Source organism: Quercus robur, chromosome 7 (genome assembly GCF_932294415.1).
Source record: "Quercus robur chromosome 7, dhQueRobu3.1, whole genome shotgun sequence".
Classification (NCBI taxonomy): domain Eukaryota; kingdom Viridiplantae; phylum Streptophyta; class Magnoliopsida; order Fagales; family Fagaceae; genus Quercus; species Quercus robur.
Genome location: NC_065540.1, coordinates 23255705 through 23377600, shown reverse-complemented (window position 1 = coordinate 23377600; position 121896 = coordinate 23255705). Strand labels below are relative to the sequence as shown.

Below are 121896 nucleotides of genomic sequence, written 5' to 3'. Positions count from 1 at the left end.
ATAAAAAATTCTCACTTCTCACTCCCCTAGGAATTTTGATAATTGGATGATGTAACAAACCCAAATTAATATATATGAAAATTATTTTTTAGGAAAAAAAAAAAAAAAATAGAACAATCTCTAAACATGCATAACACGTATGCATAGAGGCTAGTAACTAATATGTAAGTTCTAAATTAGCCTTAACCATTGTTTTATATAACTAGTATTTAGCCTCTGTGTTGCACTATTGTTTTTATATTTTTTCCCTATTACTATAAATATTATTATTATTGTGATGCTTGGAAAATCTTATGCAAGTAGTGTTATTTAAAAATATTAAGTAGAAGTAACAATTGTAAATAACTCAAAAATAATTATAATCAAGGATTACTTTTTTTAAAATTATAATCAAGGAAAGCAAAACGGTTTGAGAAAAGCTTGGGGAGGGAATGGGCAGAGTAGCAGTGTGATGGGTAAATATGTAGTAAGTTAGGCAACGTTTCAAAGTTTTAAGGAAAATAGCATCTCGAGTTTTAGAAACTCAAGATCCATATTAAAACCCGAGTCCCAAAGACTCACGTTGCGAGTGTTTGGCTAGACGATTTGGAGTGAAAATGCCACATAGATCTCGAGTCATTAAGACTCGAGTTCCATGCAAAAAAAATTCCTCCTATAGTGGCGTTTTTAAGTCCTATAGTGACGTTTTATAACCCTATAGCGGCGTTTTCTTACAAAATTTTTTTATATGTGTGATCACCCCATACCAAGTTCTGGGAGCCCTATAGTGGCGTTTTAAAACCCTATAATTGAGTCTATAAAACTCGATTTATGTTGAAACTCGAGTTTTAGACACTCGAGATGCTAGTTTTCAACATTATTTTGAAACGTGACAACTAACTAAATTTTTTAATATTTATTGTTATTTAGAAAAAAAAATTCAAAGCTTGGGTGTCATCATTGCATGCATGCATCCTCATATTTTCCATTTAAAAAATAATTACACATTTCTAGTTTCATTGTAAATACTGTTTTTACTTGAACTAACAAAAATATTAGATTTTATATTTTCATGTCATTGTTATTATTTTTATTTGGACTACTAAAAGAATTTATTTGGAGAAATTAACTGGTTTCACCATTGTGGTCTCATGCATGTAATATAATATATAATAATTCAAATGACAATGAATTGAAAATGGGATTTTTAAGTCTTTTTGAAAGATGTATAATTCTTTTTTTAGAGGACATGTGTATATCTATAACTTTCCATGGCGTAAACCGATAACTATTCATTTCTTTCTCATACATAATTTGCGGAGCATATGGAAAGCAAAATTTTAATAAACCAGGGGCTGCTACCTACAATGGAAATTTGGTAAACCAACAAAAATAAAAAGGAAACAACATGCAGATAGCATCAATAAATAAATAGTACAAATTTTGTACCTGAGCATGATCACTGAAAATGTTCAACTTTGATTTCGCTTAATGAATTCCAATATGCACCCTAATTTCTTTGATTGAACAAAAGTATAGAAACTTGATCAATAGAACGAAAAACATTGCAAAGACAAATAGGTAAATACGTATGAAGGAAAGAACTTTGAATAATAGATATTAAAAAAACAAAAAAACCCTTTGCGGAGCAATGGGAGATCTTCCTCTTTGCTTAGCCAGCCTTGCTTTCACGATGAGGATAATGACCACTTTCATAAGGTTATAGCACAATTTTAGCAATTGATGCGGTACAACATTTGTTTATGTATTTATTTATTTATTTTTTAAATGTCCAAGCCTAAGCCATTTCGTCGAAAACTTGGAGTAAGATGAAACTGATTTCCATTAGCTCATATAAGCAATCTACCAACAAAAAAAAATAGATTGAAGAATTGGAATTCGAATTTGAAAGAGAAATAGTTGATGCTTCACTTCAAGGCTGATACAAAATAAGAGCAGAGGACGATGGGCACTGCTTATATTCCTAATTTTCAAGGCTTGTTTTATTTACACAAAGAACTAAACTGAAAAGCAAAAGGAAATGAATAGCCATGGGTTACACCAATGCCCAAACGAAAATGAATAGCCACGAGTTACAAAACATAAAACACCAAGTGCAAATGAAAAAACAAATAATGAAAGGATAATCAAATAATCATGGTTTTTAGGTCCAAACTGTTTAATGAACGGTAAAAAGAAGAGATTTAAAGTTTTCAAGATTCAAGTCCGATCGAAGTTAGATCATGATGATATAATAATTATTTTATTAATTTATTAATACAAAAATAAATATAATACATGAAGAAAATTCAACAATCTTAACCCAAAATAATATTTAGGGTAAATTTCACTAACTACCCTTGAGGTTTGACCAAATACCAAGGAGATCCAAAAGATTTCAAAACTAGCCATTTGAGTCCTTTAGTCCAAACGGACTGTAACGCCATTATTTATTTTAGTTTCCCTCTCTCACCCTCAAACACATCTGTCTCCATCCCTTTCCTCTTCCTAACATACTCATGAATCTATTTTTCCCTTGCAAAACCGCCCCAGTTTGAGCACAAGCAATAAGTACAGTTTACACAAAATTCATCAAGCTCAACTCCACTCACCAACATATCCCTCAAAGCCTGAGAACCCATATTAAACTTAACATAACCATTCATAAGAACCCACAAAACCTTTGCTCAAACCAACTCAAACTTTTTGCTCAAAAAAAAAAAAAAAAAATAAAACCCAAAGCAAACCCATCACCACCGATCCAAACCAAAATCCACAAGCCTCCACCGCACTACCAACCCACAATCAATCCAAACCAAAACCCACAAACATCCATCGCCAACCCACAAATAAGCCAAACCCTCCAACGCCGATCCACACCCACGAACCAGTACAAACCCACAGCACGACGCCACCACAAAGACCACGAGAGCCAACACAGATTCACACCGAAAAAAATTACAATACTACAACAAATTAACCAATTAGATCTCAGAAGCACTAAACGAAAAAAAATATGTAAAACTGAATCTAACCTTGGAGGGAATGCAACCGACGTTGAGGCAAGTGCCACCGAGGGCACCACGCTTCTCAATACAAGTGGTCTCGAGACCCAACTAAGCGGCTTTGATGGTGGCCATGTAGCCACCAGGGCCACTGCCGATGACCTCGTTTTCCTCAGATCACGAAGCGAATCCTCTAGATAAGGAAGTCACCGTAGCCATTTCTCCCTTCTTCTTTTTTGGTTCTCTCTTTCTGAGAGAGATAGAGAGTGTGTGTGTGTGAGAGAAGAAAGAGTGGTCTGAGAGTGGAAAAAGCGATGAGGGAGCCAGAGAAAGAGTGAGAAGAAAGAGTAAAAAGGGTAAAATAAATAACGGCATTACAGTCCGTTTGAAATCTTTTGTAATTTACCTTAATATTTAAAAAGGGTAAAATATAGATGATCTTTTTGTAATTTACTACAAAGATTGTAAAATATCTCTTATAAAGGGGGGAAAAAAGAAGAAGTCAACTAGTCAAGTGATGGGAAAAGTGATAATAATAAAGAGCTGGAGAAATTGTTGAATGATTATCAAAGAGGGCGATGCGTGACTTTTTAGGTAAAATATTTAAAGTAAAAACCATTCCTCTATTCCCTACATCAAATCCTAGTTCTCCTCTCTGTTACTTTGTTCACTCCGCCTATTCTTTATTAGTTCCCTTCACTATTTCTCTGTTACTTCGTTCTCTCTATCACTCTCGCCTCTCTCTCTCTCCCTTCCCTCTCTCGGTCTTTCATCTCCAAACAAACAGATCGATCATTCTAACAGTCAGATCCAGTGATGGTGGAGCTTTTGGTGGTGGACAAACAAGATCAAGACTGAGATTTTTTAGCAAAATTTTGTGGGAATAAAATCGGAAAAACCGTGCATGGTTCAACCGTTCGGCTGGATTGGTGTTCACTGCAAAAAAGAGAATTCCGGTTTTTTATGTAAAAAAAACCAGTTTTGGATTAATCCGGTTCGATTTTAACAACCTACTAATAACTATATATAGCAATAAATTACAAAAGGACATGTGCAATCTAATACTAATACGTGTAAGACTATAACTGTTTTTTTTTTGAAGTAGTAATTTTTTTTTTTTTTAAGAATATTGAAGTAGGCACTCTTGTCCAAATAAAATATTTTATTACTTTATTTTTTGAGTTAATAATTAAATCTGTACCCAACAATTTTTCCCGAACAATATTTTCGTGCATACATCTTTGCATGGAGTCAAAAGAGTGAGAAAGCAATATAGTTCAGTTCATTGAGCACAGATATTGCATTTCTTCTTCTCCATGTTGTTAATCAATTTATCTTGAGAGACGTTTGTGAGTTTGTAAGAACTATTGAATGTGAAATGGGCAAAATGTACTTTAAGAAAATTGTATCAAACACAAGACTTGATTAGTTTTGTATTATTTATTAATATTTTTGATGCATTTGGTTTGTGAGTTATTTAATTATTGTACAGATTTCTTCTTATATATTAAATTTAAGTGTGTTCTTGTTTACATAATCACAAAAAAAAAAAAAAAAAAATTGCTTCTGAAATATATCCAACATTTTTAGAGGGTGTTATGACTATTTTAATACAAATTGTTTGGTCTAGCATATATACTTGAGAAAAAATGAATTTCGAATCTCACTTATAGTTTTGTCTATTTGTTTTCTAAGGTATATTTTCCATTTTCTAAGTCTTGTTAATGGGTCTTATTAGTTGTTTTTTGAGTATTTGGTCAAGTTTTTTTTATTCTTATTAAATGTTTTTGTCTTGAAAATGCAAGTTTTCATTCTTCATGCTCAGAGGGTTGTTCCAAGTGGTTTAACATAAGTTCTAGCTCACGTGTGAATAGAAATCAGACAGAATATTGGGTATTATTTTTAGGCTTTGGCTTTGTGAGAAGAAGGAATTTCTTCTTGTTAAAAACTTTTTATCTCTCGGGGGATTCTGATAGGCGCTGAGTTTCTTGTTCATATTTCTTCGGTGAATTCCTAAAAGTAGTGAGTGTTGCTATACTTTACTCTATATTTCTTGCGTGAATTCTTTTGTGGATGAGTCTATTAGTATTTATCATTGTGAATGTGTACTTATATTCCCTCTATTAAAAAAAAAAAAAAAAAAATTTCGGGTACGTATATATTTCATATTCCATTTTATTTTTGATTGAACAAAGTGTCTCCAACGAACCAATGTATGCAATCCAAATTTATGCTCCATTTGGATGAGCAAAATATTGGATTTTATATCAGTTCCTTGAATAGTTTTAAATCGTTATTCGAAACCTTGTTTCTTGAGCAAACCATTCCTTAAAAATTTTTAAAGCTAATGTTTTCAATGAAATAACTGATTATTATTATTATTTGATTTAGACGTACGTATACTGATCATTGATAGTTGAAAACTTCAAAACACATTCCAACATGTATAAACCAACCAAACATGAAACATCACTGTTACTCCCCAAAAAAAAAAAAAAAAATGAAACATCACCATTAATCAAATTAAGTGCCAACTTCCAACTACTGTTTACCCAAAAAAAAAAAAGACTTCCAACTACTAACTACTAATTGCTCCGACTAAATTTGAACTAGCAAGTTTGAGGTACCTAACAACCAAGCGTTAGCAATTTGTTCGTAAAAATTATGCGCTCTGTCTATAAAAGGGAATAGGATCATTTTCCAAGATATCTCTATGAAAGTAAAGCAAGCATATCTAGAGGCAGTGGTTTAGTTAAAGATAAACTTTTGTCTGAAAAAAAAAATTATGATGGACGTTGATATCATCTCAAGAGAAATCATCAAACCATCTTCACCAGCAATTCATCATATAAAACCCTTCAAACTCTCTCTCTTGGACCAGATCACTCCTACAACCTATGCTTCACTTATCCTCTTTTACCCCAAGAACCATGTGCCCGTTTGGATCCAGCGTTTTCCGCTGAATCTTGAGCTGCGTTTTCTGATTTTTTTTGTTCTAGCCGCACTATTTGACCAAGTCAACCGTGAACAGTGCACTCGTGCATTATTCACGGACCCACAAATTCCACTTTTCAGCAACTTTTTCATTAAAAATGGATCCCACAACACTATTCACACATTTAAAAATTATTTTGCTACAGTGTTTTCAGTTTCAGTAAAAATAAGCTCAATCCAAATGGACTCCATATTCATTCCAAGAATCCCCAATCTCACCTAAAAAACTCACTCTCAAAAACCCTAAATAGTTTCTACCCATTTTCCGGAAGGATGAAAGACAACCTCTTTATTGATTATTACGACAAGGGCATTCCTTATAATGAGGCCCGAGTCTATTGTTGTCTGTCTGACTTTCTTCAACATCCTAAAACGGAGTCTTTAAACCACTTTCTTCCTTGTTGTCCATTTCTCAAAGAACCAAAACCAATGGAAGTTGCCCCATTAGCCGTACAAGTCAACGTATTTGATTGTGGTGGAATAGCAATCGGTTTTACCGCGTCACATAAGTTCATAGATGGAACCACCATGAGTGCTTTCCTCAAAAATTGGGCAGCCACTGCAGGCGGGCCTAGTAACAAACTAGTAAATCCTAATTTTACCGAGGCATCATCATTATCACACTTTCCTCCACAAAATATATTGCCTCATATTGCTAAACCTTTAGTGGAAAGGCTTTGGTTCAGCGAAGGCAAGTACAAGACAAGGAGATTTGTGTTCGATGCCAAGGCCATAGGCATAGCTACTCTAAGGGCAAAAGCAAGGAGTGAACGAGTGGAAAACCCAACTCGAATCGAATCACTGTCTAGTTTCATTTATAAACACGCTAGAGCTGCTTCTAGATTAGCATCTGGTTCTCCAAGGCCATCTATACTGGCCCAAGCGATAAGCATCCGCGGAAAAGCAAAGCCACGCTTGTCGGATTCTTCTATGGGTAATATCTTTTGGTGGGCATTAGCAGCCTACGATTATAACTCAGCAGAGTTGACAGAGATCGAGATGCGTGGCTTGGTGGCAACCCTCAAAGAAGCTGTGTCAAAAATTGACAGTGATGTGAGAATTCTGCAAGGTCACGAAGGTTTTATAGGCATGATCGAGTACGCAATCCAGAAAGCTGCAACGGTAGTATTCTCTAGAGAAAACCCTGAAATTTTTGCTTTCACCAGTTGGTTAACATTTGGTTTCAACAAAGTCGATTTTGGATGGGGAAAACCCATTTGGGTTGGGCTGATGGGGGAAGTAGGCTTCGGTAGGAAACTCACTATTCTCCAAAATGCTATCTATGGCAAAGGAATTGAAGCATGGGTGACCTTAGATGAAAACGTTATGGCTATATTGGAGGACGATGCTGAATTCCTCGCCTTAGCTACTTTAAACCCAAGTGCGATAAGCCAATGAGGCAATACTTTGATAATACCCATCTCTGATCTGTAATAGTATCTATATTGTTGTGTAACTTATGTATTGATGATTGTATTCCAATCAAACTAATAAAGCTAGTGAGCTATACTAAAAGGAGGATGGTTATTACAGTGTAATAGCGAGCTATACAATTATCTATAGCGTGTTTCAATAACTAAAATCAACTCACGATTTCAGTTTACGAATACACATTGTGTAACAGATTTTGCCCATGCTAAAATAATTTGTGAGCACATTAATTGCTACATTGAATGACAACTGTGCTGACAATTAAAATCAATTTTATTAGTAATAGAAGATACTCTTATAAAAGAAAGGCAAAACTACACTGTTGGTCCTTCAAGTTTATTATGTGTGCGTAATTGGTCCCTCAGGTTTTAAGTGAGCGCAATTGATCCTTCAAGTTTTTAGAATGAGCAATATAAGTCCTTCCATTAACTTTTCGTTAGTAGTATTACTTATACGTGGCTAACGGAATAATGATCTGTCTTTTTTTTAAATGATGTGGCATTTCTTTTTGTTAAAAAATTACAAAAATGAGTTTACACGTTAAAAATAAAAATCTGAATAGTTCGAATTCAAGTAATTTCAATGGAAACAAATGACAAAAATAGCCAAATACCACGTTTTGGCAAAATTTATGGCAAACTAGCACTGTTTCAGAAATATTTAGTAATCTACCACTTTTTTTATACTCGAGTTCCACAAAATTGAGTTCTAAATAGTACTCGAGTTCAGTGAACTCAAGTTCTTAGTGAGTCGTCAGCATGGCACTGTTGACCTGAAATTTGTATAATTAAAAAAATAATGTGGTACTCAATATTACCGAAATTAAGTACTTCTTTATAGTACTCGAGCTTCATACAGTCGAGTACCTTGTTGGTTTTTTTTTTTTTTTTTTTTTTTTTAAAATTTTATCTCCCATGGGAACTCACTCTTGCAAGTCAAAGAAAATGGCAAGCATTTATGGCCAAAGAAAAGAAGCATGAATTTGGTTTGCATGTCAGGTGTTGTTCCTAACCATCTTCTTTGACAATTCATGAAGAACATTTAATGCAAGCTCTTACATTTCTTCACGCATGAAACTTCTTGAATATCATGCAAGCTCCTGACATGGGCATGCAAGCCATTTAATGGTTTGTTGCTAATGTCAAGTCACTAAGTTTGTAAGGTTGAATTTAATCAACCATCTTGTTGGCTTTATTCCGTACCAAATTTGCTTGTATTTCAGCATTTAGTAACCCTGTAGTTAGGTGGGATTGTTGTAAGGGTAGTGAGTGAGATAGAGTGTTGAAATACTCAAGAGTGTGCAAGAAAACAGAGACTCGTGACTTGATCTCGCGGGTGACTCGCGGCTTCAAGCCGCCAGAAGCAGCACACGTGCCAAGCATGCCAGAAGTTGAAGTGTCATGCTAGCTGGAGCACTACAGGACAAAATAGGACAACTGGCCGTTCTGTTATCTCGTGGCTGGATCTTGCGACTCAGTCAAGCCACGAGACCAAGCCGCGAGCCAGCCTTGTTTTGATAAACCTGACTCTTCACATTCCATTCTCACCCCAGTATAAATACCCTTTACACCCACAAAAGATTGAGAGCTTCTAGAGAGAATTTTGAGAGAGAAACCCTAGAGTAAAACAAGATTGATTCATCCACAATCTTTACATAAGAGTCTCTTCAAATTCCTCAACTCTCTTCCTCTCCATTGCTAAACCCTTGAGAGGACTTTTTACCAAAATCTTTTCTCATCATATCCATTACTGTGAGAGGGCTGTTTGGTATTCTGGGAAGCAGTTAGGAAGGAACCAATCTACATTGGTTGATGCTATGGTCAAGTAGCGGAATCTGGGAAGCTAAAAAAGAAATAGGTTCGGCGCATCCTCGTTGGAGCAAGAAGCTTGGAGGGCTTAGGTACACTGGGTAGATTGGGCTTGGAGGGTCTATTGCTGTTCGTGTATCCCAACTACATTTTCTAGTGGATTACTTACCGCTTGGAGGGTGGCGGAGAGGTTTTACGCTGAGGGCTTCTGTTTCCTCTTCGATAACACATTGTGTGTTGTCCTTGTGTTTGCATCTTCCTTCCCTTTTATCTTTGCCTTTTATTATCTGCTGTGGTTATGATTTTAATTGGTTTAGATTGTTTACCAATTCTATTTATAGTTTTTGTTTATTTTCTGCACACTAGTTGTTTGTCATAAAGCTTGAATTGGTTATTTTGTAATTGGGGGTCTAAACGTTCAAGGATGTTTTATACACTATTTGAACTTTCAAAGTTTGACTATTCAAGCCCTTCCAACAGAAACAAAAAGTAGAAAAAGGAAAAAAAAAAAAAAAAAAAAACCAACCAATTACTCGACTGCAATAAGCTTGAGTACTATAAAGAGATACTCGATTTTAGTAATATCGAGTATCACATTATTTTTTTTTTAATTACACAAATTCCAGGTCAGCAGTGCCACGCTGGCGACTCACTAGGAACTTGAGTTCACTGAACTCGAGTACTATTTAAAACTCGATTTTGTGGAACTCGAGTACTAAAAAAGTGGTAGATTGCTAAATATTTCTGAAACAGTGCTAATTTCCCACAAATTTTGCCAAAACGTGGTATTTGGCTATTTTCACCAGAAACAAATAGGAAATTGGTTTGGGTCCTTTAGGAGGTGACTTACAAGGACACGGAAGAAGAGTTTGGAAGCAGAGGAGACGGAATTGAAGGCATTGAGTTGCAGAATTTGCAGAGACAAGTGGGATCGTAAAAGGCTCCTACCAAAAAATATACAATTACCCTCCCAAAAAATAATCATCAGACCCAGAATCAAAATTAATTAACTGTACATAGAATCCCATCCAGAAATGTCCTCTAATTTCATAACTGGAGCATTGCTTTTACTTAGATATTTGTTGATTAGAAAAAAGAAGAAGAAGAAAAGTCTCATCACATTGCCAATGCCATGGTCAAGTAAATAAATAAAGAAAAGAAAAAGGGAAAAAAGTGAAACCTGGTTGAATTGAAGAACATCGAAATTGAAGCGAAGTTGATCCCCTATATCACAACGAATATCGAGAGGAACAACAAGAATGGTAGGGCTAGCAGGAATGAGAATGTTTATGTTGTTAAACTCATCCACCACTACCAACCTTTGAGTCCCTTTGGCAAACTTCAGCCTAAAATCACTCGTTAAACTAAACCCTTTACCACATACAGAGTAGACCTTGTAGCATAAATTGGTGTGGTTTATGGGTAACACTGTGCACACTAGTGTTGTTGGTTTCTCACCTTCCATTGCTTCTTTTACCCAATTGCATTTGCTGTGGTTACATTTTTTTTTTTTACGTGTAAAATCATTTTTGTAATAATAAAAAAAAGAAAAGAAAAGCCACACAATTTTTAAAAAATAACAAGTCATTATTCCGTTAGCCATGTAAGCAATACTACTAATGAAAGTTAATAGAATGACTTATATTGCTTATTCTGAAAACTCAGTGGACCAAATGTGCTCACTTGAAGTCTGAGGGACCAATTGCGAACACATGGTAAACTTGAGGGACCAATATTATAGTTTCGTCTAAAAGTAAGTATTGTTATTTATTGTAAGGGTAAATTTGTAATTGGCATATCTAGAGACAAAATGCATCTTTTACTTGTAATTGATTTTTTGGTTCTAATATGTTCAAGAAGATCATTTTAATTTAGTGTCCAAAAAGTAGTATTATTGAAGCCATGAAGAATACTCAAGAAACAGAACAAAAAAAATTGGAACTACAGATCTCAACACCTAGCTTGATACCTATCGATCTATCGAGATTTAATGAACCTCAATACCTAACTCAACACCTCTCAATCTATCTTGCTATAAGGATTTTGAATTTCCAGATCTATTTTCAACCCATGATGACATGGCTTTCCTAAGGTTTCATGCACTAGGGTTCTAGAGCATATAAAGCTATATTTCACAGCCATCATCAGATACATAGAGACACATAGAGAGTTTACAAAGATACATGTTTTATAGGAGCTACTGCAACTTTTTGTGCACCTTAGGGTTTTGTACCAAGCTCCTTCCTGATCTACTAGTGTGGATTGAAGAACTCTGTCATACAACAACAATCAAGTTGTTCTGCTATTAATTAGTCACATACTAGGATTTGTGCAAAGGAGAATTCTCTACAAAAACAAATCCAATTGGGTATTGGAGCTAATACTAGTATAGGTCAGTAGGTTCAACTGTAGGTTAGTATTTTGGGATAGTCTAATTGGGATAAAATTCCTTATACTTGTAACCACTTGTTTCTTGATTAGTAGACTTTTCGGGAGTAGTGACCTAAAATTCAATCGGTGGGATTTTTGTTTGCAAATATTTTCTTCAATGTGATCAAATTGCCATGTGAAATTTATTTTAAGTTGCACTCTATTTAGTTTGGTGATTTGATTGTGCATGTGATTCACATGTAATTTGGTTAATTAATTAATTTGGGTAATTGAATTAATTAATCGGAATCAATTTATAACCCAACAGTTATATGTTTCATTGTAAAATTGGAATAATACCTCTCTCTCTCTCTCTCTATATATATATATATATGGGTAAACTACATAAATGGTCCCTATACTTTACACCAGATTTCAATTTAGTCCCTAACCTTTAATGTCGTGTTAATTTAATCCCCGCCGTTATCTATTAGATGGAAAAGTCTGATGTGTCAAAAGACTTAAATAAAAAAAAATAATAAAAAAAAAATTTTGTCCACATCAACTACCACCTGGACTAACATGTCAACATTTGTAATTTTATTTTATGAAATGTCAGCATAATTTTAAATTATAAAAAAAAAAAGAAAAAAAATAAGTGAATCCCTAACTCACGTCTATCAACAACAAAAAAATCCCTTTCCTAAATAAACAACAAGAATCCCTAACTCACAGTCACGATTGCTTCACATTTGGTCCTCTAGAGGAAAGGTGAAGCACTATGGTGGCCAGAAATTATACCGAAGGTGATGACTGACGCTTCACGATTATACCGAGGTGCTTTACGATTGCTTCACGTTTCCAGATTTTCAAGCAATTCTATACTCGTGGATATAAGAGCAACAAAGGAAGACAGAGGTGGTATTTTGTGTAAAGCAAGAAATGCAGACCTCTTTACTTGGCTGTGACTTTAGCTAGACTTATCTCATAAAACAACGATCATTCTGCTTGCTGTGAGAGAAGCTTTATTTAGCCTTAAGGAGCTTTGGATTTAAGTAGTCATCTTTTTGACTAGTTGGAGTGAAGTATTTTTGTTCTGAAGCTATATGAGAAAAAGTAATTAGGGAAGGAATGCAATAGTGATCTTAACAAGTTATGTAAAGCTACCTATCAACAAAAATAAGAAGTTATGTAAAGCTACTGCTCTTTTTGAAGATTTGCAGATCCTACTTGTTATTGTGGCAGAGCAAAGAAAGTTGGCATCAGAGGAGGCCTCTTGGTCTTTTGTAGATAGATTTGATTTGTTGTATTCTCTTTTTTATCTTGTTTTGTGTACTGATGTGTTTGAACTTTTCTTCGTTTAAATAAAATTTTCTTGATACCCAATTGTTTGAATAAATGCTCTTCATATGAATTCATTGGATTTTTTTCCCCTTAAGTGCAGAATGATTTTGTTGTATAAAACTTGTGGACCCATTGGAATCTAAAGCCACTGGAATAGAGAAGGCGCTACCGGAAGGAAGGAGAAGGCGCTGCCGGAAGGGAGGAGAAGAGATTTTGGATTTTAGGGAGAGTGTTTTACATGGGACTGTGACTGTCCCTGTTTAATGAAATAAACAAAATTCTTAATCAAATTGAAAAGATTTGATTTGGGTTTTTTTTTTAAAAAAAACTGACGTGTTCTCTTCCAAAAAAAAAAACAAAAACTGATATGTTAGTCCAAGTGGCAGTTGATGTGGCAAATTTTTTTATTTAGGCTGTTTGACATGTCAGACTTTTCCATCCAAGAGATAACGGCAGAGACTAAATTGACATGTCATTGAAAGGTTATGGACCAAATTGACACAATTGAAAAGTTAGAGACTAAATTGAAATATAATGTAAAGGATAGGGACCAAATATGTAATTTACCCTATATATATATATATGTTTCACAAATTGTATTTGTGAAATATTTTACTTATATAATTATATATATACCTATATTGTGAGGACTTAATAATCCTAAAATTTGGATAATATTTAAAGTTATTCATTTTCAAACCATTATGCATATTAAAAATTTAAAACTTGAAAGAATAATAATGGATTTGCATAATAGCTGCTTGTGGGTCTTATATAACTATATTTACACTTGTTGTAGGATAAAATTATCCTAAAATTTGAATATTTTTCAAGTTTTTTTCAAATCCAGAACATTTAAAATAGAGAAATATTATGTCTACAACATTTCATAACAAATCCTAAGAAATAGGTTGTTATTAGTGGACTAAAAAATAATTTCAGTAGTATTTTTAAATTAGAACCAATAATAACTTATCATGTATGATTTGTTGTAAAAGTGTTATGAAAATATTGTGGATATAGCACTTCTCTTTAAAATAACAAAGAAATCATTTTTTGCTTTAAAGTTGTTTTAGGGCATAATTATCCTAAAGTTTGAATGTTTTTCAAGTTCTTTTCAAATAGATATACATATCAAAATTTAAAATAACAAAGAAATAATTCTTTTAGAATTTTTGCTTTTACACTTGTTGTAGAAACAATTATCCTTAAATTTGAAAGAATTTCAATATCTTTTCAATTGCATACACATATCAAAATTTAAAATAACAAAGAAAGCATTTTTGCTTCTCAAGTATGTGTAATCCCATAAACATATCAAAATTTAAAATAACAAAGAAAGTATTTTTGCTTCTCAAGTGTGTGTGCGGGTGAGAGCAAGATAACTATTTAGGTTTCAAAGAGAGGGAAATAGTGGTCTTTTAAGGATTTTCTATTTTAAAAATAATTATTTGCAGAGAGAGGGTTTTTTTAGATATATATTAACTTAAAAAATTATCATAGAGAACTTTGGTATTGTACCTTTTTCATGTTCATCATTTTCCTCCAACAACAAATGAATTAGTAGGACTCACAGTGTTAAAGGTGAGCCAAATATTACTGTAGAGTTAAAATGGGTATTTTTTTTTTTTTTGGAGATATTTTCAACCTATTGTGTTCGCTTTTGATAGTTGCTCTTTATCATTGACCAAAACATCAATTGGTTTTTTATGTAAGCAAAAACTGAACCTCAGATCTCTTATATATTCGACGATAAGAAACTTTACTAGTTAACGTGCATTTGATTGTTGATTGGTATTGTTAAAATATAGTATTCTGCTTTCATTATCATTTATCTTGTAACATTTCTTCAAAGATGAGGCTAATAATATATACTATTTGTGATAGTCTGACTTAAGATATCCTACTTAAATTTTGATAATTGTACATTATTTCAGATGTTTAGAATTTTTTACATATTTAGTTAAAGATCAAATTTAGCTTTTAATTAATTAATTAATTTTTATTTATGAAAGCTCTCAAATAGTGCGAAGCACTATAGCTTGTTTAGACTCCAAATTCTTAATTACGGGTTGGTTAATTTTAATCTAAACATACTTGATGTGGAATATATTTGATTAATAAATTAATTAATCGAAACACTCAACAATTGTATGAATGAACAAATAAGTGCAATGCTAAAATGGAAAGGGCAATGGGTAAAAGAATAAAAAACCCAAGATAACCCAGTGATATGCCATCGAACAAGACACTGAAGAACTCGCGAAAAAACTCTCCGCAACCCTCCAAGTTGAAATGATCCACTAGTGAGTAAATTGGAGTACAAGGATATCAAAAAGACCTTCCAAGCCTAATTTACCTAAAGTACTTGAGCCCTTTAAGCTCCAGCTACCAACGGACTTTTCGGAGTCTTGTCTCCACTAGTTATCTGGATCCCACAATACCACCCGATTGCACTGCCAAATCTCACCGGCTTCTTTTGGCAAATACCCAATACTTCCCAAACTCTAAAACACTTTGTGCACTCTAAATAAGTGTGGGTTATGTTTGGGTATGAATCTCTTCTCAAGGTATAAAATTGGGAGAGGGAAGGAGAAGAGACTACAAGGATTTCTCTCTTGTGAATGAGTAGTTCTCTCTAACAAGGTGGGTATGTGTAGAAACCTTTCTTAGGTTTTCTTCTGAACGGCCTCCTTTCAATCTTGTGGATTATGAGGGTATATATAGTATAGATGAATGGTATAAGAGTCATACTTAAAATTATCTAGGTAGAGAGAGTTTCGCGGGTCACTCGCGAGATAGCCAAGTCGCGAAGTGACTCATGAAATATAGCCTGACACTTGACTCTTCAACTTCCAACATGTGTTTCTTATGTGACCTTTCGCAGGTCATCCACTCGCAAGTCAATCGCGAGCAAGTCGCAAACTTCATTGTCTTAAGCAATCTTCACCAACTTCATACAAAACCCATTACAATAAATCCCACAAAATACAAGGAAATAAATTAATACAATTACAACATTTTTTGTTATGAAATAAAGCCAACAAGAATGTTATGTGAGAAATCCTAACTTAACAATTTATATGATAAATTCTTGAAATAATAGTTACAATAGTAAAAGTTGTTTTTGGCTCAGTTAGTTAGTTATATCTCTGATTCTCTATCAAAGGTAGAATTGATCTAGTACCAAAGCAAGTATTTTGTGCGAGGTATTTAATTGGGTCTATTTGATCAACAATTGAACCTCAAGCTAATTTTACTATTTGTTAGTTCATTTGAATTTATATTAAATGAAATGTTATTCAATAATGTTCCGCAATAGTGAAAGTTCTGATATCAATTGTTCTAATATGGGGCTAACGAAAACACATTCATACAAACAATAAAATAAAACATCAACACAAAACAATAATATTTTATGTTATTCTGGTACCTCCAAGCCAATGCCCATAAGCAACATCAATCAAAAGGTCCAAAACTCAGTATCAACGATATAAATTACAACCACTCTCAATGAAACCTCACAAATTCACATACTCATATAAATCACACTCACAAACCTCACAAATATAAAGTCACAATCCCAAAACCCCAATACAGCCCAATAATTCTCTCACAGTAACAAATAAACAAACTCTCAACACATCAATGGTATATTTCAACCCAAAAATCTACCAAATTACTCTTCAAAGAAACCCACTCAATTTTTTCGAGGCGGCTTCTTCTCTCCTCATGTGGAAGGACCCTTAAGCAAAAAATATCAAACTATTTACAAAAATGCCTATTTATAAGGCTTTAATTGTATTCATTGATGGGAAAGGAATACCCAATAATTACTACTTCATTAAAAAAATACTTACCTCTAAGAAATCTAATTATCCACCATTAGTACCACCGCACACCCTTGGTGCGATGGTCACTCCACAAGTAGAAGTGCTTGTGGGGTGGGGGGGGTAAGGGTCGGAGTTTCAGTTTCTAGGAGGAGTTTCACACACATATACACTTAAATTAGGGTAGAGTAGAATTTCTATCTTGTATAAATAAAAAAATAAAAAAAATTATCCACCATTAGTCAGTAATGTGGGTTGGGTTGGATTACTTAGTGTTGTACGCTTAGGAGGGTAGCGCGCTTTCAGATGCAAAGGAGCTATTATCGCTAGGGGTGTCCAACTCAACCGGTGGCTCGACCCACCCGATAAATCCGACCGGACTCGGACCGATTGCTGGCCGGTCTGACTACTCCGGCAGTTAGTGGCGGGTTTTCTTCTCCAGAATCCGATTTGGGTGGTTCAGTCTCGGATCTTCTCCCCAAAACCCGAAGAAACTCGAACCGACCAAGCTCTATAGCATTTTCCGATGAGATTTTTTAGATTCTGCGAGATTTCAGCTAGATCCATGAAATCTCCACCGGATTTGGTGAGATCTCGTCGTTTATGCTCAGATCCAGCTACAATCTAATGGATTTTGCTCAAATAAGGCTCAGATCAGTTAAAAATATGATGGGTATTGCACAAATCCGGCGAAACTCTGATGGTATTTGCTCAAATTCGGCGATGATTTGGTGTATTTTTGCTCAAATCTTGTGAGTTTTGCAAAAATCAGGTGACGATTTGATGTTTTTTTGCTTAGATCTGGTGATTTTTGCACAAATCCAGCGGAGATCCGATGAAAAATACAGTTGCCGTCAAAATGGAATCTCCGACAGCATCATTGTCAGCTTTGACCGATCCGACCACTGATCAAACAACTCCGATCTAACCTGACCCGTTGGTATTTACGGTCGACGACGGGTTTTCTTACCAGAAACCCGATGTCATTGAGTCGGTTCCGGGTTGGGCACAAACCCGACCCAGACCGACCCGTGGACACCCCTAATTATCGCCCAGCTCCCTAACCTAATGTGGCACTAGCTAATCGTACGCAGTAGGCTCGAAGATCCCTGGTTTTGGAAGGCACATGAGTCTGAACGCTATGTTGAATGTGCGACCGACACAATACATGCCTTCAGATATTTTAATTTCCTAAAATATAAAATTTATAGTCAGTTTTCTATTAGAAATTAGAAATAAAATCAGTACTTATAGGTGGAATGCTCTTCCTTTCAGAAATTGGATGATTGTGAGCCCTGCTTTCATCAAAGGAATTGGTATTAGAGAATAAAAAATTGAATATAAAGCAAAAAAATGTTTCAATTTGCATGAACAAAAACAAATTTGTCATATAAAAAAGTACTATGTTTTCCAAACATGTATAATAATTTTTTTTTTAAGAGTTAGTTAATATTCCACTATTGTAAGGTGACATAAGGTTAATGAATCCACACTGAAGACTCCTTTTTTATTCAACAAAAAAAAAAAAAGTAAATATTCCATTGCTTAAACAACACAATATATATATATATATATAGTTTTAATCTTCTATTGTATGAGTGTTTTTGTGATATTATTTGAGTTCTGCTTCTTAGTTGAAAATTTATCCTTCTTTTTTTTTTTTTTTTTTTGGTGTGTGTGTATGCGTGTGCCTGTTTCAATTTTAGGGTCACTCTATTTCAAATGGTCTCATTAATTAAACTTTTGTAAAGTCTTGAGGAAAGGTAATATTTCTCTCTAGGGTGTTTCAATTAGTCAATAAATTTGATTTGTTTATGTTTTATATTCAGTGTAAGGGAATCAGTTCAATTCTTGGAGTGGTTGCCATTGACATGGGAATTGTGACAACGCCACAACTGCAATGGATACTTCAAACGATAAATAGTGTTTTGGTGGTAGCAATAACCTAAGGTGAGTTTTTTTTTTTTTTGGATCCTCTTTTTCTTTTTTTCTTGTTTTTCTTCTTCAGAGGTTTTGTGATTGTTTGTCCACGCTCAAGCCCTATGGCCTGATTTGATATGTATTGATTTTTTTAATTACATTTTTTTTTTTTGTATATTTTGTTTGGTGTGATAGATTTACTCCTATATCATTATATTTTTTGTATTATTATATTTTTATAGATATAATAATATTTTAACATATGACGTTCGTTCTATAATGATTGCTCATGATTATTATCAGGCCAAAATACTAATTAGTTTTTAGTGTAGTTGAGGTTTGAACCCCACACAAAAATCTTTACAAATTGAGTTATGTAGAACCCAATGCTATATTTAATCAAATTTACAACATTGTTATTTTGTATGATGTAGAATAGACCGCCATGACCTTCCTGAACTTTCACGTGCGCCTGAAATCAATACACAAGGCAAAAATTCACTAATAGAAATCATGGGTCTTGGAGTCAAAATCGAATGAAATTTGGAGTGGTTGAAGCGAAACGGCCTTTTGAGCAATAGTGGTTGTTTTGCCACGAGGTACCCCTTGAAAATGGAGAATTCCTTTATTTAGGCCCTGAAAACTGTGATTTTGCCGTTTATAATAATATTTGTTTCCTTAAAAACTTTTTGCTCAAAAGTCAGAATAAGGTCCTGCTTATTTTAGGACGACCCTTAAAGTCGGTAGTTTATGATTTTGCATTTAACTCAATTTTTCCATTTCAGTAAATCTCGGTATTTTGTCACCTAGTTGCGTAATTAATGCGAATTAGGGTTTTAGTTTCTTCTTCTTATAGATTCAGGGAAACCCCTCATGGATTTGAGGTTTACTACCAGAAGCTAATAGTTTAATTTATGTCCATTAAAAGAGTATCGTGTGTGCTTTTTTCAGGCTTCCACGACATCTTTGTACTACATTGAAATGTGTAAAATTTTCTGCCTCTCAAAATCTATTTACGAATCCTGTTGCTTTTCATTTATGAAAAAAACTTTGAAAATCATGTAAAAGAAAACATATAGCTAGCCATTAACACCCGGACTGAATTTAATATCAAAATAATGAGCTGTGAACACTATATGTTAGAAGGTATACAGCTTTGAGAACATATAATAGTGATTGAGTGCGGAATAGAAACCACATATGATCAGCATAACCTGTTAGTGACGTTTATAGTGACGTCACTGGTTCATTAACTATAAATCTCACTAGTATATTCATTAACTATACAACCTATATCTTTCTAACTAGAAACATAACGAGGCTAGCTAGTTGTTGTCAAAATGTGACCTGTTCATTATGCGTGGCTTTAAATCTCACTAGTATAATACTCATTAACTTTACAACCTAATCTTTCTAGCTACAAACAATTCAAGTCTGGTAGTTGTCAAAATGTGACCTGTTCATGTATGTGGCTTTAACAAGAGGTGTTGCACCGGTTTGAATCGTTTCCACAGCAAATCACCTAACTGACTAGTGACTATTTGGATTTGTATTCCCACAAAGTTGTAGCTCGTTTTGGAATCCTATGAGATATATATATATATATATATATCTATATATTTTTTTTTTTTTAAGTCAAAACATAAATAGAATTCAAATTAATTTTTAATTGTTGTCTAATTTTCTGCCACCTATTTGAAATTTTGAATTTATTTTCTTAATTTTAGTGTTTAGTGATCCTTTCATAATTTGCAATTGAAAACCAAGATGACCACCTTACTCACTTTACTGCCGGCTTAAGGCATTATGGGGCTTAAGCGACTACTTTAAGTGGGATTTATTCTTATATTTTGAATATTAATAAAAGATTTATTTAATTTTTGGTTTTTTTAATTAAAACCTATTTTTTTAGATGTAAAATTACGTTAAAACTAATCGATTGTATTACTCAATGACTATACAACTAAAATAAATACTATTTATTGAGTGAAGCAACCAAATACTAAAAGGTTATGATTCAATTTTTTTTTAAAAAATTTATATATTTGATCTCTAAATAAAATTTGAGTATAAATTTATTTACTAGTGGGAGATTAATGAGTTCTTTCAACATTTGTCTATAAGAGATTAATGAGTTCTACACTCTAAAACTGAGAAAAACAAATAGTCATTGCCATATTCAATGAAAAGATTTTTCATTAACTAATTTTTCTTTGATAAAAAAACTATTTTTTATTTATTAGTGAATATTTGGGGCTTAATTAATACTTCCATTGATACATGAATATCTATATTGGTAAAATTTTGGGGGCCGTTGTCATTGGGGGCCTTAAGTGGTTTCCTATTTGCTTCACCCATTGAGCCGACACTGACTCACTTAAATAAAACACATCCTCACTGACTCTATTTCAAATGGTCTCATTAATTAAACTTTTGTAAAGTCTTGAGGAAAGGTAATATTTCTCTCTAGGGTGTTTCAATTAGTCAATAAATTTGATTTGTTTATGTTTTATATTCAGTGTAAGGGAATCAGTTCAATTCTTGGAGTGGTTGCCATTGACATGGGAATTGTGACAACCCCACAACTGCAATGGATACTTCAAGCGATAAATGGTGTTTTGGTGGTAGCAATAACCTAAGGTGAGTTTTTTTTTTTGGATCCTCTTTTTCTTTTTCTTTTTCTTTTTCTCTTGTTTTTCTTCTTCAGAGGTTTTGTGATTGTTTGTCCACGCTCAAGCCCTATGGCCTGATTTGATATGTATTGATTTTTTTAATTACATTTTGTTTTTTTTTGTTTTTTTTTTTTTTTTGTATATTTTGTTTGGTGTGATAGATTTACTCCTATATCATTATATTTTTTGTATTATTATATTTTTATAGATATAATAATATTTTAACATATGACGTTCGTTCTATAATGATTGCTCATGATTATTATCAGGCCAAAACACTAATTAGTTTTTAGTGTAGTTGAGGTTTGAACCCCACATAAAAATCTTTACAAATTGAGTTATGTAGAACCCAATGCTATATTTAATCAAATTTACAACATTGTTATTTTGTATGATGTAGAATAGACCGCCATGACCTTCCTGAACTTTCATGTGCACCTGAAATCAATACACAAGGCAAAAATGCACTAGTAGAAATCATAGGTCTTGGAGTCAAAATCGAATGAAATTTGGCAAGTTGAAGCGAAACGGCCTTTTGAGCAATAGTGGTTGTTTTGCCACGAGGTACCCCTTGAAAATGGAGAATTCCTTTATTTAGGCCCTGAAAACTGTGATTTTGCCGTTTATAATAATATTTGTTTCCTTAAAAACTTTTTGCTCAAAAGTCAGAATAAGGTCCTGCTTATTTTAGGACGACCCTTAAAGTCGGTAGTTTATGATTCTGCATTTAACTCAATTTTTCCATTTCAGTAAATTTCGGTATTTTGTCACCTAGTTGCGTAATTAATTCGAATTAGGGTTTTAGTTTCTTCTTCTTATAGATTCAGGGAAACCCCTCATGGATTTGAGGTTTACTACCAGAAGCTAATAGTTTAATTTATGTTCCATTAAAAGAGTATCGTGTGTGCTTTTTTCAGGCTTCCACGACATCTTTGTACTACATTGAAATGTGTAAAATTTTCTGCCTCTCAAAATCTATTTACGAATCCTGTTGTTTTTCATTTATGAAAAAAACTTTGAAAATCATGTAAAAGAACACATATAGCTAGCCATTAACACCCGGACTGAATTTAATATCAAAATAATGAGCTGTGAACACTATATGTTAGAAGGTATACAGCTTGAGAACATATAATAGTGATTGAGTGCGGAATAGAAACCACATATGAGCCTAACCTGTTAGTGACGTTTATAGTGACGTCACTGGTTCATTAACTATAAATCTCTCTAGTATATTCATTAACTATACAACCTATATCTTTCTAACTAGAAACATAACGAGGCTAGCTAGTTGTTGTCAAAATGTGACCTGTTCATTATGCGTGGCTTTAAATCTCACTAGTATAATACTCATTAACTTTACAACCTAATCTTTCTAGCTACAAACAATTCAAGTCTGGTAGTTGTCAAAATGTGACCTGTTCATGTATGTGGCTTTAACAAGAGGTGTTGCACCGGTTTGAATCGTTTCCACAGCAAATCACCTAACTGACTAGTGACTATTTGGATTTGTATTCCCACAAAGTTGTAGCTCGTTTTGGAATCCTATGAGATATATATATATATATATATATATATTTTAAGTCAAAACATAAATAGAATTCAAATTAATTTTTAATTGTTGTCTAATTTTCTGCCACCTATTTGAAATTTTGAATTTATTTTCTTAATTTTAGTGTTTAGTGATCCATTCATAATTTGCAATTGAAAACCAAGATGACCAACTTACTCACTTTACTGCCGGCTTAAGGCATTGTGGGGCTTAAGCGACTACTTTAAGTGGGACTTATTCTTATATTTTGAATATTAATAAAAAATTTATTTGATTTTTGGTTTTTTTAATTAAAACCTATTTTTTTAGATGTAAAATTACGTTAAAACTAATCGATTGTATTACTCAATAACTATACAACTAAAATAAATACTATTTATTGAGTGAAGCAACCAAATACTAAAAGGTTATGATTCAATTTTTTTTTTTTAATTTATATATTTGATATCTCTAAATAAAATTTGAGTATAAATTTATTTACTAGTGGGAGATTAATGAGTTCTTTCAGCATTTGTCTATAAGAGATTAATGAGTTCTACACTCTAAAACTGAGAAAAACAAATAGTCATTGCCACATTCAATGAAAAGATTTTTCACTAACTATTTTTTTTTTTTATAAAAAAACTATTTTTTTTTATTGGTGAATATTTGGGGCTTAATTAACACTTCCATTGATACATGAATATCTATATTGGTAAAATTTTGGGGGCTGTTTTCATTGGGGGCCTTAAGTGGTTTCCTATTTGCTTCACCCATTGAGCCGACACTAACTCACTTAAATAAAACACATCCTCACTGTTGTATAATTTTTCCACTTTCCATTCATGATAACTAGTTACAAACCTTCTGTCAAAAAAAAAAAAAAAAAAAAAAAAAACTTGCTACAAAACCAGTTTAGAATGTGTTAGGTTCTAAAGATTTAGGATTAAATGTTTAGAGTCTCAATTTGTATATGTTGGCAAATCGAGAACAAAAACATGTCTAGGCCTAGGATAGGTGTTAGACATTGCTCAAAGTGTTTCAAGTCAAGACTCAAGAATATTCAAGCTATAGGAAAAAGAATTGAAATTCTATAAAGCTCGACCGATTGAATATCGCAGAAAAATAATTTTTGCAGAATTTTAAATCAGGCCCAAGCCCACGAAAACATTTAGGATTTCAGTCTAACACTCTTAAGTATAAAAGGAAAACTCTAACTATGTTTTGAAGACTCTTGGAAGACTTGTGAGTTACTCCTATGAGATCTAAGAGGTTCTATATCTTCTAACTTTACAAGTGTCCACCGGAATAAGATCTACAATCAAGTGCCGGCGGAATCTAATTGCTGCAAGATCAACAAGCTGTGATCTGAAACTTTTGAGTGGGATCTCAAAGTCACAAACATGAGAGTTTGTGTTCTGCAAATCCAAGAGAGAAGGAGTCCGTGAGTTCGGAGCTTGCACGTGGTCATATCAGTAAGTTACTACTAGAGGTAGCAATAGATTTAGGGTTAAATCTTTTATAAAAATTTCAATTCTCTTATAGTGGATTTATTTTACCTTGAAGATAGCTAAATCAAATCTTCTCTAGGTTTTTTCCATGAGACGATTCGTTTTATTGGTTTTCCTAAGTGATCATATTGGTGTGTTCTTTATTTTTTCACTGTTGTGCATGATATGATCTCTCTTTGTTTAACCTAGATCTCATAATTAACTTAAGTAATTACTTGGCTAATATGTTAGATTAAATAATCTGCTTTAAGGGGTCTAAACAAACAAACAAAATGTACTCATGACAAGCCAACTTTCGACGTTTTTCACGGTTAATTTCATAATTGTTACATGGTATATTTTGAGTAATTTAATGTCATTTTTAAATGAGAATACAACTAACATAATTTTTGTTATTAGCCCATTCACTACTGCTTGCCATCTTAGTACTTATTCTTATATATTTAGCACTCTCCTTTTTTATCAACTGATTTTTTTTTTCCTAAATATACTTATTCTTATATACTACTTGCCAAATCAACTCATCAATGGAATAAACAAATCAATTGAATTTCTTTTTCCTTAGTCTTTATTTATTTGGAGTGGAAGAATTTGAGGTATTTGTTTATTTGGAGTGGAAGATTTCAGATTTCAAAGATGAACTCGAGGGCGAGTTTGTTTCAAGTGAAGGGGTCTGATGTAGGACATAATTTACTATTCAATTTTTGTAATTTATTAATTTTGGTATTTTTATGAAAAAAACATTATTTTAGGTTTATTGCATTTATTTCCTTTTTTTAGGTGATTTTAATGCCTTTTAGGTCAAATTTGGTTCCTATTATGGTTAGGTATTAATTAGAAGTTATTTTAGAATATATTTTCTTATTTTTCGAGTTTTGCAAAACCCTTAAATAGGCCTCTAAGTCTGCACAAGCTTTATTTAACAATTATTCAAACAATAAATTTCAGTCTTTTTGTCTCTCTATTTTCTTGTGGATTTCAGACCCTTTTTCCTTGTGGATTCAAGGAACCTTGTGAATTCAAAGAACTCTCGTGGATTTGAGGTTATTTTCAAAAGCAAACATGTTTTGTTTCTTGTTTTTTAGAAGTAGATGTGTTCTGCTTTTTGATGCTTTTGCATCCCGCATCAAAGCCATAGGAGCCTAATCCCTGTTGTTATTGTAAAACTGAAACCTTCAAGTTGATCCTTAGAATTGGTTAGTTGGACTGATTGTGATTATGGATGCTGATAGTTTTTAGACCCCTTAAACAATTGATTAAACCTAGGTAATTAGCCAAGTTGTTACTTAGTCCAATTAAACAAGTCTAGGTTATTACAATATAAAAGATCAAATCATGCAAAACAGTAGAAAATAAATAACACAAGATATGATTACCTAGGAAACCAAACCGGTAAAAAATCTGGGGAGGATTTAACCTAGCTATCCTCAAGGTAAACTTGAATCTACTATCTTGAAAGAATTGAAGTTCATACAATAAGATTTGCAAGCCCCCACGCTCGACTTCTTATTGCTACCAACCAGTAGAACTTACTGACACGACCACGTGCAAGCTCCGAATCCACGGACTCCTTCTTTCTTGGATTCACCACCAGATACAAGCACACCCGCTTGTGTTTTCTTTAAGCTTCAATGGCAGCAACTGAATTGATCATCAAGGCGTAGATAAATCTTCTCCTTGAAAACCCTAAGTTTGTGTAAAGGAAAGCTCCTCTAGATCTCACAAGAGATTTACATAAACCGCAAATATGAGCAACACTAAAACGTGGCTAGGGTTTACCTTTTATACTTAGGACAAATAAGAAACCCTAAAAACATTTTAAAACAACTAGGCCTGTCTTTTGCTCGATCGATCCGGGCCGAATGGCACAATCCTTTCCTGCTTTAACTCGATTCCAACTTTACATTGACGCACAACTTTGAGCTAGCTTTAAACACTTCTAAACATATTGTTTTGATCATGGTTTGCCAACGATACAAATTAGAGTTCTAAATACATAAAATCCTAAACTTTAGAACCTAACAGATGCGGTTCGTGAAAGATATTCATAATAGAGTAATTTATATTAGATCTAAAGCAAATTTTGGGGTCACATCAATAAGTTTATGTATTGAGTAGAGTATAGAGCCAAGGTTTATCTCATATTGTAAATCTTTAATTCTATTAATAAGTTAATGTTATCTTCATTGGAGGAAAGGATACCCTTGTAATGGTTTTTTCTTTGGAATGTTCTCCATTGGTTTTCTTTGGCAACTTGCTAATTTTGTTGATTGACTTGATAATTGACATAACTAAATTATTTGGTAATTAATTTTTAATCTGCAACACAATTGTATTGGGGGTGAAAACTAGTTTTTTCATCGGTTCGTTTATTATAAACTCATAAATTTATGTGTTTAATTCATCCATTAACTTTGTTGTGGTTCCCCTCAAAAAATAAATAAATAAAGAACTTTATTTGGTTAGTATTGGAATAAATTTATTTAATTAGTATTTTAATATAAAAAGTCACACTAAAATTTGTTGCCTCCTTAAACTATATTGAGCTAATTGTGTGTATAGTTAGACATCCATTTATTATATTGTTAAAATCTATCAATTAAATTCATTGTCACTCATTTGTATATCTTTTGTAGTAAATTGATGGTAATTTTTCCACTTTCATCTATTAATAATACTCATCTTTTTTAAAGAAAAGGATTCTCAAAAAAAAAAAAAAAAATCAAAGAATAAATAGAGATAGATTCTAGTGTATTTTTTAATAAACATTAGATTTATATAGTGTTTTAATAAACTGTTTTATAAATATAAAAAAAATGATTAATTTTATTGACAATTTTTTCAATTTTCTATAAAATATTTTTTAGGATTATTAATATATGCCGTAAGAATATAATACATTCATCAGACTCATTTACATAAAAGAAGAATTAGAACACGTGCAAGACATAGATTCTAATACTTTATCTAAGGTTTTCTCGTACTAGGGACATTCCCTAGTATTTATTAACCATAAATCAATTGAATTTCTTTTTCCTTTGTCTTCATGTAATTCAAAAAATCAATTACATGAAGACTAAGGAAAAAGAAATTTAAATTGATTTGTTTATTCCATTAATGAGTTGCAAGTATGGAATGAAGATCAAGGGGCTCAAGAATTCAAAGTATTTGTTTATTTGGAGCGGAAGATTTCAAATTTCAAAAGTGGAGGGGTTTCACGTAGGACATAATTTAGTATTTAATTTTTTTAATTTATTAATTTTGGTATTTTATGTTTAAAAAAAAAAACGTTATTTTAGGTTTAGGGCATTTATTTCCTTGTTTTTAGGTGCTTTTAATGCTTGTCAAGTCAAATTTGGTTCCTGTTATGGTTAAATATTAATTAGGAGTTATTTTAGAATATATTTTTTATTTGTCAAGTTTTTCGAAGCCCTTAAATAGGCTCCTAAGTGTGTACAAGTTTTTCAACAATTATTCAATCAATAAATTTCAGAATTTTTGTCTCTTTTTTTTTTTTTTTTTTTGGATTCTAGATCCTGTCTTCTTGTGGATTCAATGACCCTTGTGGATTCAATGACCCTTGTGAATTCAAGGAACTCTCATGAATTTGAGATTATTTTCAGAAGCAAATATGTTTTGTTTCTTGTTTTCTGAAAGTAGACATGTGTTAGGTTCTAAAAGTTTAGAACAATTGGTAAATCGTGAACACAAACTTGTCTAGATATAGATCTTAGAGTCTATAGGTATCATTAAACGATGCTCAAGGTGATTCAAGTCAAGATTGAAGAACATACAAGCTGCAGGAAGAAGAGTTCATAATCTATCTGGTTCGATCGATCGAAAGACAGGCTCGATCGATCGAAAGTCGTATTTGCAGAATTTTAATTAAGCTCAAACAGCAGTTCAAGCCTATTAAGGATTAGAGTTTCAGATCTACTTCTCTCAGTATATAAAGGAAACCCTAAACACGTTTTTATAAGGCTTTTTAGAGAGAGAGGAGAGTGCCTCTTTTGTATTTAGGGTTTTATTCCTAAAAAACTCTCTCACATTTTCTACCGGTGTTATTACTTGAAGAATTTCAAGATCCGGTATTGTAGAAGTTGCCGCCTTCTCTAGTCATCAAAGGTGCTGATGATCTAAACCTTCAAGGGTGGTCTTGGAGTCATAAACAGGAGAGTTTGTGTTGCTAAACCTTTAAGTGAGATCTCAAAGTCACAAACGTGGGTGTTTGTGTTTTGCAAAGGCCAAAGAAAGAAGGAGTCTGTGGTTTCGGATCTTGCACGTGGTCGTGTCAGTAAGTTTCTACTGGTGGGTAGCAATAGGATGTTAGTGGTCAAATTCCTATTGTAAAACTCCGATTCTTTCTAGTAGATTTGCTTTTTACCTTGAGGATAGTTAGGATAAATCCTCTCCAGGTTTTTTTACCGGTTTGGTTTTCCTTGGTTATCATATCGTTGTGTTTTTTATTTTTCGCACTTTACAATGATATGATATATGTGTGTTAACCTAAATCTGATTAAATTGACTAAGTAATCACTTGGCTAATTAACTAGGTTAATCTGGTTGTGTTTTTAAGGGTCTAAAAACTAACAACATGTTCTGTTTTTTACTCTTCTGCATCTCACATCAAAGTCATAGGAGCCTATTCCCTGTTGTTATTGAAAAATAGTTCTTTGATTGGTTCGTTTATTATAAACTCATAAATTTATATGTTTAATTCATCCATTAACTTCGTTGTAGTTACCCTCCAAAAAAAAAAAAAATTTTATTTTGGTTAGTATTGGAATAAATTATTTAATTAGTATTTAAATATAAAAAGTCACACTAAAATTTATTGCCTCCTTAAACTATATTGAGCTGGTTGTGTGTAGTTAGACATCCATTTATTATATTGTTAAAATCTACCAATCACGTTCATTGTCACTCATTTGTATATCTTTTTTTAGTAAATTGATGGTAATTTTTTCATTTTTATCTATTAATAATACTCATCTTTTTTAAAGAAAAGAATTCTAAAAAAAAAAATCTTTAAAGAATAAATAGAGAAAGATTCCAGTGTATTTTTTTAATAAGCATTAGATTTATATAGAGTTTTAATAAACTATTTTATAAATAAATAAAAACAAAAAATGATTAATTTTATTGACAATTTTTTCAATTTTCTATAAAATATTTTCTAAAACATTCATCAGACTTATTTACATAAAAGAAGAATTAGAAACACGTGCAAGACAAATATTCTAATACTTTATCCAAGTTTTGTACCGGATCTTGAAGTACTAAAAGACCCAACTGATACCATGCAGAATTAAAGAACTGGAAGAACGTACGGGCGTTGATTATAGATAAAGTACACCAAGAGGTTACCGTTAAGGCAACACCAATCTATGCTGCTCATAGCAAACCCAAATTTCTTGTTTTCTTCTTCGGACATGCTCTTCATCAATCTTTCCGTATTGCTGTTATCAAACCTGCTTCGCAATCGTTAGTTAGATAAGTAAATGCTCAACAATCTTACTATCTTTCTTTTCTTTTCTTTTTTTTTCACATGATATGTGCTCCTTGATATTCTTGTTAAAAATGTGTTTATTTGACTTTAATTAATGTCATGTAAAAGTCACAGTGCGATATCATTAGTCATGAATGCTAACTTAAATACTTCCACCATAGAATGTGTATGGCTCGTATATGTTCGCTAGGTACTTCGCTTGTTATTCCGATTTTCTGCAGATAGTTTCGAGTTTCTGAGACGATTTCCCTTTTGAAGGGGGTATAGCTGTCAACTCACTTCGCCAAATAGCATCTCCTCATAGGTGAGTGGAGAATTCTTCCATGGATATGATCTAAATAGCTCCATAGATGGAACTTTGCTTGGCCTATCCTTTGAGTCCATGCTCGGAGACGAATTGTAGTGTTCATAAAGCAGTTTCGCCAGGTCATGGAAAACTAGTGGATTTACAACAGATGAAGCAATCTGGCACACATCGATGTCCAGGCTATGGCTGCCGGGGTTGTATTAAAAACCGTGCATGTTACATGAATTGAATAGAGCAACCAGGGTTGCAAGCAGTTATGTCAAGGGAGCAACATGTTAACTTGTTACATGAATCAAATTGAACTTGTAAATAATATTCTTCAAACATCTCCCTTAATCTCTCTTTTCCATGACTAAAATGAACAGACAGACTAGACAAAACCAAAACCACAACCAAATTCATCTTTAATAGTTTAGTAATACAACTATTTACATTCCCCCCCCCCCCCCCCCCCCCCAAAAAAAAAAAGATTCAAATATTTATATACTACATCAGGTACTCCATTTGGGCCAAACTAAGAAACTTGTGAGCTGACCTTTTCCACAGTACATTTCTATAGGATCCATTATCCGGTGAGAGAGAGTAGAGATATATATGATCAGTTCTGCTTGTATCAGTACCTTTGTAATCTACTGGTTAATACAAATTCTGAATAAGAAATACCTATTTCCTTCTATTCATCCAGGGAAAGGGCTCTTTGCAAGTGCTCTCAATCACACTAGGTCGAATAATGTCAACCGTTATATATTTCTCCTCTCAATTTTTCGATCATCATTTCTCCCATAGCCTTTGTGAACCCGTATCTTGCCATCCGTATCTTTTGGCCCTGATAAAATAGTACAAATCAAGTAGTATTAATTTTGGACTAAAATTAATCAATAAGCAGTCTAATGAGACAATAAATTTCTCAACTTTTTCACAATCGTTGAAGTAATAGCTTGTGATTGATGTATAATAAAAATGATGTTAATGATAATGATCAAGTGATATTTTATTAGTCATAATGTACCACCTCCACTGACGTCTTGACCCAAAGATTCTTGGATTCGGAAGTTCAGTTACGGGTGAGAAAAGTATTAGGCAACCCACATCACTTATTCAAAATATAGTACCTTATTTTTATTTAATCACAGTGTTCACATTTTAGAAAAATATATTAGATGCTTGGCATTTGATTTTTGAAAGAGTTTTTGTACAAAAATTACATATACATACATGTGAATATCTTATTTACATATTTATATAACATGTGAATATTATTACAAAGAATATTTACAAGCATATATGTGAATATATAGATAAATAGTATGTGAAAACATATTACTAGCATGTGAATATATACTACTTTACAACATGATAGAAAAAGAAATGGAGAGGAAAGATGTCACCTTATGCACTTTAAAGCAATAAGCCAATTTATTCTCTAATTTTCATTCTCATGCATAAACACAACAAACCAAAATGGTTAGTGTAAGGGGGAGGGGATATGTTACCTTGGCCATATGCCATTAATTCAATTGAAATGAATCATGGATACATAGACACCTCCTTAAAAATTGTGCTATTAAAAGGAAATTGATTGAAAACAAAAGATAGAAAACACCATTTATTTAAATTTGAAAAATGAGTGTTTTCCTTTGGAAAGCCTCATTACTCTTTGGGAAAATACTCATTTTTAAAACAAAGGCTCTAAACTTTTGGGATAAGAGTTTTGAAAAAATGCTTCTCTCTTGAATTTTTATGGAAAGGACTTTTTTTTTTTTTTTTTTTTTTTTTTTTTTTTTTTTATGGGAAAACATGAGGAGAGAGCAATTTATATCAAGAAAAAGAGGTTTCTATGCATTTTAAACCATATTCAAGATTATCATCAAGGTTATTAAAAGATAGAGTTTTATTTTAATAAAATGGTTTACATGGTTTTAGTAAAAAAAAAATGATAGTTTTGGAAGTGAAAAACCATAAGTTTTGTTCATCTTTTAAAGAAAAAAGTTCTATTTTAACTTCTTAAGACTTAGCTTGAAAAAAAAGTTTGAAAATAGCATTTTTGTAGATTTAAAAATGCCCGCGTTGAAAGGATAAACTTAAAAAGTTTGCATTTTTTATTTACATAAAAAGTCTTATTTTGAAAAGGGATGGCCATTAGAGCCTTTTTTTTTTTCTTTTTTCTTTTTTCTTTTTTTTTTTTTAATCTTTTCAACAACACATATTTCAAAAGGTTTACTTAAATTAATCAAGTTTCTCATTGTATGGTGGTTTAAGGTTCATGGTGCTAGTTGGTAGGTTCCGTTTAGCTCAATTGGTAAAATCTTTAATGGTTGAATAAGAGTTTTGGGATTCAATTTTCACCTACACTAAAAACTGATTCATGTTTTCGTTTGATGGTAAAATGCGATCATCAAGAGTGAACACCATAAGTTGAAATTCTCTAAAAAAAAATAAAAATAAAGTTCATGGTGCTAGTTATAAAGCTAGTACCTTTAAACCTTTGCACCCATGAGAAGCTAACAAGGGGAATAAATAAAACTTAATATAAAGGCATAAATTAAAGACTTAAAGCAATAAAGGAATATAAAGATATAAATTAAAGGTAGGACATAAATTTAAAGGCGTAGAGGAATATAAATTTTCCTTTTGTAAACATTTATACTTGTGAGAAATCAAATATAGTGGTTGTCACACCCCAAACCTAAAAGAGTTCAAAGCATGAGAAATCAAACCTTCAAGAGAAATTGTAGGGGATTTTTTTTTATCTCTTTTCATATGATAAAATAAATAAACATATTGATCTCTCCACAATAAAAGTCAGAGCTCTATAACATACATACAAACAATACGAACTACAAATCATGTGCCTCCAAAATTTACATGAATATTCTAAACTCCAAATGATTTAACATAAAACTCCAATGTTCTCAAAATATGCAACCCCAATAAAATTCTTGGCAAACAAATCTAAAGAGAGCCCAACCTCTAATAGAAGGAACTACTGCTTCCATAAAAAACAACTAGATTGAATCACCCACCATTAATAATGTAAGTCTCCCAATTCAGTGTAAAACTCCAATCACCACCAACATAAAAAAATCCATTCCCAAGATGTAGCTAATTAATCTGTAAGACTGTGAAAGAGTGAAATGAGCCAAAACCCAATAAGTAGCATAATTAATTGGGGGGGGGGGGGAATGCAAGTCTCATGATAATGAGCATTTTTCAAAACATGTTACACTTTGGGAATTTCCATTTGACTTATGAAAAATTGTTATTAGTAATAACATGACAAGAATGCTTGAAACAAAATAGCACAAAGCTTTTTCGAAATATCTCAACATGAAACTACATAAGTATAATTTCTCAAAATATTCCAACATGAAACTACATAATGTATATATTTTGAGTAATAATAAAACACCATTCCAAAACTAGAAAATCCAACCCAGGGCCACATGATAATGCCATCACAAAGACGGAACTCATCTGCCATCACAAAAACAGAACTCATAGTCGACACACAGACAAAACCAGCCTAAACTAAATAATAATTACTGAAAGCTCGAAAATGTGTTGAAAACACAAGAGCTGTTTAGACCCTCAAATTAAATATTACGGCTCGATTGATTTTGCTCTAACTTATACAAAGTGCGGAAAAAAGTAAATGCGAGCGGATAAACAAACAAACTACACTAACCCATAATCTTTATAGCACAGTAGTAAAATGAAAGGTAAAAGAATAGGGAAGAGGAATGCAAACACAAGATAACACGCCGATGTGTTATCGAAGAGGAAACTGAAGTACTCGGCGTAAAACCTCTCCGCCGCCCTCCAAGCAGTAATCGATCTACTAGATAATCAGTTGGGATACATGAATAGAAAAAGACCCTCCAAGCCTAGTCTACCCAATGCACCTAAGCCCTCTAAGTTTCTACTCCAACAATGTTTCTCGGAACCGTGTCTTGTCTAGCTCTCTGGATCTCGCAATACGTCCGATTGCATCCGCCAAAACCTGACTTTTTCCAATGCTTCCCAGTAGCACCAAATCCTCACTTGACACTCTGAAAGGGTGTGATAAGTGTTTGGGCTATCAATCTCTCAATGGTATGGAAATGGAGAGGTAAGAGTTGAGGAAAATTCACAAGTAATTGTGTAAAGAATTGTGGGTATAACAATCTCTAACTCTTAATGTTTGTGGCTAGGGTTTTCTCTCAGAAGCACTCCTAAACATCTATGGGTAATGGGGGTATATGTAGTCTAGGTACAGATAGTGTGTATCAGAAATGACAATCTGGCAAAACAGAATGTTTCGCGGGTGTCTCACAGGAAGGCCTTACCCACGAAACACTCGTGAAAACCAGCTGTCTCCATCCTGTCCTGACTCTTCGCATTCCGGTCATGTGCAAGGCACATGCATCACTTCGTGGGAAGCTTACTTGCGAGCTACTTGCGAAAATAGTTTTAGTCTTCAATTAGCCTTAAGTCTTCACACTCTCTTTCTCTCACACACAACCCGTACAAATAAAAATCCACATGAAATACAAGGTACATAAGATTGAACATAATTACAATTAAATTTGGCACGGAATAAAAGCCAACAAAAACATAGTTGTAAATTACAACTTTACAATTACAAAGACGGGTGCTAAAATACCAATGTCACACATACTATAGTATCTAGTCAGGTAATCACCAGGTAATCACACGTCATAGCACAAAGGTAAAACATAAAGAGCTCACAGTTTACATGAAATCAAAACACAGTTAATTTCCAAGTAGTTTCACAAAACCTTTTAATATCAAAAAATATCACAAGGTTCTCAAAGCCTTCAAACTCATTCCTTGTCAAGAAGATTTTGTATCAACTTTTCCAATTATCAAAGCACCTTTAACCTTTGCAAATAATGCAATAAATCCATAAAATCCATTCTCAAGAATTTAATCAAAGATGCTAGTCTTTTCCGTGCTAACAAACCATGTATTTCCCCATATGTAATAAAATATAATGCACTTTCAATGCTTCATGCGTTTTACATAAATGATTAACAATAATAGTGCACACAGTACGTTTTAGGAAAACCATGAATAATATTCCAAAATGGGTTTAACCATAAAATACTTTAGTGCAATAATGATTTCTTTATAAAAATCTCATTAAGAAGCCATTTACCTCGGAAGTCCAATCCAAATTTACCTTAACTGGGCATTGCATTCAACCAATCAAGTTACTAGGTCCATCACCAAGTACCTTGGAACCTAGAAACACAAGTATCAAGCCTATTAATAACAAGGCCTACTAAAAATTACACTATCAAATTTGCCTCCATAAATAAGAAAGGATCCCCTCAAAATCAAACCTGACACCCTAAAGCCTAGCTTGACCGTCCTAAGACAAGTACCCCAACCTAAATGGGAACCAAACAAGCATACAAGAAACTCATAGGGCTATGACACAACCAAAGCCTTTACCTTACTGCAAACAATGTGCATTTATCAACTTGATACAAAGCATGCCACTACCAAACCATGATAAAATTTTTCAAAGTAAAACACTTGTTAAACTTACAAGCTAAACCACACTACAAAAGCTTGGAGTAATTCCTTAAAGTCTCAACATTCTAATCATACTTTCCGATTAAATTTGTAACAGGTCAACCTTTTTTATTAAATTTGTTTGGTCCACTTAGTGCTATCCAAAAAGCTTGAAATTAAATAGGGAGAAGCCCTTATATGTCTAGTATGTACCACCAAAAATTCGGCTCAAAATAATTTTTCTATTATTTATAAAACATCACGTAGTGCAGCTTACTCAAATCTGTCAGGGACAGATTTAGAGTCCCAAAAGATAGAATGGTCAAATTGACACAATCACAAAAAATTTTAAGGTCCAACTTTATTTAGACTAAGAATGACTCCTGTGTAATATATACTAAGGATGCTTATTGAAATAGAAATTTAGTTATAGACAAGATGGGGTTATCTCTCTTTGTTTCTTTTTCTCTTTCTAAGGTTATTACCTTAAGAGTATAGAATGCTCTCTCATTGACCCCATTGAGTTTAATATGTGATTATACTTATCTATTCTAACTTTGTTTGAGCTTGAATTTTTTGTTTTTTTAAATGCTTTTGTAAAATTCGTTATCAAACTTTTAGGATGGACAAAAAATAGGGGTACGTAGCTCTCCTTGTGTTTCTTTGTTGTATTTTCTACTACTGGTATTTGAAAGAGATACTATCATACTATTGTTGGCTTTACATAAATGGGTATTTACATAAGCTTTTGGATATTTTAGTCATTTTAGAGGTTTGGGTGACTTTATGTATACGTAACTTTCATCTTTATGCATCTATTTTGTTTCAGACACGTCTTTTAGATCAGATACAGGAATAGGGGATGAGTTTCTTTCTCTGTATTTCTTAGGTGGATTTCTTAGAGTAGTGAGTGTTATACTTCTATATTCCTTAAAAAAAATAAAAATTCTGGTATTTCATATCCCATCCTCTTTTGATTGAACAATGTGTCTTCAACGAACCCAAGCATGCAATCCAAACTTAGCCTCCGTTTGGGTACTGCATTTTGCATCCACGTCCGCAAAACGCATTTCACCCTTTTTTTTTTCTCTATGCTGTGATTGTTGACTGGAAAGGTGTGAACAGTGCACACCTCAGCAACTTTTCCAGCATCTTTTAATCAACTTTTCAGCAACTTTTTAGTCAAGTGACCTACAAACCTCACTTTTCAGCAATTTTTTTTTATTAAAAATGGGTCATACGGTACTATTCACACATTTAAAAATTATTTTGCTACAGTGTTTTTCAGTTTTTATTTTTCAGTTTTTAGCTGTATTCAAACGGACCCTTATGCTCCATTTGGATGAATTGAATATTGGATTTTCTATCAATTCCTTGAATAATTTTAAATCATTAATGGAATCCTTGATGCTTGAGAAAGCCTTTCCTTAAAACATTTAAAAGTTAATGTTTCCACCGAATAAGTTGTATTTTTTTTTCTATTGAGTTGAGAGTTTTTTTTTTTTTTTTTTGGGTGGGGGGGGGGGGGGGGTGAGTACAGGTAGGTGACTTGAGTTGGTATCTCCTATCTAGGCGTGCGAGTTGAGTTAATAGGTGTCATTACAGTATTTATTAATGAACTATTTTAAGAAACTTTTAATACTATTTTTATAGAAAATATAAAAAATTGTAAAAAAAGTTTCAAAAAAATCTCTTATAAACCAGCTCTCTTAAAACATTTGTTAACTTTTTATTTTTTTATTTTTAGAATTAGATGTAACTGATCATTGATGGATAAGAACTTCAAAACACATCATGACATGTGATGTAAAAATAAACTGTTTACACAAGATTAAAGAAGATAAGAAAAATAGATAGAATTTATGTGATATAGATAAATGACTACATACACATGTGGAAAAAAAAAAAAGTTCCACTATAAAATAAAAACACAGACACTCTATTTGTATTTAAACCTATTGTGTGGGGGCACTTCTCCAATTTTTCTCTTACCTAATATGCGGCACACAAATGGTATAATTATATTAGCATAGGTCGGCTGGAACTTACTCAGGCACCTAATTAATTATTCTAGCTAAAATTCTACTACTTAGGCACCTAAAATTATGCACTCTCAGTCTCTCTATGAAAGGGAATAGGATACTTTTTCCAAGCTACCTTTGTGAAGGTAAAGCAAACGTATATAGAACCCACGGTTTGTTAAAGATAAACTTTTGTTTGAAAAAAATGATGATGGGCGTTGATATCATTTCAAGAGAAATTATCAGACCATCTTCACTACCGATTCATCATCTAAAACCCTTCAAACTCTCTCTCTCTCTTGGACCAGTTCACTCCTACAACCTATGTTCTACTTATCCTCTTTTACTCCAAGAGTCCCCAAACCTCTACGACTGATCACCTAAAAAACTCACTTTCAAAAACCCTAAATAGCTTCTACCCATTTTCCAGAAGGATGAAAGACAATCTCTTTATTGATTATTACGATGAGGGAATTCCATATAATGAGGCCCAAATCCATTGCTGTTTGTTTGACTTTCTTCAACACCCTAAAATGGAGTCTTTAAGCCACTTTCTTCCTTGTTGTCCATATAGCAAAGAACCAAAACCAATGGAAGTTGCCCAATTAGCCGTACAAGTAAATATTGTAAGGTTGAATTTATTCAACCATCTAATTGGCTTTATTCCGTGCCAAATTTGCTTGTAATTCAGCATTTAGTAACCTGTATTTAGGTGGGTTTGTTGTAAGGGTAGTGAGTGAGATAGAGTGAAGATTGCTCAAGAGTGTGCAAGAAAACAGAGAGTCGCGGCTGGGACTCGCGAGTGACTCGCGGCTGTAAGCCGCCAGAAGCAGCACACGTGCCAAGCATACTGGAAGATAAACAGTCATGCAAGCTGGAGCACTACAGGACAAAACAGGACAACTGGCCATACGGTTAACTCGCGACTGGATCTCGCGACTTAGTCAAGCCGCGAGGTCAAGCCGCGAGCCACCCCTGTTTTGTAAAACCTGACGTTTCACATTCCTCTCCCACTCCAGTATAAATACCCCTTTTACCCACGATTGAAAGAGAGCTTCCAGAGAGAATTTTGAGAGAGAAACCCTAAAGAAAAACAAGATTGTTTCACCCACAATCTATACCTTAGAGTCTCTTCAAATTCCTCTACTCTCTTCCTCTCCATTGTCAAATCTTTGAGAGGCATTATACCAAACCTGATTCTCACCATCATCATCACTGTGAGACAGTTGTTTGGATTTCTGGGAAGCAGTTAGGAAGGAACCAATCTTTATTGGTTGATGCTACGGTCTAGTAGCGGAATCCGGGAAGCTAGAAAAGAAAAAGGTTCGGCGCAACCTCGTTGGAGCAAGAAGCTTGGAGGGCTTAGGTGCACTGGGTAGATTAGGCTTGGAGGGTCTATTGCTGTCCTTGTATCCCAACTGTATTTTCTAGTGGATTGATTACCGCTTGGAGGGCGGCGGAGAGGTTTTACGCCGAGGACTTCGATTTCCTCTTCGATAACACATCGCGTGTTGTCTTTGTGTTTGCATCTTCCTTCCTCTCTATCTTTGCCTTTTTATTATCTGCTGTGGTTTTATTTTGTTATGGCTTAGATAGTCTTTAACCAATTTCGTATTATAGCATGTGTTAAGTTTCCGCACACTAGTTGTTTGACATATTGCTTGTATTGGTTAAGTTGTAATTTGGGGGTCTAAACGTTCAAAGGTGTTTTGTACACGTTTTTGAACTTTCAATTGGTATCAGAGCGGGTACACTGCTATTGGTTTCATTACCATTGTGTGATCCTTGACTCCCTTTTGAGATGGATAGGTCTCAATCCCTAAATGCACCTCCATATTTTGATGGTAGTAATTATGCTTTTTGGAAGGTTCGCATGAGAGCCTTTCTGTGTTCTATTGATGAATCCGTTTGGGATGCTATTGAGATTGGTTGGACCAAACCTGAGGCAGCCAAATCCACATGGGATAAGGCAGCACTTGCTGCATCTAATGCTAACAGTAAAGCACTCAATGCTATTTTCTGTGGTGTGTCTCCAGATGAATTTCACAGGATTTCTCATATTACCGTTGCCAAAGAAGCATGGGAGATTTTGGAAACCACCTATGAAGGCACGAAGAAAGTGAAAGACACTAAGTTGCAAATGCTGACCACTCGGTTTGAGGAGCTCAAAATGAGTGAGGATGAGTCTTTTGACTCTTTCTATGGGAAGCTAAATGAGGTGGTGGTCAGTAAGTTCAACTTGGGGGAGAAAACGGAGGACTCAAAGATTGTAAGGAAGATCCTTCGATCATTGCCGGAAAGTTTTCGTGCTAAAGTGATAGCAATTGAAGAGAGCAAGGACCTTGATGACATCAAAGTACAGGAGCTGGTTGGTTCTCTGCAGACTTATGAGATGTCACTGCCCAATCAACGGAAGAGTAAATCTCTTGCTCTAAAGACCATTAATGAGAAGGTGGAAGATCAAGACTCATCGGGAGAAGATGTGGTTGACAAAGATGTTGCATACCTTGTCAAAAATTTCAGAAAGTTCTTGAAATTCAAAAATAATGGCAAATTTGATGATAAAAGAAAATTCCAAAGTTCTGGAAGGGAGAAGAGGGAATTCAAAAAGAAAGATGGAAAAGAATCCCAACCCACACAAGGTGTCACTTGTTTCGAATGTAACGGGCATGGACACTTTAAGAAGGAATGTCCGAATTATCTGAAATCGAAAGGTAAAGTGTATGCCACGACCTTGAGTGACTCGGATTCGTCTGACTCAGAATCTGAAGAGAGCTGTGATGGAGAGGGGAACTATTCGGCTTTTATGACTATTGCTCATGTTGAGTCTTCAGATGAGTTGAATCTGCTTGTACGAGACCTTGGAGAACATAGTGATGATGAATCACTAGGAATTGTTGAAGAATCAGATGCTGAAGAAGATGAAAGCACAGCAAATCTTCAAGAGAATTATAACTCACTCTTGGAGAAGTCGGGTGAGTACACAAGAGTGGCCAAGGCTGCTGTGAGAAAAATGAAAAAGGCTGAGGAGGACTACAAAAGTCTCCTAATTCGATATAGGGAGGCTAAATGTGAGATAGAAACACTGAATGGTGAGTTGTCCGAAGCTTACACAAAAGTGAGATTTCTTGAGAATGAGGTTGTGCACGCGAATGCTAAAATAGAGAGGGTCACCACCAAGAAGCTAGATGATGTTATATCATCTCAAAAGAGCTTTCAAACAAATCCGGATTGGGATATACCAGAGGAAGTAGTTCATCTGGAAATGTCACTAAAGAAGTGAAGTTTGTAAAGGCCAAAGATCCAGTTGTAGCTGACCTTTCTGGTGAGAAGCTCGAGGTGGAGGAGAAGAAGAATGTGGTGAACCAACGGATGCTGAATCCCCGTAATCAGTCTGTGGGCAGGTCTGAATCTCGTGCCAAGTCACGTCCACGACCACAAAGAGGTCCTAGAGGAACTTATGTGTGCCATTATTGCGGACTTCAAGGGTATACTCGACCAAATTGCCAAAAGCTGAGAGCAAAGAAAAGTACAACTCCTCAAAGGTCAGGAGGACCCAGAAATGATAGGAGAATTTGGGCAGGTGATCAATCTAGAGATCAAAATGGAGATCCCGGAATGATGAATGTGATGAAGATGATTGGTGCATTCACCAACTGCTTGGAAAGCTTCTCACGAAGGTTTGAAAGCCCTAACTCTCGTACCCAATCCTATAAGGAAATCACCCCAAACGCAAGTGACGTGTGGGTGAAAAAGGGTACTCATGCATAAGCATTACAACATGTCCATACATTAATACTTCCTATGCTTTGTGACAATGTTTGTTTGGTTTGCTTGCTGTTTTTGATGTTGGTTGTTTGCTTATCTACTTGTGAATATTTTTAATTTTGTTTTATCAATCTTTTTGTTTCTTGTGTGAAAAATCCAAAAAATTCACATAAAAAAATTAGAAAATCAAAAAGCTTGATTGACTTTGTTGAGTTTTGTCTCAAATCTTGTTTTGTCTTGTACCTTTGTGCTAATGGCTTTGTGCATTTTCGAGCATTGCTTGTTTTCATGCACTTATATCACTGTGGGAAAAATCTTGAAATCTATGTGATTGTTGTAAATAGATCTTCAAACTTGTCATGAATGATTAGTGAATGGTTATGTTGATCTTGAGACATGCATAGACTTGTGTCTATATATCTTCCCACTCTTTATTTTTGTTTTGCTAAAAAGAGCTCACCAAATGTAAATCTCCAAATGAAAAGAGATATTGAGCTGCAAAAGCCTGTCGCACATTCTAGTATTCGACTAGGAAAAAGGGTAAGCGACCTTATATTAAAGTGAATGTTTATTCAAAAAGCCAAAGGCTTGTTCATTAAAGTGAAATGTCAAATATCACTCTCACAATGAGAGGTGATTGCCTCAAAAGATCAAAAAGATCAAATGTTATGATTAAAAGTGGAGTCAAATGATAAGCTCCAAGTTATGTTATCAAGTTGTGTGGGAGGTCATATATACATATTTCTATAATTGAGATGGGTCACATGATCTAGTGCTAATTGTGTATGCCTTGGTTGAATTGATCATTGAAGTTTCACATTAGACGAAGGACTATCTCATTGTTGATATCCACACACAACACACAAGTTTATGTTCAATAAATGCCATATTCATTTGTGTGATTGTACTTGATGAAATGTGTTTTCACATGCTCAATCTTTGTTAATTCAAGCACAAAAAGATTTTTGAATGTTTTAGGTGTTTTTGGAAAGTATTTTGTTTGAAAAATCTGAAAATTTCAAAAATCCAGTTTTGCCCTGTTTTGGCGGCTCAGTCGCGGGTATGTCAAGTCGCGAGCCTCAGTCGCATCTTCGCTGGTCATTTTTGGCGACTTGTTCGCAAGTGGAAGGTCCAGTCGCGAGGTTCACTCAGAGATTTTCGCGGCTCAGCTCGCGACTCACTCGCGGGTAGACCTTCCAGTCGCGAAAAACACTTAGAAAAATTTTTCAAATTTTTGTTCTTGAGTGCTTTGGCGGCTTGAGCTGGCGACTGTGTGGCAACTCGTTTCAGTCGCGAAAATCGCGTGTTTTGGACATACAGGGGCAGTTTTTAAACTTTTTGTTTTTCCCTCGATCTTTTTGTGACTGTTCATTGTCTTTCTCATCTGCTCTTACCCATTCACACCGTGCCTCCATTGTCGATCTCCATTATTTACCTCTTTTCAGCTCAAAATCGTCGACTAACAGGTATGGTTTTTCTGTCTTGAACTCTTTTTTACTTGCTATTATGGTTTTCCCTCTGGATTATTCACACTTGATCGTGATTTTGTGATGGGTTTTTAGCTCAACTATTACTCTTTGTCCAAGCTTAGCTTATGGAAGCTTGTGTTTCTGTTTTTGAGCTAGTTTATTGTGGTGGTTGTGTTCTTCATCCTGTGCTTAGCTTAGTGTGTCTCTTATTTTATCTGATCTTGAGCTGTTGTGTTGTTTCAAAATGTTCCGTTGGATATTGTGTGTTTTTACTGTGCTGAATGTGCTTGTTCTATTGTGTTAATCTGTTGGGAGCTTCTGTTAGTCTCAAAATACTGATTGTGTGTCATATCACTTTTTCCATTATATGTCTCAATGACATATATCTGCCTTTAGGATAGTTTCTCCATGTTGTTCATGTGTTTCCTATCTTAGGCTTGGTTTATCCATGTGTTTGATCTAAGTAGCTTATTGTTTAAGTGTTCAAAGTTCATTTGTATGGATGATATCTCTTTGTTAATTACATGGTACTGACTGGTTCTGCACATATATTGTTCTATGCTGTTGTGGCCTTTTCTGATTGTTCACAGATGGCTCCCTCACCTCCGAAGAAGAAATCTATTGCATAGAAGGCTGACAAAAGGTTGAAAATGGATTCTAAACTGTTTAGGTCAGTTCATCACTTTGAGAGATACAAGGATAACTTCTTGAATGCAGGAATTATTCAAGAAAGATTTGTAGATTTGGAGGACTTAAGACAAACCTTTATCCCCAGCTGTTTTGAAGGAAGAGGATGGGAAAAGCCTCTGAGTGATTTCCTTGTTGTGTGTGAACCCCTGATTAGGGAATTTTACTCAAATGCTGTGATAAAGGAGAATGAGTTAAGTTGCTGGGTTAGAGGTAAAGAATTCATTTTGGATGCACATGTCATAGATGATGCATTAGGGCTTGAAGGATTAGATGATGAGGAATTTATCAACTACAAGGATAGGAGTGTCTCTATTGAAACAGTTCAACAAAGGATAGGTGGGCAGAGAGAAGGAAAATGTTTGAATACCACTGCCTTTCCAGTGGACATGAGGTTTCTAACAATCATCATGATGTTTAACCTCTATCCCATTAAGAAGTTGACTACAATCAATTGTGCTAGAACAATCTTTCTGATGGATCTCAAAGAAAAGAATTTCATAGACATAAGTTCCCACATATTTGACACCATTGTGGATGAGACAAGAACAACCTCTAGGCCAAAATTGATCTTTCCCAGTTTGCTGATGAGGATCTTTAGAAGGAAAGGGGTTCCAATCCCTCAAGACATCAGTCCCATGTCCACACCTTCTGCAATTAACAAGCTTACCTGCAAAAGGATAAGTGTTAGGCTTCCAGGAGAGGAAGATGAAGGTGATGAAGGAGAAGGTGTCCCAATGGAGACTGAAGCAGAGGCAGCAGGGCATGCATCAACCTCAACACCCAAGATGAGTGGCAAAAGGTCTAGAGCATCAACTTCTTCAGATACACCTCCAGATGCTTTCCAAATCATTCTAGAACGACTTGATGGGATCAGAGAAGTCCAGACTGAGCACTCTGACAGGATGAGAGCCATGCAGGACCAGATTGATGTATTGTCTGCAAAACTTGACAGCTTCACCACTCAGCATGACCAGTGACCCTTTGGCCATTCCGGTCAAAAAGGGGGAGATGTCATTGATGATGAAAAGCAGAAAAGCAAATCTTAAGGGGGAGTAATGTGTTGAGGGGGAGTTGTCAAAGTTATCAAAATCAGAAACTTTGTTTATATATATGTCATTGATGATGAAAAGCAGAAAAGCAAATCTTAAGGGGGAGTAATGTGTTGAGGGGGAGTTGTCAAAGTTATCAAAATTAGAAACTTTGTTTATATATGCTTATGTTTTGGGTATTTTGTGTTTTTGGTGTATAGTTGTTTCTAACTCTTAACCTATACTCTTGGTTTAAACTTTAATATATTTTGATGATGTTATTCAGGATGTTTTTGTGTTTGTACCCATGTGCTTTTGTAAGCTTTTAGGGTTATTGTTTTATGCATAGTTTGTAGGCTTTATGGTATGTACCTTGCTTAATGCAGCCTTTATGCTATGTTGTAATCAGTACTTTAATCTAAATGTTCTGCATTTTGGTTTATGTACTGTCACTCTTGTGCCCTTGTAGGATTGTTCCTAGATGCATATGCCTTGTGTGTTATGCATTGGTTGAGTGTTGAGCATACAAGTGTCTTGCCTTGTGCTTGTTATCTTGTATGTCCTTGTGTTCATTCCAAGTGTGAATGAGCACTGTGATCACTACCCTGTGGTGTTCACTTGGTTGATCAAGCCATGGTTTGTTTCTTAACTCCATCTTTGCCTGATCACATATTGCCTGTTTCATATGCATTTATAATTTTTTGCTTACAATGATCATGGTGTATTGTTGTGTTTCAGGAGTATTATGTTCATATGATTCAAGTGCTTCACAGCTTCTAGAGTTAGGTGTGAGTGAGTTTTGTTCAACTGTTCCCAACTCACAAGTTAAGTCTAGAGTCTATTTTAGGATTTTGTCATGGAATAGCCAAAGGGGGAGATTGTAAGGTTGAATTTATTCAACCATCTAATTGGCTTTATTCTGTGCCAAATTTGCTTGTAATTCAGCATTTAGTAACCCTGTATTTAGGTGGGTTTGTTGTAAGGGTAGTGAGTGAGATAGAGTGAAGATTGCTCAAGAGTGTGCAAGAAAACAGAGAGTCGCGGCTGGGACTCGCGGGTGACTCGCGGCTGCAAGCCGCCAGAAGCAGCACACGTGCCAAGCATGCTGGAAGATGAACAGTCATGCTAGTTGGAGCACTACAGGACAAAACAGGACAACTGGCCATACGGTTAACTCGCGACTGGATCTCACGACTTAGTCAAGCCGCGAGCCACCCCTGTTTTGTAAAACCTGACGTTTCACATTCCTCTCCCACTCCAGTATAAATACCCCTTTTGCCCACGATTGAAAGAGAGCTTCCAAAGAGAATTTTGAGAGAGAAACCCTAAAGAAAAACAAGATTGTTTTTCACCCAAAATCTATACCTTAGAGTCTCTTCAAATTCCTCTACTCTCTTCCTCTCCATTGTCAAATCCTTGAGAGGCATTATACCAAACCTGATTCTCACCATCATCATCACTGTGAGACAGTTGTTTGGATTTCTGGGAAGCAGTTAGGAAGGAACCAATCTTCATTGGTTGATGCTACAGTCTAGTAGCGGAATCCGGGAAGCTAGAAAAGAAAAAGGTTCGGCGCAACCTCGTTGGAGCAAGAAGCTTGGAGGGCTTAGGTGCACTGGGTAGATTAGGCTTGGAGGGTCTATTGCTGTCCTTGTATCCCAACTGTATTTTCTAGTGGATTGATTACCGCTTGGAGGGCGGCGGAGAGGTTTTACGCCGAGGACTTCGGTTTCCTCTTCGATAACACATCGCGTGTTGTCTTTGTGTTTGCATCTTCCTTCCTCTCTATCTTTGCCTTTTTATTATCTGCTGTGGTTTTATTTTGTTATGGCTTAGATAGTCTTTAACCAATTTCGTATTATAGCATGTGTTAAGTTTCCACACACTAGTTGTTTGACATATTGCTTGTATTGGTTAAGTTGTAATTTGGGGGTCTAAACGTTCAAAGGTGTTTTGTACACGTTTTTGAACTTTCAAATATATTTGATTGTGGTGGAATTAGAATTGGTTTATGCGCTTCACATAAAATCACAGATGGAATCATCCTGAGTGCTTTCCTCAGCACTTGGGCTGCCATTGCAGGCGGGCCTTGTAACAAATTAGTACATCCTAATTTTTTTTGAGGTATTATCGTTGTCATACTCATCACCACAGGTGGGTAACATTTACTTAAGAAATAGCAATAGGATTTGTTCATATCCTTACCATGCACAAGTTTGGTGATGTTACCATTTCTTTGCTTTTTAGAGACTCATAATGTTTATATGATAATTGGTCCTTCTAGATTCTATATACTTTAATACGAATTTTGTAGTTTATGTAGGTACATGGAAAATTAAGAGTTTTGCCATTCTGTATTTGCTTACATTCTTAGATTTGGAAAGATTACTCTTATAAATTCCAATTGGACGAGCTCACTCTACTTGATAGGAAGAAATTTTGATTCACTTTTGAGAGAGAGAGAGAGGATGTATGAAAAAGGTAAAGGCTACCATTTTGAATTGCAATTTGAAGTTCAAAGTGCTAACATTTTCTATGGTTAAAATTTATTAGAAAATATGGAGAGACCTTTCAATATATAGGATGTATACAAAATGCTCATATATATATATATATATCTATATATATATATATATATATGTATGCATGATGTATGCATATATGTGGTTTCATTTAAAGAATACAAAGTGCTATATGTCCATCTGTTTCCTTTTATTTTCTTTGAATCTTAGAACAACTTTTAATTTGAATTGGGGTACAGGAGAGGAAGTGGGGACTGTGGTTTTACAAGTGGTGTAGGAGAAACAGAACTGTTGCTATCCTTATGTGGGAAATAGATGCCACACCATGAATAAAAACCTTTATCATTTTATCTTTCTAATGTTCAAAGATATTCATGTGAAAGGCCTTGATTTATTAACATGTCCACTATATGGAGTTTCTATGCAAATGATATTTACCTTGAACTTCATATTGTGTACATTATCGAATTTGGGCATCAATTCTACTCAACATTATGATGGAAAGTTTTTGAAAGCACATGTATACATTTGTAATACATTATAATGTTGGCTTGTAATGTAATATTTTTAAGCACTTCAAAATTAAAATTTTTTATATATTTTGTTTGTGTAATCTATATTATTTATAAGAGGATTCAACTGCTTGATCTGGACTTTTTTATGTTAAAAAAAAACCCTCATCCAGTATTTAATAACTTCTCTTACAAATGTTTTAGGAATAGGGTCATTATCATCGATAATGTCACACTATTCTCCAAAAAAACCTCTTTATTGAATTAGACATTTATGTGATTTTTTAAAAAAATACCTTTATTAATAAATAGTGACTTCTCTTAAAAATAGGGACATTAATGTTAAATAAAAAATTTAGCCCTTTGTTTTCCTTTTTCATCCAAAATAAAATAAAATAAAATACTCATTTAAAAAAGAATTACTTTATCAAAAAAAAGAAAACAAAAGAATTACTTATCCTTATCCCAATATTTTCTATATCACTTTTATTATTAAACTCAATATATATATATATATATATATTTATATCTATACTACTATTTAAGGAGTTTCCTTTGTTTGGATTCCTCATTTTCATGGTTCTTAAATGCTCATACGTCCCTATGTTTAAGTAGAGACAAAACTAAAGGACAATTCGGGAAAAATACAACTCTAACTCCTACTAAAATATTGCCTAAAAAATAGGGTCATTATTGATTTTTAAATTGTTTTATCTACTTATAAATTAAAATTTCAAAATAAAAATGATATATATAAAATAAAAACACGTGTTTTTTTTTTTTTTGCTACAAAATAGGACCACTAAAAAAAAAAGCCTTATCACACGCGAAGTGCGTGTGATGAGGCTAGTGTGTGTGTGTGTGTGTGTGTCTATATATATATATATATCACTTTTATTATTATTATAGACCCAGTACACCACTTTGAAATACTCATTTAAAAAAGAAATTAATTACTCTTTATCTTTAAAGTTTATCTTTTTTATTTGTTTGAAAAAATAAATATATATATATACACAGAGTAATTGGATAATGTAACAGCCCCAAATTAATATATATATATATATATGAAAATTATTTTTTTAGAAAAAGAAAATAGAAGAGCCTCTAAACATGCACAATATGTATCCGTAGAAGCTAGTAACTAATATGTAAGTTCTAAATTAGCCTTAACCATTGTTTTATATAACTAGTATTTAGCCTGTGTGTTGCACTATTGTTTTTATAATTTTTTCCCTGTTACGATAACTATTATTATTATTATTGTGATGCTTGGAGAATCTTATGCAAGTAGCTAGTGTTATTTAAAAATATTAAGTAGAAGTAACAATTGTAAATAATTCAAACATAATTATAATCAAGGATTACTTTTTTAAAATCATAATCAAGGAAAGCAAAACGGTTTGAGAAAAGCATGGGTGTCATCATTGCATGCATGCATCCTCATATTTTCCATTTAAAAAATAATTACACATTTCTAGTTTCATTGTAAATACTGTTTTTACCTGAACTACCAAAAACATTAGATTTTATATTTTCATGTCATTGTTATTATTATTTTTTTGAAACAATGTCATTGTTATTATTTTTATTTTTATTTGGACTACTAAAAGAATTTATTTGGAGAAATTAATTGTTTTCACCATTGTGGTCTCATGCATGTAATATAATCATATTATCTATATATATATATATATATATATAGATAATATGATTAAGGCAAGGCTATGTCTGGATCATGTGACCTATGGTTCAAGCATTTCAGAATTATGGTCATCACCCATTTCCCAGTTTATGGTGAAGACTCAGATGATATTGATAATGCCTTCATCCAATCAACCTGGGAAAAATACTTTGGAAGCAGCCACAGAGTATATGAAAAGAAACATCCCTTCCCCGACCTAATAATCAATTATGAGGATTGGTCCGTTGAAGAAGATCCTAGTTGGCTTTCACAGATGTTCGAATATGGCTTCATCAGGCTCATCAAGCTAACAAGCCATGACCAGATCAACCAGTTTCCTCTGATCGTTCGTCAGGTTGTCTTGAAAATCAATAGTCCTTTTGTCTCCATCAAATGCTGGAGTACTCTCCCACAATGGGACAAAAACAATTGGATGATTGTCCAACCTGGGCACCATCTAGTACTCATCAACGGGTACACCCATAATGGCCCATGGTATGAAGGAGACTCTTATCTCCATAATGAAGACCCCAATGCCCTAGCAGATTGCTGGAGAGGTTACTTCAATAATGAGATCAGAGATGTCACCAGCGAGTTATGGCAGAATTATCACTTTGTTGGAAATACTGGTAGAATTTCAATATTTACCACCAGACCATACTCTGCAGCTCTCCATACCGAAAGAATTGATTACATTGAGCCCAAACAGTTAGTAATACAGCAAGCAGATTATGAACCTATCCTATACTGTGGATTTTGTAATAAATATGCCAAGTATCATGAGCACAATTGTGACTACGAACCTCCATGGGATCCCTATGATGGGTACCCGTCTGGCCATGATACTGATTAAAGATTAAAAGAGCCAAGAGTCAGAAGAAAAGAACACTCCTGCCTTTTAAAGCAATTCCAGAACAGCTCCCGGATACTCCAGAACAGGTATCAGGAGCCCCAGAATAGCTCAAGAACCACCTTTGCACCCGGTTACTATTCCAGAAACAGTACCTGCACTAGCAAAGTTGCCGACAAGCTACTATTCACTACACAGTACCAGAACATTGTGCAGAATTACTATTCAGAAAAGCAAGGGGACAAAACACTGTTCATAAACAGTGACTAGTTACTGTTCACTCAACAGTGCCCTGACAGAATCATTGAAGTTACTGTTTACTTTCGGCTGAAAAGATATTCACCTGAAGGTAAAAGCATTTCACCTTCCGTGATTCCCGCAATCTCCTGAACGGATCCAAGGCTTCCTCCAGCTATAAAAGGAACCCTTTGTTTCAGTCTTCGGTAGGCTTAGTTCCATACTACCTCAGAGCCCCAGTTTTACTTTGTAATTAGAAATACTTTTAATCTTAAAATGGCTCTCTTCTCTTCTCCTCTAGCTTACATTTGTACCAGAACTACATCTGTAACCTATTTATGCTTCCACACCCAGTGCCCTTAGAACGGCACCCTTTATCTGTAATATATATATATATATATATATATATATATGTAATATATATGTAATATATATATATATATATATATGTTTCAGTCTTCGGTAGGCTTAGTTCCATACTACCTCAGAGCCCCAGTTTTACTTTGTAATTAGAAATACTTTTAATCTTAAAATGGCTCTCTTCTCTTCTCCTCTAGCTTACATTTGTACCAGAACTACATCTGTAACCTATTTATGCTTCCACACCCAGTGCCCTTAGAACGGCACCCTTTATCTGTAATATATATATGTATATATATATATATATATATATATATAACCGAAACTTTTGAAGCTTCTACAATTTTCCATATCAGCATGGTATTAAAATAATAATAATAATAATAATAATAATAATAATAAAACTTTTCTAAACCCTAAACCCTAAACCCGATGCTCTGCTTCTTAAATCTAATTTATTTCTTTTTATTAAATATATATACTCCCCCTTGTCAAACCAAATCCTCTTCCCCGATATAATTCTGAAACCAAAACCCAGACCACCGTCGGTCCTCCTCTCCCATAGCTCAACAACTCCACATTCTCCAATCGGCAAAGATAAAGAACAGAGTCCTGCCTTCACCACTAGTCTATTGCCACCATCAGATGGCTGGAACTGCTGCAGGTAAAGTTTTTTTCTTGTCCCTTTATTGAGCGTTAAATGTGATTTAGGTCTAGGTATTGTGGGTGTATTGGTTTTGATATAGGAATTTTGTGTTTTAAGTTAAGGTTGTTTTCCTTCTCATTTGTGGTTCAGATTTTCTGCTTCACTCCCCATAGAATTTTGACTACCCAATTGAAGATTTTCATCAATTTTGTTTCATGGTCGACTTTTTGTTTTCCTTTTTCCCTCTATTAGAGGAAGGTTTTTGCTTTGAATGATGTTGTATTAATCCAAATGAACTATAGACTTTAAATTTCCTCTTTAATCTGTATGATTTGTTCTTTATATGTTTTTTACTTGCTGCTACTTCTTTTTGTTGGAACAAATGGAGTTTAACCAATCTATTTTTATTTATTTATTTATTTTGGTTGGTAAAGATAAATTCTGATGATGGGTTACATTGGTAATAAAAAGAGATATTTGGATGACCAGTTTGAAGTTTGAAGATTTCAAGAATTGCAAGATGACAACATGTACATTTTGTGGGCAAAGATTGCTGGCCAAATCTGTTGTGGCATTGGGTTACATTCATGAGGTAACCTTCTTTGAGATAAGACTATTTGGTGGAGTTATGAGTTTTGGTTATCCTTCTCTACATAATGGAAGATACTATCACTGCTCATTCACTAAGTAATATTCCCCTAATATGAAACTATTTTTTAAATTACAACTAGAGAGATGTAAACCAATTTTGAACTTATAAATCTATTCCTATTCAAGAATAATAGAATCATAAAGTATAGTGATTATCTTTTCTTTCTTTTTTCTTTTTTAAATAGTAATTCATTTAAGCTTAAACATTATTTGTTGGGACTATGGCTTCACAATGCTGAAATTGTCAATTTGAAATAAGGAGATGTATTACACCATAAGAAGCTATACTTGGTTCTTGATATAGATCATATGCTACAGAAGAAGAATATTTAAAATAAAAAACAAATTTGCAAGGTATTTCTATTACCTTTATATTTTATTGTACTTTGGCAGTGTGCTTAGCATTTTGTATATCTTTGTTTTCAGGTATCATGGTGACATTCCATCTTTGTTTGTATGATCATCTCTAATAAGCTTGGCTATATACCATTGTAACTTGTCATGTTGTAGAACTTTTAGAGGTTAACATGAATGATTACCGTTACTGAATCTGTTGATGAGAGTTTTATTTGAGTGCTTTCAATTTGTCAATAGAATGTTTAGATTTCTAACTAAAGGTAGGAAAAACTTTCAAAGACATGGAAAGAGTCTCGAATTAATGAACATAAAAAAAAATTTAAAAATTTAATTGAACTTCCTCTTCTTTTAACGAAGTTAAGGCCCTTTATTCACACATTTTTAAAAGAAGAAAGCAAAATGTTTGAGATGTACATTTATACAATGAGTGATTGCCTATCGGCACTATGCATTGTAATTGGCTAAGCTACTTGATCCTCTAGGAGAGTACTTAAGTGCTAAAGTGATTTCATGTAAGCATGGCACCCAATAACATCAAAAGGGTCTTGATAACTTGCTTGGCCAAGAAAATGCTTTAGTGATTCTTGATGATGTAGAAGATGTAGGTACATCTATGTTTAGTTGAATATCTCTGTTTAACCAATTTATTTTCACTTTAATATGATAATATTTCTTACTATTTTACCCACTAAAAGAAGAGGAAGTTCTTTCAACATTAAGAGTCCTCTTATTTGTAGGGAAGAGAGTCAGATTACGAAAATGGGCAATTTCATCATTATTTGAAGTATGTTGTAGTTTCATTCTCAAAGGTTCTTACTACATCATATTGAACTGGACCTGTTTGTGTTTTGAGATTAACTTGAACTCTTATAAAAAAGACATGGTTTTGTATCTACTCTATGTGAAACACCATAAAGAAGTAAACTTTAACTTTTCAGCTTTAAATTATAAACTTTTTTTATTCACTTTGGTTTCTCTTTAGTCAAATTGAGAAGGGTGAAGGAAAATTAAAAAACAATAAACAATAAACAAATACTTGCTTATGGATTTTATGAGATGCATACTTGTTGATTGTGACTTTTATATTGTAGAATGATGAATAGAACAGAGAAGTAAATATGACATTGTTTAGGAGCCACTTGAAATAGTGAAGAAGCCTAAAGGTTGCTTCTAATGTTGCTGCACTTGGATTATTCAAAAGTTATGTAGACGTGTTTATGCATTAGTATATGATGTATCTTTTTGGCAAATTTTACATATTTGAGGTTCTTTGGTAAACTTTTTTTTTTTGGTTCTGTGTATATGTGTAATTGTTTTTTATCTTAATTTTTACCTATCACAAACACATAATTTATCCTAATACTTGAATGTCTAGATGAAGGATTTGCACTTAATCCATTGAGATCAAATTCGATCATGCAAGTGATTCTGCTACTAATAATAAACTAGACTGTAACATGAAATTAATTCTTTTATCTAATTTCGTAGTCTAACTTGCAAAATGATTCTAATTTTAGAGTTGATCTCATTTTCAGTAGCTTTCCTGCGCATCGTACGAATTAGCGACTAGTATTATATATAATAAAAGTTGGGCTTAGATGCCGTGGTTGCGCCATGTGGCTTCACCAAATTGTAGAAATCATATTATATATAATAAAAGTTGGGCTTAGAAGCCGTGGTTGCGCCAAGTGGCAGCACCAAATTGTAGAAATTTTCTTAAATTTTTAGATTTTAAGAATAGATATATACAATACATATTTTTTAGATAAATATGACAAATCAAATAATGAAAGAAAGCAGTATTTGATTTACAGCTATAACAATTATGTCTATCTAAAATGTTATCAACAAACCCTAAAATCAAAAAATAGATATATATTTTTTTGTCCTTATCTTTTTCTCCTATAATTTCTAAGTTGATAAAAATTTTAACTTTTATGAATTATCAATAATTTTTACTCTCCTTTCCATCTCCAAGTTTATCAACAACTTTAGATTAGATCATAAAGAATTATTTGATGAAGGCTTATCAACCTGAAATGCTAAAATCATATTTATCTCCAAGAATAATTCAATGAAGGCTAATCAATCTGAAATGTTAAAATCATAAATATCTCCAAATATATCTAGAACTCTTCTATTGCTAGAATTATTCTGAAACTAGAAAACCAAGTTATCTATTTCTATTTAGAAAACGAACGGAGGCTTTTGCACTAGATGTAGAAATCTATTTCGCCCAAGAGGAGCAAGGAGCACATTGCTTTTTCAAGCAGTCAAACCAACGAATCAATTGGGCCTCTTGGACACATGATACAAAACATCTTTCATGGCTTGCCATGGTTTCAATCTTAGAAAACAATCAGCTGGCACATGAACTTGCTTAGCTTAAGTCATCTATTATATGTATTTTGTTGCAGTTTTTTCAAAGCCTTTTGTTCTCTGGCTAATCTTTTGAAGTTTGTGCATATATTGTTGATTTTTTTCCCTTGGTCACTTCTTCTATACTCTTTATATGGATCCCATGCAAGCATGCATAAAATTAAAGTTTAATTTTGTGGTTAGAAGCTTTAGATTTATTTTCTTTATGTGGTGCTCATTACAAGGATTTTTTTTTTTTTTTTTTTTTAAATTCCAGCTATTAAATCAATTCTAAAAGTTTACCCTAATGCTTTGACAATGTTTTAGATAGACACAAATTTTAATTGTTATTATCAACTTTTTTATATATGCACCGTGAGGTCCTAGAAAACATATCACAGATGGGGCACATCAGTGAAGATGCAAAGATGGTTGTAACAAGTTTGATAGATTGGAGTTTTCAGCACACATTCTTGCACAGTATTTACAACACTTGGATTGTTTTGGAGCTCAATTAAAAGATATAATAGATTGTATTGCCTATATTGTTAACTGGGAAGCTACTGCATTTGTTTTAACGGTCTACTATTCTCTTTGTAGTTTAAGTTTTATTCTCTATTGTTTAGCATATTGTATCTCTTCGTAGTTAAAGCTTTATCATCCCTTTCAAAAAACTTATTTAGGTGAACTAGATAGCAAATATCATACCAAGCAGGGTTTTTTTTTTTTTTTTTTTTTTTTTTTGTACTACTTATTTTGTTTTGTTAATAATTACACAGAGAGGTTGAGATCAAATAATAGAGATTATTGTTCACAGGCCAAAAATGACCTACTATTGAAAGGTATAACTTCTCAATTCTCATCATATCTCAATGCTATATTTTCAATTGTGGATGAAAACTTAATACCAATGTCTTAACTCTTAGTTTTTCTCAACCAAAAAAAAACTTGAAGTTTATATCTATATATATATATATATATATATACACACACATCCTCTTTGTTTATTATAATTTTGTGGCAGGGTGAAAATCACTCAAGTTTTGGTGTCTTCTCCCATGCTTTCAAGGACAAAAATTAAATTTTCATCAAAGTCTCTCTACTTCAAATTCTTAAATGTTTATTAATTTAAATTGTTCTTAATTATTGAATTAATGTTTTCACTTAAATATGCTTTCAATCATTTTTTGGATAGTTTTTAATTACTAAATTTAAGGTTTTTCCATTTAAATATTACTTGAGCCTTAAATTTTAGGTATCACCTTTCATATTAGTTACAAGCTATCTACCATCTTCCATTCAATTATTTTATATATACATATATATATATATATATATATATGCCTTTTATAATACATTAGTCTTACACAAGATACATTCATTATATAACTTAAAAGTAAAATAATCATTTATTTTATTATCTATTTTTATAGTTTACATATGAATTTTGATTAAACCGTGCATCGCACGGGCATAATACTAGTTTTATTAAATTTTTAGATTTTTAAAGAACTATAAAAGAATAGTATACTATCAGGACTCTAATTTATTCTTATCATTAAATAAAATTAGATTAACATTATTTTTTATTTGTTAGGATATATTTCTTAAACTAAGGGATAATATTTAACATACAGAAATTTAGTTTAGATAATATTTATCATCTAATTAACATTATTTTTTTATTTGTTAGGATATATTTCTTAAATTAGGGATAATATTTAACATACAAAAATTAAATTTAGATAATATTTATTATCTAAATTTTCAAAATTTTAATATTATTTTCTCAGAATATCAAGCTACAAAGCTTGATTATTAAGGGATATCACAATCCAAATTCATCAAGAGGTGATTAATATAAATCTATCCCACGAAACAGTATATATCTCAAATAATTTGATAATCTCTATCTATCCTAAAAAACAATATATCCATTAATTTAATAATTTCTACGTTGATGACATTTAAAATTCGAAATTCTATTTATTTATCTTCACATACGTCTCTCCCTCTTGGCAGAAATCCTATTCGTCTATAAAAAGAAAATCCACACACACATCTCTCCCACAAAATTCTCTCTTAATGGGTTTAGACTTTAGATTGCTAATCTCATCTCTATAATTTTCATAGTTTGCGCTATCGCTACCAAGAAAATCATAATTTTCAGTTTGCATTATTGCCACCAAGAAATTCATAACAATGTGAGTCGTCCTTCATTCTTCCTCTTCATCTTTTTTTTTTTTTTTTTTAATGAAGAATATTATAAATTATGCCACGTGAGTACATAACAATGTGAGTAATCCTTCATTCTTCCTCTTCTTCTTTTTTTATTTTTTATTTTTTATTATTTTATTGAAGAATATTATAAATTATGCCATGTGAGTAATCCTTCATTCTTCCTCTTCTTCTATTTTTTATTTATTTATTATTTAATTTTTTTTTGATGAAGAATATTATAAATTATGCCATGTGATATACAGACTAATAATTATTTATATATCAAAATTCCTTATAGCTATCAACCACGTTCTCTTTCTCTCTTTTTAATTTTTTATATGTTACGTTATGTTGAATCGACTCTTTTCTTTTTCTTTTTTTCCATTTTATTCATATGACCTTTTTTTAATTCCAATTTTTATGGGATAAAAATAAACACATTGATTAGATATTTTTAATTTCAATAAGATTTAAATGAATTATATTTCAAATGGAACTCTACCAATATATATAATCCTAAATATCCTTTTTGGAGTGAAGCTTATTTCAATATGTAAATGCCTAAATTCCATGACAATGCAGGTATATATTCTTTCTTCTTTTATTATTATTATTTTCATTTTGTTTATTTTCTTTAGTGTTATTATTGGTTTTTTGTCTTCATGTGATTTTAATTAATGATTTCAAAACATTCGAAAACATTATCAAGTTTCTAAAGACTCCTTTGTTTTTGTATTTTGTTTTTATTAAATTGATTAGGTTTTGTGTATTGGTTTCCTTTTGTTTAAACTAATTTTCTTAGCTTTGATCTAATTTATATGCTTAGGGTTAGGGTCTTAGAATTAATGATTAAATATGGTAAGAATTAATAGATTAATTTTAACAATTTTCTTATTTGATTTTTATGTTACATCAAATTATCAAGATGTTCTACACGTGTATTCTTGAATTATCAACTTTAATTTTAATTTATAATATTATCAAGATTATAATAATTTTAGATTTATCAATGGATTAGTACTTTTTTAAAAAATAATTATCAATTTAAAATTCAATTTGGAATTATCAATTTAATTTAGTTTTAGGAAGAAATTTTACCTCTTATTTTAGTGAGATAATTATTTACACTTAATAATTTTTTCTTTTATTTTTATTGAATCTATTAAAATATGTAATTATTTATACATTTATTTTATAAGCTTTTTCAAAAAACCGTGCAACGCACGGCCTCTAACTAGTATATATAATAATTCAAATGACAATGAATTGAAAATGGGATTTTTAAGTCTTTTGAAAGATGTATAATTCTATTTTAGAGGACATGTGTATATCTATAACTTTCCATGGCGTAAACCGATAACTATTCATTTCTTTCTCATACATAATTTGCGGAGCACATGGAAAGCAAAATTTTAATAAACCAGGGGCTGCTACCTACAATGGAAATTTGGTAAACCAACAAAAATAAAAAGGAAACAACATGCAGATAGCATCAATAAATAAATAGTACAAATTTTGTACGTGAGCATGATCAATGAAAATGTTCTACTTTGATTTCGCTTAATGAATTCCAATATGCACCCTAATTTCTTTGATTGAACAAAAGTATAGAAACTTGATAAATAGAACGAAAAACATTGCAGAGACAAATAGGTAAATACGTATGAAGGAAAGAACTTTGAATAATAGATATTAAAAAAACAAAAAATCCCTTTGCGGAGCAATGGGAGATCTTCCTCTTTGCTTAGCCAGCCTTGCTTTCACGATGAGGATAATGACCACTTTCATAAGGTTATAGCGCAATTTTAGCCATTGATGCGGTACAACATTTGTTTATGTATTTTTTATTTTTATGTCCAAGCCTAACCCATTTCGTCGAAAACTTGGAGTAAGATGAAACTGATTTCCATTAGCTCATATAAGCAATCTACCAACAAAAAAAATAGATTGAAGAATTGGAATTGGAATTTGAAAGAGAGATAGTTGATGCTTCACTTCAAGGTTGATACAAAATAAGAGCAGAGGACGATGGGCACTGCTTATTTTCCTAATTTTCAAGGCTTGTTTTATTTACACAAAGAACTAAAAACTGAAAAGCAAAAGGAAATGAATAGCCATGGGTTACACCAATGCCCAAACGAAAATGAACAGCCACGAGTTACAAAACATAAAACACCAAGTGCAAATGAAAAAACAAATAATGAAAGGTTAATCAAATAATCATGGTTTTTAGGTCCAGACTGTTCAATGAAGTGTAAAAAAAAGAGATTTAAGGTTTTTAAGATTCAAGTCCAATCGAGGTTAGACCGTGATGATGTAATAATTATTTTATTAATTTATTAATACAAAAATAAATATAATACATGAAGAAAATTCAACAATCTTAACCAAAATAATATTTAGGGTAAATTTCACTAACTACCCTTGAGGTTTGACCAAATACCAAGAGGTCCAAAAGATTTCAAAACGAGCCATTTGAGTCCTTTAGTCCAAACGGACTGTAACGCCGTTATTTATTTTAGTCTCTCTCTCTCACCCTCAGACACATCTGTCTCCATCCCTTTCCTCTTCCTAATATACTCATGAATCTATTTCCCTTGCAAAACCGCCCCAATTTGAGCACAAGCAATAAGTATAGTTTACACAAAATTCATCAAGCTCAACTCCACTCACCAACATATCCCTCAAAGCCTGAGAACCCATATTACACTTAACATAACCATTCATAAGAACCCACAAAACCTTTGCTCAAACCAACTCAAACTTTTTGCTCAAAAAAAAAAAAAAACCCAAAGCAAACCCATCACCACCGATCCAAACCAAAATCCACAAGCCTCCACCGCACTACCAACCCACAATCAATCCAAACCAAAATCCACAAACATCCATCGCAAACCCACAAATAACCCAAACCCTCCAATGCCGATCCACACCCACGAACCACTACAAACCCATAGCACGACGCCACCACAAAGACCACGAGAGCCAACACAGATTCACACCGAAAAAAATTACAATACTACAACAAATTAACCAATTAGATCTCAGAAGCACTAAACGAAAAAAAATATGTAAAACTGATTCGAACCTGGGAGGGGATGCAACCGATGTTGAGGCAAGTGCCACCGAGGGCACCCCGCTTCTCAATACAAGTGGTCTCGAGACCCAACTAAGTGGCTTTGATGGTGGCCATGTAGCCACCAGGGCCACTGCCGATGACCTTGTTTTCCTCAGATCCCGAAGCGAATCCTCTGGAGAAGGAAGTCACCGTAGCCATTTCTCCCTTCTTCTTTTTTGGTTCTCTCTTTCAGAGAGAGAGAGAGAGTGTGTGTGTGTGAGAAGAAAGAGTGATCTGAGAGTGGAAGAAGGGTTGAGGTAGCCAGAGAAAGAGTGAGGAGAGAGTAGAAATGTTGGAGAGTGAGAGAGAACTAAAATAAATAACGGCATTACAGTCCGTTTGGACTAAAGGACTCAAATGGCCAATTTTGAAATCCTTTAAACCTCCTTGATATTTGGCCAAACTTCAGGGATAGTTTATGAAATTTACCCTAATATTTAAAAAGGGTAAAATATAGATGATCTTTTTGTAATTTATTACAAAGATTGTAAAATATCTCTTATAAAAAAGGGAGAAAAAAAAAAGTCAACTAGTCAAGTGATGGGACAGGTGATAATAAAGAGCTGGTGAAATTGTTGAATGATTATCAAAAAAAAAAAGGGCGAGGCGTGACTTTTTAGGTAAAAGATTTAAAGTGAAAACCATTCCTCTATTCGCTATATCGAATCCTAGTTCTCTTTTCTCTCTGTTACTTTGTTCACTCCGCCTATTCTTTATTGGTTCCTTCACTATTTCTCTGTTACTTCATTCTCTCTATCACTCTGGCCTCTCTCTCTCTCCCTTCCCTCTCTCGGTCTTTCATCTCCAAACAAACAGATCGATCATTCTAACGATCCAGTGATGGTGGAGCTTTTGGTGGTGGACAAACAAGATCAAGACTGAGATATTTTAGCAAAATTTTGTGGGAAGAAAATCGGAAAAACCTTGCACGGTTCAACCATACTTCTGGATCGGGGTTCACTGCAAAAGAGAGAATTTCGGTTTTTTATGTAAACTAGTTAAGGCAGCATGGGAAAAAAAAAGTAGTGATTAAGATCAATTTTAGTTTTTATTTGTATCACAAAATAAAAATAAAAATTATTTGATTTTTAAAATACATAGAGATTTACATTAATAAAAGGAGATATTAATTTTAAGAATTTTGATAATTATGTTATAAAAAGTTAATTTCAATCATATAAGACCGTGACAAATCCCAATCTAATATTTTATTATTTTATTTTGACCTATAACTTACACCTCAATAGTTGTGAATATATTGTAATAACAACAAAATGTTACGACATTTTTAGTTGTGCTAGATCTCAATATAATATTTTATTATTTTATTTTGACCCATAAGGAATTGACACATGCATCACAACATTTTCATAATATCTCTATGTATACATTGTACTTAATTACAATGTAAATTTATATTATAGACACAAAAAAATTGGCAAATTTGTACACATTTACAAAATTTGTACAATATTTACCATTTTTTGTGCAAATGTGTATAATTTTAACCACTTTTATGTATTTACAATGTAAACTTGCATTGCAAGTACAAAGTAAACATATAAAGATCTTAAAAAAAACAAAAACAAAAAACAAAACTCAAACCAACTGGCATACTTGAAGGGGAAAAAAAGAAAAGAAAAGAAAAGAGAAAGTGCATCTCACTAATTGAATAAACAAAAAAAAAACACTATTCATTAGCCTTGGACTCTTTTTATATAGTTAATAGATATGGCAGCTTACATAAATATTTTAAAAAAAAAAAAAAAAAACACAAACCGGTAATTGGAAAAAAAAAAAAAACTTTAGGCACTATAAAAATTAATGTTAAAATGTTGTGGACTTAGCATTTTTTTATTTGATCTATAAAAAACTGAGATCTCAACAATTGTGAAAATATTGTGATAATAATAAGTGTTGTAATATTTTCTCAAAAAATTTATTTTTAGTTGTGATTGGTCATAGTCTCATATTTTATTATTTTATTTTCACTTGTAAGAAATTGACACGTCAATAATTGTGAAAATATTGTGAAATTTGTTGTGTCAGTATAACAATATATATATATACCAGCTTACGTAAATATTTTAAAAAAAAAAAAAATTTAGGCACTATAGCTACCGTGCCAGTTGAATAAACCAAAAACACTACATAATAAGTGTTGTAACATTTTCTCAAAACATTTATTTTTAGTTGCGGTTGATCACAGTCTCATATTTTATTATTTTATTTTGGCTTGTAAGAAATTGACACGTCAATAATTGTGAAAATATTGTGAAATTTGTTGTGTCAGTATAACAATATATATACCAGCTTACATAAATATTTAAAAGAAAAAAAAAAAAACACAAACTGATTACTATTAAAAAAAAAAAAAAAACTTTAGGCACTTTAGCTACTGTGCCAATTGAATAAACCAAAAGCACTGCACAATAAGTGTTGTAACATTTTCTCAAAATATTTATTTTTAGTTGTGGCTGGCCACAGTCTCATATTTTATTATTTTATTTTGACTTGTAAGAAATTGACACTTCAATAATTATGAAAATATTGTGAAATTTGTTGTGTCGGTATAACAATATATATACCAGCTTACATAAATATTTAAAAGAAAAAAAAAAAAAAACAAACTGAATACTGAAAAAAAAAAAAAAAAAAAAAAAAAAAAAAAAACTTTAGGCACTGTAGCTACCGTGCTAGTTGAATAAACCAAAATCACTGCACAATAAGTGTTGTAACATTTTTTCAAAACATTTATTTTTAGTTGTGATTTGTCACAGTCTCATATTTTATTATTTTATTTCTACTTGTAAGAAATTGACACATTAATAATTGTGAAATTTGTTGTGTCAGTATAACAATATATATACCAGCTTACATAAATATTTAAAAGGAAAAAAAAACCGATTACTAAAAAAAAAATCTGTAGCTACCGTAGCTACAGTGCCACTTGGAATTGTAGTTACTATTCAAAACTTGGGAAAAAAAAAAGCAGCTCACGAAACCAAAGCACTGTAGCTACAGTGCTTTAGCGCATTCGCGCACATCAATAATTGTGAAAATATTGTGAAAATTGTTGTGTCAATATAACAATATATATACCAGCTTACATAAATATTTAAAAGGAAAAAAAAAAAAAGCACAAACCGATTACAGGAAAAAAAAAAAGAAAAAAAAACTATAACTATTGTAGCTACAGTGCCACTTGGCACTGTAGTTACTGTTCAAAACTTGGGGAAAAAAAAAATTTCGCTCATGAAACCAAAGCACTATAGCTACAGTGATTTAGTGTATTCACGCTTTTATATATATAGATTTATTTTCAGTTGTGGTTGGTCACAGTTTCATATTTTATTATTTTATTTTGACTTATAAGAAATTGATACCTCAATAATTGTGAAAATATTATGAAATTTGTTGTATCAGTATAACAATATATATAAAAGGAAAAAAAATACAAATGGAAGATTGAAAAAAGAAAAGAAAAAAATTGTAGCTACAGTGCCGCTTGTTACTGTAGCTACTGTTCAAAACTAAAAAAAAAAAAAAAAAAAAAAAAAAAAAAAAAAAGGACAAAGCAGCTAACCGAAATGGCACTGTAGATGAACAGTGCTAAAACACTAAAGCGGTAATGAAATTAACATCTCAATAATTATGAAATTTATTGTATTAGTATAACAATATATATAAAAGGAAAAAAAAAGTACAAACGGAAGACTGAAAAAAAAAAAAAAAATGTAGCTATTGTAGCTACAGCGCCTCTTGGAACTATAGCTTCTGTTCAAAACTAAAATAAAAAAAAATAATAATAAAAAAAAAAAAAAAGACAAAGTGGCTCACCAAAATGACACTATAGATGAACAATGCAAAAACGTTGAATGAACATTGCTAAAATACTGTAGCGGCATTGCGGCTTTTCACAAAACATTTATTTTCAGTTGTGGTTGGTTACAGTTTCATATTTTATTATTTTATTTTGACTGATAAGAAATTGACACTTCAATAATTGTGAAAATATTGTGAAATTTGTTGTGTCAGTATAACAGTATATATAAAAGGAAAAAAAAAAAAAAAAAAAGTTCCTCACGAAAATTTCACTGTATATGCACAGTGATTTAACACTGAATGCACAGTGTTAAATCACTGTAGCGGCATTGCCACTTTTTATATATAAGAAAAAACCAATTTTTGATTAATCCGGTCCGACCATACGGTCCAGTTCGATTTTAACAACTTGCAAATAAGTAATAACTATATATAGCAATAAATTACAAAAGGACATGTGTAATCTAATACTAATACGTGTAAGAGCGTAACTGATTTTTTTTATTTTTTATTTTATTTTATTTTATTTTTTGGTTGAGAATATTGAAGTTGGCACTCTTGTCCAAATAAAATATTTTATTACTTTATTTTTTGAGTTAATAATTAAATCTGTGCCGAACAATTTTTCCCAAACAATATTTTCGTGCATACATCTTTGCATAGAGTCAAAAGAGTGAGAAAGTAATATAGTTCAGTTCATTGAGCACAGATATTGTATTTCTTCTTCTCCATGCTGTTAATCAATTTATCTTGAGAAACGTTCGTGAGTTTGTAAGCACCATTGAATGTGAAATGGGCAAAATATGCTTTAAGAAAATTTTGTCAAACACAAAACTTGATCAGTTTTACATTATTTATTAATATTTTTGACGCATTTGGTCTGTGAATTATTTAATTATCGTACAGATTTCTTTTTATATATTAAATTTAAGTGTGTTCTTGTTTATGATTAGATCTATATTTTGTTCTTGTTTACATAATCACAAAAAAAAAAAAAAAAATTGTTTCTGAAATATATCGAACATTTTTAGAGCGTGTTATGACTATTTTAATACAAATTGTTTGGTCTAGCATATATACTTGAGAAAAAATGAATTTCGAATCTCACTTATAGTTTTGTCTATTTGTTTTCTAAGGTATATTTTCCATTTTCTAAGTCTTGTTAATGGGTCTTATTAGTTGTTTTTTTGAGTATTTGGTCAAGTTTTTTTTTATTCTTATTAAATGTTTGTCTTGAAAATGTAAGTTTTCATTCTTCATGCTCAGAGGGTTGTTCCAAGTGGTTTAACATAAGTTCTAGCTCACGTGTGAATAGAAATCAGACAGAATATTGGGTATTATTTTTAGGCTTTGGCTTTGTGAGAAGGAATTTCTTCTTGTTAAAAACTTTTATCTCTCGAGGGATTCTGATAGGCGCTGAGTTTTTTGTTCATATTTCTTTGGTGAATTCCTTAAAGTAGTGAGCGTTCCTATACTTTACTCTATATTTCTTGCGTGAATTCTTACGGGAATGAGTCTATTTATCATTGTGAATGTGTACTTATATTCCCTCTAAAAAAAATCGGGTACGTATATATTTCATATTCCATTCTATTTTTGATTGAACAAAGTGTCTCCAACTAACCAATGCATGCAATCCAAATTTATGCTCCATGTGGATGAGCAAAATATTGGATTTTATATCAGTTCCTTGAATAGTTTTAAATCGTTATTCGAAACCTTGTTTCTTGAGCAAGCCATTCCTTAAATTTTTTTTAAAGCTAATGTTTTCAATGAAATAACTGATTATTATTATTATTATTATTATTTGATTTAGACGTACGTATACTGATCATTGATAGTTGAAAACATCAAAAGACATTACAACATGTATAAACCAACCAAACATGAAACATCACTGTTACTCCCAAAAAAAAAAAAAAAAAAACATGAAACATCACCATTAATCAAATTAAGTGCCAACTTCCAACTACTGTTTACCCAAAAAAAAAAAACTTCCAACTACTAACTACTAATTGCTCCAACTAAATTTGAACTAGCAAGTTTGAGGTACCTAATTAACAACCAAGCGTTAGCAATTTGTTCGTAAAAATTATGCGCTTTGTCTCTATAAAAGGGAATAGGATCATTTTCCAAGATATCTTTGTGAAAGTAAAGCAAACATATCTAGAGGCAGTCGTTTAGTTAAAGATAAACTTTTGTCTGAAAAAAAGAAAATGATGATGGACGTTGATATCATCTCAAGAGAAATCATCAAACCATCTTCACCAGCAATTCATCATATAAAACCCTTCAAACTCTCTCTCTTGGACCAGATCACTCCTACAACCTATGCTCCACTTATCCTCTTTTACCCCAAGAACCATATTCATTCCAAGAATCCCCAAGCTCACCTAAAAAACTCACTCTCAGAAACCCTAAATAGTTTCTACCCATTTTCCGGAAGGATGAAAGACAACCTCTTTATTGATTATTACGACGAGGGCATTCCTTATAATGAGGCCCGAGTCCATTGTTGTCTGTCTGACTTTCTTCAACATCCTAAAACGGAGTCTTTAAACCACTTTCTTCCTTGTTGTCCATTTCTCAAAGAACCAAAACCAATGGAAGTTGCCCCATTAGCCGTACAAGTCAACATATTTGATTGTGGTGGAATAGCAATCGGTTTTGCCGTGTCACATAAGTTCATAGATGGAACCACCATGAGTGCTTTCCTCAACAATTGGGCAGCCACTGCAGGCGGGCCTTGTAACAAGTTAGTAAATCCTAATTTCACCGAGGCATCATCATTATCACACTTTCCTCCACAAAATATATTGCCTCATATTGCTAAGCCTTTAGTGGAAAGGCTTTGGTTCAGCGAAGGCAAGTACAAGACAAGGAGATTTGTGTTCGATGCCAAGGCCATAGCTACTCTAAGGGCAAAAGCAAGGAGTGAACGAGTGGAAAACCCAACCCGAATTGAATCACTGTCTAGTTTCATTTGTAAACACGCTAGAGCTGCTTCTAGATTAGCATCTGGTTCTCCAAGGCCATCTATACTGGCCCAAGCGATAAGCATCCGTGGAAAAGCAAAGCCACGCTTGTCGGATTCTTCTATGGGTAATATCTTTTGGTGGGCATTAGCAGCCTACGATTATAACTTAGCAGAGTCGACAGAGATCGAGATGCGTGGTTTGGTGGCAACCCTCAAAGAAGCTATGTCAAAAATTGACAGTGATGTGAGAATTCTGCAAGGTCACGAAGGTTTTATAGGCTTGATCGAGTACGCAATCCAAAAAGCTGCAACGGTAGTATTCTCCAGAGAAAACCCTGAAATTTTTGCTTTCACCAGTTGGTTAACATTTGGTTTCGACAAAGTCGATTTTGGATGGGGAAAACCCATTTGGGTTGGGCTGATGGGGGAAGTAGGCTCCGGTAGGAAACTCACTATTCTCCAAAATGCTATCTATGGCAAAGGAATTGAAGCATGGGTGACCTTAGATGAAAACGTTATGGCTATATTGGAGGACGATGCTGAATTCCTCGCCTTAGCTACTTTAAACCCAAGTGTGATAAGCCAATGAGGCTATACTTTGATAATACCCATCTCTGATCTGTACTAGTATCTATATTGTTGCGTAACTTATGTATTGATGATTGTATTCCAATCAAACTAATAAAGCTAGTGAGCTATACTAAAAGGAGGATGGTTATTAGAGTGTGTAATAGTGAGCTATACTATTATCTATGGCGTGTTTCAATAACTAAAATCAACTCACGATTTCAGTTTACGAATACACAGTGTGTACAGATTTTGCCCAGGCTAAAATAATTTGTGAGCACATTAATTGCTACATTGAATGAAAACTGTGCTAACAATTAAAATCAGTTTTATTAGTAATAGAAAATACTCTTATAAAAGTAAGATGAAACTATACTGTTGGTCCTTTAAGTTTATTATGTGTGTGTAATTGGTCTCTCAGATTTTAAGTGAGTGGAATTGATCCCTCAAGTTTTTAGAATGAGCAATATAAGTCCTATTAACTTTCGTTAGTAGTATTACTTATATGTGGTTAACGAAATAATGATCAGTCTTTTTTTTAAATGATGTGATATTTGTTTTTGTTAAAAAATTACAAAAATGAGTTTATACGTTAAAAATAAAAATTTGAACAGTTCCAATTCAAGTAATTTCAATGGAAACAAATGGCAAAAATAGCCAAATACCACGTTTTGGCAAAATTTATGGCAAACTAGCATTATTTCAGAAATATTTAGCAATCTACCACTTTTTTAATACTCGAATTCCACAAAATCAAGTTCTAAATAGTACTCGAGTTCAGTGAACTCGAGTTCCTAATGAGTCAGTCGCCAACGTGGCACTGCTGACTTAGAATTTGTGTAATTAAAAAAAATAATGTGGTACTCGATATTACTAAAATTGAGTACTTCTTTATAGTACTCGAGCTTCATACAATCAAGTACCCTTTTTTTTTTTTTTTTTTTTTCATACAGTCAAGTTCTTTTTTATCTCTCTGTCTCACGTAGAGGCACACTTTTCTTTTTTTAAATAATTTTTTATCTCTTGTAGGAACTCACTCTTGCAAGTCAAAGAAACTTGTCAAGTCAAAGAAAATGGCAAGCATTTATGGCCAAAGAAAAGAAGCATGAATTTGTTTTGCATGTCACGTGTTGTTCTTGGCTATCTTCTTTGACAATTCATGAAGAACATTTAATGCAAGCTCTTGCATTTCTTCACGCATGAAACTTCTTGAATACCATGCATCTTCCTGACATAGGCATGCAAGCCATTTAATGGTTTGTTGCTAATGTCAAGCCACTAAGTTTGACTATTTAAGCCATTCCAACATAAGCAAAAAGTAGAAAAGGGAAGAAAAAAAAAATAAAAACCCAAGTACTCGACTGCAATAAGCTTGAGTACTATATATAAAGAGATACTCGATTTTAGTAATATCGAGTGTCATATTATTTTTTTTTTAATTACACAAATTTCAAGTCAACAATACCACGCTGGCGACTCACTAGGAACTTGAGTTCACTGAACTCGAGTACTATTTAAAACTTGATTTTGTGGAACTCGAGTACTAAAAAAGTGGTAGATTGCTAAATATTTCTGAAACAGTGCTAATTTGTCACAAGTTTTGCCAAAACATGGTATTTGGCGATTTTCACCGGAAACAAATAGGAAATTGGTTTGGGTCCTTTAGGAGGTGACTTACGAGGACACGAAAGAAGAGTTTGGAAGTAGAGGAGGCGGAATTGAGGGCATTGAGTTGTAGAATTTACTAAGACAAGTGGGATCGTAAAAGGCTCCTACAAAAAAATATACAATTACCCTCCCAAAAAATAATCATCAGACCCAGAATCAAAATTAATTAACTGTACATGGAATCCCATCCAGAAATGTCCTCTAATTTCATAACTGGAGCATTGCTTTTACTTAGATATTTGTTGATTAGAAAAAAGAAGAAGAAGAAAAGTCTTATCACATTGCCAATGCCATGGTAAAGTAAATAAATAAAGAAAAGAAAAAGGGAAACCTGGTTGAATTGAACAACATCGAAATTGAAGCGAAATCGATCCCCTATATCACAACGAATATCAAGAGGAGCAACAAGAATGGTGGGGCTAGCAGGAATGAGAATGTCTATGTTGTTAAACTCATCCACCACTACCAACCTTTGAGTCCCTTTGGCAAACTTCAGCCTAAACTCACTTGTTAAACTGAACCCTTTACCACATACAGAGTAGACCTTGTAGCATAAATTGGTGTGGTTTATGGGTAACACTGTGGACGCTAGTGTTGTTGGTTTCTCACCTTCCATTGCTTCTTTTAACCAATTGCATTTGCCGTGGTTACATTTTTTTTTTTTACGTGTAAAATCATTTTCGTAATTAAAAAAAGAAAAAAAGAAAAAGAAAAGCCACATCATTTAAAAAAAATGACAAGTCATTATTCTGTTAGCCACGTAAGCAATACTACTAATGAAAGTTAATAGAATGACTTATATTTCTCATTCTGAAAACTCGAGGGATCAAATGTGCTCACTTGAAATCTGAGGGACCAATTGCGCACACATGGTAAACTTGAGGGACCAACAGTATAGTTTTTCCTAAAAGTAAGTATTGTTAGTTATTGTAAGGGTAAATTTGTAATTGGCATATCCAAAGACAAAATGCATCTTTTACTTGTAATTGATTTTTTGGTTCTAATATGTTCAAGAAGATCATTTTAATTTAGTGTCCAAAAAGTAGCATTATTGAAGCCATGAAGAATACTCAAGAAACAGTACAAAAAAAAACTAGAACTACAGATCTCAACACCTAGCTTAATACCTATCGATCTATAGAGATTTAATGAACCTCAATACCTAACTCGACACCTCTCAATCTATCTTGCTATGAGGATTTTGAATTTGTAGATCTATTTTCAACCCATGATGACATGGCTTTCCTAAGGTTTCGTGCACTAGGGTTCTAGAGCATATAAAGCTATATTTCACAGCCATCATCAGATACGCAGAGACATATAGAGAGTTTACAGAGATACATGTTTTATTGGAGCTACTGCAACTTTTTGTGCACCTTAGGGTTTTGTACCAAGCTCCTTCCTAATCTACAAGTGTGGATTGAAGAACTCTGTCATACAACAACAATCAAGTTGTTGTGCTATTAATTAGTCACATACTAGGATTTGTGCAAAGGAGAAGTCTCTACAAAAACAAATCCAATTGGGTATTGGAGCTGATACTAGTATAGGTCAGTAGGTTCAACTGTAGGTTAGTATTTTGTGATAGTCTAGTTGGGATAAAATTCCTTATACTTTTAACCACTTGTTTCTTGATTAGTAGACTTTTCGGGAGTAGTGACCTAAAATTCACTCAGTGGGATTTTTGTTTGCAAATATTTTCTTCAATGTGATCAAATTGCCATGTGAAATTTATTTTAAGTTGCACTCTATTTAGTTTGGTGATTTGATTGTGCATGTGATTCACATGTAATTTGATTAATTAATTAATTTGGGTAATTGAATTAATTAATCATAATCAATTTATAACCCAAAAGTTATATGTTTCATTGTAAAATTGGAATAATACCTCTCTCTCTCTCTCTCTCTCTCTCTCTCTCTCTCTCTCTCTCTCTCTATATATATATATATATATATATATATATGGGTAAACTACATAAATGGTCCCTATAATTTACACCAGATTTCAATTTAGTCCCTAACCTTTTAATTATGTCAAGTTGGTCCCTAATCTTTTAATGTCGTGTTAATTTAATCCCCGCCGTTATCTATTAGATGGAAAAGTCTGATGTGTCTAACGGCTTAAATAAAAAATTAAAAAAAAAAAAAAATTGTCCACATCAACTACCACCTGGACTAACATGTCAGCATTTGTAATTTTATTTTATGAAAAGTCAGCATAATTTTAAATTAGAAAAAAAAGAAAAACAATAAGTGAATCCCTAACTCACGTCTATCAACAACAAAAAAATCCCTTTACTAAATAAACAACAAAAATCCCTAACTCATAGTCATGATTGCTTCACATTTGGTCCTCTAGAGAGAAAGGTGAAGCACTACGGTGGCCAGAAATTATACCGAAGGTGATGACTGATGTTGCTTCACTACTATACCACATCTATCAACTACCACCTGGACTAACTATACCACATCAACAACAAAAAAATCCCTTTACTACCAGAAGCTAATAGTTTAATTTATGTTCCATTAAGAGAGTATCGTGTGTGCTTTCTTCAGACTTCCACGACATCTTTGTACTATATTGGAATGTGTAAAATTTTCTGCCTCTCAAAATCTATTTACGAATCCTGTTGTTTTTCATTTATGAAAAAAACTTTGAAAATCATGTAAAAGAAAACATATAGCTAGCCATTAACACCCGGACTGAATTTAATATCAAAATAATGAGCTGTGAACACTATATGTTAGAAGGTATACAGCTTTGAGAACATATAATAGTGATTGAGTGCGGAATAGAAACCACATATGATCAGCATAACCTGTTAGTGACGTTTATAGTGACGTCACTGGTTCATTAACTATAAATCTCACTAGTATATTCATTAACTATACAACCTATATCTTTCTAACTAGAAACATAACGAGGCTAGCTAGTTGTTGTCAAAATGTGACCTGTTCATTATGCGTGGCTTTAAATCTCACTAGTATAATACTCATTAACTTTACAACCTAATCTTTCTAGCTACAAACAATTCAAGTCTGGTAGTTGTCAAAATGTGACCTGTTCATGTATGTGGCTTTAACAAGAGGTGTTGCACCGGTTTGAATCGTTTCCACAGCAAATCACCTAACTGACTAGTGACTATTTGGATTTGTATTCCCACAAAGTTGTAGCTCGTTTTGGAATCCTATGAGATATATATATATATATATATATATTTTAAGTCAAAACATAAATAGAATTCAAATTAATTTTTAATTGTTGTCTAATTTTCTGCCACCTATTTGAAATTTTGAATTTATTTTCTTAATTTTAGTGTCTAGTGATCCTTTCATAATTTGCAATTGAAAACCAAGATGACCACCTTACTCACTTTACTGCCGGCTTAAGGCATTATGGGGCTTAAGCGACTACTTTAAGTGGGATTTATTCTTATATTTTGAATATTAATAAAAGATTTATTTAATTTTTGGTTTTTTTAATTAAAACCTATTTTTTTAGATGTAAAATTACGTTAAAACTAATCGATTGTATTACTCAATGACTATACAACTAAAATAAATACTATTTATTGAGTGAAGCAACCAAATACTAAAAGGTTATGATTCAATTTTTTTAAAAAAAATTTATATATTTGATCTCTAAATAAAATTTGAGTATAAATTTATTTACTAGTGGGAGATTAATGAGTTCTTTCAACATTTGTCTATAAGAGATTAATGAGTTCTACACTCTAAAACTGAGAAAAACAAATAGTCATTGCCATATTCAATGAAAAGATTTTTCATTAACTAATTTTTCTTTGATAAAAAAACTATTTTTTATTTATTAGTGAATATTTGGGGCTTAATTAATACTTCCATTGATACATGAATATCTATATTGGTAAAATTTTGGGGGCCGTTGTCATTGGGCGCCTTAAGTGGTTTCCTATTTGCTTCACCCATTGAGCTGACACTGACTCACTTAAATAAAATACATCCTCACTGTTGTATAATTTTTCCACTTTCCATGTATGATAACTAGTTACAAACCTTCTGTCAAAAAAAGAAAAAAAAAAAAAAACTAGCTACAAAACCAGTTTAGAATGTGTTAGGTTCTAAAGATTTAGGATTAAATGTTTAGAGTCTCAATTTGTATATGTTGGCAAATCTAGAACAAAAACATGTCTAGGCCTAGGATAGGTGTTAGACATTGCTCAAAGTGTTTCAAGTCAAGACTCAAGAATATTCAAGTTGCAGGAAAAAGAATTGAAATTCTGTGAAGCTCGACCGATTGAAGAATAAGGCTCAACCGATTGAATATCGCAGAAAAATAATTTTTGCAGAATTTTAAATCAAGCCCCAAGCCCACGAAAACGTTTAGGATTTCAGTCTAACACTCTTAAGTATAAAAGGAAAACTCTAACTATGTTTTGAAGACTCTTGGAAGACTTGTGAGTTACTCCTATGAGATTTAAGAGGTTTTATACCTTCTAACTTTACAAGTGTCTACCGGAATAAGATTTACAATCAAGTGCCGGTGGAATCTAATTGCTGTAAGATCAACAAGCTGTGATCTGAAACCTTTGAGTGTGATCTCAAAGTCACAAACATGAGAGTTTGTGTTCTGCAAATCCAAGAGAGAAGGAGTCCGTGAGTTCGGAGCTTGCACGTGGTCATGTCAGTAAGTTACTACTGGAGGTAGCAATAGATTTAGGGTAAATCTTTTATAAAAACTTCAATTCTCTTATAGTGGATTTATTTTACCTTGAAGATAGCTAAGTCAAATCTTCTCTAGGTTTTTACCTTGAGATGGTTCGTTTTATTGGTTTTCTTAGGTGATCATATCGGTGTGTTCTTTATTTTTTCACTGTTGTGCATGATATGATCTCTCTTTATTTAACCTAGGTCTCATAATTAACTTAAGTAATTACCTGGCTAATATATTAGATTAAATAATCTGCTTTAAGGGGTCTAAATAAACAAACAGAATGTACCTACGACAAGCCAACTTTCGACGTTTTTCATGGTTAATTTCATAATTTCATAATTTTTACATGGTATATTTTGAGTAATTTAATGTCATTTTTAAATGAGAATACAACTAACATAATTTTTTATATTAGCCCAATCACTACTACTTGCCATCTTAGTACTTATTCTTATATATTTAGCACTCTCCTTTTTTATCAACTGGTTTTTTTTCCCTAAATATACTTATTCTTATATACTACTTGCCAAATCAACTCATCAATGGAATAAACAAATCAATTGAATTTCTTTTTCCTTAGTCTTTATTTATTTGGAGTGGAAGATTTTAGATTTCAAAGATGAACTCGAGGATGAGTTTGTTTCAAGTGAAGGGGTCTGATGTAGGACATAATTTACTATTTAATTTTTGTAAATTATTAATTTTGGTATTTTTATGAAAAAAAAAACATTATTTTAGGTTTATGGCATTTATTTCCTTTTTTTAGGTGATTTTAATGCTTTTTAGGTCAAATTTGGTTCCTAATATGGTTAGCTATTAATTAGGAGTTATTGTAGAATATATTTTCTTATTTTTCAAGTTTTGCAGAGCCCTTAAATAGGCCTCTATGTCTGCACAAGTTTTTTTTAACAATTATTCAATCAATAGATTTCAATCTTTTTGTCTTTCTATTTTCTTGTGGATTCCAGACCCTTTTTCCTTGTGGATTCAAGGACCCTTGTGAATTCAAGGAACTCTCGTGGATTCAAGGAACTCTCGTGGATTCGAGATTATTTTCAGAAGCAAACATGTTTTGTTTCTTGTTTTCTAGAAGTAGATGTGTTCTGCTTTTTGACGCTTTTGCATCCCGCATCAAAGTCATAGGAGCCTAATCCCTGTTGTTATTGCAAAACTAAAACCTTCAAGTTGATCTTTAGAATTGGTTAGTTGGATTGATTGTGATTATGGATGCAATTCGTGAAAAATATTCATAATAGAGAAATTTATATTAGATCTGAAGCAAATTTTGGGGTCACATCAATAAGTTTATGTATTGAGTAGAGTATTGAGCCAAGGTTTATCTCATACTGTAAATCTTTGATTCTATTAATAAGTTAATGTTATCTTCATTGGAGGAAAGGATACCCTTGTAATGGTTTTTTCTTTGGAATGTTCTCCATTGGTTTTCTTTGGCAACTTGCTAATTTTGTTGATTGACTTGATAATTGACATAACTAAATTATTTGGTTATTAATTTTTAATCTGCAACACAATTGTATTGGGGTGAAAACTAGTTTTTTCATCAGTTCGTTTATTATAAACTCATAAATTTATGTGTTTAATTCATCCATTAATTTTGTTGTGGTTCCCCTAAAAAAAAAAAAAAATATATATATATATATATATATATGTATATATATAAAGAACTTTATTTTGGTTAGTGTTGGAATAAATTTATTTAATTAGTATTTTAATATAAAAAGTCACACTAAAATTTGTTGCCTCCTTAAACTATATTGAGCTAATTGTGTGTAGTTAGACATCCATTTATTATATTGTTAAAATCTATCAATTACATTCATTGTCACTCATATGTATATCTTTTGTAGTAAATTGGTGGTAATTTTTCTATTTTCATCTATTAATAATACTCATCTTTTTTAAAGAAAAGGATTCTCAAAAAAAAAGAAAAAAAAAATCAAAGAATAAATAGAGATAGATTCTAGTGTATTTTTTAATAAACATTAGATTTATATAGAGTTTTAATAAACTGTTTTATAAATAAATAAAAAAGAAAAGATGATTAATTTTATTGACAATTTTTTCAATTTTCTATAAAATATTTTTTAGGATTATTAATATATGCGGTAAGAATATAATACATTCATCAGACTCATTTACATAAAAGAAGAATTAGAATACGTGTAAGACATAGATTCTAATACTTTATCTAAGGTTTTCTCGTACTAGGGACATTCCCTAGTATTTATTAACCATACAACCTATATTTCTAATTAGAAACATAACGAGGCTAGCTATGGTAGTTTTATCAAAATGAGACCAGTTCCTGTGTGGCTATAAATCTCACTAGTATATTCATTAACTATACAACCTATATCTTTCTAACTAGAAACATAACGAGGCTAGCTGGTTGTTGTCAAAATGTGACCTGTTCATTATACGGCTTTAAATCTCACTAGTATAATATTCATTAACTTTACAACCTATCTTTCTAGCTACAAACAATTCAAGGGTCTGGTAGTTGTCAAAATGTGACCTGTTCATGTATGCCGCATGTGGCTTTAACAAGAGGTAGGTGTTGCACCGGTTTGAATCGTTTCCACAGCAAATCACCTAACTGACTAGTGACTATTTGGATTTGTATTCCCACAAAATTGTAGCTCGTTTTGGAATCCTATGATATATATATATATATATATATATATATATATATATATATATTTATTTAAAGTCAAAACATAATTAGAATTCAAATTAATTTTTAATTGTTGTCTAATATTCTGCCACCTATTCGAAATTTCAAATTTAATTTCTGAATTTTAGTGTTTAGTGATCCATTCATAATCTGCAGTTGAAAACCAAGATGACCACCTTACTCACTTTAGTGCCGGCTTAAGACATTGTGGGGCTTAAGCGACTACTTTGAGCGGGGTCTATTCTTATATTTTGAATATTAATAAAAGATTTATTTAATTTTTGGTTTTTCTAATTAAAATCTATTTTTTTAGATGTAAAATTACGAATTAAAACTAATCGATTGTATTACTCAATGACTACACAACTTAAATAAACATTATTTGTTGAGTGAAGCAACCAAATACTAAAAATACTATGATTCAAATTATTATTTTTTTTTAAATTGTATATTTGATCTTTCTAAATAAAATTTGTGTATAAATTTATTTACTAGTGGGAGATTAACGAGTTCTTTCAGCATTTGTGTGTGAGAGATTAATGAGTTCTACACTCCCTAAGAAAAACAAATAGTCATTGTCACATTCAATGAAAAGATTTTTCTTTAACTAATTTTTCTTTGATAAAAAACCATTTTTTATTTACTAGTAATATTTGGGGCTTAATTAATTAATACTTCCATTGATACATGAATATCTATATTGGTAAAAATTTAGGGGCCTTAAGTGGTTTCCTATTTGCTTCACCCATTGAGTCGACACTGACTCACTTAGATAAAACCACCACATCCTCACTATTGTATAATGTTTCCACTTTCCATGCATGGTAACTAGTTACAAACCTTCTATCAAAAAATATTAAAAAAAAAAAAAAAAAAAAAAAAAAAAAAAAAAATGGTTACAAACAAGTTTAGAATGTGCTCACGACAAGCCAACTTTTGGCGTATTTCACAGTTTTTTTTTTTTTTTTTTTTTTTTGAGGAAACACGTAAAATACTTTTATTCAGATAAGCCTAATAAATCGGCTTGAAGTACATCATGAAAATGTGAAGGAATATCCTCCATCCAAACTAACAAATCTGGAATGCCAGCAGCATTTCTAGCCAGATTATGAGCTAAAACGTTACAATCCCTCTTAACATGAGAGTAATGTAATTCTTCAAAATGTTGAGATAACTGTTTGGCCTCCTCAATGAGCAATCCCATTGGTGTTAGCAGCCTTTATTCCTCCATTAACCCTTTGATAACAGACAAAGAGTCACCCTCTAGTACTGCCCGTTTCACCCCCACTTCCAAAGCAAAAAACAGAGCCCATGCCGCAACTGTTGCCTCAATATCCTCACTGCCTAACTCCTGGTGTACCGGTTTTAAGCATGAAGCAATCACAGATCCTTGGTGATCTCTTATATTGACTCCAATGCTAGACTTTTTTTCATGTGTGAAGACAGCACCATCAAAATTAATTTTGAAAAGCTCCGAAGGTGGTGGCCTCCAATGAAGTCTGGTACTGCGGTTCTGCTGCACTGGAGTAGCCACAGGTAGTTGCCGAGCATGGTATTCAGCTAACCAAGACTTCGAGATATGAGGAATTTGGTGAAGTGAGTCCGCAGGTTGGTTGAGACGAACCCGATTCCGCTGGTTCCAGATTGTCCAAGCCGTTACAGCAAAGACCTCTATTTGATGGTTGTTTGCAATTAACCATGACAGCAGCTCTTTGAAAGACACGAACTGAACAGAAAACCGGAAATTCCATAGCTCCATATCCGACCACACCGTATCTAGTTCTGGGTAGGACCATAGGGCGTGCAGTGAGTCTTCAGTATGGCCGTGGCATCTGACACATAGGGAATCCGTTGAGATGATTCGACAGAATAGTGCATTCTTCGTAGGCATAGCTTCACGGCATGCACGCCATAGCAGTGTTTTCACCTTGGGAGGAACTCGCAGTGACCAGATTCCATTCCACAACTTCTTCTCGTCATTTGTGGATACTTGTGGTTCAGCAGACAACTCATCTTCCATTTTTAAAAATTTGTATCCGGTCTTGCAATTATATTGACCATTGCTTGAGTGAGGCCAATATAGAATATCCTCTGAAGCTTCACTGCTTAAAGGAATGGTCTTGATTAGCTCTGCTTCCTCTGTATTGACCAATCCGAATAGCATCTCATCATTCCACATCCTCCTACTTGGGTCGATAAGGATATCCACTTTAGAATTCTCAAAATCTGTCAAGGGAAAAGATAGTACTTGTGGAGGATGTTTTCTTGGCAGCCAATGATCTTGCCAAATTTTGATTTTTTTTCCATCACCAACTCTCCATCTAGCTCCCCTTTGAATAACATCCCTCCCTATAAGTATACTCCTCCAAGCATAAGATCCCATCCTTGACTCCTTGGCCTCCATAATGGTTGAATTCGGAAAAAACCGCACCTTGAACACTTTGTAGAAAAGGGAGTTATGATTATGCAAAAGCCTCCAAGCTTGCTTTGCTAGTAAGGAGTCATTGAATTTTGCTAAGTCTCTAAAGTCCATGCCACCCACTCCTTTGGCTTTAGTCAACTCATCCCACTTGACCCAATGTATCTTCCTATGATCTCCTCGTTGTCCCCACCAAACTTTTTTTAATCATGGTCTCAATCTCATTGCATAGACCTATTGGAATTTTGAAACATCCCATGGTGTATGTGGGGATGGCTTGGATAACTGATTTTATCAATACCTCCCTACCGGCCTATGAAAGTAATTTCCCTTCCCATCCTTGAAGTTTTCTCCACACACGCTCCTTAATGTAATTGAAACTTGCTTTTTTCCTTTTCCCCACAAAAGATGGTAGACCCAAGTATTTCTCATATTGCATAATTTCTGGTACACCCCACGCCTCTTTAATTTGCTCCTTTAAAGCTCCGTTAGTTGCTTTGCTGAAGAACAGTGCTGTCTTGCTTCTATTTATTTTTTGGCCGGAAGCAACTTCATAGGCATTTAACATCTCCAATACTTTGCCACATTCCTCCATTGTTGCCCTACAAAAAAGGAGACTATCATCTGCAAAAAGCAAATGTGTTAGTTTTGGGCCTCTTCTACAAAGGGAGAAACCATGGATATCCCCATTCCTTTCTGCTTTTTTGAGCAACCCATTCAACCCTTCAGTGCATAGCAAAAAAAGGAAAGGGGAAATGGGGTCGCCTTGCCTAATACCCCTTGTAGGGTGAATCATTCCACAAGGTTCTCCATTCACCAACACCGAGTATGTAACAGTTTTAACACACAACATAATCAGATTTATCCATCCTTCATTGAAACCCATCCTCCTCATTATACCTTCCAAAAAAGGCCATTCCACCCTATCATAGGCCTTACTCATATCAAGTTTAACTGCCATATAACCATGCAATCCAGAATTATATCGTTGTAAACAATGTAATGTCTCAAATGCCACCATTATATTATCAGAGATAAGTCTATCTTTGGTAAAGGCAGATTGGTGTTCTGTGATAATTGAAGGTAAAAAAATTTTTAAACGGTTGGCTAAAATTTTAGAAAAAATTTTATACAACACGTTACACAAGCTAATAGGGCGAAATTGTTGGGCATATTTAGGGGAGTGTGTTTTGGGTATCAGTGTGATAAAAGTATGGTTATTAGATTGGGGCAAAGTACCTGAGTTTAGCCACATGAGGATGGAGGCGGTAACATCATGATTAACTGTTCCCCAAAAGTGTTGGTAGAAAAGAGGTGACATTCCATCTGGACCAGGGGCTTTGAGGGGAGCCATTTGATTCAAAGCCACTTCTACTTCATGTACTTCAAATTTTTTGCATAATAGGGCATTCATCTCATCAGTAATCACCCTAGGTACACACTCCCACACCTGTGAAGAATCCAAATGACCCGTGGAGTTGAATAGTGAATGGTAGTAGCTTACAAGAATTTCTGTAAAGTCTTCCGGGTTGGTCTTCCATGAACCTTCTTCATCTCTCATACCTTCAATCAAATTTTTCCAATATCTTTTCGTAGCACAATTATGAAAGTACCTCGAATTTTTATCCCCTTGTCTTGCCCATAAAATTCTTGATCTTTGTGCCCACATTGTAGCCTCCTTATCACGCCACTCTTCAATTTCTTTTTTTAGTTCTCTAACCCTAGTATTGTCACCCCTAAGAATGGCCTCCTTCTCGGCCTTGGGTAGAAGTTTTTTCAATTTTTCCAACTCCCTTCTTACATTCCCAAACACATTCTTCTCCCACCAGCTCAAATCCCTACCACACTTTTCAACTCTACCTATAATCCCTTCCAAAGATTCATGATCACACCTATTCCACACGGCTTCAACAATATCAGAACACCCCGGATTTGACAACCACATTTCTTCAAACCGAAATACTTTCTTCCTTTTAGGAGGATCCAGTCCCGAAAACACAATAAGGATTGGGTTGTGATCCGAAGAATCACACCTTAAATTGTGAACCCTCGTACCAGGAAATTTTAAAAACCAATTATTAGTGGCCAAACCCCGATCTAGTCTCTCCCATATTGAGTTACCATTGTCAAAATGTCTAGCCCATGTGAATTTAGATCCTACATAACCCAAATCCATAAACCCACATTCGTCTAACACTTCTCTAAACAATTGCATTTGATTATGGGGTCTTAAAGCTCCTCCCACCTTTTCATCTTGTCTAATTATCTCATTAAAATCCCCAAAGCATAACCAAGGTACTTCAGATTGAGAATTGAGATACCTGAGCTTCTCCCATGCTTCTGATCTTCTTGCTGTTTCAGGCTCACCATGGAATCCGGTTAGCCTCCATTCATTTTCTGAACCCCTATCTACGATAGCATCAATATAATACTTGCACGACCCCACTACTGACAGATTTATTGAAGACTTCCAAAACAATGCCAAGCCACCACCTCTACCTTCCCGTGGAACCACCCATCTATGATCATAATCCATGCTTCTTTGTATAATCTCCAGCCTTGCATCATCTGTAAGTGTCTCAGCCACAAACACTACAGAGGGATCTTTTGCCCGTGTGAACTCCACAAGCTCTCTCCCTGTACGTAGGTTCCCAAGCCCACGACAGTTCCAGGCTAGGCAACTCATTGCTCCTGGTGGGGCTGAACATCAGCCTCCGCCAATATACTAGATGCCTCCTCACCATTCTGAGAAGTCTGAAGGTGTTTTGAAAACAACTCCACATGGTCATCGGAAATCACATATTCTCTCTTCTTTCCTGTAATTTTTTCTGCTGGTTTACTCGGACCTTTGGTGGCTAGCCTATCTTTGCGTGTCCAAACAGGGAGGACACGTTTTGGTTGGTTCGAAACCCTAGTGGGCATAACCCTAGCAGGCTCACATACGTTTTTGCTGTTTTTCCTTTCGAATGAATTCACATAATTAATTACCACATTCGGCTATTTTTCCTTTCCTGGCACCTTACCCTCATCATATCCCATTGATTGCGCCATATCTAAATTAATTGCTCCCACTTCCGAATATATTTCCTTTCCTGGCATGTCACCCACGTAATATATCATCGATTGCACCGTTGCAGCATTTGTTGACTTCTCTACATTGTTGGACTCTTCAGGTAAGTCATTAAACACAGAATTACATGCAGGCGTGATAGGTGGAATCGTGGCATTTATGGGGTTTGAAACACTGTGGTCGTTGCATGGTAAGTGTGAATTAATGTCTTCTTTGTAACGGTCAGCCTGTGGAGGAACCTCCATCCTGGTGATCGATTCTGGGTGGTGGGGCTGCGTTGGCCTGTCTTTCTCCCTCTGGCCGCCAGCTTTACCATGATTGGTCTTCTTCATGTTCGAGTAGTAACCTGGTACCGAGACAGTGTGTCTTGTTGAAGCCACAAATGGCTGTGCTCGTAGACTAGGACCGAATTCCCTTTGTTCACTCTTAAGGGTCCCTTCACTTTCAATCCAAAGCTCACAATCCCGGTCGTCATGTGTGAGGCAACCACACCAATAGCATAGATTGGGTAATCTTTCATACTTAAAAGAAATCCACACTTGCTTCTCATCATTCAAGGACACAAGACGACCACGACATAGTGGTAGATTTATGTCCACGGCCACTTTTACCCGTATAAAATTACCCCCATCGTAGAGCTTCAGCTCCTTTTGGCTAATCACCTCTCCCACAACTCCACAAATTTTTTTGCTGCCGCAATGGTCATGAATTTTATTAGTAATCCATGGACTTGCACCCAGAAGTTGGTCCTTTCGAAACTGATATCCTCCAATGGTAAATCATGATCATAACGTTGCATGACCACCAAATGCTTATCGAAGCTCCATGGTTCACTATTAAGGATTCTATCGACCTCCTCTTTAGTGTCGAATGAAAACAACATCTCATGGTCTCCAATCTTTTGGATTTTGAAACCTTTCTTTGCACGCCACAAGGGGGCGAAAGTCCTTGCTATTGAGTCGACATTGATAGCTCTCCTCGTCGTGAATCTCGCTGCTATGGAGAATTGTTTGACACTCTCATCAGTCGTGAGATGGCAGCCCGGCCCTTCCCTCTCTGTTAGGGACAGACGCGTCCAAGATTTTGCCAAATCCTCCATGAACACTCTCACAAAAGTTTCCCAAACCCCTCGAAAAAACACCCAACAAGCCTTGTAGTACACTTGGTACTCCAAGGAACCTTTCAACACCTTCACAGGAAGGGACAACCTATTCTACAGTGCAAGAAAGTTAGAGCTTAGACCCTACACTCTCAAGCAGCAGAGAAACAAATTTTAAGTTTGGACAATATAGCATCTTTCATGGTAGTTGGCGTAAATTGTACTGATTATCAGCTACTTTTTGCTTTTGAAAGCATTTGAGTGGTGCAGGAAGTTTGCAAATCATCAGTTAGTAATGGTAAGAAGCATTGCAAATGAGATCACTAAAAATATATATAAAAAATTAATTAGCCACTAACATTATGGAGTAGTGGTCTATAATTTCATAATTGTTACGTGGTATAATGTGAGTAATTTAATGTCATTTTTAAATGAGATCACAACTGACATAATTTTTTATTTTAGCCCAATCACTACTACTTGCCATCTTAGTACTTATTCTTATATATTTAGCTCTCTCCTTTTTTATCAACTAAATTTCTTTTTCCTGAATCTACTTATTCTTATATACTACTTGCCTAATCAACTCATCAATGGAATAAACAAATCAATTGAATTTCTTTTTCCTTAGTCTTCATGTAATTCAAAAAATCAATTACATGAAGACTAAGGAAAAAGAAATTTAAATTGATTTGTTTATTCCATTGATGAGTTGCAAGTATGGACATAATTTAGTATTTAATTTTTTTAATTTATTAATTTTGGTATTTTATGTAAAAAAAAAACGTTATTTTAGGTTTAGGGCATTTATTTCCTTATTTTTAGGTGCTTTTAATGCTTGTTAAGTCAAATTTGGTTCCTGTTATGGTTAAATATTAATTAGGAGTTATTTTAGAATATATTTTTATTTGTCAAGTTTTATGAAGCCCTTAAATAGGCTCCTAAGAGCATCCACAGCAGCGGAGCTAAATATTTAGCTATTTAGCTCCACCAAAAATTATTTTATCTATTTTACCTATACACATGTTGCAGCAGTGGATCTATTTTAGCTTTCAACATGATAAAATAATATAAACATCACAATAAAATATTATAACCACTACAATAAAATAATATATCCCACTACCCAAAAAAACCAACCACAACCACCTCTACCATCAGTTACAGCCACCACCACCACCACCACCAGTCCATAGCAGAGGGAAAAAAAAAAAAAAAAAAAAACCCCCAAATCTCCAATCTTTTTCCTTAGCCATGGCCATAACCATAGCCACAACCACCACCAGTCCATAGCAGGGGAAAAAAAAAAAAAAACCCAAATCTCCAATCTTTTTCCTTAGCTACGGCCACAACCACCACCACCAGTTCATAGCAGGAAAAAAAAAAAAAAAAAACCCAAATCTCCAATCCTTTTCCTCAGCCACGGCCACAACCACTACCACCACCAACAATCCATAGCAGGGGGAAAAAAAAAAAACCCAAATCTCCAATCTTTTTCCTCAGCCACGGCCACAACCTCCACCACCGCCAGTCCATAGCAGGGGAAAAAAAAAAAACCCAAATCTCCAATTTTTTTCCTCAGCCATGGCCACAACCACCACCACCACCAGTCCACAGCAGGAAACAAAAAATAAAAATAAAAAAAACCCAAATATCCAATCTTTTTCCTCAGCCACAGCCACAACCACCACCACCAGTCCACAACAAAGAAAGAAAAAAGAAAACCCACCACGAGCAAGCACTCCGATCACATCGGCGAGCTGGGTCAACAGAAGTGGTGGATCGGTGGCTTGGGAGACCGGAGTGAGAGAGTGAGCTTGAGAGAGATGTCCAGAGATGAGAGAGAGACATTATTTTAATCAACCGGTTGATTATTTTTTTATTTTTGCTCTCATGAACAGTGCATATCTATTTTTAGATGTGCACTGTAGCAGTAGAGCTAAAAAAAAATAGATTTAGCTCCACTACTGGAGCATGTTTTTTGTGACTAGGGAGCTAAAATATACCAATATACCTATATAGCACCACTGCTATGAGTACTCTAAGTCTATACAAGTTTTTCAACAATTATTCAATCAATAAATTTTAGAATTTTTGTCTCTTTATTTTTTTGTGGATTCTAGATCCTTTCTTCTTGTGGATTCAATGACCCTTGTGAATTCAAGGAACCCTCGTGAATTTGAGATTATTTTCAGAGGCAAATATGTTCTGTTTCTTGTTTTCTGAAAGTAGACATGTTCTGTATTTTTACTCTTCTGCATCTCACATCAAAGTCATAAGAGCCTATTCCCTGTTGTTAATGAAAAATAGTTTTTGATCAGTTCGTTTATTATAAACTCATAAATTTATGTGTTTAATTCATCCATTAACTTTGTTGTAGTTCCCCTCCACAAAAAAAAAATTATTTTGGTTAGTATTGGAATAAATTTATTTAATTAGTATTTAAATATAAAAAGTCACACTAAAATTTATTGCCTCCTTAAACTATATTGAGTTGGTTATGTGTAGTTAGACATCCATTTATCATATTGTTAAAATCTATCAATCACGTTCATTGTCACTCATTTGTATATCTTTTTTAGTAAATTGATGGTAATTTTTCCATTTTCATCTATTAATAATACTCATCTTTTTTAAAGAAAAGAATTCTAAAAAAAATAAAAAATAAAATCTTTAAAGAATAAATAGAGAAAGATTGTAGTGTATTTTTTTTAATAAACGTTAGATTTATATAGAGTTTTAATAAATTATTTTATAAATAAATAAAAAGAAAAAATGATTAATTTTATTGACAATTTTTTCAATTTCCTATAAAATATTTTTTTAAATTATTGATTATGACTAAGGATATAATACATTCATCAGACTCATTTACATAAAAGAAGAATTAGAAACACGTGCAAGACAAAGATTCTAATACTTTATCTAAGTTTTGTACTGGATCTTGAAGTACTAAAAGTCCCAACTGATACCATGCAGAATTAAAGAACTGGAAGAACGCACGGGCGTTGATTATAGATAAAGTACACCAAGAGGTTACCGTTAAGGCAACACCAATCTATGCTGCTTACAGCAAACCCAAATTTCTTGTTTTCTTCTTCGGACATGCTCTTCATCAATCTTTCCGTATTGCTGTTATCAAACCTGCTTCGCAATAGTTAGTTAGATAAGTATATGCTCAACAATCTTACTATCTTTCTTTTTCTTTTCTTTTTTTCTTTTTTTTTTTTACATGATATGTGCTCTTTGATATTCTTTTTAAAAATGTGTTTATTTGACTTTAATTAATGTCATGTAAAAGTCACAGTGCGATATCATTAGTCATTAATGCTAACTTAAATACTTCCACCATAGAATGTGTATGGCTCGTATATGTTAGCTAGGTACTTCGCTTGTTATTCTGATTTTCTGCAGATAGTTTCGAGTTTCTGAGACGATTTCCCTTTCGAAGGGGGTATAGCTGTCAACTCACTACGCCAAATAGCATCTCCCCATAGGTGATCAGTGGAGAATTCTTCCATGGATATGATCTAAATAGCTCCATAGATGGAACTTTGCTTGGCCTATCCTTTGAGATGAATTGTAGTGTTTATAAAGCAGTTTCGCCAGGTCATGGAAAACTAGTGGATTTACAACAGATGAAGCAATCTGGCACACATCGATGTCCAGGCTATGGCTGCCAGGGTTGCATTAAAAACCATGCATGTTACATGAATTAAATTGAGCAACCAGGGTTGCAAGCAGTTAACTTATGTCAAGGGAGCAACTTGTTAACTTGATACATGAATTAAATTGAACTCGTAAATAATTTTCTTCAAACATCTCCCTTGACCTCTTTTCCATGACTAAAATGAACCAGGCAGACTAGGCAAAACTGTTAAGAATATAAAATGTGAGAAAGACTAAATAGTCTGTATATTGATGTGTGTATAATAATGTACAATAGAGAGTCTTATATAGGCTAGATATGTGTGCAGTACAAGTAAAATGAGTAAACTACAAGTACAGTATACTGGGCTAAGCCCAATGGGCTAAACTAGTCTAAGCTATACACTAACATCCCCCCTCAAACTCGAGGTGGCAAGGAGGAAGCCAACTGGAGTTTGGATATAAGATCTCGAATACGACCAGGCGGGTGAGTCTTGGTAAAGATATCAGCAGGCTGGTCAGCAGAGGAGATGGAGAATAACTTAAGATTTCCTTTCTTAAGATGCTGGCGAGTGATGTGGTAGTCGATCTCAATATGCTTAGTGCGTTCATGGAAGACATCATTATTAGCAATGTAGATAGCACTACGATTGTCACAATAAAGAAGAGTGGCAGTGGGCTGTGGAGCATCCATGTCAGCCAAGAGCCAGCGAAGCCAAACAAGCTCACAAGTGGTGTCGGCAAGGGCACGATACTCAGCCTCAGTACTGGAACGGGAAACCACATCCTACTTCTTGTTGTGCCACGAGACCAAAGAAGTACCTAACAGGAAACAGAAACCTGTGATAGAGCATCGATCAGTCGGATCACCTGCCCAGTCAGCATCTGAATAAGCATGAAGCTCGAGAGAAGATCGAGAGGAGTAATGCAGACCATGATAAAGTGTGCCTTTTGACATATCGGAGAATCCGAAGAACAGCAGCATAGTGGACAGAACGAGGTGCATCCATGAACTTACTAACCATACCCACGACATGTGAAATATCCGGACGAGTAACAGTGAGATAAATCAAACTGCCAACCAACTGACGATAGCGAGTAGCATCGGATATAGGTTCACCGTCCAAGGGTGTGAGCTTTGCATTGTATTCCAAAGGAGTGGAAACAGTTTTGTTATCAGTGACACCGGCTTTGGAGAGAAGATCAGAAGCATATTTAGCTTGGGAAAGATAGTATCCATCAGAGGATGAGGTAACCTCAAGCCCAAGAAAATAGCTGAGAGTGTCCAGATCTTTCATCTCAAAATGCTGACTAAGGAAGTTATGAAGAGAGCGAATACCTGCAGAATCATCTCCAGTAATAATCATATCATCAACATAAAGAAGAATAAAAGTGATACCAGCAGAGGATCTTCGAACAAAGAGAGCAGTGTCATGAGGACTCGAAGTGAAACCCTGCTGAGCAACAACTGAGTTAAACTTTTCAAACCAAGCTCGAGAAGCCTGCTTGAGGCCATAAAGAGCACGGCGAAGGTGGCAAACTTGATTGCCTGAGTGTGGATAGCCAGGGGGTGGTTGCATGTACACTTCTTCATGGAGGTCTCCATTGAGGAAAGCATTCTTCATATCCATTTGATAAAGAGGCCAACGGCGAACAGCAACCACAGCAATGAGACATCTAACAGATGTAAGACGAGCAACAGGAGCAAATGTTTCCTCATAGTCAATACCATACTCCTGAGTAAAGCCCTTGGTAACTAGGTGAGCCTTGTATCGTTCAACAGATCCATTAGCCTTGGTCTTGATCTTATAAACCCACCTACAGCCTACTACAGACTGACCAGGAGGCAAATCAACCATATCCCAAGTGTGATTCTTATGAAGGGCATCTAGTTCTTCATTCATAGCTTGCTGCCAGAGATGGTTAGTATGAGCCTCACGATAGGTGTGAGGTTCATAGAGAGTGGCAAGAGCAAAAGTGCAATGATAATCAGTGAGATAAGGGAGAGGAATGCTTACCCGAGTGGAACGACGAAGTTCAGGACCAATAGGAGACTCAGGAGAGGGTGGTGCCACAGGATCCAAGACAGGCGGGTCATATGCCGGAGACAGAACCGGAGATAAGTCGTCTGGAGAGGCAGTCGATGCTGAAGAATCCTCCACAAGTTCAGGATAGAGAGGGAGGAAAAGATCAGTAAAAATGGGAGACTCTAAGGAAGAAGATGTAGGAAACTGCTGAAGACTCGTGAAAGGACGATGTTCCCAAAACTCAACATGACGGGAGACACGAAGGTGATGAGAAATGGGATCATAGCAGCGAAACCCTTTTTGAGACACACCATAACCAAGAGAACAACAGAGACGAGTACGAGGTTGGAGCTTTGTTCGTTCATGAGGAGGAAGAGAGACAAAGCAAGCACAACCAAAAACCCGAAGAGAGGAGTAGTCAGGAGTTTGACCATAGAGAAGCTCAAATGGTGATTTGTTGTGTGTAGTTGGTGAAGGAATACGATTAATGGTGTGCACAGCAGTGAGTGCGGCCTCACCCCAAAAGCGCTCAGGAAGAGAGGCAGAAATGAGAAGGGTGTGGACAATATCAAGAATGTGACGATGTTTTCGTTCTGCACGACCATTTTGTTGAGAGGTGTAAGGACAAGACCGCTGAGGAAGAGTACCATGTCTGTCTAAAAAGGATAGGAAAGATTTATCATTATATTCTTGAGCATTATCTGATCGAAAGACTTTAACGGTGTGATTGAACTGTGTTTCAATCATTTTATGAAATGTTTGGTAAATAGACACAAGTTCAGACATATGGTGAAGCAGATAAATCCAAGTATACTGAGAAAAATCATCCACAAATATGACAAAATATTTAGATCCCCCCTCAATGGGAACAGGTGCAGGACCCCAAATATCAGAATGTATAAGATCAAAAGGGGTAGAAGAAAAGGAGTCACTTTTATTAAAGGGCAATTTTGTTTGTTTGCCAAAATGATAGGAAGTACAATCAAATTTTTGAAACTAAACTGAACCTAAATGACCTTGAGAAGCTAATAATTGAAGACGAGATAAGGATGGATGACCAAGACGAGCATGCCATAGATCAGGTAAGGAGGTGGCAGTGGTAGCAACTGCAGAAACAACTTGTGAAGGAATCTTCAAGTCATGAGCCTCAAACATGCGACCAACCTTACGGCCTGTCCCAAGCACTTGACCCGTCCGGGGATCCTGCACATCCACACCATGATTAGTAAATAGAAGATCTACGCCTAATTCACAAAGTTGACCAACAGAAAGCAAATTGAGGGATAACTTTGGAATATGAAAAGTGTCACTAAGGGATAAACAAGGAGAAGAGATTGTTCCTTTATGACTAACAGGCATAGGAGTTCCATCAGCAGTGTAAATGGTGATTGGATGTTCTAAGGGTGCCTTATCAGAAAATTGGGATTCATCAGGAGTCATATGGTTACAACATGCAGTATCAAAAAACCAAGGTTGTTTACCTAAGGTGACAGAAAGGGCAGTGGAAGTGCGGGATAAAACCTGTTGAACAACTGCCTCAATATCAGCCGTAGTAAGTGAGGAAGCCAAAGATGGACCTGTAGGAACCGATGGATCTGAAGGACATACAGTAGCTGCTTGAGGAAGAGAAGCTTTATTCTGCTCTTACACAAATTTTTGTAGTTTACGACAAACAGAGATGTCATGGCCTTTGGCACGACAAAACTTGCAGTGAGTACCTTTGGAAGACTGAGAGGTGGGACGCCCGGAGTTTATTCGTGGAGGAGCAGTGAATGCAACAATGGGAGGCTGTGGTGAGGGTGTAGCCAATACATGATCAGATGGTGTCATGTGATAAGTAGGCCGACAATTCTCCTCAGAAATGAGCTCATTTACTGCAGCATCAAGAGAAGGAGTAGGAGACCGGCTAAGTAGAGAAGCCCTAGTAGGCTCAAAATCCTCACGTAAACCCATCATGAAGTGCATAAATCTACGGCGATCCCGATATTTGACAAAGAGCTCAATGTCCTTAGAACACACTAGTGGAGGATCTGTAGCAGAGAGTTGTTCCCACATAGTAGAAGTCTGAGAATAAAAATCAGAAATAAACTGACCTGTCTCTTGGCGCATTTGATAAAGTTTTAATTCAATGTGAAACTCCAAGCTTGAATCATTAGTGCAGTTATAACGATCGGCCAAAAATTTCCAAGCAGCCTCAGCAGTTTCAAGACGAGGAAGAAGATTATGAATGGAGGGAATAGAGGTATTGATAAACCAAGATAAGATCTTACTCTGAATACTCTCCCATTCCTCTAGACATTCTTCATAATCATCTGTTGTAACAACAGTCTTGGAAGACTCTTCAGCAGCTGTGGCTTTGGACTTAGGGTCTGGTACTGGCTTAGGAATTGAACCAGTCACATATCTCCACAGTTTACGACCCTTGAGAAAGACAATCATATTCTGAGACCATGAATGATAGCTAGTAGGACCATCCAACATGACGGTGATAGGACGTATGATATCTCGTTCACTTTGTTGAGCCATAATGAAGAAAATGACCAAAAAGTGAGATTTAGATACCTCAAATGCATAAACGGAGCCCAAAATCAGAATCTACGCGAAAAACTGAGCAAGATGGGTCCTGTTGAAAAATTTTGACTTGGTCAACGGTCAAATCAAAGTCAATGGTCAACGGTCTGGTCTGGTCAAGGCAACGGATGACGTGTGCTGACGTGGCAGTGTGACGTCACACTAGGGCTGATGTGGCAGTTCATGAACGAAGCTGGCGCGTGTGAGCGCGTGTGACGCGTGGAGGATGTCCGGTCTGGCGCGTGGGGCGCGTGAGTGAGAGTGATGGCGCGTGACGGCACGTGGCAGCGCGTGGAGCGCGTGTTCGTGAGGCAGAAACTTCAGACGGCGCGTGGAGGTGCGTATGAAGTGGTTTCTGGCCGTTCTTGGTTGGGTTTTGCTCGGGATTGTCTGTTCTGTCACTCAATGCCTTTGCTTTGACAGTTGGATGAGCAGAACAATGAGATCCGAGAGTTGCTGGGACTGTGGGCGTGACGGCGGTGACTCGCTTCTGACAATGGCTACTGGATGAAGGCGAGGGCAGCGGAAGAACGCCGGAGATGTCCACAGGAACCAGAAAATCAGAGGAATGGCTCTGATACCATGTTAAGAATATAAAGTGTGAGAAAGACTGAATAGTCTGTATATTGATGTGCGTATAATGATGTACAATAGAGAGCCTTATATAGGCTAGATATGTGTGCAGTACAAGTAAAAAGAGTAAACTACAAGTACAGTATACTGGGCTAAGCCCAATGGGCTAAACTAGTCTAAGCTATACACTAACAAAAACCACAACCAAATTCATCTTTAATAGTTTAGTAATACAACTATTTACATTCCCCCCTACCCCCCCCCCCCCCCCCCCAAAAAAAGATACAAATATTTATATACTACATCAAGAACTCCATTTGGGCCAAACTAAAGAACTTGTGAGCTGCCCTTTTCCACAGTACATTACTATAGGATCAATTATCCGGTGAGAGAGAGTAGAGATATGATCAGTTCTGCTTGTATCAGTGCCTTTGTAATCTACTGGTTAATACAAATTCTGAATAAGAAATACCTATTTCCTTCTATCCATCCAGGGAAGGGCTCTTTGCAAGTGCTCTCAATAACACTAGGTCGAATAATGTCAACCGGTATATATTTCTCCTCTCAATTTGTCGATCATCATTTCTCCCATAGCCTTTGTGAACGCGTATCTTGCCATCCGTATCTTTTGGCCCTGATAAAATAATACAAATCAAGTATTAATTTTGGACTAAAATTAATCAATAAGCAGTCTAATGAGACAATAAATTTCTCAACTTTTTCACAATCGTTGAAGTAATAGCTTGTGATTGATGTTTAATAAAAGTGATGTCATTGATAGTCTCAAGTGATATCTTATTAGTCATAATGTACCACCTCCACTAACGTCTTGAACCAAATATTCTTGGACTCGAAAGTTCAATTATGGGTGAGAAAAGTATTAGGCAACCCGCATCACTTATTCAAAATATAGTACCTTATTTTTATTTAATCACAGCGTTCACATTTTTAAAAAAAAAATATTAGATGCTTGGCATTTGATTTTTGAAAGAGTTTTTGTACAAGCATTACATATACATACATGTGAATATCTTATTTACATATTTATATAACATGTGAATATTATTACAAAGAATATTTACAAGCATATATGTGAATATATACATAAATAGTATGTGAAAACATATAACTAGCATGTGAATATATACTACTTTACAACATAATAGAAAAAGAAATGGAGAGGAAAGATGTCACCTTATGCACTTTAAAGCAATAAGCCAATTTATTCTCTAATTTTCATTCTCATGTATAAACACAACAAACCAAAATGGTTAGTGTAAGGGGGAGGGGATATGTTACCTTGACCATATGCCATTAATTCAATTGAAATGAATCATGGATACATAGCAACCTCCTTAAAAATTGTACTATTAAAAGGAAATTGATTGAAAACAAAAGATAGAAAACACCATTTATTTAAATTTGAAAAATGAGTATTTTCCTTTGGAAAGCCTCATTACTCTTTGGGAAAATACTCATTTTTAAAACTAAGGCTCTAAACTTTTGGGATAAGAGTTTTGAAAAAATGCTTCTCTCTTGAATTTTTATGGAAAGGGCTTTTTTTTTCTTTTTTTTCTTTTTTTCTTTTTTTAAATAGGAAAACATGAGGAGAGAGCAATTTATATCAAGAAAAAGAGGTTTCTATGCATTTTAAACCAAATTCAAGATTATCATCAAGGTCATTAAAAGATAGAGTTTTATTTTAATAAAATGGTTTACAGGTTTTAGTAAAAAAAAAATGATAGTTTTGGAAGTGAAAAACCATAAGTTTTGTTCATCTTTTAAAGAAAAAAGTTATATTTTAACTTCTTAAGACTTAGCTTGAAAAAAAAGTTTGAAAATAGCATTTTTGAAGATTTAAAAATGCCCGCGTTTGAAGGATAAACTTAAAAAGTTTGCATTTTTTTTTTTACATAAAACGTCTTATTTTGAAAAGGGATGAGCCTTTTTTTTTTAATCTTTTCAACAACACATTTTTCAAAAGGTTTACTTAAATTAATCAAGTTTCTCATTGTATGGTGGTTTAAGGTTTATGGTGCTAGTTGGTAGGTTTCGGTTAACTCAACTGGTAAAATTTTTAATGGTTGAATAAGAGATTTGGGGTTCAATTCTCACCTACACTAAAAACTGATTCATGTTTTCATTTGATGGTAAAATGCTATCATCAAAAGCGAACACCATAAGTTGAAATTCTCTAAAAAAATAAAAATAAAGTTCATGATGCTAGTTATAAAGCTAGCACCTTTGAACCTTTGCACCCATGAGAAGCTAACAAAGGGTATAAATAAAACTTAATATAAAGGCATAATCAAAGACTTAAAGCAATAAAGGAATATAAAGATATAAATTAAAGGTAGGACATAAATTTAAAGGCATAGAGGAATAAAAATTTTCCTTTTGTAAACATTTATACTTGTGAGAAATCAAATATAGTGGTTGTCACGCCCCAAACCTAAAAGAGTTCAAAGCATGAGAAATCAAACCTTCAAGTGAAATTGTAGGGGATATTTTTTTCTTTTTTCATATGATAAAATAAATAAACATATTGATCTCTCCACAATAAAAGTCAGAGCTCTATAACATACATACAAACAATACGAACTACAAATCATGTGCCTCCAAGAATGCTTGAAACAGTATAGCACAAAGCTTTTTCGAAATATCTCAACATGAAACTACATAAGTATAATTTCTCAAAATATTCCAACATGAAAGTAAATAATGTATATACTTTAAGTAATAATAAAACACCATTCCAAAACTAGAAAATCCAACCCAGGGCCACATGATAATGCCATCACAAAGACGGAACTCATCTGCCATCACAAAAACAGAACTCATAGCCGACACACGGACAAAACCAGCCTGAACTAAATAATAATTACTGAAAGCTCGAAAATGTGTTAAAAACACAAGAGCTGTTTAGACTCCCAAATTAAATATTACGACTTGATTGATTTTACTCTAACTTATACAAAGTGCGGAAAAAAGTAAATGCGAGCGGATAAACAAACAAACTATTCTAACCCATAATCTTTATAGCATAGCAGTAAAATGAAAGGTAAAAGAGTAAGGAAGAGGAATGCAAACACAAGATAACACGTCGATGTGTTATCGAAGAGGAAATCGAAGTACTCGGCGTAAACCTCTCCACTACCCTCCAAGCGGTAATTGATCCACTAGATAATCAGTTGGGATACACGAATAGCAAAAGACCCTTCAAGCCTAGTCTACCCAATGCACCTAAGCCCTCCAAACTCCTACTCCAACAAAGTTTCTCGGAACCATGTCTTGTCTAGCTCTCCGGATCCCGCAATACACCCAATTGCATCCGCCAAAGCCTGACTTTTTCCAATGCTTCCCAGTAGCACAAAAACCTCACTTGACACTCTAAAAGGATGTGATAAGTGTTTGGGCTATCAACCTCTCAATGGTATGGAAATGGAGAGGTAAGAGTTGAGGAAAATTTACAAGTAATTGTGTAGAGAATTGTGGGTATAACAATCTCTAACTCTCAATGTTTGTGGCTAGGGTTTTCTCTCAGAAGCACTCCTAAACATCTGTGGGTAATGGCAGTATATATAGTGTGGGTACAGATAGTGTGTATCGGAAATGATAATCTGGCAAAATAGAATGTTTCGCGGGTGTCTCGTGGGAAGGCCTTACCAACGAAACACTCGCAAAAACCAGCTGTCTCCATCCTATCTTGACTCTTCGCATTCCAGTCATGTGTAGGGCACATACATCACTTCGTGGGAAGCTTACTCGCGAGCTACCCACGAAAATAGTTTTAGTCTTCAATTAGGCTTCAGTCTTCACACTCTCTTTCTCTCACACATAACCCTTACAAATAAAAACCCACATGAACTACAAGGTACATAAGATTGAACATAATTACAATTAAATTCGGCATGGAATAAAAGCCAACAAAAACATAGTTGTAAATTACAACTTTACAATTACAAAGACGGGTGCTAAAATTCCAATGTCACACATACTATAGTATCTAGCTAGGTAATCACCAGGTAATTACACATCACAGCATAAAGGTAAAACATAAATAGCTCAAAGTTTACATGAAATCAAAACACAGTTAATTTCCAAGTAGTTTCACAAAACTTTTAATATCAAAAAATATCACAAGGTTCTCAAAGCCTTCAAACTCATTCCTTGTCAAGAAGATTTTGTATCAACTTTTCCAATTATCAAAGCACCTTTAACCTTTGCAAATAATGCAATAAATCCATAAAATCCATTCTCAAGAATTTAATCAAAGATGCAAGTCTTTTCCATGCTAACAAACCATGCATTTCCCCATATGTAATAAGAAATATAATGCACTTTCAATGCTTCATGCGTTTTACATAAATGATTAACAATGATAGTGCACACAGTACGTTTTAGGAAAACCATGAATAATATTCCAAAATGGGTTTAACCATAAAATACTTTAGTACAATAATGATTTTTTTTTTTTTTAAATCTCATTAAGAAGCCATTTACCTTGGAAGTCCAAATTTACCTTAACTGGGCATTGCATTCAACCAATCAAGTTACTAGGTCCATCACCAAGTACCTTGGAACCTAGAAACACAAGTGTCAAGCCTATTAATAACAAGGCCTACTAAAAATTACACTATCAAATTTGCCTCCATAAATAAGAAAGGATCCCCTTAAAATCAAACCTGATGCCCTAAAGCCTAGCTTGACTGTCCCAAGACAAGTACCCCAACCTAAATGGGAACCAAATAAGCATACAAGAAACTCATAGAGCTATGACACAACCAAAGCCTTTAATTTCCCTACTGCAAACAATGTGCATTTACCAACTTGATACAAAGCATGTCACTACCAAACCATGATAAAATTTTCCAAAGTAAAACACTTGTCAAAGAAAGCACATATGAACTTACAAGCTAAACCACACAACAAAAGCTTGGAGTAATTCCTTAAAGTCTCAACATTCTAATCATACTTTCCGATTAAATTTGCAACAAGTCAGCCCTTTTTATTAAATTTGTTTGGTCCACTTAGTGCTGTCCAAAAAGCTTGAAATTAAATAGGGAGAAGCCCTTATATGTCTAGTTTGTACCATCAAAAATTCGGCTCAGAATAATTTTTCTATAATTTATAAAACATCACGTAGTGCAGCTTATTGAAATCTGTTAGGGACAGATTTAGAGTCCCAAAAAAAATTTAATTACTATAATTTTAATACTATGCCAAAAGCTTCGAGACTTGATTAACCTTAAAGTTACATGTGTTAGCACATATTAAAAACTAGGAATGCAACCAATAACCTCATATAACAATCATCACGACACAAGCGAGAAATTCAATCCCACAACTCAAATAGGCAATTTATCAAACACTTGGCATGCAACAAGCATAATGTTCATATCAATTGAACAATTTCATAGTCAATACCATCAACTTTCACATATGTCAAAATCTTTCCAAAATGCCAAGAATTCAATCAATCCCAATCCTCAACATAAATCAAAAACCCATATGATTTCTCAAGAAACCCAACTCACATGGTTACCAAACAAAACATCCAATTCAACTCATTAAATTAAAAGCCTCCAAATAAAGTCTTAAATGTCCCAACAACTCAATAAAACAACTCCAAAACAAAATTCATAAAATCAAAGAGCAATAAAAACAAAATAGGATAAATACCCATGACCTTAAAAGGGTGGGTCTTGGAGATTTTTACCTTAGATTCTTGTTGGGAAAGGGCACAAATAATGGAGAGTACATGGTGGCTAAAGGGATGATCTAGTGGTGGCTGTTCATGAGAGATGAAAAGGGAGAGAGATTTAGAAGAAAGGAAGGGATAGGTTGGCATCACAATAAAAACGAGAGAGGGAGAGAGAGATACGAACGTGAAAATGAGGAAGAAAAAAGGGGGGGGGGGGGGAGTGACTTAAGTTAAAAATCTTAATTATCAATTTGCCAAAAAAACATCTTGTGAGTAAATTACCCATTAGCCCCTAAAGCTTCTTCCAAATCACACTTAATTACTGGGGCGTTATAGTGTTGCACAAGGACAAGCCTCCACAGGGGAGAGGATCACCATCAGTTTAGAAATCTGCAGTTTCCTCCCATTTTAAAATGGATGAGGGACAAATGGAAATAAAGTGATATAACGGATAGAAAAAAAACCCAACAATTTATCATTTCTCACTTACCTTTCCCTTTACCATCTCTGGACTACCCCTACCTTCACCACATCCACCGTTCAACCCAAGACCACCATTGCCTTCACCACCTAGACAAGGCCTCACAAATCCCTTGCCACCATTAAAAGCCACAGATTTGCGCCATCGTGCAATCCAAGCCTCCCTCTAGACTTGTGAGTTTTCTTTAGTCCCTTCACAAAACCAATGCCACAAATTTCTTCATTGGACTCCGATATGCAAAACCCAAAAATCCGGTCTCCATCTTCGACCTCACACGCCGCCACGCACGTCATAAAAGTTTTGGCTGTTGATCCACGCACTACACGCGCCTCCTAAGATTCACCGTCGACTGGTGATGATTTGAGAAACCAATGCCTTAGATCTCTTCATTGGCCTCCGATATGCAAAACCCAAGACTTCGACCTCCATCGTCGGCATCACACGCCTCCAAGCGCGGTATGCACTTTGATCGTTAATCCACACGCCGTCGCCGTTGACTATGGCTCCTAATCCGACAAGTCACTGCCTTTTTCCTGCTCCGATTCTGATGAATGTAGCCTAAAGGTTTGCTTTGCTTCTATTTTTTAAAAAACAAATTGCTTATTTTCCGGCCGTTAGATCATTTTATTTCCACGTGTCACTCATCCATTTTAAAATTGGAGAAAACTACATATTTCTAAACTAGAGGTGATCCTCTCCCCTTCCACACACCATATTGATTTAGGGTATAGACTTAGACCAGGAAGACCCACCTTAATTAAATTCTTACATCCATAATAAATAAATAAAAATGGTGGTCCACAAGAACTGGCCTTCACTCACTATATATGAAATAATGATTCACAAGATGCAAGGTTGGTTTTTCCTTTAGATCCATGAGATGTAGTATGTCTATGTATTAAAGAAGGTTAAAACTTTCACACATAGCATATACCCATATCAAATATAAAGGAAAACACAAACTTTAAACAAGAAAATAAATGCAATAATTTAAAAGAAAATGAATTTAAATGACTTGAAAAATAAATGACATATATTTAAAGTGCATAAATTAAATGACATAATGTAAAGAGCATAAGTAGGTGGGCATTAATATTGTGGGTGGGCATTAACCAGCCCAGAATAATGTTACGTCGTTGCCCCGAGACTTAGGGGCCAATAGATAGTAAAGAAAGGCCCAAACAAGTCCATAACATGAATAATCATGTTAAGGAGAGTCCTTCCATCTGCACTATCCCTCTCGAGGAGAGATAGTTGTGCCAAGGAGAACTAGTCGGGGTGCTTGGCTGAGGAGATATAATGCATTGCGAAAGTCTACCATCTGAGCACGGGCCTTAAGAGGGGGTCCTACTTATGGTGTGTACCTATCACCACCTCATTAACCTTCTAGAAACTCCTCTATTCTTTCCTTTCTCAGTTTTTGGTTTTTTCCCTCTATACAATTCTGTTTTTTGTGTTGTTGTTTAGAGGTCTTCCAGAGCTCTAGTTTCTTCAAACTTGACATTGCTGGAAAGGTCTAGATATCTAACATCCATAGGTTTTAACCTCATACAATTGCTGAGATATTGAGCTAAAAAGGGAAGTGATGTAGTGCAAAAAATTATGTAGCACTTTTCTTGAAAAATTAATTCTTCCTACTCCATAGGAGATATTGTTTAGCCCTTTTTTTTTGTAGAGTATATAATCCATCATACATTAATGTGGTCTAGGTTATTTGCACCCATTATGGCTGGATTTGTATAATTTATTGCACGAGAAAGCCCCCAAAAAGCATTTTTACAAAAAAATAAAGAAATAGTATTTTTAATTAGAATTTTGATGTTTTATTAAATTTCATCCATTTAAATTTTGATTTTGGCCCAATAAATATCATTTTGAAGGAAATCTTATGATATTTAGGATGGAAAAAAAAAATTATCTCAATCAAACGGTCATATTTTTGGTCAACATTTTAACTAGTCCCAATTAGGGTTAGTCAACGTTGATCAATTTTGGCTAAAAATACTAATTTTGGAATTTGAACTCTTGGAGCATTAAAATGATTTATCTAACGTCCAATAGGGATAAATAGACTTTTTCCGTGTAATTTCTTATTTAAAAACATAATTTTTACTTTTTAAAACTTAAATCAAAATCTTGAGTACGTTTATTGAAACTGGACAAAATACAGTATTAACAAAAAGATTTTTCAAATGCTTTGTTACTAATTCATTTCATTACAATTCTATATAACATTGCTTCACTACATCTATTTATAGAAGGACTAGATCGGTTTCAAGCTTCAGCAATACTATGGAAAACAAACTCTAAAATGTGCTTAATTTCTCATTGAATGACACCCAGCCATTTGAGTTGTAAGTTTCACGTTGCTTCCATTCATTTTGGTGGCACATATAGACTGAATTGCCTCTTTCTTTGACAACTAGAGAGCCATTTGATAATTGCTAATTACTTTTCAACATTTTTAGGGTGCGTTATGGCTATTTTACTACAAACAATTTGGCAGCATAATATTCTTGAAAAACAATAAATTTGGTCTTTTGAGAGACTTATAGTTGTCTCTTGTATATTTTACGATTTCTAAGTCTTGTTAATGGGTCTTATTAGTTGTTTTTTGATTATTTGGTCAAGCGTTTTACTCTAATTAAATGTTTTGGTCTTGAAAATGTAAGTTGTCATTCTTCATGCTAGAACTTATATTAAACCAACTTGGAACGTTCCAAGTTGGTTTATAGAAATCAGACAGAATGTCGAGTATCATTTTCAGACTTTGGCTTGTGAGAAGAAGGAATTTCTTCTTCCAAGTTGGTTTAATATAAGTTCTAGCTCATGTGTGAATAGAAATCAGACAGAATGTCCAGTATCATTTTCAGACTTTGGCTTGTGAGAAGAAGAAATTTCTTCTTGTTAAAAACTAGTCCCTCTGTGGATTTTGATAGGGGATGAGTTTTCTTTCGCTGTATTTTTTAGGTAAATTCCTTAGAGTAGTGAGTGTTATATTCCCTAAAAAAAAATTCTGGTATTTCATATCCCATCCACTTTTTGATTGAACAATGTGTCTCCAACAAACCAAAGCATGCAAACCAATCTCTAAATACTCTTGCTGCACAAGTACCGTATGGCACACAATCTCTAAATACAAGTGGAGTTTGGATTCCTAAAGGCAACAAGGCTTTAAGCCTAAATTTAATTACGTAGACCATATTCAAGCCTCACCAACTCAACAAATAGTTACTCCGATTAAAATTCCATTAAATTAAGTGGCAACTGGCAATTACTAATTAATAATTATTCCAGCTAAAATTCTACTAAAATTCTATTAATTCTACTAATTAATAGGTACTCTTGAACTTACTGCACAAGTGCCGTACGGCACACAATCTTTGAATCCAAGGGGAGTTTGGATTCCTTATACGGCAAAAAGGCTTAATCAAATGGACCTTATTCATGCCACACCGACCCGTTATAATTATTCCGGCTAAAATTTTAGGGTGAAAATACTCTTTTGGTTTCTATATTTTGGGCCAATTCTCATTTTAGTTCCTACACTACAAAAAAAAGGTTCTATGGCTACGTTTTTAAAACGCGGCTATATGTCAAAAAAACGTGGCTATAGCCTATAGCCACGTTTTTTAAGGCCGCGCTTTCTAATGTGGCCTAAAACCTGTGACTATAGGACTGACGGCCCTATGGTCGCACTTTTCAACCGCGGCCCAAGACCAGGTCCTATGGCCGCACTTTTCAACAGTCAGCTATTTTGAACCAAGTAGAGAACTAAGAAGAACATAAGTTACTTCATATAAAGAAAACCTTGAATTTTCCAAAATTGAATGCTATGATCAAAATATACAGCAGCTAGAGACGCTCTTAAAAACAAGATTAGTGAAGTTAGACAGCTTTTCAGCACTACCAAATGCGATCTTATATAGCTTCTATACTTTCAATAGTTTTCTAAGAAATGATAGTGGCTTGGACCAAAAAAATTAAGGATGAATATATGAGAGTGAAGCATTGCATCTTTCAAAAAGCTTCCTAAATTTGTTTAATATGTTACAATTAGGCTATGCGTTTATATGTACGTTCCTAAACAACTTAGCAAACTCTAAGCAATGTTGAGATAACAAAGAATATATCCCCTTCTTTAGAGTCAAAGCCACAGTGTCAACAACATGAATAAGCCCAAAAAAACGTTTTTTCACAAAGCCTTCTGCATCAACATATCTAAAAACCACAACCATTTGCTCTTTCATGGACTCATCACGAGCTTCATCAACCATTATGCAAAACTTTGCATCACCAATTTCTTCCCGAATGACCTTCTTCACTTTGACTGAGAAAACATGTAGAATTTCCTTTTGAATCCTAGGTGATGTGTAGGTTGCATTTTTGGGAGCTTTTTCTATTATTTGAGCAACCTTCTCATTCCAAAAAGTCACAATACCCAATGATTCTAAAAAGTTCCCACGATTTAATGAACTAAAACTTTCATCTCGACCTCTAAAAGCTATAGCTTGAAAGGCAAGATATCGGACAATAAAAACTGTGGCCTTTAGTTGCAACCGATTATTTGCAATTTCTTCAGTAGTGAAATGATGAACTACCCTTTGTAAATGCTACTATTGGTTCATCAAATCCTTACACATTTGCTCGGTAACTCTATGAGCTGAGTTAGGATCTTTTCCTATATGACATTGAAAATAACAATCTTTACCCCCCAACCTTTCTCCAATTTCTAAATCCACCAACAATGAATGTATTTTGTCCCACAACCCCATTTGAATTATGAAAGACAAAGCATGGTAGACAATAAGCTGCATCTGTCGTAGGAGAATATTCAAGCCATGTTGAATAATTTTCAAACCAAGAAGCTTGAAAGCTACGATTGTGCTTTCCACTTTTTTTGAATGTATTTAGAGGAGGTTGGGGCAGACCTTTTATAATGTAAGCCTGTCGAATTTCATCATGTTGATTAACATGATATTCCAATATTTGTTTGCGTGTTCTGGGATCATAATCCAAAGAATCAAGGTTAATTCTTTGAAATTGTGTTTGAGAGATTGGAACATCAACATTTTCTGGAATTGGAACATCAACATTTTCTAGAATTGGAACATCCACATTTTTAGAATTGGAATAGCAACATTAGTTTTTGGCAATTCCATGTTGACTTCGGAAGAATTTGAAGTTGAACCTTTTTTTTTTTTTTGAGAAAATCAAGCATTGTAGTTGATTTTTTCATGATCTACAAATAAAATAAAAATCATATAAGAATCACCGTTATTTTCTTAAATTTATGTGACAATTTTCTATATTATATGATTTTTTTTTTCTTTTTGTCTTTGGTCTGCCTTTATTTATGTCTTTGTGTTTGGTTAGTCTGCCTTTCTTTATGTCTTTGTGTCTTTGTGTTGTCTCCATCTTTCTAATTCTGACTCACTAACCCAATGAATCCCACTACCGACACTGCTAACAAAAACTTTTCTTAACTTTACCTTTTTTTTTTTTCTGTCACTTGTCCGTTGCCCAACTCCACTTGTCCCTATTATGCCCAACTACCAATCAACAAAGAAAAAACAATCTCTACAAACTCTACTCTCTCTCTCTCTCTCTATCTCTCTTATCTATATAATGCAAGAGAGAGAGTCACAAACACAGAGTGACAGTCACAAAGCCAAAAAGCCCCCACCCCACCCCACCCCCAAAAAAAAAAAAAAAAAACCACAGGCAGCACAGATTCAATTCACAATCACCAACATCAGTTCAGTTCATCACTCATCAGTAAAAACTAAAAACACAAAGATGAAACAACACAAGTCCACAAGCACAAACACAGTTTCTATGAATGAATCTCAGATTCTCAGATCACAAGCACAGATTCTCAGTTTTTGTGATAAGAGTAAATACCTGTGAGTGTGATGGGTCTCCGTGGGTGGCGGCGGCGGCAAGTGGGTCTCGCGTGGCAACGTGGGTTTCACCGGCGTGGGTATTGGACTGGGTAGCTAGCAAGATGATTCGATGAAGATGGGTCAGGTCTTCGGTCTCGCAAGTGTCACGGGCCACGGCGTCAGTCACGGCGACACAGCTCTCTATCGTTCATGATTTTTGGGAGGGGGCCGAAGCTAAAAACTAGGGGGGCCCAAGCCCCTTTTTTTTTGGGGGGGGGGGGGGGGGGGGGGGGTGGGCCGAGCCCCCTTAGCCCTCTACCATTCAAATTGAGAGTATTTTTTTTTAGCTCTTAGGCAAAGGCTCTCTCTTTCTCTACCAGATGGATGGGATGATATGAGATATCTCAATGTGTATATAATTAGATCCCACTCTCTAGTCACAACCACCATGCACAAGGAGTGAATGTTGGACTATTGAAAAGGGTTGAAAAGACAGATCATGATAAAAGAAAACAATCTATCTACATGCCAGTCGCGATGCGGCAGGTCACGATAGTCATACCCAAACAACCATTCAAATTCCACGTCACTCTCGAGCTGGTAGATCACAAGAGCAGCTTCGACCATAGTTTGACCAAGCTAAAGTACTTTCTGCCAAATACAATTTTGCCCAAAAAACACATTATATTGAGAGAAAAAAAAATACATAAAGCTTTGTAATTAAGCCAATAAAAATATAGACTTAACAGTTCATCATTCCTGTCTTCTGAAATTAAAACTTCTTTTCAATGTTGTGATGAAAACAAATAAAAGCTCATTTTGTTGTCAACGGTTTAAGTCACTAAGAACATTAGTATTGCATGTGATAGTAGTCAAAGTTTGTGTATTATATTTCTGGTGGAATATTCATGTGTGTTTGTAACTGTGAACAGAATAGTTCTACTATTAGCACCTGTTTTTATTCATGGGTATGAAGCCAAAGAATCATAGAACTCTTGTTAGCCACAGACAAGAGTTGGGTTTTTGATGTGCAATAACTTTCTTTTTTGATAAAGATAAAGTTGATGTGCAATAACTTGAGAATCTAAAAGTCATTACTACTCATTTGTATTTGATGCGTTTTCTATTTATCTTACTTCAATAAAGCACCTAATACGGTTTTTTTTTTTTTTTTTAATAACAGCTGTGTGGCTTGTGTGCTCGGCTTCTTTTCATGGTTTCGTAACCATGAACATACCAAAATAAAAGGAGAAACAAACTGCAGAGATGCAAGTAACAGGGCAGAACAGTTAGTTTCGTGATTTGAGAATTGAAAAGAGATGTTTATCTATATGTTGGGCTCCATGAGTGCTATTCTCCTGACTATTTTTTGACATTTGGATGCTTTGAACTTTTTAGCTGCTGCGAATTGAACTGAGTTTACATTAATTAGTTGCTCGTGGTATCCTCTCTGTGTGATGATGTAAATTTCTTTGTTGATTTTATTTTGATGCATAAGTACTACACAGCTGCTTGTTATAACTTTTTAAGTTATTGGTGGTTTGTATGAGTTCTCTTGCGTAATTGATTTCCAAGAATGACACCGTTAGTTGGCAGCCCAATAAAATTTCCTGCAAACAAGTCCAGTGTCTTAAAACAGCCCAAATAATCATTTAAGAATCAAAGAAAAAGGGCTGGGTTGGAATGGTTTTAGAAAACAACATCGGCCTTGTAAAAGGGGACTAAGAAGTGGGCTTGGTTCCAAACCCACAGCTAGTCAAATAAGCCTATGTTGGGACCCACAGGTTCCAGGTATTGGAGGACCTTTGCCTTAAACTTTCATGTATAAGTAATTGCAAAAGATTTTTTTTTTTTTTTTAAATCTTTTCATCATTATATAATTGGTATTAAAACTCAAAAAAAAAAAAAAAAAAAAAAAAAAAAAAAAAAAGATGGAGCCATCAATTGACGTTCCATTACAAAATGAGTAAAGTGTTACAACAAAATAAATAATAATTCTATTTCAAGAGATCCATCTTATAAAATAAAAAAGAAAAGAAAAGAGATTCATCATTTTGCACCTCTTAATTTGTTATGAATAAATCATTGTAAAATCTGGAGGTTTCGTGGGTATTTCAATAATTTTTTTAGTTTTAGTGGTATTTTGGTCATTTTGGAGATTTAGGAGGTTTTGCGGTGAATTTTAGGTTTTAGGGGTATTTTTGGTAATTTCTTATGCTTAAAGGTATTTTTGGCTATTTTAGAGGTTTTAGGTATATTTTCATTATATTTATTCATAGATTATTGGGTAATTGGGTGGATTGAGTTCTACTAATTGATTAAATGGGGAATAAATGGGTAAATAGGTGTTTATATACTCAACCCTAGAGATGTGCATGGGTCGGGTTGGGTCGGGTTGAGGAGATTTTTTGACCCAGCCCACCATGGTGGGTCAAAAAAAATTCAACCCAACCCAACCCATCACATAAGTCCAACCCAACTCACATGGGTTGGGTTGAGTCGGGTTGAACCCATGGGTTTGACAAATTTTTTAATTATTATTATTAAATTGAGTAGAAAAAAAATATAAATATTAATATATTAAAAAAATCTAAAGATTAATATTAATGTAACTCCTTAAAGGCAAACAACACTAATGACTAAACAACAATAGTAATTTATTAGGATTTGTGTCAACTAATTGGCTTTTATATAGGATAGGAAGAACTAGTTATTTAAAAAAATTTATTAATTATATAATATTATATATATATATATATATATATATATATATTAAACTAATATTAGTAGGAGGAACTGAGGAAATGCTGCTCTACAGCTGGTTTTTTTTTTAATTATTAAATATATAATATATATTTAAATATATATATATATATATATATATAAAAAAGTGCGCTACAATTGATTTTTTTTTTAAAATTATTAAATATAAAATATATTTTAAATATATATTAAATATGGGTGGGTCGGGTTGGGTTTGACGGATTTGTAATTTTATGACCCAAAACCCAACCCGACCTGCTATAAAATTTTTTTTTTGTAACCCAACCCAACCCACCAAGCCTTAAAAACCGGCCCAACCCGCCGGGTCGGATCGGATTGGGTCGGGTTTGGCGGGTCGATGGGTTTTCTACACACCCCTACTCAACCCATTTATGACTCACTCAAATCCACCCAATTGCCACCCTAGTTTGAGGCAAATTGGGTGGAATAATAAGTATGGGTCAAATTTGCAAGTTCCATGAACAACTTTATGCATGGCAAAATGTGAAGCTAGCCTAGCCCAAAAATACCTAATTAGTAGAAGTAAAACTCTTTGTTTAGATTTACATTCTTGTACTAGTAAAGTAAGATTTACACCCAATTGCCACCCTAGTTTGAGGCAAATTGGGTGGAATAATAAGTGTGGGTCAAATTTGCAAGTTGCATGAACAACTTTATGAATGGCAAAATGTGAAGCTAGCCTAGCCCAAAAATACCTAATTAGTAGAAGTAAAACTCTTTGTTTAGATTTACATTCTTATACTAGTAAAGTAAGATTTACATTGTAGACTAAACAAATGTGTATAATGTACTATTCATTTTACTAGTACAATGTAAACCTAAAATTACCTTAGCCTAAGGGAAATATCTATAAGAATTTAGAGAAAGAATTTTGCATCAAATATTACCATGTAAACGGTATCAAAATCTAATAAGTGAGAGACATGTGTACAAAAATAACTATCCACTAACAAATGAAATGTGCAGTAAATAGTTATTTTTATACATTTGTCTCTCCCTTGTTGAATTTTGATACTGGTATTATTTAATTCAAAGTACTTCTTCAAGAATTTGAGATCAACCATGCTTATTGAACACCAAACCTCTAATTTTAACTTCAAAGAGCTATGTGGGCCTACAAAATCAGTAGTAGACTTTAAACCAAGTCCAGCCCATAGCCCGGAAAGAAAAATCCCTTCTCTTTTTGCCTAGTTTTGTTTTCTGAGCTAAAAAGATAGGAAACCCAAACCCATTCAGAAACGGAAAAAGAAAAATTCTCTTCTCATTCGGCCAACTTTTGTTAGAATAGTGTGTAACCCTTTTTATATACATGGTTACATTTAAAAATAATAACAATTTTATATATATAAAAAAGAGGATTCTCCTATTTGAACTAGACTTTTTATGTGGTTCAAAAATACTCTCATTAATGAAGGGTAACTTCCCTTAGAAATAAAGTCATAAATGTCAAATAACAAATTTCATTTTGAATTAAAAAAAAAAAAAAAAAATCCTAAAATTTAGAATTTTTTTTTTCCTTCATCTTATTTTTCCTACCCAAACTTTTTTTTTTTTTTTTGAGAAAGTCCCAAACTTTTCTTTATATCACACATTCAAAAAAGAAATAATAGTTACTACTTACCTCTAAAGTTTATCCTTTTTATTTGTTTAAAAAATAAAAAGATATATTTCCAAATTATAATAGATACAAATTATTAACCTTTACCCAAAAAATAGAAAAGTCTCTGAGCACGCACAACGCGTGTGCTTAGAGGCTAGTATGTGTGTGTGTATATATATATATATATATATATGAGTTCAAATTACACCTGGTGTAACTTCACAAAAGTTACACCTCTTTTTAATAGTAGATCTTCATTTACATCTAATGGTGAAAAACAAGCAAACGTTACGTCATCAATATTCTGTCTAAAAATTAATGAGTTATTTGCCCGCACATTAGTTCCTCTAACTACAACGTTCTCTCTCATATTTTATCCCTGTAAACCTTCCGGTTTAGAAACCTTATAGATGTGGTGGCAATGCCAATGAGCAATTTTTTACTACAGTAGAACATGAGTGATTTCTTTATCTCACTTCAACCCCAATCTAGCTCTTCCTCACAATCATCTTTCTACTGAAGAGATAAGATTTAAACCGGAGAAAACATAAAAGAAATTATGAGCCCAATTCAAGAAAGATAGCCTCCTCCTTTCGTCATCAGTCATTCTTTGTTATTGTTAGTTAAAATGTATTAGATGCTTCTAAGAATCTTGCAGTGACCCACCACTTCAATGTTCTCTTTATATTAATATTCTCCTCTACCAGTCCACCTAAATAAATTTCCCTCCCCTCTTTTTTTTCTCCATTTCTATTTCTTTTCTTACATCCTTTGTCAAAACCCAAAACCATATATGTCCATTTTCATTTTGATCTTCTAGTTCCAGATCTAATCTTCATTTTTTTTTTTTGTATTGTATTGGTAGCGCCATGGGTAGCTTGCTGGTTAGATTTCAAATCCACCAAACTAAGAAAAAGAAAATGAACAGACTAAATAAAAACTAAAATTAACAGTGTCCAAAATTTCAAAACTCAATATTTTCTAACCCTGCTCGCTTCTTTGACTATACACGAATTTTAACTTGAAAATTGAAGGGATTTATACCATCGAATCGGTATGGGAGGAGAGGGGAAAATGATTAATTACCGTGAGGCATTAAGGGCCTATTTGGTTGTGTTGTTTAAACAACACAACACATATTTCCACGACACTTTTTCAACACACGTATTTTTACAACACTTAAACAATATTACTAAAACAACATTACCAAACAGGCCCTAAATGTGAGAAATTTGAGTAAAAGTAGCTAATTTGGAAAATTAATACTCTACATTAATGATATGAGAGGGTGTTTTTCTCACCCTTAGATTTAGTAAGAATCTACGGTGTGTGTGTGTGTGTGATTTAGAATTTAATTAGATCTAAATTATTCGATTTTTACACCCAATAATTTACTTGCTACAAAAATTTAAAAATTAGATGGGATACATGGCATAAAATTTAACCCCAATTAAAATTCAATTTAGAATATTATTGAATTTAGACTCTTTGACTTTTGCACCTAATAATTCACTTGACACACAAACTTAAAAATTAGATGAGACACGTGGTGCAAAATTAGACTTCAATTTAGAATTTAATTGGATTCTCTCTTGGCTATATGTATATATAAAAGTTGAAATTAAACTTGGTGTAAGAATTACAACTTGCACATTTTTTAAGCCATGAAACTTTAAAATATGTAATGGTTTCTCATTTTATATATACTAACATGTAATCCGTGCTAACGCACGGAAACAGTCAACAATAGTGATGATAAGGTGATATTACCTAGGTAAGTGAAATAATCATCTTGGCTTCTATAATGGCTGTTATTATGCCTTGCACCCAAATTTAAAAAAAAAAAATTAAAATGACACTCAACTCAAGATTAAACTACTATTAAAACTAATTTGAATAATATTCTTTCAACTATATTTATATTAGTTTCGTTGATAAAATTCATTGAGAAAAAGAAAGGCAATTAGCACTGTGTTTGCAGGTTAGAGTGTTGAAATATTTATATTAGTTTCATTGATAGGATTCATTGAGAAAAAGAAAGGTAATTAGCACTGTGTTTGTAGGTTGGAGAGAGAGAGAGAGAGAGAGAGAATGTTGTTATAACATTGTTTGTGTTTAAGGAACAAGTTGGACAGTTTTGAAATATTTTAAACCTAGTTGGCATTAGCCCAAACCTCAAGTAGGTTAGTGAAATTTACCCTTAAATAAATAAAAGAAACATGTATACATCTTATACATCTTATATGTTGTGCATGACTAAAGAAACATGATATACATCTTATATAGACTAGAGCTAAGTCTTACCCTACTATGTGATACTTATGTCCTTTACATTGAATTTGTGACTGATAAACAAACTACAGGTCAATGGCAACATTATAGCCAAGAGTAGTCATTTGAAAAGACTTTGCTATACAAATATGCTTATCCCTACGTTGAGTTGAGTTGAGCTGAAAAAGTATTAGATCTACAAAAGAATTGCTAGAGCTAAAAAAAATATGACCAAAGATAAATGAATGCGCAGCATGAGGAAGGAGAATGATTGTAGAAGATTAATAGTCTTTTAAGTTTTGTAACGGTTATATCAACGTATATGAAAGGTTGGAGAGAAAATAAAAAATTGTCTACTCATATGCTAATTAAAATGGAGAGAGAGAGAGAGAGAGAGATGGAGAGGAAGAAAAACAAGTTTTTATTCATATGCTAATTAGAAAGGAAAAATGAAGGAGAAATAATCAAAATTAACATGTTGAATTTTCAGCATCGCGTGAATTTGGCCGGATCGACACAACAGCAGTAATTTTATATTTTTAAAATGGTAAACGAATGTGACTAATGATCATAAAATAAAGAAAATTAGTGATAAGAATTAATATAATGTCAAATGCATGGTTAAACAACAAAAAAATATATATAAATCTTCTTTCTAAATATATATATAAATCTTTTTTTGAGTAAAAAAAAAAAATATATATATATATATATATATATATATAAACCAAACTTAGGTAATTGGTCAATTTATCTCACTTATCAAAACTCTATGAGCGTCAAGCCAACAGGGGGCTTGACTTTTCAAAAATCCTTCATTCCTATCATAATTTAGGTAAAATAAATAAATTTGGATATAAATTTAAATAATGCCCAAAATTATAAATTTAAATAATGCCCCCTTAGATTTTTACTAAAAACATGTTATGCATTTATATAGTTGACTAATGCATTTTTTGTTCCTTCAATTACTCTTACTAGTATGTAACATGTGCTTACGCACAGGAATGATGAATTGTAGTAATGCTATTAATGCTAGTTTAGGTTATTAAGTATATAGGACATTAGTTTGACCAAGACAATTGGAGATACTAAAATGATTTTTCCTTAGAATTTCAATGATATTGGTTACACCAAGTTTCTCATTACACTGCTGTATATAATTTTGAAAATTACTATTGAATATTACATATACAATATCAATTCACTATCATTGTTCGTGAAATTCTACTAAATACAACACAAAATAAAAGAATAAATTGGCTCAATGGTATCTCCTAAATTGAATGAGGATAGGTGCATGAGATCATTTAGCTCAATTACAATTTATTACATTCAAGATCTTCATATATAAAATATCTAAATAGAAATTGTATAAAAAATATACTCATTAGTCCAGGAAAAAAATAACAATAATCTAAACAATTTAATTTGTATGAAAAACTAACAAAGGCAAAACCTAATTTTGATTCTAATCAAATTGTGGGGTCATAGGCCCAGATCATACAATTGGGTTTTGGGCTTAAGGCCCAAGCCGAGGATAAGGGGCCGTCCAAGGATGTGTAAGTATAGCCAAGGAAACCCATGCTGTGGATAAGGAAGACAATATTGAACATAATGGCCTAGGAGTTTGCGCCGAGGATGAATTCGTCCTCGGCTAGCCAAGGTCGAGGTCCGTAAAGGATGCCTGCCATCTAGAGGTGCGATCCATGAAATTCTGGAAATATGGATAAGCATTGCAGGAACAAAAGACAAAGAAGAATCACAAAATATCTTGGGAAAAGCTGCTGTCACCGCATTGAATGCACCCCAGCTAACTCCCTAGCCACATTAATGAGAAAGCGACCTCTGCACAATATTATTGCAGCCTTACAACCACCCCAGAAGACTTCTAGAGGGGGCTGATGGGACAAGTATCAGCATAAACCATCAACTATCCACGTGTAGGGTAGAGATGAAGGAAGATTTGTAGTATAAATAAGAGTAGAGTCCCCAGAGATCAGGAGGAGGAAAAGGGAAAGAGAAAGTACTGTAGCAAACTCAACAACTCCTGCAACCATTATCATCTAATATATACTAGAACAGAGCTCCTCAGATTGTGCCGAGGACAAACTTTCTTGTACAAACTTGGTTTGTTTCTGTTTGATTGTCTTGGAAACTCATTATAACTGTTATCTCATTCACTAAAGCCAAGCTCTTTGACCTACTCTCTACAAATTTATTGTATCAGGCTCACTGGTCCAAGATCCAATACATCTTGAGTTTGGGCTGCAAAAACATGTCCCTACAATTGGCACCGTCTGTGGGAAGAGCTTGTGCGTTAGCGAATGCAACGGTTAATCATGGTGAGATCAAGCTCCTATCAGCAAGAGTCCCTCGAAAAAACCATTTTGGCAGTGGTGTAAGCTACACGAAAGCTTCCCTATTATTTCCAAGAACACACCGTCGTTGTCATAACTCAGCTTCTGCTTAGGTCTACACTTCGAAGTACAGAATACGCGGGAAGGATTGCTAAACGGAGCACAGTTCTAAGGACTTCTGACGTCAAGTATGTGCCCCGTGCGCTTGTCAAGGAGCTAATTCTCGCGGGTCTAACAGCCCAGTTCGTTGAATTCCCTTCAGAGAAAGAAGCCGAGGGGCAAACCAGAACCTTTTAAAGTGGTTAAACAAAACCTTAGCTATGTCAGGTCCTCGGACCTCCTGCTTTGGGGAAATTAACACGCACCAGAATCTTTTGAAGCGGTTAAACAGAACTTTAGCTACGTCGGGTCCTCGAACCTCCTGTTTTGGGGAAATTAACACGCACCAGAATCTTTTGAAGCAATTAAACAGAAACTTAGCTATGTCGGGTCCTCGGACCTCCAGTTTTGGGGAAATTAACGCACACTAACGACTTTCTAAATGACTAAGTGCTAGACAGAACCAAGATCTTGTATGATCCTCAGACTCAAACCTATGGGGAAACTAGTTACTTCAAAGAAGAATATAAGTACCAGACAGAACCAAGGTCTTGCATGGTCCTCGGACTTAAACCTATAGGGAAACTAGTTACTTCAAAGAAAAACCTAAGTACTAGACAGAACTAAGGTCTTGCATGGTCCTCGGACTCAAACCTATGGGGAAACTAGCAACTCAAAGAAGAACCTAAGTACTAGACAGAACCAAGGTCTTGCATGGTTCTCAGACTCAAACCTATGGGGAAACTAGTTACTTCAAAAAAGAATATAAGTACTAGACAGAACCAAGGTCTTGCATGGTCCTCAGACTCAAACTTATGGGGAAACTAGCTACTCCAAGAAGAATCTAAGTACTAGACAGAACCAAGGTCTTGCATAGTCCACGGACTCAAACCTTTGGGGAAACTAGCTACTTCAAGGAAAGCTAAGTACTAGACAGAACCAAGGTCTTGCATGGTCCTCGGACTCAAACCTATGGGGAAACTAGTTACTTCAAAGAAGAATATAGGTACTAGATAGAACCAAGATCTTGCATGGTCCTTGAAATCAAACCTATGGGGAAACTAGTTACTTCAAAGAAGAATATAAGTACTAGACAGAACTAAGGTCTTGCATGGTCCTCGGACTCAAACCTATGGGGAAACTAGTTACTTCAAAAAAGAATATAAGTACTAGACAGAACCAAGATCTTGCATGGTTCTCGGACTCAAACCTATGGGAAAACTAGCTACTCTAAGAAGAACCTAAGTACTAGACAGAACCAAGGTCTTGTGTGGTCCTCAGACTCAAACCTATGGGAAAACTAGTTACTTCAAAGAAGAACCTTAGTTATGTCGGGTCCCTCAGACCTCCTGCTAAGAAGAACCTTAGCTATGTCAGATCCCTTTTGATCTCCTGCTAAGCGTTATACAGAGTCTTAGCTATGTCGGGTCCCTCAGATCTCCTGCTAAGAAGAACCTTAGCTATGTCGGGTCCCTCAGATCTCCTGCTAAGCGTTATACATAGCCTTAGCTATGTCGAGTCCCTCAGACCTCCTGCTAAGAAGAACCTTAGCTATGTCGGGTCCCTCAGACCTCCTACTAAGAAGAGCCTTAGCTATGTCGAGTCCCTCAGACCTCCTGCTAAGAAAAACCTTAGCTATGTTGGGTCCCTCAGACCTCTTGCTAAGAAGAGCCTTAGCTATGTCGGGTCCCTCAGACCTCCTGCTAAGAAGAACCTTAGCTCTGTCGGATTCCCTCGAATCTCCTGCTAAGCTTTATACAGAGCCTTAGTTATGTTGGGTCCCTTAGACCTCCTGCTAAGAAGAACTTTAGCTTTGTCGGATCCCCTTGGATCTCCTACTAAGCGTTATACAGAGCCTTAGCTACGTCAGGTCCCTCAGACCTCTTGCTAAGAAGAACCTTAACTATGTCGAGTCCCTCAAACCTCCTGCTAAGAAGCGCCTTAGCTATGTCGGGTCCCTCAGACCTCCTACTAAGAAGAACCTTAGCTATGTCGAATCCCCTCGGATCTCTTACTAAGCGTTATACAGAGCCTTAGCTATGTCGGGTCCCTTAGACCACCTGCTAAGAAGAACCTTAGTTATGTCGGGTCCCTCAGACCTCCTGCTAAGAAGAACCTTAGCTATGTCGGATCCCCTTGGATCTCCTGCTAAGCATTATACAGAGTCTTAGCTATGTTGGGTCCCTCAGACCTCTTGCTAAGAAGAACCTTAGCTATGTCGGGTCCTTCAGACCCCTTAGACCTCCTACTAAAAAGAGCCTTAACTATGTCGAGTCCCTCAGACCTCCTACTAAGAAGAGCCTTAGCTATGTTAGGTCCCTCGGATCTCCTATTAAGCGTTATACATAGCCTTAGCTATGTTGGGTCCCTTAGACCTCCTGCTAAGAAGAACCTTTGCTATATCGGGTCCCTCAGACCTTCTGCTAAGAAGAGCCTCAGCTATGTCGAATCCCCTCGGATCTCCTACTAAGCATTATACAGAGCCTTAGCTATGTCGGGTCCTTTAGATCTCCTGCTAAGAAGAGCCTTAGCTATGTCAGGTCCCTCAAACCTCATACTAAGAAGAACCTTGGGTATGTTGGGTCCCTCGGACCTCCTGCTAAGTGTTAAGCAGAACCTTAGCCATGCATGAGTCCTCAGACCACATGCTTTGGGAAAATTAACACACATGACATCTTTCTATAAGTGTCAAGACAGACCCAAAATTATAACAAACTCCTCAGATTGGTAGCTCTGAAAGGAGCAATTTACAGTACAAATATGGGGCGCGTTAAACGGCACTCCCCCGGGTGTAAATCAAAGGATCAAAGCAAAATTAACTCTTAAGAATTCAAAACCCCACCTTTTTCCTCGGATGAGAGAAAAAAAACGGAGTTTTGAGGGGCTATTGTGGGGTCATGGGCCCAGATCATACAATTGGGTTTTGGGCTTAAGGTCCAAGCCGAGGATAAGGGGTCATCCAAGGATGGGTAAGTATAGCCAAGGAAACTCATGATGTGGATAAGGAAGACAATATTGAATATAATGGCTTAGGAGTTTGCGCCGAGGATGAATTCGTCCTCGGCTAGCCAAGGCCGAGGTCTGTAAAGAATGCTTGCCATCTAGAGGTGCATTCCATGAAGTTCTGGAATATGGATAAGCATTACAGGAACAAAAGACAGAAAAGAATCACAAAATATCTTGGGAAAAGCTTAATGCACCCCAGCTAACTCCCTGGCCACATTAATGAGAAAGTGACCTCTGCACAGTATTATTGCAGCCTTACAACCATCCCAGAAGACTTCTAGAGGGGGCTGATGGGACAAGTATCAGCATAAACCATCAACTATTCACTTGTAGGGTAGAGATGAAGGAAGATTTGTAGTATAAATAAGAGTAGAGTCCCCAGAGATCAGGAGGAGGAAAAGGGAAAGAGAAAGTACTGTAGTAGTCTCAACAACTCCTGTAACCATTATCATCTAATATATACTAGATCCAATATATACTAGAATAGAGCTCCTCAGATTGTGCCGAGGACAAACTTTCTTGTACAAACTTGGTTTGTTTCTGTTTGATTGTCTTGGAAACTCATTATAACTGTTATCCCATTCACTAAAACCTAGCTCTTTGACCCACTCTCTACAAATTTATTGTATCGGGCTCACTGGTCCAAGATCTCATACATCTTGGGCTTGGGCTGCAAAAACGTGTCCCTACACAAATTTATATTAATCAAATTTATATATATATATATTATTACCTAGGTTATTTATATTGGACCTTTTGTTTTCTACACTAAATTAACTCACTTGGCACAAAAATTTAAAAAAAAAAATTAGATTAGATGGGAAACGTGGCACAAAAATAAGCTCTAATTGAAGGGTTTGGCTTACCTTCAGTACTTTTTTAACTGAAATCTCTTTTTGTTTTAATGAAAAACGGCCACATCACACACTAACTAAATAAAAGGTAGAGATTAAAACTCATTACCACTTGCTAATGTGTATTTAAAACAAAATGATACTTCCAGTTAAAAAAGTATTGGAGGTAAGCCAAATTCCTAATTGAAATCTAATTTTTACACTAAATTAACTTACTTGGTACAAAAATTTAAAAGTTTAGACTAGATGAGACACATGATGAAAAATTAGACTTTAATTAAATTCCAATTTAAAATCTAATTGAACTTAGACTCTTTTGACTTTTTCACCTAATAATTGGCTTGACACAAAAATTTAAAAATTAGATGCGACATGTATCGTAAAATTAAACTTCAATTTAGAATTTAATTGAATTTTTTTTTTGTTTTTTCTATATATATACATATGAGTTTTTTTTTTTTTTTTTTTTAAAAAAAAAACCTAGAAAAAGCCTGATCTGAATCTCATTCGTGATACCATTAGCCTTTGTAATCAAATGGTCTCTGTTCTTTTGAAATATATAGTGTTAATTAGTTTAGAAAAAAAAAAAGGATTAATTAATTTCATGCTCAATGAAAAAAAAAATTATAGGATCAAAATAAAATTAATCAAAATTTGGATTTGAGCCATGTTCCAATTTTTGACATGGGTAACCCCAATTTGAGTAATAATATCACACTCTATTCAATTCAGCTAGACTCTACTTTTTGCCTTTAATATCACTTGATCATCGTTTTGCGAAGCAAATGGGAAGCTAACTTAGTCCAAAAATACCTAGTGCAAATATCCACGTAACACTCATTGACTCTCCCAAAAAAAAAAAAAAAAAAAAAAAAAATCTATATGTGTCACACTCACACTCTTTCTCCCCAAATTTTTTCCACCAAAAGTTTTAGCGCACACAAAAAAGCAAAAATGCATATTTACTAAAGAAGTAAATTACAAAAAAAAAAAAAAAAAAAAAAAAAAAAAAAAAAAAAAAGTAAATTAAAGAGGTGGAAGAAAGAGAGTTTCCCACCATCTTAGCCGTTGGTGAGAAGTGTAAAGGGGGTGGCAAAAAGAGAGCCATGCCATTATAGAAAAATGTTTTACAAAATGAGTATCCAAACTTACCTAACCCTCATCTCCTTCTCCCTTAAATCGACCCCACCTCTCTTTCTCTCTCACACCCCTCTCTTGCTCTCTTTAAAACCAAACAAAACACCATCTCCTCTTATAAAACTTTGTTAGTTTACTTGCTTGTCTTTTTAGTCAGGAAGTGTTTAGCTAAGGTTTTAAGCCAACCATTTTAAACAGCACAACTTCTAGTTTCTTACCCTTTCTTTTTTTCTTTTTTTGTTTCCACTGCAAATATTCCACATTTCTTGGAAAATGATGGAGGCTTTGTTCCTCAATTCTTCCTCAGTTGCACCGATTAAACTCTTAAGAATACCCGAAAAGCGTGACCGGTGCTTCTTGAGGAGGAAGAGGAGTGTGGTGTATTGCCAAGAGAGTGGTAATCTGGTAAAGCCTAGTGGGATTTCTTCGGTTTTTACCGAGAGAGCTGCATTAGTGAGCACGGATCATAGTGCAGTTTTGAGAGATGCAGGTAGCTTGATTTTGTCCCCAAATGGGAATAGCCAGACTGAGATTGCAGTGAAGGATTTGGTGCCATATGGAGGACCAACCACCTCTTTGGTAGAGATGCATGATGGTATTGGAATTGTCAAATTTCTTAGAGGGAAGGGGTTTCTTATCACTGGTGGAACTGGATTTCTAGCAAAAGGTATATATGTTTTAAGGCATTTTCCATGAACTTTGTTTATGCGTATTAAGTTTTTTTTTGGTCATCGATTGATAATAACATGTGTTTTCTTCTGTTCAAAAAAATCAGTTCTTATTGAGAAGATTTTAAGGACAGAGCCCGATGTTGGTAAAATTTTTCTTTTGATAAAGGCAAAAAACAAGGAATCAGCAGTGCAAAGATTGAAAAGTGAAGTACGTTCTTTATAATGCCCTCTGATAAAGGTTCATTTTTTTAATGATCAATTTGATAAATTTCATTTTGTTGTGTTTCAGATCATAAATGCTGAGCTTTTCAAGTGTCTCCGACAAACCCACGGAAAATCCTACCAATCCTTCATGTTGAGCAAGATAGTTCCTGTGGTTGGGAATATCTGTGAATCTAATCTTGGCTTCGATGAAGATTCAGCAGATTTTATTGCAAAAGAAGTCGACGTAATTGTAAATTCTGCAGCTAATACAGCGTTTGATGAAAGGTTATGACCTTTCTTTATTAGAATTTCATGTTTATCAGTAACCTTGTAATTTTTCAATTTATGTTATTATAGAATTTTGAAATTATGGTACTGCATGCAGATATGACGTTGCTATAGATATCAACACAAGAGGACCTTGCCACCTGATGGGCTTTGCAAAGAAGTGCAAGAAACTAAAGCTCTTCTTGCAAGTATCAACAGGTAAGTTAAAATATTCAGCCAAATAAAAAAAGAAAAAAAAAAATGAAAGGCATATGTGGGGACTAGAATGATTTTTAAGGGTCTATTTGGAGCACATATCTTATTTTGTGTTAAGCATATATTCATTTCTTCATATACAGCTTATGTTAATGGTCAAAGACAAGGACAAATTATGGAAAGGCCATTCGGTGTTGGTGATACTATAGCAAGGGAACTTTCAGAAATTTCATCAAGACCCTTCCCTGCATTGGACATCGAAGGTGAAATAAAGTTGGCTTCAGAATTCATGGAAGCTTCTGAAGTCAAGTCAGTGGCTCAAAAGCTGAAAGAGTTGGGTCTAGAAAGGTGATGAGTTACTTCTCTCTTCTTTGCTCTTTAGTACTTTTTTTTTTCTAAGGAGGAAAGAGAAATAAATTTAGTGCAAAATTAATACTTCACTTTTTGGATTTCTAATATGAAGATAGTTGTTAATTTATCAGGGCCAAAAGATATGGATGGCAAGATACTTATGTGTTCACAAAGGCTATGGGAGAAATGATGATCGACAAATTGAGAGGAGAAATACCAGTTGTTATTATTCGACCTAGCGTAATTGAGAGCACTTGCAAAGAGCCATTCCCTGGATGGATGGAAGGAAATAGGTACTTATCTCCTATTCAGAATCTGTATTAACCTATAGAATGCAAAAAGTAATTGGCTCTGATACAAGCTATCTCACAGGATGATGGATCCTATAGTGTTATACTATGGAAAAGGGCAGCTAACAGGTTTCTTGGTTGACCCAAATGGAGTACTCGATGTAGTAAGTAAATATTTTGTATCTTTTTTGGGAAAATGTGAATAGTTGTATTATTAAACTAGAAGATATGAATTTGTTATGATTTTGGCTTGGCTGCCTGGTTCATTATAGTCAGGGAAAAGAGGTTAACAGACGTGTGAAGCATAAAGTTTACGAGTTCAATTCAATTCATGTAACTAGCAATTGTGGTCATTAACAAGTTGTTCCCTTGACATGAATGCTTGCAGGTCCCAGCAGACATGGTTGTTAATGCAACCCTGGCAGCCATAGCAAAGCATGGAGTGGCCCAAAAACCAGACATCAATGTATACCAGATTGCTTCATCTGTTGTAAATCCACTAGTTTTCAATGACCTGGCGAAACTGCTTTATGAATACTACAATTCATCTCCGTGCATGGACTCAAAGGGTAGGCCAATCAAAGTTCCATCTATGAAGCTATTTAGTTCCATGGAAGAATTCTCCACTCACCTATGGGGAGATGCTATTCGGCGAAGTGGGTTGACAACTATACCCCCTTCAAAAGGGAAATTGTCTCAGAAACTCGAAACTATCTGCAGAAAATCAGTAGAACAAGCGAAGTACCTAGCAAACATATACGAGCCATACACATTCTATGGTGGAAGGTAAGTAACTAGTGATAGCGCACTGTGACTTTTACATGACATTAAAGTCAATCAAACACATTTTTAACTAGAAAGTCAAGGAGCACATATCATGTGGAAAAAAAAAATGGTTTAGTACACACTTCTAACTATATAACAACTGCGAAACAGGTTTGATAATAGCAATACTCAAAGATTGATGGAAAGCATGTCCGAAGAAGAGAAGAAAAAATTTGGGTTTGATGTGTGCGGCATAGATTGGAGAGATTATATCACGAATGTCCATATTCCAGGTCTATGGAGGCATGTCATGAAGGGAAGAGGAATGTGTAGCTAAACACCATTCATCTTGTTATACATGTAATCACAAGTCAAGTCCTGAAACCAGTTGGTTTAAAGACAATGTCACTTCAGTTTCTTCTTTTAGAACCTGTTAATTAAGTGGGTAAAAAGGTGTTGCCTTAACTTCTTGGTGTACTTATTTATATTTAAGCTTCTATATATAATCAATGCCGGTTTCTTTTTCCAGTTCTGTAATTCTGCATGCATTATGTATTATTTGGGTCATTAATATATATACGTCTGTGTTTTTTTTTTTTTTTTTTTTTTTTTTTTTTTTGAATCTGTCTATATATTTATTCTTGACTAAATTGCAATTTACACCCTTAAATTTTAGAGTAATTAATTTTGACTCTATCCCTTAAAAGTTTTAAAATTTTCATCCATACCCCTAACGTTATGTATCATTCGGATTTAAGTCCTGATCCACTCAATGGTACATATGATGGAGAATGATCTAAAAGTAATAGGTGAAAATTTGGTTGTTTCTAAACACTTACTAAAATTGGTGAAAATGAGGAAAAACTCTCAATAACTTGATTCTTGCTGCTAATGAGA

The 121896-nt window shown here is 34.2% G+C and overlaps 4 protein-coding genes and 1 long non-coding RNA gene across 11 annotated transcripts; 2 read left to right on the top strand and 3 right to left on the bottom strand.

The window, feature by feature from the left end:
- Nucleotides 1-1919: 1919 nt before the first annotated feature.
- LOC126692829 (uncharacterized) lies at nt 1920-60680 on the bottom strand. The gene is made up of 2 exons (XR_007645102.1): nt 60325-60680; nt 1920-3146 (listed from the first exon to the last, which is right to left on the bottom strand). It is a non-coding gene; the product is annotated as an uncharacterized LOC126692829 (long non-coding RNA).
- On the top strand, nt 5713-67755 carry LOC126692826 (vinorine synthase-like). The gene is made up of 2 exons (XM_050388593.1): nt 5713-7056; nt 67294-67755. The coding sequence occupies exons 1-2, from the start codon at nt 6252-6254 to the stop codon at nt 67611-67613; spliced, it is 1125 nt and encodes a 374-aa protein (XP_050244550.1). The 5' UTR covers nt 5713-6251; the 3' UTR covers nt 67614-67755.
- An 11624-nt stretch (nt 67756-79379) lies between these two features.
- Nucleotides 79380-81752, bottom strand: LOC126691186 (uncharacterized). Its single transcript, XM_050386248.1, has 2 exons — nt 80306-81752; nt 79380-80020 (listed from the first exon to the last, which is right to left on the bottom strand). Exons 1-2 carry the CDS (start codon nt 81750-81752, stop codon nt 79380-79382), a joined length of 2088 nt encoding a protein of 695 aa, XP_050242205.1.
- An 8072-nt stretch (nt 81753-89824) lies between these two features.
- On the bottom strand, nt 89825-104586 carry LOC126692827 (uncharacterized). Of its 7 annotated transcripts, none has more exons than XR_007645100.1 (4): nt 97774-98961; nt 92527-92688; nt 90392-92055; nt 89825-90113 (listed from the first exon to the last, which is right to left on the bottom strand). XR_007645100.1 is itself a non-coding variant. In XM_050388599.1 (4 exons), the coding sequence occupies exon 4, from the start codon at nt 91434-91436 to the stop codon at nt 90555-90557; it is 882 nt and encodes a 293-aa protein (XP_050244556.1). In that variant the 5' UTR covers nt 91437-92055; nt 92527-92688; nt 96558-96638; nt 104144-104586; the 3' UTR covers nt 89825-90554. The 7 variants fall into 7 exon arrangements, 6 of the variants coding, with proteins under 6 accessions (XP_050244556.1, XP_050244555.1, XP_050244554.1 ...); XM_050388599.1 differs by lacking the exon at nt 97774-98961 and adding exons at nt 96558-96638; nt 104144-104586 and having other exon boundaries at nt 89825-92055; XM_050388598.1 differs by lacking the exon at nt 97774-98961 and adding exons at nt 96577-96638; nt 104144-104586 and having other exon boundaries at nt 89825-92055.
- Nucleotides 104587-118267: 13681 nt separating this feature from the next.
- Nucleotides 118268-121536, top strand: LOC126692825 (fatty acyl-CoA reductase 2, chloroplastic). Its single transcript, XM_050388592.1, has 9 exons — nt 118268-118902; nt 119011-119114; nt 119196-119395; nt 119496-119596; nt 119737-119941; nt 120076-120237; nt 120317-120398; nt 120623-121020; nt 121171-121536. The coding sequence occupies exons 1-9, from the start codon at nt 118509-118511 to the stop codon at nt 121334-121336; spliced, it is 1812 nt and encodes a 603-aa protein (XP_050244549.1). The 5' UTR covers nt 118268-118508; the 3' UTR covers nt 121337-121536.
- Nucleotides 121537-121896: the final 360 nt, after the last annotated feature.

Excerpts from the sequence above, each read along its gene's own strand:
- LOC126691186 (XM_050386248.1), bottom strand. The coding sequence starts at position 81,752 with ATGAGTTGCCTAGCCTGGAACTGTCGTGGGCTTGGGAACCTACGTACA. Across the intron at positions 80,021-80,305 it reads CCTCATGTGGCTAAACTCAG|TTAAACTTGATATGAGTAAG; the intron begins GTACTTTGCCCC and ends GTTATATGGCAG.
- LOC126692827 (XM_050388599.1), bottom strand. The coding sequence starts at position 91,436 with ATGGCTCAACAAAGTGAACGAGATATCATACGTCCTATCACCGTCATG.
- LOC126692825 (XM_050388592.1), top strand. The coding sequence starts at position 118,509 with ATGATGGAGGCTTTGTTCCTCAATTCTTCCTCAGTTGCACCGATTAAA. Across the intron at positions 119,115-119,195 it reads TGCAAAGATTGAAAAGTGAA|ATCATAAATGCTGAGCTTTT; the intron begins GTACGTTCTTTA and ends GTTGTGTTTCAG. Across the intron at positions 120,238-120,316 it reads GGATGGATGGAAGGAAATAG|GATGATGGATCCTATAGTGT; the intron begins GTACTTATCTCC and ends GCTATCTCACAG.
- LOC126692826 (XM_050388593.1), top strand. The coding sequence starts at position 6,252 with ATGAAAGACAACCTCTTTATTGATTATTACGACAAGGGCATTCCTTAT. Across the intron at positions 7,057-67,293 it reads AATTCTGCAAGGTCACGAAG|GTTTTATAGGCTTGATCGAG; the intron begins GTTTTATAGGCA and ends AAGGTCACGAAG.